General features: G+C 42.1%; 1 long non-coding RNA gene across 1 annotated transcript; it reads right to left on the reverse strand.

Annotated features, from left to right (window-relative positions):
* Window positions 1-39047: 39047 nt before the first annotated feature.
* On the reverse strand, window positions 39048-105591 carry LOC142427432 (uncharacterized). Its single transcript, XR_012780056.1, has 6 exons — window positions 105460-105591; window positions 105123-105165; window positions 53096-53241; window positions 47937-48048; window positions 44104-44230; window positions 39048-40137 (listed from the first exon to the last, which is right to left on the reverse strand). It is a non-coding gene; the product is annotated as an uncharacterized LOC142427432 (long non-coding RNA).
* Window positions 105592-144179: the final 38588 nt, after the last annotated feature.

The following is a 144179-nucleotide window of genomic DNA, read 5'->3' on the forward strand; positions in this document are numbered from 1 at the left end:
TTAGGTTTATTCCATTTATTTTATCTTTTAGGTAGCTATTATAAATTGTATTATTTTCTGATTTAATTTTTAGAGATTTCAATATTATTCTTCTAGGGCTTTTGCATTTTCTATGTTTAGAAAATCATCAGCAATTATAGAGAGTTATCAGCAATTATAGAGTGTTTTATTTCTTTGATGCCATTTTGGATGCATTTGTTTTACATTTGTTGATTGATAGCTATTGTTCAGAGTTTGTGTTAGTCAGGATTAACTAGAGAAACAAATTCATAGACACTCAAATCTGTTTAAGAAAGACCTTTATATAAAAGAGCAGTTGTATATTGAGAAAACATCCCAACCAAATCCAGATCAAGTCCATAAGTCCTATATTAACCCATATGTCCGATATCAATCTACAAATTCTTCTTCAGACTCATGCAACACATGCAATGACCACAGGTCAGTAGGTGGAAAGACGTGGATCCAGTGGCAATGGAAGCATCTCAACACTGGCAGGGGTCTCTACAGGCTCCTCCAGCTGCAGGACTCTAGTGTAGCTCCATGTGTCTTATCAGTAGGAATGTCTCGCGGGGAGTGTGGAGGAAAAGCCATTCCCCCACAATGAATCACGGGTTTGATAGGCACAATCGTACAGTTGAAGTATATAATGATTATAATAATGTCATAGAGAATAAGGAGAGATAGAAGAGAGATTTAAATAATGGAATCAGACACGTTTCATGATAGCATGCTCACCTCAGTCCAGATTGATGGTCCACGTGGAGATGGTAGACATGAGGGCAGGAGGGAGGGGGAGGGGAAGGGGGACAAGGGGAAAGGAAACAGGGGAGCAAGGATGGTGGGATGGGGAGAGAGCCAGAGAGCGAAGAGAGAGAGCTTTTTACTGCTAACCCAGGCGTATATATCTTTTTTTTGGGGGGGGGGCGGCGTGCAAGCCCCTAATTACAGATTAATACATAGAGGAAAAGGTTGTGCTATAGGTTATACAGTAATGGGAGGGCAGTGATCTAAGGGTACATACCTAAAGGAATAGGAGGGATTAAGGGTATATATGTGACAAGATGGGCAGATCCTAGGTTCAGGATGGCAGCCTAACTTTGCATGTCACCAAGCGGATTTGACCTGTTCTCTGGCTCTCCATGGAAACATTATCAGTAGGATGTGAACCCCACCTACAGTGGACCAGATTTCCTCACGGAGAATATCTCTAAACATATGACCTCCCACCATGTGCTGGAATATAGCCTCTAATGTTTGGCATATCTTTGGGGGAGACAAAGCTGGGAAGGCATTTGTATCCTACAAGGGAGTGAGTGTGGATCCCATCTCCAGCAAGCTATTTATTTCCATAGTGTTACCAAATGAGGTCATCAAGCTATCACCTGATTGACAGGCTAAATTCCACCCCATTCGCTATCAAAATTCTCAAGTTGACACCAGATTATGTAACTACCACAGAGTTTCAGCACAATATGAACTAAGGTTGGTATTTAATGGTAGCCTTATCTAGTTCCAATTTGAAAGGAGAATGCCTTCACTTACTCTCCATTGAGTTCAATGTTTGTCATTGACTTTGCATTTTAGGGCCTATCAAATCAGTTTGGACTCACAGCAACATGAGAGAAAACAGAATGAAGCACGGGTCTTGCTTCATCCTCACAGCTGTGATTCATGAGGCCTTTGTTGCAGTTACTCTGCCAATGTATTGTGTTAAAGGTCAGCTTTTTAAAAATTACTTTATGCTTTATAAAGCATTAGGTCCTTATTCAAGCTCTGATTTTCCTGACATATGTCCAAAGTACTTGAGATGAAGTAATCACCTCACTTATTTCTATTAAGCATTAAACATCATCCAATATACAATTGTTTGTTGTTCTGGTGGTCCACCCTACCATCAAATTATTCACCAGTACCACAATTCAAGTACATCGTTTGATTTTCTATCTTTTTCATTAATTGTCTGACTTGCACGTGTATATGAGACAATTGGAAACCGCATAGTTTGGGCCAGGTACATCTCAGTCCTCAAAATGTCATCCTTGCTCTTCAACCTGTAAGGAGGTCTGTGCAGCAGGTTTGCTCAACGAACTGCATCATTTAATTGACTGTGGCTTCCATGAGTATTGATTGCAGATCCAAGCGAGATGAACTCCTTCACGGCTTCAATATTATCTCCATTTATCTGATATTTTCCATTGGTCACATAGTGGAGAGTTTAATTTCTTTACATTGAATTTTAAACTAAAGGGAAAGCAGCAGTCCCGCTCTTTATCAGTAAGTTTTACAAGCCATGCTGCCTTACAATATGTAGTTTTGTGTCATTTGTAAATGACAGATCATTAACATGACTTCCTACAATCTTGATGTCGTAGTTTTCAGTTAGTACAGCTTCTCAGGTTATTTGCTGAGTATAGCATGTTTCTCAGAGAAACTACTGAAGTTTTCAATGATTCTATATTACTGTGATGTACACTGAAAATCCATGGAAACAAAAAAATACACCACAGATTAGATTGAAGGTATATGTTTAAAAGAAGAAGAAAAAAGATTCCATGAAAGTACTAAAAATGTTATCTGGGAAATATGGCCAGGTCCTCTCTAACTATTCCACGAAAAGATCTGAAAAACAAAATCAACCAAATAATAACAACACCAATGAGTAATGGAAGTTAACATATTTGTATGTGTATCTTTGCAACGTGAATGCCTCCTTTAGTCATGTATCTATTCATTTCTTTTGCCCATTTTGTGTCTCGAAACTGTACATGTACATTGTCTCAACTGGGCTGATTTAGATGTTAGAAAAAATAAAGAGGATTAAATTCTCAAGAGAATATTCAGAGAAACGAGGAAACACAGTAGAATTAATATCCACTGTCAATTGGGGGTTTTAATGAAATCAGAATTTCTTAACACTCTCTATGCTTTCTGTGTCCAGACATTTTCTCTGCTCTTCAGCTTAAGGACCTTGAGTTCTCAATAAATGGAGGCCAATCCCAGAGAAGATGAAGACATTACACTTTCTCTTTTCGGTTTTTGAGAAAAGACTGAAAGCTTCTCTACTTTTTCCTCCTGAGACTCTAACACGCAGATCACACCTTCAATTTTTGGGTTAAATTTCAAAACATGATGAAAGACATGACACTGTGGTCAGAGATCTCTACGAACTACCTAACTTGTCCATAAGTTTTTATTTTCTTTCGGATATTCTTTGGCCTGGTGGTTATGTATTTCTCACAATATCAAGATATTTTAAAATGGTTGATATAAAAGAGGCTCATATTAGTAGTCATCATGGATTTTTCTCCCTGTCCTGGGTGCCCTGTGACAGGTACACCATCAGGATTTGAGCCCAGGAGTGATGAATCCCTCACAAATTCTCCCCCTAAGATTTTCTGTCTCTTGTGGTTCCATATTTCTGGAGCTAAATCTACCACAACCTGCAGAAAAGTTTGCAGTGGTTGTAATCAATATGTTGATCAGCAGAAAACAATTACCCACCTCAAAGGAGTTGACTATCAAGCTCCAGAAGAACATCCACCAAGTCGTTCACCCCGCAATACTGAGCTCAATGACCACTGAGGGACACAGCTGTCTATTACTGTGTGAGAGGAACAGTGAGAGGACTCAGTGCCATCCCAGGCACAACCTTCCCTGCAATAATGACCTCAGTCTATAGGGATCACATGGGCTGCACAGAGCATAGGAGCCAGACTTCTGGGCAAGGGCAATGGGGGAGGCAGAGGAGCAAGGAGCTTCCTCTTAGTATCTAGGGTTTCCTTTCCCTCCAAAATAGTTTCTCCAATAATCTTTGCTTCCTTAATATTTATTACAAAATCACACATCAATTTCAATGTTAATTCATTTATAAGTTGTATGCATAAACACAATTAAATATATGTATGCATGCACACATGAATCGTGAGGGTATAGTGGTTGCTCATTAAGCTGAGACTTCAAATTTCAGGAGATCTGAACCACCAGCTGTTCCACAGTAGAGAAATGGGTCTTGCTGTTCCCATAAAGAGTTACAGCTTCAGAAATGCTCACGGGCAGTTCTATCCTGTCCCCGTGAGTCACTGTGAGTCTGCACTGACTCATGGCAGTGAGTGAGTGTGAGTGACGAATACATGGATGTATACTATATTATTTGTATCATTAACATGAATGGTTGTACTGGGTTAAATGAAAATGAAATCACAATACAACAAACTGTGGGGTTTATCTGAAGAGAACTTAGAAGGCAGTTCATAACCACACACATTTGAATAGTGTGGAAGCAAAACTCTGAAATTGATTACCTCCATTTCCAATTAATGGACCTAGAAAAAGATGAGTATGCATAGGTAGTATCCATAGAATAGGTAGCAGAGGGGAGGAGGCAATATAAAAGGAACCAAGATAAATGAAATTATAGGAACACCATCAGTAAGCCAATGATATGAAAACTGACTCTTTTAGAAAATAAAGAAAAGTGAAAATTAGCCAGGTTTCCTGATCATGACAAAAGAAGGGGGACTTGAATCTCCCAGATCAGAAACCAGAGAGACACCATTCTGCATGTTTTGTGGACATGCCTTATGAACAGCTTCCTGTCCACGGGGTACAAATGTCACTGAAATGTGGGAATGCCTTGGAAGGCAAGAAAATCAGTAAGATTCCCACACAAGAAACATATAATTGAATGGCCACTATGATCATGTGTATCCACATCTTAAGGGGAATGAGAGAGGATGCATTGTGAGCGTTCATACCACAAAGTTAAAAAGTTTGTTTTGTATGTAATATAAAGTTTACAAATAGAAAACTACTTTATAAAATATTGATAATATAGAACAATTAAAGCAATGCTTGATAAACAGTTTGTTAAAGTGCAGTTTTTCTTTGATAGTGTTTGTATTTCTCTGGGTCCGAGGGAGAATTATTGCCTAAATTTTCTACTCATCTGCTTCTAAATATCAGGGGATATGCAAATGTAACTGTCTGCTGATAAACCAGCCACAGTCCCTGATGTGGGCCTTCTCAGAAGACAGTCTGTCTCCGGGGTCTTAGTTACTATTTTGAACACAGGAACTAGTACAGAGGACACATAATGAATTTTATACCAAAGTTGGCTTTCATTTTGACAATTTTACATGGCAATTACTGAGAGCTTGCTGTATGTGTGTATAATTGCGATTGTCTGTGATTTTATGTGTGTCGTCTAATCACAGTGACTCTATGCTTAGAGGTGTCCAGTGTGAGGTGCAACTGGTGGAGTCTGGGGGTGACCTAAGAAAGCCTGGGGGTTCACTGAGACTCTCCTGTGCAGCCTCTGGATTCACCTTCAGTGACTATGGCATGAACTGGGTACGCCAGGTTTCAGGGAAAGGCCTGCAGTGGGGGGCAACCATAAGCTATGATGGTGGTAGTACATACTACACAGACTCTGTAAAAGGACGATTCACCATCTCCAGAGACAACTCCAAGAACACGCTGTATCTTCAAATGAACAACCTGAAAGCTGAGGACACAGCCATGTATTACTGTGCAAGTGACACAGTGAGGGGAAGTCAGTGTGTGCCCAGACACAAACCCCACTTGCAGGGAGGAGACTGGTCCCCAGGAGGCACTCAGGACCCTCAGAGCACAGGACTCAGACCCAGGAGTAGGTGCAGCGCGAGCTTCAACGCTAGTTTCCTGTTGTCATGTGTGGATTCTCTAAATTTTAGAGTTCCCTCGGGGAATCTCCGTCTAATTTAAAAATAATAATTCTGTGCCTACTCCTGTTATCTATATTAAAAAATTATATTGTAACAGGAAAAGATATTCTGTCCTACAGCAACAATCAACTTGTTAACCTTTAAGGACAAGAAATGACTCTGCCAGGGGTCCCTGCATCAGAGTTCTCATGACTTTCAGATAAATACTTTCCAATCAGACTCTAGAAACATTGTAGCTGGCAAAGTTGAGTCTTAAGTGTTTGACTATTTGCTGAAAATTTCACAGCATGTTCTTCCAACACAATTTGTGAGGCATTCTGACAATCATCTAGCTAATGATGTAGTTAAAATCTAGGCAGTCAGCATGTTTTATGTTGAAATTATTCTTCACATGACACAGGTTTTGTTGCTGCTGTTGTTTGGTTTGGTTGTTTTCCTAATCTGGATGGTAGCCTACGTGTGTGTGTGTCTTTTCTGGAGCCCCATATGAAAACACACAAGCTCATCCATTGCATTTTATTATCTGTGTGCTAATGTCTTGTGTTGATCTATCCTTCAGAACCTTCAACCCGTGATAATCCAGAGAGACACGAACTTATCTGTGCAAATTCAGTATTCAGGGAGATCTCTAGGGCCAAAAGGGATCATTCAGTTCTTCATGCTGGATGCTGTATCTTCACCTTCACAGCCCCACAGAATGTTGGCCACTCTTTCTTGTTTCACCCAGAGAGTCCATACCTGTCACTCTCCTTCTGGTGGCTTTGCTACTATTTTGTATTGGGATACCAGTAACATTCCCAGTATCAAGTGACATGCAACTTTACGTGAGGATTTTCGGATATTTCAGTATAAGAATCTGTATTAAATGTAAAATTAGGTGTGAATGACATTATTAACGATGACATTTTGTATGAGAAATATCTTCCTGTGACAAAGGTAAATTGCTTTACAGTGATATGTACTCTTTCCACAGTAGAATGACTCTTAAGTAGACATAGCAGTGTAGTTGTTGAAGAAAAGCTCTTTCTCTTTAGTGACTTACAAAAGCCATTCCTATTTACAGCAATCATTGAATTGGAGCCACTTTGGGAAGAATTCACTAAGATTGCTAGATTTAGCTGATCTTCTAACTTTTGAATAATTCTACCATAATCTAATGGAGAAGAGAAAATGTATATCTGACAGTTTAAATGTTCTTGGTTTTGTTATGTGTGTCTGATAAATATATAAGTTCCCGATAGTAGAGGACTACTGACTTTATTCCTAAAGTCATCCTCAATGCTAAGCCAAGTCTACCTCCTCAGCCATCTTCCCCATCACTTTCTGTGTTCTGGAAGAATGGGACCTTCGTCTTGGTGAATGGAAAAGTCATGGACAGGATTGTGTTCTCTGAGGATACAGTCAACAATCTCAACCCAGATGAACCCATTTTAAAATATATTAGAAAGCTACCAATGATATGCAAATCTCCAACCAGATATAGTTTCATGATGTATTTATTTAAATTTAGGTCTCATTCACTCTTTATAATATATCTCAGAACCATGGACCTCATTCCCAAGAATATGTCGGTTTCGTCATATTGGGGCAGCTCTCAGAGGTGAGTAGGTCAGAGACTGAAACGAGAAGGTTTGGCAATACTTCATCTGAGCACCTGGATCTCTGTCTCCAGGCCAATGTGCTGGGGTTGGACCAATGTATAAAGTGTATACATTTTGTCTCACTATTCTGTCTCCTGATTCTCTTACATCAGCTACGAGTCAGCGTATTATGGAGTGGTGTGTGCAGACTATACTCCTCCTCCCATATATCAAGTACACATCCCCAGTGACCCTGTTCATAGTCACATTCATTGAACACTGAGCTCCATTGCTGCGCAGGCCATTGCCGTGCATCCCTGTGAAAGGAGGTGGGGGAGAAGGCAATGTGACTCCTGAAGTCCAGGAGAAGAAAGGCGTATGAGCTGCATAATGCTACATGATCTCCGTTTCTGTGTATTCTTGTTTTTTCTTACACGTAATGTACATTATTGGATAGAATGTTCTTTATTTTCTATAGTAATAGTCTCCAAAAATAAATACCCACTTTATGTTTTTCTTTGTATCAGGTCATCTTTGTGACCTTGTTAACGATACTATTTATACCACATTTATTGACATTTTCCTGTAGATTTTTTATCATAATTTTAGAGTTTCATATTTAATTTTATAATACCCATCTCTGTGTCAATCATGTATCCCAAATTGATGTGTATCACTTACAACCGTTTCTTACTATTTTGTATTACCCATAATATTTGTGGATAGATGGGCATGTTCAATATGTCCATATATATCAGCATATTATGTTCTGTATGATGTTTTCTATTGAGGACTGATTATGACCAAAGTTCTGCTAGGCTTTAATTGTCAGAGTTTGTTAAAATATAGTCATGGATCCATTTGTAGTTAACTACAAACAATGTACATCACTGCTAACCTTGGTTTTTATTTAAAATACTAAAGGACTCAAATTCCTCTATAAAACTCTTTTTAAAATGTGTTTGCTTTGTGTTCACTTGCTCTATCGCTAGAGAGAATCTCGATATTAACTTCCCTGATGCACCCTGCTGTTATTTTTACTGAGTGCGGGTCACTGTTGTGGCAGGGTGTGGGCCATGAGCATTTCTCTGGTCTTTTGACTGAGCCTCATTCCAAGGGGGTCCTCCTGGACCGGGCTCTGAGATGTGGTTTCTACCTGTTCCTTTTAGTCTGCGAAGGTTCTACGGATCTGCACATTCTGCCTACCCTTTCCCATTGGGCAGAGAACTTTTCTTCCAAGTTGTTCATTCCGTTGGTGCAAAGGTTTTCCCCAGTGCCTTCAGCTACTAATCATTAAGCTCTTCCTCTTCAGATGGAAGACTTCATGCCTAAATAGAGAGGTGGTCTGGGGCATGACTTTAGACTTGCCCTTTTAAAGATAGATTATTTTTTTTGTCTTACGGTGGCTTTTATTATTATTTTTTTGACACTGTTTTTTAATTTTAACAATTAGGGGCTCATACAACACTTATCACAATCCATACATAAACATACATCAATTGTATAAAGCACATCTGTACATTCTTTGCCCTAATCATTTCCTTTTTTTTTTCCTTTTCTTTTTTTTTACATTTTATTCGGGGCTCATACAACTCTTATCACAATACATACATATAAAAACATCAATTGTATAAAGCACATCGCACATTCCCTGCCCCAATCATTCTCAAAGCATTTGCTCTCCACTTAAGCCCTTTGCATCAGGTCCTCTTTTTTTTCCCTCCCTCCCCGCTCCCCCCTCCCTCATGTGTCCTTGGTAATATATACATTGTTATTTTGTCATATCTTGCCCTATCTGGAGTCTCCCTTCCCCCCCTTCTCTGCCGTCCATCTCCCAGGGAGGAGGTCACTTGTGGATCCTTGTAATCAGTTCCCCATTTCCAACCCACTCACCCTACACTCTCCCAGCATCGCCCCTCACACCCTTGGTCCTGAAGGTATCATCCACCCTGGATTCCCTGTGCCTCCAGCCCCCATATGCGCCAGTGTACAACCTCTGCCCTATCCAGGCCTGCAAGGTAGAATTCGGATCATGGTAGTTGGGGGAGGAAGCATCCAGGATCTGGGGGAAAGCTGTGTTCTTCATCGGTACTACCTCAAACCCTGACTGACCCATCTCCTCTCCTAAACCCCTCTATGAGGGGATCTCCAGTGGCCGACACTTGAGCCTTGGGTCTCCACTATGCTCATCCCCCTTCATTCAATATGGTGTGTATATATATATACACACACATATACATACACACACATATATATACATATACATATATATCTTTTTTTTTCATGATGCCTTATACCTGGTCCCTTTGGCACCTCATGATCGCACTGGCTCGTGTGCTTCTTCCATGTGGGCTTTTTTGCTTCTGAGCTAGATGGCCGCTTGTTCATCTTCAAGCCTTTAAGACCCCAGACACTATCTCTTTTGATAGCCGGGCACCATCAGCTTTCTTCGCCACATTTGCTTATGCACCCATTTGTCTTCAGCGATCCTATCATGGAGGTGTTCAGCCAATGATATGATTTTTTTGTTCTTTGATGCCTGATAACTGATCCTTTCGGGACCACTCAATCACACAGGCTGGTATGTTCTTCCAGGTGGGCTTTGTTTCTTCTGAGCTAGATGGCCGCTTGTTTAAAAGATAGATTTTTACCAATTGGTATTGAGCCTTAAAGTCATTTTGTTCTTCTCAGAGTCAGGAGTGGTGGATCTTGGTGCATGGGGCAGTGACTCTTCATCTGTTACTGTAGCCATGATCAAGGGATATAAGGAAATAAGGTTTTGTTTATTATCTGCAGCGTAAGGGATTTTTCTGCAAGAAAACAGTATTTTTTTAAGTCTGTGTTCCAGGGAGATGCTATTTACTTTAACCCAAGGAACATTTAACTGTTTCTTAAATGTTTCAGCCTAATCTTATTGAGTTTAAATATCATCCAAGACATCTTCTCCAGAGAAGGTAAGAACTTGCTCCTTTTCCTTCCTGATAGCAGCTCTCTCTCTCAAAATACGATGTTTGTTGTTTTAAGTGTAATGATCAAGGACCTAATATGAATCCCAGAGCTATGAAGACCATTTATAAGGAAGCAGGGACACATGTTAGTGCCCCATTTCAGGGCGTTCATACGCTGTCAAACACAGCAAAGGAAGTACACACAAAGAAGGCAACATAGATGAGAGTGATCTAAAAATCAGACATTTATGTGCATCAAAAGAGTTAAAAGGGAAATCAAGCAACAAATAAAAAGCAAAAAGCTCTTTCAATTTTAAGCTGCAATGTATATCTATTCCTTGTACAACAATAGACAACTGGAGCAAATATTATTGCATTTTCCTTAAGCCATATTTTCTATTATTTCCATCTTTCAGAATTTTGAGAGATGCAGTGCACCTTGATTAAGTGACTGACCAAGCCCAACCTCATGAGATAGGGGACTGCAAAAGAAACCCAGACATCTGAGTCTAGAAGAGTTCGATGTGTTGCTCCTTCAGAGTACAGGGAGATAGGAGATCATTGAGAACATGTGTACCAAACCTGTTAGGATAGTGATGTGTACATGAATAATGTCATGTGGTTGACACTTAAGAAGACCCCTACTAATCACTGCTATGAAATTATGATATGATCATGGCAGTGACCTGAACTAGTGTGCAGCTATGTGGTAGTCACCTAATCTGGTGTCAATTTAAGGACTGAGAGTGTAAGGGTGGAGTCTAGGTTGTCAATCTGAAGATAGCCAAAGGGACCTCTGTTGGCATGACCTTCTGAGAATTCCGATACTTCCTCTTTGGAGGAAGAAGACACCTCTCTCTCTCTGCTACTCCCTGGGAGACATTCCAGAAGACAAGCCACATGGACAGAACCAGACCACAGAAGCCAGAGAAGCCACAGAGACTTCTGCCAGGGCTAAGATATTCCTAATGATACTGGATCCAAAGACTTCCTACCCACTGGCCTGTGATCTTCTGCATTTGGCATCATTGCATGTGTTGTGTGAATCTCAAGAGGACTTTGCAGATTGATATCAGAAATATGGGCTAATATCGGATGTATGGACTTGATCTGGACTTTGCTGAGATGTTTTTCAATGTTCAATTGCTCTTGTATATAAATATCTTTTTTATACACATATGTGTGTCCATGGATTTCTTTCTCTAGTCTACCCAGATTAACACAAGCTACATCACGGTCTCAAGCTTGAATCGGTTAGACAAGCACCAAGAGCAAAGAGTGAGATGGGGGTTTGATGAAATGAACAGGATCAAGTGATGCTCTCTCTGCCAGTGTGCATATGAAAAGTGAACCAATTCAATGATCTCCAAATGAAAAATGCTAGAGTGTCCTGTGCTTTCACCCCTGGATTGTAGTGAGTACAATGTGTCTTCACTTTAAAGTAATTGATTATGCCCTTCAGCAAATTCTGGCACAAAGAAGTCCAGGTGACCAACACGTAGTGCTTGGATTTCCCCACCGTAAAAAGAAACATTAATTTGGAGGTGTACAGATTCTAATTAATCAGCAAATGAGTGTTGTCAACCCTCAGTCTGAGGAAAATATTTAAACTTTATGAGGAAAGAATCTATAAACTACATGTTTATAGATGTCACAGCTTCTATAGCCAATAATATGTACCATTTTCCAAAATTAGACAATCTTTGAGTTTAGGGAATAAATGTCAGGTGAGACCCATGAGCAGTTGTGACGTGGCTGTGCCCAGAGCACAAATGGAGAGGCTGTCTGTGGTTGGAGATGCTCACATTTCAATGGAACCAGAGTCCCAGGGCAAGGGACATTTACAAGAGTGTCTGTTTAATCTCTAAATGTCGAGGATCAGTTGGATGGATAGACCTAATTATAATGACGAGTGCCTCGTGGGTTTCAGGAAAAGGTCTTTGGTTTCAAAGTCGACAATATTGTACTTGACTCTTACTCTGAGCCTTTTCTTAAATGATTAGTTTTCATTTACTGGTTTTCTCCATCTTTGTACTTGAAATCATGACTCGACTGATTTTTCACTATTCCGGATATTCTAGCAAACAAGGGAGTGGTTTTCTATTCAGAATCTTGCATTTCTTAGAGGCTACTGAATTAAAATATTGTCTTGCCTGGGGCCCAACTTTTCCAGGTGTCACGTTCTTCCCTGAGACCCAGTAACACTTGAATCACTTTGCTTACACTGAGGTTGACCTCGATCATTGGGCTCTGGGATGTAGTGTGGGTATTACAGGTAAGAGTAGTGGGGTTGGTGATGACCATGGCCCAAGTTTGGGAAATCCTGGCTGCAACAGATTAGCAGAGGGACAATGTTGACTGGAAACATTCTGCCTGAGGCTTCAGGTCAGATGTGTGCAAATAAACTGCAAAGCTGGGAGTGGAGCTTGTCCTTTGGGCACAGCATCTGGTTTACCCTTTCCTGAGTGTCAGAATTTGGACTGAACAGAACCCACCACCACGTGATTCCTTTCCTCAAAATTTCATTAATTTCTTTTGGATTTTTCATTGATTCACAGAATCCAGAAACATAAGGGAATCTCCTCAAGAGTGGAGTAGGTGGAAATTGGAACTGAATGGCTTCATAGAAGAGTTGGACCTTTGGGATCTTATCAACCACAACTCCTTGGGACTAACCTGATATTCATGCTTCTCAAAGATGTCACTCCCACACAAGGAAAACTATTAAGGCTCTGAGGAGGTTAATTAAGAAGTTTCAGGGTATACAGGAAAAAAAGGACCTTGGAAATTGTGAGGTCTGAAGATGACTTGGGGTCCAATTGATGGTTTTAACAAACTATATTCTGCCCACTCTCTGGGGCACAGGATATACAGGAGCCCAAGGCAGGGCAGGAGCAATGAGGACCGGGAAGGAAAGAACACTGGGCTCAGAAATTCTGGGCACTCTTTGACCTCTCCCACACACCTCTTGGTAAAAACTTCTTCTGTTATAGACTAATATGCATATGAGTTCAAACATTTACCCTACCATGAGCTCAGAAGATAGAGGGGGTCTGGTCTCTATCACTTTCTGTTTATAAGGACAGGACATCCTCATATGCAAATTATATTTCAGGCACTAGGGTACAATTTCACCCTTGGGGTGGGAAAGCTATCAGTTCTCTTCAGACGGGGCTGTAGGTCTCTTGGGAAAGCAGAGGTGTGGTGTTAAGATGCTATTGTTATGTGTTCTCCTATGCTTGGTGACAGTTCCCCAAGGTGAGAGATACAGATATCTGACCTGGGTCTATGGGGATAGTTATGACTTCAAGTGACTGACATGGAACATTTGTTTTTGTTTTCAGGGGTCCTGTCCCAGGTGCAGCTTCAGGAGTCAGGTCCAGGACTGGTGAAGCCGTCCCAGAAGCTGTCCCTCACCTGCATTGTCTCTGGTTTCTCCATCACAAGCAGTGGTTACTGCTGGCATTGGATTTGCCAGACTTCTGGAAAGGGGCTGCAGTGGATGGGAGAGCTATGCTCTATTGGTAATACATATTATAACCCGTCTTTTCAAAGCTGACTCTCCATCACCAGAAACACATCGAAGAATCAGTTCTCCCTGCAGCTGAAGCCCGTGACTGCTGAGGACACGGCCATGCATTACTGTGCAAGGGAAACACACAGTGAGGGGAAGTCAGTGTGAACCCAGACACAAATCTCCCCTGCAGGGGAGACACTGGGCAGCAGGGGGCACGCAGGATTCATGAGCACAGACACCCAGTCCTAGACAGGCACAGATAGATGACAGGGAGGATTTCCTGTTGGAATTAGGGCTTTCTCACTTAACTCTTAGCCTCCCCTGGGACAGTTTTTTTTTTTAATTTTGCCATCTTTTTTGTTTATTTTATATTGGGATGCAAAGTGCAAGGTCAGTAGTTTGAAACCACCAGTTCCTCCAAGGGAGAAAGATGAGGCTGTTTGCTCCTCCAAAAGATTAACAGTGTCTGAAACCCTACGGAGCAGTTCTACTCTGTCCGAGAGTCACTGTGATTTGGGATTCACTTGGTGCCAATGGCTTACAGTTATCAAATTTCTGAATTTGTATCTTGTTTTGTTTGTTTATGTCCATTAATTGCTTTCTGTGTATTCTGTATTTTGTTTAATCGTATTTGATATTATCAGGAATTGTTCTATTTTTTCCATCATCCTGGTCTCCATAGAACTTCATACATTGTGTTTTCATTTTAATTATATCATCCTTTTCTGTGACACCTTTTATGATATTATTTATAAAATTATTATTAACATGTTAATGGTTCCCTTTTACATATATTTTGCTGGTTGTGCTTCAATTTACAAGGTACTTTTATAAAAATAACCTTAGTCTCCCTTCAAGTTGAATTACTCCCCTTCTTGTGTACTGCACAAAATATAACTGTTGATTTCGGTAAAACCAGTGTGTGAGGTCACTGACAAAAGCTCAGCTCACACACAGGCTCTGTGTGCAACAGTAGTTTGCTCGCACAGAGAAGAGACAGGGCCGGCTCATCATCAAAGTAGGCAGCAGTCCTCACAGCCAGTGGCTTCACCTGTGGCCAGTGCAGGAATGGAGGTTTGCAAGCATGTCTTGTTTGTGCTGCAGTTGTAGAATAGTGTTCCTTCCTCAACAGCAAACATAGAGAAATAGGGTTGTGCTGTGAGCTGAAACCTCCTGGAAGGCAGGGAGTTGGTTGTGTTGTTTTTGTTGTTGTTGCTTGGTGTATTTAATGTCATGTGAAGGACAAGCCGTTTGCTTGTTCAGCATGAGCCACAGGGTGTGTTGCAGGATACCAGCTACTAAAGAGTGCTTTTGGTTCCAGAAAATCCTGAGAAAGGCGGTCAACTGGCAAGATCCTCACATTCCAGTAGCCAGACTGACACATCTGAAACACACCTAGGTCTGTTATGGATTCCGGGCAAGGGCCGCAGACTATACTTGGACTGCCTACTTCCTCAATTTTAAATTCCTATTAGAGTTTATCTCATGTGTTTTGTCATTGGGGGATAGCATTATTGAATTTCTGTGATATGTTTTTCTGTTTGACTGTAGATGAAAGCCAGAATTGATGTACATAAAGAGACAGCAAGTAGAATAAGGGCTTCTGGGGCTACAGTGGGGGGTAGGGGAGTGGAATAAAGGAAGATGATGCCATTAGTTGAAGAAGGAAGATGATGTTTTGAAGCTAATTGTGGTAGCAGTCATACAATACTGCTTGATGCACTTGAACTACTGATGAACATGACACCTGTATTTGCTCCCCAAAAAATGGTTTTGGAGGGGGAAAAAAGTGAGAAAATAATTAAAATATTAAATAAAGACTATTCCATTGCTAACAATTTTTACAAATTCAAATTTTGGGCTTATATCATAATCTCTTTTCGGGTTCAATGTTTTAGCTGGCTTTTTGAAGTGTTGCTGTACCAGCAATACTTTCCGTCAGTTTCTGATTGTGGTTGAAAAACTATGTCATATTTTAAAAGTTATTTTTCTCATACACGTGCAACAAACTAATATTTTCATCACTCTTCTCATGCATAATTCAATGGAGAGGGAGGTGGTTTATTGTACCAACCTGGTAGATAAACACATGTGGGGTCAATTGAGGGGCGGAGGGATAAATGACTCGGTGAGCCTTGCCTTTCTAGTTTTTGGGTCTCTTGCTTTCTGATGGTTGGAGCAGATTGCAGATCCCTTACCCAGTGCCATGCTTGATCTGGCAAGGCTCACTTCCTGCAAGAACATCCCCAAGGACACACCGCATGTACCTACCCCAATGCAGCCCTGGGTGCTGGAATAGCTCTGTGGATACCCCTGCCAGCGCTGAGATGCATACACTGCTCACTGATCCAGTTTTCCTCCTGCAATCGGTCTCATTGCATGTGTTTTGTGACATGGAGGAGGACTTTGTGCATTAGTGTCAGACATATGGGCTAATGTTGGACTTGTGGACTTGGGTAGTACTTGGTTGTGATATTTTCCTGATGTAAACTTACCATTTATATAAAACTTTCTCTTATTCAAATGAGTTTCTGTGGACTCGTTTCTCTAATATACCCACACTAACACAAATGGAATTAGATTATCACTGTGTTCAACAATTATCAACAGCTGAAAATTTTCCTACCACACGTCACTGAAACCCATAAAAAAGAATTCTGACTTGTCAATTTCCTCCTTAACGTGGAATAAATAACTCTATAACTCTCTTGCTTTAATTAATTTGAATAGAAATCTTCTTTAAGTACGTTTCCTCTTCCTGTGGAAAGAATGAAGCCTAACCGGTGTTCAATATTTGATTGTTTTTCAGGCAAATTTCTTTCTTGATCAGTATTTTATTGTGGTATATATCTCAATCTCAAAATCTAGATAAATATCTACATGTATATATCGTACTTCCTTTCACTGCAACCAATTCAGAGTGTTTGCAACTTGTATCACACTCTATGTCCAAAGTATTTTATAGTGAGGGAGAGTCAGTGGGAGTCCAGACATAAAACTAACCTCAGGGGGTGGGCTGACTTGCAAGGATGCTAAGAACCCACCCACTCTGGACCAAGTGAAGAAAGAGGTGAGCACGGGAGCCTGGATAAGGACTGCAGTGCCCGGTCAGCTAGAACTGCTGTGCTGACCACTATGGTAGCTCTATGTGGACTCATCGTTGCAGCCTTTGTGACAATCCATCTCATTGAGAGTCTCTCCCATTTTAATTGACATTCTACTTTACCAAGCACAAGACCATTCTCTGGGTTCTTGTTCCTCCTAATGTAATGCCCAAATAAGTGAGATAAAATCTTACTTGAAAACTTACAAGAATTAAACAAGATGTGCTTACTCTAAGACAGAACTTCAGGCAGCCCATGACAAATTTAACATTATTCTCTAACACCATGTGCTAGTCCAGGCAGACTAGAGAAGCAAATCCAGGAAGACACTCACATGTGTATAGGAAAGAGCTTTATATCAAAGAGTAACTGTATATTAAGAAAACATCCCAGCTCTGATCACATCTATAAGTCCAATATTAGCCCATATGTCTGACACCAATCTATAAATTCTTCTTCAGACTCACACAACACATGTAGTGACAAAGATCACAGGCTAGTGGGTGGAAAGTCTTGTGGATCTGGTGGTGCTGGAAGCATCTCAGCACTGGCATGGGTCTTCACATTGCCAGGGCTCCAGTGCCAGGGCTCTGGCTATTATCAGTGGAGCACCATGTTGCTTTGTAAACAGGAATATTTCAACAGGTAGAGATTCTATCTGGGTCTGGCTTCCAGTGAGCTATTTATCTCCTTTGCACCTCCAAATGAATTCATCAAGCTGTGACCTCATTGATAGGCTAGACTCCATCCCTTCCCAAGTTGTCAAGAGATTATGAAACTGCCACACCATATCCCAAATGCGCCAATTCCTTGATATGTTTTATGGGGTATTTGGCTATTATAGTAGTCACTCTTAGTTTGCACAACTCTGGGAGGTGTTTCTGGCACTGAAGATGGTGCCCAGGGTTACTATTAAAATCACACAATGCCTAGGACAGAATCCCATAGTAAATACTCAAGGAACACATAATAGTAACAGTACTTGCATTGAAGAACTCTACATAATGTCTTAAGACCAGCCATCATGCACAGAAATGTTCACCTGTAGAAAGTAAAAATAGATGCATATGAATTGTACATAGGTGAACCTGAAACACAGAACTATGTGAGCATAATTAAATGCTCAACTTCTAGCCAAAAGGTAGACAGTTCAAAACCTTGGCAATTCAGTTGGTTAAAGACCTGATATGGTTATCCAATTATTATTACAGAAAAGAAAATCCTTTCAGACAGTTCTCTTTCATGTAGGGTCAATACGAGTCTTTAACTGTTTTTGCACCCAAACAACCTTGGATGCTTAATGTTCTATAAATATGTAGACAAGACTTTTGCAACCAATAACTAACGAAGGCACGGGGAACTTCAACATAAAAACAGTTATAAAGAGTGTATTCTGTTACATATTTCCTTTTCTAAGGAAAAGAAAACATATACCCATTCCCCCAGCACTGTCATTCAATCTGGGAAGAACATTGTGTCTTTTCATTTGTTTTGATGATGTTACGTGCCACAGAGACAATTGCAACGCTAAGTGATTCAATGTAAAACTGAACTAAATCATGCCTAGTTCAGTACCATAACCATAACGAATATTTTTAAGCTTATTGTTAGAGTCACTGTGTCAATCCATCACCTCCTCCTTCACTGATCCCATGCTTTATCGTGGATGATGTCTTTCTCAACAGACTGGTGTCATGATAGCCTGTCCAAATTACATGAAACAAAGTCTCATCATCCTTCCTTCTAAGGTATTCCTTGGCTGTATTTCCCTCAAAACAGATGTTTGTTATATTGATAGCCCAGTTTGTGGTGCTTTCAACATCCTATTCCAAAAGGTAAGTGAATGGCCATAATTTTGGATATGGCCCCCCTTATTCATAGCCCAGAGCTCATAGTCACATAATAGTATTAAAAAATCACCACTTGGCTTCTCAATGTGACATTTATACAGCCCTTTATACGGGCTTCTTGGTGTAGAGATATATGAAGATATGGTGACACAGTGGGATAAGTATTGGATTGCTCACTGCAAACCAGCCCACTGTGCCTCCCGAGTAAGATGAGGTTGTCTCTTCCTGTAAGTATTTATGGTCAAAGAAGTTCTCAGGAACATTTATAATCAGTCTTATAAGGTTCCCATGAGACAGGATAGGTGCACTTGCAGTGGGCTTAGTTTGAGGACGAAATCATTCGTTTCTTAGCTCATTCGTTTCTTGCTTGGTTTACTGATTTTCCCTCCGTGCAGAAGACTGTCTGGTGTCTTCATAGCTCTCAGAACTCACAATGAATACAGTAATGCATACATTAGTGGATGCGTGTGTTCAAATCAAACAATTCATATACAATGGAACCCTGATAATTTTGTGATTGCAAATATTGGGATCTGGGCAGGGTAAAAATTCAGTGTATGCCTGTGGGCCACCTCACTCACATTTCTGACATATTTTTGCCATCCAACTTGCTTCAAGGCCCAGCTCTGGAGAAGCTTCCTTGTGGAGCTGTGACCCCTGTCCATTAGCACAAGCAGAAGACTGGTGTGGTTTATTTTCTCAAATGATATGAACACCCACCTTCACTCCCCTCAAGATTCTCCTCTGGAACCAGAATTCCAGAGCCTGCTGAGCCAGGGAGACTTTGATACAGAAATGTCTGTCTCCATCCGCTTGCTCGTTTTGATGGTCCTAGGTCTCCCATCGGGTCAATGGCAGGGAGATGCACTAGGTCACAGCAGATTTATGGATAGATGGGATATTCAAAGCTTGTTTCCTAAGACTCCTGGTGTCCTGTCCCAGGTGCAGCTTTAGTAGTCAGGCCCTGAGGTGGTGAGACCATCACAGTACCTCACTCTCATCTGCACCATTACTGGGGACTCAGTCTCCAGCACCAGTGCCACATGGGAGCAGATCAGGCAGCCCTGAGAGAGGCTGTGAGTGGATGGGAAGGAGCTTCTACAGGTCAGAGTGGTTTAGCGAATACACACCAAATCTCAGAGATCTAGTCAGCAACCCAGACACATCCAAGAACCAGTTCTCCCTGCACCTGAGTTCTGTGACCACTGAGGATCCAGCTGTGTATGGCTGTGCAAGAAGACACAGAGAGAGAAGTCAATGTGAATTCCCACACAAACCACTCTGCAGCACAGGGGTGGGGTTGGACTGAAGGGAATTTGGGGCAATGGGTGTGCTCAGGCCCAAATAGCACAGGCCCAGGTTCCAGGAGCAGGTACAAGTGAGAGCACAAATAGGATGGTCTGCTGTGTTCTTTAGTTTATTTTGTTAAAACAAAATTTGGATTTTAGCAACAGATTTAGCAGGAATTTCAGTAGGAATCATTCTATTTTCTCTTAATTTAAAAAAAAAAGATGACACAGCAGCAGTAGTAGTAGTGGTAGTAGTAGTAGTAGTAGTAGTAGTAGTAGTAGTAGTAGTAGTAGTAGTAGTCGTAGTAGTAGTAGTAGAACAACAACAAGAAGAACAAGAAGAAGAAGAAGAAGAAGAAGAAGAAGAAGAAGAAGAAGAAGAAGAAGAAGAAAAAGAAGAGGATTGTTGTAAAGCTTTAGAAAGGAAATAGTAGAGTAAGGTAAAAAGTTGTGAAAAGAGGAAAACAATTATATTCCATGAAATAAGTGCTAAAAAGTGGTGAGGTGGAAAACTGGAAAGACCAGGGGTAGAGTGTAGGGATGGCCTCATTGGAGTGGACAATGATTTCTCTTCACTACAGTTTGCTGGGTCATTCATGTCTGTGCCCTCAGGTTTCAATCCATTAATTTCAAAGGGAAACTGTTTTCAAATCTCTCTTGAGTGGTTCACCTGCCTTTGCTTTATGAAGCATTTTATGTTGTGTGACCATTGGCTTATATAGAAATACATCCTTTCCAGCCTCTTCCCTAATATCTGGTTGATTTACATTTAGAAAAATCAAAACACAGTGAGTCTATTCTGAGACGTTTCCAGAGGAGAGCGCCTGAGTGATTCAGACATGATAGTGTGTAGATGCTTCTCTTGATCACATGGCTCATTGTGATTGTCCTTGTTTCCTTGGGTCTATCTCAGTTGCAGGTATAGAGGCTGGACCCCAAACACCCAACTCACTGCTGTCCAGTCACTTAAGAATATTAGAAACCCTATAAGGCTCTGGTTCTCAACCTATGGTTCGAGACCACTTGCTGGGGGGGGGGGGGGCAGGGGGATGAGCAAACGACATTTGAGGTATTTACTCGTGCCAACATGGCTGGTAAACACATGTGGGGTTAAATGAGGGCCTGAAGGATAAATGGCTCGATGATCCTCACCTTTCTAGTTCTTGGGTCTCTTGCTTTGCGATAGTCGGACTAGGGTGCAGCTGCCTTGGCCAGTTCCCTGTTTCAGCTGTCAAGGCTCACTTCCTGCAAGACATCCCCAAGGAGAAGCCACATAGACCTACTGCAGTGCAGCCCTGGGTGCTGGAGCAGCCGTGTGGAGACCCCCGCCAGCTCTGAGATGCTTACAGGTTCACTGATTTGGCTTTCCTCCTTCAGTCAGTGTTATTGCCTGTCTTTTGTGAGATATAGGAGGACTTTATGGATTGGTGTCAGACATATGGGTTAATCTTGGACTTGTGAGCTTGGGTAGCACTGGATTGGGATGTTTTCTTGCTGTGCACTTAACCTTTATATAAAACTCTCTCTTATACATGAATTTCTGTAGATTTGTTTCTCTAAAGTGCCCAGACTAGCACAACCCTTTCACAGTGATCACCTAAGATCATCAGTAAACACATTTTCCAATGGTCTTAGAAATCAAGACACCACTCCTCCATCCATCTCCAGGTGGGTATGCACTCGTGCAGATACACCCACATATGGGTAACTGGTGTGATGACATCATCGCGCCTACCCCATACAAATACAAGTGTATGTGAAAGGGTTGGCACCATAATGTGCTTAAGCGGACCAGTAACACATGTGTAGAGAGCAGCTACTCTGTAGAGATCAGTTGCTTTGTTGAAAGCAGTTAGCTACTCTGCTAAAAGCAGCTACTGTGTTGAAAGCAGTAGTATTGGAGGTAAAACGACACTTCATGAATTATAATTATTGGGTAAATGTAAAATCCTGTACCGTGAAATCATCAACTACTGCAAAAATATGGGATATCTGTACCATGGCAACTTAATCCTGATGCTGATTGGTCTTGTTAAATTCAGCTATGGTTGATATGAATACTACTCCCTTGTGAGAGTAACAGGTATGTAAAAAAACACAAACAAACCAAAACCACAGAATGGTAAATCACAGGAAACTTTAACGAACTCTATTGACTGAACTGTGCCATGTATCACCTTTTGTATTATTAAAGCGATTGTTTTATATTATTTTCATTAGAAAACCATGCCATGACAATGAATCATGTAGAGAAGAATGTTAACAAAATAAAATATAGCGAGGATTTTTTACAGTATGTATTTATCTCAATATTTACAGCAGGAATTGAGGAATCACAATGTGTTATTTGTTGTGAAGTTCTATCAGCTGAATATATGAAGCCAAAGAAACTATAACGCCATTTTGTTAGCAAGCATCTGTGTTTGCCAACAATTATACCAACTATTTTAGAAGCAAAGCTCATGGACTCAAGAAAGCCAGACTTGACACTGGTGGCAAAACCACAAACCAAACGTTAACAGCCAATGAAGCTTCATACTTGGTGGCACTCAGAGTTGCCAGAGCTATGAAACCTCACACCATTGCTGAGGATTTATTGTTGCAAGTGACCAAAGTCATTGTTTGAGTTATGATTGGACACAAACTTGTTATGAAATTCAGTCAATTTCCTTATCTAATGATACTGTCCGCAGAAGAATAGGTGACAAGTTTGCTGATATCCTTTATCAGGTCATCCCGGAAATTAAATCTGCTCCACTTCCAATATTTAGCATCCAGTCACTTCCAATATTTAGCATCCAGTTTGATGAATCTACAGACATTGCAACCTGGTCCCAGTTACTGGTTTACCTGAGGTATATTAATGATGGCAACTTTAAAGAAGAGTTTCTTTTTTGCAAACCTCTTGAAACAACAACTACTGCAGATGATGTATTTGACACAGTAGGTTCATTTCTGAAAGAGCATAAGATCTCTTGGGAAAAGTTTATGGAGTTTACTCAGATGGTGCTCCAGCTATGCTAGGATGCCTACCTGCATTTCAACGTTTGGTACTGAATGAGTCACTAAAAGTCAACGGACTTCACTGTATGATTCATCGGCAAATATTAGCAATGAGATGCTTCCACAAGAGTTACAAGAAATAATGAATAGTGTCATAAGTTCTGTCAATTTTGTAAAGGCGAGCACTTTAAACAGTTGACTGCAACTGCAGAACGAGATGGATGAGCACAATAATGCTCTGCTATTTAACACGGAAGTAAGATGGTTGTTAAGAGTAAACGTTTTAAAACGTGTTTTTGAGCTTTGTGATGAACTCAAAGCATTTTAAAATCAGAAGGCAACAACGCAGTTCAAAGCACTTTTCAGCGATCAAAGTAAACTACAGAAAATAGCTTACTTGGTTGACACATTTTCCATCTTGAATGAGTTAAATTGATCACTGTGAGGAACAAATGCAACATGACTTGATTTTCTGAAAAGATCTGATCATTCCAAATGAAACTTTAGCTTTGGCACAAAAAAAGGATGAAAATAAAATTTATATGTTGTATCTGCTTTTTTTGAGGAACATGACATTGAACCATACAAAAGAATGACGATGGTCATGCCTATGAAAGAACACTTGCACATGCTTGCAGATAAAATTTCATTGTACTTTCCAAATCTACCTGACATTCCATTTGCACTTGCTAGACACCCATTCACAGTCAAAGATGAAGATGCTCCGGAGACAGTTCAAGAAGTGTTCATTGAACTCATTAACAGTGAGTCAGCACAAACTGATTTCGCTACAATGCCAGTTACAAAATTCTGGATCAAGTGTTGGCAGTCATATACCTATCTGAGACCATCTTCTTCCATTTCCAACAACATATCTGTGAAACAGGGCTTTCCAGCTTTTTGGTTATCAAGTCTAAATACCAAAGTAGACTTCGTTGTGCTCTTGCAAAGACTGAGAACTTCTGATCTGGTGAGAAGGAAGGTTTCTCAGCATTTGCACGCACGCTGGCTTTTTATGCATACAGTCGCAAAATGTAGCAATGCAGTTTATTATCATTATATTAGACTGTTAACCATGCTACACCATGCTTCAAGACAAAATTTCATTTATTTGTAATCAGAAATAAATATTTCACAATACATAATTACATATTGTTTTTGTGATTAATCACTATGCTTTCATTATGTTCAATTTGTAACAAAGAAAATGCATCCTGCATATCAGATATTTATATTACAATTCTTAACAGTAGCAAAATTACATTCATGAAGTAGCAAAGAAAATAATTTTATGGTGTGGGTTCTCCACAACATAACATGAGGAACTGTATGAAAGGGTCATGGCATTTGAAAGGCTGAGAACCACTACTATTGGACAAGGGCTAACTGGCCGTTTTGGATTTCTGAGATCATAAAACTTTTCAGGATCATCTTACTCCGAAAGAGTAGCTGGCAGTTTTTAACTGAGGACCATGCAGCTAGTAGCCCATTGTATAATCCACTACACCATCAGAGCTTCTAGGTATAGAATCTCTTCCCTTTCTTTTTCAACTTTTCAGAAAGATGCTGGGATCTGAATCAGAATTGCATTATAATTATAGATCACTTGTGGTGTGTTTGATATTTTCACAAAGTAAAATTCCCTATTAAAGAGTATGGCTAATTTTTCACTTTATGTCTTATGGTATCCTGTAGTACTGTTTTTAAGGTTTTCTTTGTACAGATGTTTGTTTTTCTGCCCAGGTTTTTTCCATTTTATCTTATAGGTGGCTCTTGTAAATGGTATTATTTTCTTGAATTCCTTTCCAGAGCGTTCTCTGTTGGTACACGGAATCCAAATGGACTTTTCTATATTGACCTATGGCCTGTGAAATTGCTGAACATTTCATTTGGATGCAATGATTTTCTTGTAGGGCCTTGGATTGTCCATGTTTAGAGTGATACCATCTCCAATTACAGTTTTACATCTTTGCTACCATTGTCAGCTTTTATTAGACACTTGTTGATCAATAACTGCCATAAAGACTTGCAGCATATTATTAAATAAAAGTGGTATTAAATGGTATCCTTATCAGGTGCCAATATGTAAAGGGAAAAATTTAATTAACTATGCATCAAGCAAAATGTTTGTCATTGGCATTGCATTTTGCTGTTTAAGTCAAATTAAATCATGTCACTCTCATAGAAATGTTAGAGAAAAAAAAGAATGAAACACATATGGGTCCTGCTTCCTTCTCACAGTTGTCAAGTTTGAGCTTAGTTGCAGTTACTGTGATGTTCTATGTTGTTGAAGTTCATCCTTTTTTCAATGATATTTTGCTTTATCAAGCATGATGTCCTTTAATGGACAGATCTCTCAACAAATTTCTAATATACTTAAAATGAAATTTTCATAGTATCCATTTATGACAAGCATTATAATTGTACAACTTCTAAGCTACAATTGACAGTGCATCAAACTATCAAGTTCTTCACTAGCACTATAATTAAAATGCATCATTTTACTTTTAAACAGCCTCATTCATTTTTCAACTTTCAGTGGCATATGAGACAATTAAAAATAAAATAGCTTGGATCTGGTAAATATTAGTTCTCAAATAGACACTGCGTTTTAAATGTTTAAAGAGGTCCTGGGAAACAAATATGCCCAGGGAAACACATCACTTGTCTATGGCTTCTGTGTATATTGATTGAGGTCCAAGTGAAATGAAATCCTTGACAACTTCAATGATATCTCCATTTTTCATGGTAATTTGTATTGGTCCTATAGTGAGGATTTTGGTTTTCTTTCATCGAGCTGTATTCTGTAGTTAAGGCACCAGTCTCTGATCTTCATCAGTACGTTTTTCAAGTCAGACTACCTTATGGCATGCAGTATTAAGGCATCTTCACACTACAGGGAATTAATAAGGCTTTCACAAATATTATTTCCGTGCTCTTCTATATTTAGGACAACTTCTTAGATTATTTTCTTTTTTTAACATTTTATTACTCATACAACTCTTATCACAATTCATACGTATACATACATCAATTGTATAAAGCACATCTGTACATTCTTTGTCCTCATCATTTTCAAAGCATTTGCTCTCCATTTAAGCCCTTTGCATCAGATCCTCTTTTTTCCCCTCCCTCCCTGCTACCCCTACCTCATGAGCCCTTAATAATTTTTAAATTATTATTTTGTCATATCTTGCCCTATCCAGCGTCTCCCTTCACCCCTTTTCTGTTGTCTGTCCCTCAGGGAGGAGGTCACATGTAGATCCTTGTAATCGGTTTCCCCTTTCCAGCCCACTCACCCTCTACCCTCCCAGTATCGCACCTCACACTCCTGGTCCTGAAGGTATCATCCACCCTGGATTCCCTGTGCCTCCAGCTCCTATATGCACCAGTGTACAACCTCTGCTCTATCAAGGTAGATTTCAGATCATGATAGTTGGGAGGTGGGGTGGAGGAAGCATTTAGGAACTGGAGGAAAGTTGTATACTTCATTGGTGCTACATCGCACCCTGACTGACTCATCTCCTCCCCTAGACTCCTCTGTGAGGGGATCTCCAGTGGCCGACAAATGGGCTTTGGGTCTCCACTCTACACTTCCTCCTTCATTCACGATGTTAAGTTTTTGGGTTTTTTTTTATGATGATGCCTTATTCCTGATCCCTTTGGCACCTCGTGATCACACAAGCTGGTGTGCTTCTTCCGTGTGGGCTTTATTGCTTCTGAGCTAGATGGCCGCTTGCTCACCTTCAAGGCTTTAAGACCCCAGACACTATCTCTTTTGATAGCCGGGCATCATCAGATTCCTTCGCCACGTTTGCTTATGCACCCGTTTGTCCTCGACAATCGTATCATGGAGCTGTGCAGCCAATGATATGATTTTTTGCTCTTTGATACCTGAAAACTGATCCCTTCGGGACCACGTGATCACACAAGCTGATGTGCTCTTCCATGTGGGCTTTGTTGCTTCTGAGCTAGATGGCCACTTGTGCACCTTCAAGGCTTTAAGACCCCAGACGCTATCTCTTTTGATAGCCGGGCACCATCAACTTTCTTCATATTTACTTGTTCAAATGCTTTGGCTTCAGCAATTGTGTCGGGAGGGTGAGGATCATAGAATGACAATTTAATAGAAGAAACTATTCATGTATTGAGGGAGTGCTTCAGTAGAGGCCCAAGGTCCTTCTGCCACCTTAATACTAAACCTATAAATATAGACACATAGATCTATTTCCCCATCCTCATATATATATTTGCATGTACATGTCTTTGTCTAGACCTCTATAAATGCACTTTGCCTCCTAGTTCTTTCCTCTATTTCCCTTGACTTTCCTCCTGCCCCACTATCATGCTCCATCCCCACCTGGCTTACAGCTATACCTCTTCTTTAAGTAACCTTGCCCTTATCATTCCCTACCAGGCCAGCCACTCCCCACCTCGCCACCAATTTGGATCCCATGTTGCTCCCTTGTCCCTGGGTTTGTTAACACCACTTCTTTACGCCCAATCTCCCCCTATCCCAGGTACCCCCAGAACTGTCGGTCCCTTTGTTTTTCCTCCAGATAGTTCATCCAGCCTGTCTCATGTAGACAAACCTGTGGAGATAATAACATGCACAAAAATAAGACAGAGGAAAACAAAGCAACAGTATACAGCCAGACAACAAAACAACAACAAACCACTGACAAAGAACAAAACAAAACACATCAAGATAGAAAAGCTTGTAGTTAGTTCAAGGTTCGTTTGTTGGCCTTTAGGAGTGTTTTCCAGTTCAGTCTGTATGGGCACCACGCCCTGGCCCCAAATCCACTTTCAGCATTCCCTGGGGACCTTGCCACTCCATTCCCTTGCTGTTCCGCTGAACTCTCCCAGTGATTTGCCTCAGTGTGGTCGGATCAGGTCAGGTGCAATCTGCACACTGTGTCTCTGATGCTTTCTCCGGTAGCGCCATTGGTCACTGAGGGGTATCATGTCTTATAGTGGGGGCCATGTTGTCCTCTCTGTGGACTGGCTGCTCTAATCAGGAACATCATCCTCACGGCCTGGTGGGCAAGTCTGTGCTCCACTCTCTCCTCCTCCCCTTCATCTGCGCCCGTGTGCTCTGATCCGATATATCCTTCTGCCCGAGCTGTAGAATCAATGTCGTCCTTTGAAACAAATTCTTCTTGGGGGAGGGGCAGGAATCCACTTAATTTTTGGTGTTGGGGCCAGCCTCCCAGACCTCTCCACTGGTTCCCTACTCCACTCCGGAATGCTGCATTCACACCTCGCGGCACTGGGTGGAAGTCTGGTCCCACTTTCCCTGTGGAGATATAAACAATACCCTCCCCTTGGGTGGGTTAGTGCCCCATGCCCCAGCTCACCTTTTCTTCCTTATATTCATCCTTTTATTTTTCTTTCCCCACCTCCTCCCCAGTTGTCTACTATGTGCATCCCTGGTTTTGATCTGGTCTCTGCCATACTACACAGTCTTCAACCCAAAAATGTTAGTATATAGTAACTTTTTCCCCTATGCCACATTAGCATTTTTTTTTTAATATTTGCCTCAGCAGGATCATGTTTTACTTTTCCTTTTGTACCTGACTTACTTCACTTAGCATGATTTCCTCCAGTTCCTCCCAAGCCGGTATGTGCATCATAGTTGAGTTTCTTTCCCTGTGATCTATCTTTCTCAGAGTGGTGTGTTGAAGTCACCCACTATAATTGTCGGGTCTGTGATTTTTTCTTAATCTTTTGGAGTGTTTGGTTGACATATTCAGCTGGTCTCTCATTCAGGGAATATATGTTTACAATGCTTAGTGGTTCATTGTCTATGATTCCCTTGAGCATTAGATAGTATCCTTCCTTATCTCTTTTTATGGTTTGTACTTTGAGGTCAATTTATTCCGAGATTAGGATTGCAACCCCTGCTTTTTTTGTATTGCTGTGTACTTGGTAGGTCCTTCTCCAGCCTTTGATTCTCAGCCTATTTTTGTCTGTAGCCTTGAGATGTGTCTCCTGTAGGCAGCAAATGGATGGGTTGTGTTTTCTAAGCCATTCTGCTAGTCTCAGTCTTTTAATGCCTGCGTTCAGGCCACTGATTTCAGGGTTATTATCTCCATCTGTGGACTCTGTGATGCCATTTTATACCTTTTGTGTTGGGAGTTTTCCTACTTTCCTTTCTCATTAGTGTGTGTTTTTTGTGTGTATCATTCTTGACTTCTTTCCATCCTTAAACCAATGCTATCTTGGGGTCTCTTTTCTCCTTGTTGTGCTCTGGGTGAAGTTGTTCTATGTATTGGTCTCTTATTTGTGCTTGGTGAGTGTTGTTCATCTGCCCATACTGAGTCGGCGAGGATCTTTTGTAAGGCTGGGTTTGTTGTAATGTAATTTTTGAGTTTTTCCTTGTCTGGGAAGACTTTTACTTCTCCATCGATCTTGATCGATAATTTGGCTGGGTAGATATTCTTGGAGTTGCGTTGTTTTCCTTCAATTTTTGGAGTAATGTTACTCCACTCTCTCCTTTTTTTCATAGTTTCTGCTGATAGGTCTGAGCATATCCTTATGTGGGAACCTTTATATGTGACTGCTTGTTTTTCCCTGGCTGCTGTCATGATTTTCTCCTTTTCCTCAAAGTTGGATAGTTTAACTATTATGTGCCTTGGTGATTTCATCTTGGGGTCCTGTCATGCTGGTGTTCTTTCAGCCTCCTGGATGGTTGCCTGGTTTTCATTCATTAGGCTGGGCAAGTTTTCCTCCAAGAATTCTCTCGCTATTGTAGCAGATGATTCTTTGTTGTGTCTTCCTCCGGTAGGCCAATAATTCTAATGTTCTGCTTCATAGCATCAGACATAGCTCTTAGGTTTTCTTCAGCTTCTCTGATGCTCTTGTTAGATTTTTGTTCACGTTTATTAAAGTCTGCTTGGCTGTCCTCCAAGACACTGATAGGGTTCTCTGATTCCTCCAATCAATTTTCAAGGAACATGATTGTGCTATTGTTTTTCATTATCTCCTCGCTAAGCTCCTGTATCGTTTCATCCTTTTTCTGTATTGTTTCCCTCATATCCTGCATGGCTCCAAGCAGCATTCTGAGTTTCTTTGAGTGGCATCTCAATGTCTGCTTCTTCTATGTATGTTGTTATGTTCAGGACATCTTCTGCCTTTGTCTTTTTTTCTCCTGTTTTTTTCGTTGAAGTCGTTAGGGGTGATGGCTTTTTGCGTTGAGTTATTTTAGAGGGACCAGGTGCCATTTTCTAGTCTCTCTCTGGAAGACTTACAGGAATGCTTCTTCGAACTGCCTACAGCTGATTTTGCTATGGTATTAACCTACCACTTTATCTTCCTGTGGCTTCCCTATCAGGGGAGTACCCCAGATGGCAGGTCGGCTGCCTGCCCCAGTGTTGCACAGGCTGGGCTGATGTTCCTGTTATTGGTTTGAATGTTGAAAAGTGTTGGCTGAGCTGCCTTATGTCCCCAGGTACTCAGGCAGGAACTCCCTGGTGAGAAGTCTGAGGAGTATCCCCTAGAGAGCAAGCAGGCCTTTCCCTAGCCTTTGGCTATCTAAGCAGGGTGGAGCTCACCTAGCTGGGTGTGGCCAAGGCGCAAATGCCCTAGGGCAATGGGAGTGCCCCATATGTCTGCAATGGAGCATGAGAGAGCAGGGTAGGAATAAAGAGCAGGGGGAGAAAAATTAAAATGTTAGACTAGACTCTGCAGGGGTATAGGGAAGTGAGGGAAGCAAAAGCAACTATGTAGCTGAGTCCCACTCCCTGCCTGTGGAGCTACAAGGGCTTACTCCCTGCCCCAAGCCCCAGCTGCTATCCACAGCTGAGCCCCAAGAGTCGCAAGAAAGCTGCTGAGCAGCCCCCAAAGAAGTGGGGGGACACAGAGCAGAGATGTTAACAGATGCAGCAGTGTAGCTGAACCCTGATCCCTGCCTGTTGGGCTGTGGGGTGTTGGGTTTAGTCCCTGCTCAGACCACGTAGGCACCGCAAGCTGTGGCCATGACATGAAAAAGCTCCTGTGCAGCCCTCCACGGCTGTGTTGGAATAGAGAGCAGAGATATAAACAGAAGCAACAATCAATGTAGCTGAACCCTGATCCCTGCTGGTGGAGCTGCCAGGGTCCTGTCCCTGCCCTGAGGCAGGCAGGGGAAAACTGTGGCTGTGTTTAGACCAAGCCCTGCTACAGGCTCCAAATGGCCCCGGCTCTGGCAAATACATTGGCTGGGCTCCAAATGGTCCCGGCTCCAGCAGTTACAGCGGCTGGGCTAAGGTCAAGCCCCCGGCGGCTTCCAGTGATGTAAGCCAAAACCCACAGCCCTTCAAAACCCAGTGGATATGCGCCTACTTATCTTTATGATGCACCTCCTGCGATCCAGCAGCGTTGAATTTCCCTCTAAGCAACTCTCCTGGGCTGGATTCTGCAGAGTCCCCCTGGCATGTGTGACTACGTTGCCATCGTCCTGTGGGCTCGAACTGATAGTCCTTAAATTGGGGATAGGATTTAGTGCAAGCCCCAAACCCATTCCTTGATCTATTACTTTATTACCTTTTATTTGATAAAATTAAAATTATTTAACTTGGCAACCACTGTATAGGTCATATTGTTCCATAGTTCAATTCTGTCCAAACGAATTGTGCAATTTCTTGCATACTCATACATGTTTTCCAAATGATAGGGTTCCTTCCTAGACTTCTTCAAATCATCTCCCTTTTTTCTCCTCCACCCTTCAAGCACCCTAAAACCTTGTTATGCTTTCTTTCCCTGTGGGCACAACATCCCTAGGTTTCATTTTCTGAAAAATAACCAAACAAATTACACTGCTTCAAGACGGTGAGCTCCAATGGCGGCACACCTGTGAGAAACAGCCTAATGTAGATGAGTATAAGCAGACTGCAACAGAACAGCCACACAGTTGCCAGGATAATACGTCTTAACACAGCACACTTGCTGTACCAAGACTTGTTTGTTAGACAACCAATAGTAGACAGCTCTTGGTACAGCTATTTTCTTCAACCCCAGACACCATGTGTTTTCCAGCTTAATTCCTCAGGTTACAGTGAGTCTGGGGTAGAATCCAGTTCCCCCAGTGGAGTTCCCATTTGGGGATCCCACAGAAGCAGCTCTGCAGCATGACTTGTACTCTGAGAGTCAGGATTCAGTTTCCCACTGTTCTGTGACATCTGACCTGGCTTCCCAGGTAACCCCAGAGTCCTAAGTCAGCTCTGCTCTCCGAGTGCAAGTCATGAAATACCCTCCCTACCTGTTGATCCGAAGAGCACCTGCAGTCTCTCCTTACTCCACTTGGCTGTCAGCTCTCCTTTCCCACACCCGAGCAGACACGCACTTACGTTCACCCAAAATTGACTGTTCCATCTCCCCTCTTCAGTGCTGCCCACGCCCTACCATCACTAAGCCTCACCCCTTTGAGAGGGCCACCACCCTCTCCAGGGGACCTCACCCCAGATCCATATTGCTACTACTCAGCATCCTGCCCCCTTTCCCCCACCAATGGATCCCAGCTATCAGGAGATCAGGAAGTGTCCTCTGGCCAAATGACCTCCACTATACTTACCTTGACCAGAGGATTTGTGGTTCATGGCACTGGTCCAGCTCTTTCCCAGGCGATCTAGCTCCTAGCCAGAGGGCCTGATGACGTGCAAACTTGAGCTTGTGCCCTTTCTGCGACTTTTTCCAAGTGGAGTGAACTTAAATAGCATTTGTCCTTTTGTGCTTGACTAACTTCACTAAGCATGTCTTCCAGATCCTTCCACGACTTGAAGTGTTTCAATGCTGCTTTTTAGGGATTCATATTATTTGTGTGTTTACATCAGAGTTGTTTTTTAATGTATCCACTTTTCTCTTGATGGGAATTTAGGCTGGTTCCAGCTTCGTGCTATTGTGAACTGTGCTGCAATGATCATGGGGGAACACATGTCTGTTCGTCATCTCTTTCTTATTTCTTTGGGGTATATGCCCAGTAATGGTATTGGTGAGTCAGATGGTAGTTCAATTTCCATATGTTTTAGGTATCGCCATATCTCCTTCTATAGTGGCTGTACGTATTTACATGACTACTAGCAGTTGTACAAAAGTCCTTATCCCACCAGACCCTGTCCACCCTTTATTGTTCTGTTATGTTTTGTTTTTAAATTGGGATACATTACTGGGCTTTAGTTGGTATCACATTGTTGTTTTGATTTCCAATTCCTCAATGACTACAGACCTAGAACATTTCCACATGTGTTTATTAGCCATTTATCTATCATCTTGTATGAATTGTTTGTTCAGGTCTTTAGCCCATCTTATCAAAAGTTTTTTTCTTGCTATAACCTTGTAAAATTCTGTGGATCTTAATCATTAGTCTTTTATATGATGTGTCATTACTAAATATCCTTTTCCAGTCTGTGGGCTCTCTTTTTACTCTTTTATTAAATAAACTCTATTGATTTACACAAGTGTTTTCTTTTTCATAGGTCCCATTCATCTATGTTACCTTCTATGGAGTATGTTTCTTTTGTTAATTCTGCCAACCCATGTATTCCCTGGACTAATGATCCTGCTAGCTCTGGATTTTACATGTAGGTGTTTAATCCACCTGGAGTTATTTTAGTACATAGAATGAGATATTTCATTTCATTCTTCTGCAGGTGGTTATCCAGATTTTCCAGCACCATTTATTGAGGAGGGCACCTGCTTCCCATTTAATGTCTTTTGGGCCAATGTAAAAATCAGTTGTATGTGGATGTTTTTATTGTTGGGTTTTCTGTCCTGATTCATTGACCTGAGAATATTGGTCTTTTAAAATAAATTTATATGCTGTTGGATTCTATTGACCAGGGCTTTGTTGAGGATTTGGGCATCTATATTCATGAGAGATACCAGTCTGTATTTCCAGAGGTTATTGTGGTTTGGGGCAAGGGAGGAGTATAACCAATCCACTACAGTCCCTTATGTACCCTGTGAATTATTTTTAGAAGAGTGCACTTTTATTGTGCTTATAACAGTGGTTTCCTAAACAGCTCAGAATTATCCGCTGTTTATGCGTGGTCCTGGGGTGTCAATTTTCTATTACAATGAATGGCCCAGGGAGGAGTGTACATTCAGAAGTGGATCAGGCTACAGTCTGGGCACCAGTTCTGAAAGGTACCTGGCCTGTGCAGGACAAGTGCCGGAAACCTGGAAATACCAGGTCCTATTTCTACTAGCACGGTGAGGCATTTTGTGATTCCTTTCTCAAAGCAATATAGAAACACCTCCACCGACACCTAGCCCTGCACCTGGCAGATTCCAAGCACTCCTGTTTCCCCAGTGCTGAGACTCTCTCCACGTGGCCTGATCTAATCATCTGCAGGAAGGAGCTGGGCATAGCTAGGGATTATCACCAGTGGGAGCTCTCCTCCCTCTGCAGACCATGTGGTTCACCATCAAGCCTCCAGTTGTCTCTGCAGGCTTCTGTGGGATGATCCTGAAGTATCAACAGTTCGGCCGGGAGTTGCCACAGCACCTGCAAGGGAAGCAAAGCACAGGAAGGTGCTGTGAACTCCGACGGCATGATTGAGAGCACAGCTGTGCTCTCTGTGGATAAACCAATTTAAAGGACACCTGGTATTATATCCCAGGCCCCAACCCAGCTACCTACCTGCAAATTTGGCAATCCCACAGCAGTGAGCTGTTCACAGGGCCGATCCAACACTTAGCTTTCCTTTTAAATATATTTTTTCACTTGCTTTGCTTCAATTTAAAGGTAGATGTACAAAAATAGCCTTATTCTTCCTTCCAATAGTATCCCCCTCTATTGTAATGTAAGGTCAACTTAACAGCATGAATCTGTTAAACCATTGTCTGCGGTCCCCAGCAAAAGCACAGTTTACCAACAAATACTGCATGCAACAGTACTTTGCACACACAGAGAAGAGATGGAGCTGGCTCATCAGTAACGGGTCTCACTACCCCCAGCCAGCAGTCTCACTTTGCGGCCAGTGCAGGGATGTTGTTTTGTAAGCATCCTTCGTTTGAGCTGCTAAAAGAACAGTGTTCCCTCCTCACCAGCAAAGATGACAAAATAGGGCTGTGCTATGAGGGAGAATCTACTGGAAGGCAGGGAGTTAGTTTTGTCGTCGTCGTTTGTATTCCTTGTAATATATTTAACAATCAGTTTGGGGAATGTTAGCATGTGTTCAACCAAAGGTAGAAGGGGCAGGCTGTAGGACACCAGACCTAAAGAGTATGTTTGAACACAGAAGCCCCTGAAAAGGCAGTGATCCAGCAAGGTCACCACATCCCAGGAGCCAGACTGACATAATTGATCCTAAACACAACTGGTTCAGTCCTGGACTCCAGGGAAGGACAGAAGAGTACACTTGGACTGCCTTCTTCCTCAACTTGCAATTCCTTTTGGGTTCACCTCAGATGTATTTTGCAATTGGGGGTAATTCTCTTGAGTTTTGTTATGTGTATTTCTGTTTAACAGTATACGAACCCAGAATTGATAAATGTATAGAGGCAGCAAGACAAACAAGGATTTCTTGGAGATACAGTGGGGCAATGGGTGGGGTAAAAGGGAGCCGATATTAAAAAGTTCAAGAAAGATGTTTTCCTCCTGCTTGATGTGATGGAACTGTGGGATGATATGATATCTATGTTACTATGGGTAGACTAGAGAAACAAATTCATAGACACTCACGTCCTTGAGAAATAGCTTTATGTACAAGAGAACTCAAATATCAAGAAAACATCCCAGCCCAGTCCAGATCAATTCCTTAAGTCCAATCTTAGACCATATGTCCGATACGTATTTTTAAAGTCTTCTTCAGACTCACAAAACACATGCAATGATGCCAAATGCAGCAAGAGCACAGGCCAGTGGGTGGGAAGTCTTCTGGATCTGGTGGCATTGTAAGCATCTCAGCGCTCGCATGGGTCCACGTGATTTCTCCAGCTGAGAGCACTCACATAGTTCCACATGTCTTGTCAGCTGCAATGTCTCCCAGGAAGTCAACAGAAAGAGACAGAGAGAGACAGACTCCTACATTCAAGGAGGAATGAAGGAGTTCCCAGAATCCTCAGGAGGCCACTCCAACACAGAGGCCACATTGGCTATGATCTGATTAACTGGCTAGACTCCACCCCTTCACTCTTAATCCTGTGAAATTGACAAATGATTATATGACGACCACAGCTAACTATAAGATGGTTTGGGCAAAAAACAAATAATCAAATAAAATAATAAACATAGACTATTTCATTATGAAATTTTTTATTGTAAATTCAGTTATTGGTTTATATCACAATCCCTTTCCTGTTCAATATTTTAAAGTTTTTGAAATATTGTACTGGCAAGAATTTCTGTCCGTTTGCAGCTATGTGTGCAAAACTTTCTGTCATGTATTGGAACATATTTTTCTCATGAAACATGCAACAAAATACTATTTGCAACATTCTTCTCAGGTGTAGTTCAGTGGCATTAGAGTATTGTTTTCAACAATTAAAAACATCTGCAAAATTTCCCATCAAACATAACAGAAAACCACCCCCAAAATAATTCTGACTAGAAACTTTCCCCTTAACATCAAATAATTAACTAAAACGTTCCAGTTTCAATTATTTTGAATAGAAGCCTGATTTAAATACTTCCCCGTTCCTCTGTAAAGAAGGCAGCCTAAATCCTGTAGAATATCTTTGTCTTTGAGCCAGATTTTCTTTACCAGTATTTTTTGTGGCGTATATCTCAATATCAAAATCTGTATAAAGAGCTATGTCTGTAGATCATACTTCCTTTCACTGTATCCAGCTCACAGTGTTTGCAACTTGTAGCACTCTCTACCTCTAAAGCTTTTCCCACTGAGGGACCAGAGGTAAAAATAACCTCAGGGAGAAAGTTGACTTGCAGGGGTGCTTAGGCCCCACAGGAGCCTGGATACAGACTGCAGTTAGAGCTGCTGTGCTGACCACTATGGTAGCTCCAGTGCCCGTGTTTGGAAATCTGCAGAGACAACTCCAGGTAACACTCCTGACCAACAATCTGAATGCTTATGACCAGAGAAAATGTTACTGTGTGCCCCACAGAAGTTGGAAGACTGTGTAAGCCCAGGAAACACCTCTCCTGTATGTGATGGGTTGCTGTCAGCAGGGGGCTCAGAATACCCATCACCCACAGAGGGTACTAATCCATGGGAAGAAATATGACCTTCTTAAGACTTCTGTGGGTTCCTGTTTCCCCACAAATAACCTTGTTGGTAGGAAACACTTTTTTTCCAATATTAAACATGGACTATAACGCAGTATATTTTATCCTTTCCCAAATATTCTGAAATGTTATAGGGGAAAGGAGTTTTAGGGAGACATATACTTGTTTCCCTACGTGGTCAAAGGAATGAAAAGATTCAGGTAGGCCTAGTCTTGATTCCATTGCATGGTAAGCATAGAGATTGTCTTTAATTTCACCAGATCATCTGTGTACTTCTGATGGTAATAGATGTAAAGCTACATTAAACTTAAAATCTGCACAGATGTCCGCATGATTGGTAGAGTGAAGACCTCAAAGAGAGGGCTGTGTTCTCTCAAGGACTCCACCAGCATCACTTTTCTAGTGTGAGTCCCAGAGGCAGGGGCCCCATTCAGCCCTTTCCACCTTTACATACCATGCACCTCCCACACGCAAATGCCTGACAAGAACCCAAATAAAACCACAACATGCAAGGACTTAAATTCATAATCCTTCTCACCTGGAGAGCATTTTCTGGGTGTCACGAATCTTATCCACATGAACATGAAGCATGTGTGGGTTTTCCTCTTTCTGGCAACTCAGGGTGGTGAGTGGTTCAGGGAGTCAGACATGAAGTCTGGGAGTGAAGAATCGGGGCACATGACTCACTGGGTTTCTCTCTATCCCCAGCTGTATAGGCCCAGGTGCAGGTACAAGAGTCAGGCCCTGGACTAGTGAGGCCCTCACAGACCCTATCTCTCACTTGTGCGGTCTCTAGATTGTCTTTAACCAGCTATCATGTGACCTGGGTCCACCGGGCTCCAGGAAAGGATCTGGAGTGGATTGGGATAATATGGGAGAATGGGGGGCGCAAACTATAATCTAGCTCTCCAGTACTGAGTCAGCATCACCAGGGATACATCCCAGAACCAGGTTAATTTAAAACTGAGCTCTGTGAATCCTGACGTCACGGCCATGTATTACTGTGCAAGTTACACAGTGATGGGAACTCAGTGTGAGCCCAGACACAAACTCAGTTTCAGCAGAGACAAGGGAATGAAGGCAGTGAGGCTTTCCTCTCAGAAGCTGTGGTTTCCCCACCTTGTCAGCACTTCTCCAGGGACTACCGTGTATAGTCTAGGGAACCTTCATGCATCTGAGGAAGAACATGCACTCTGTGGAAGTCTGGAAGGTCATCTGTCGCCAAGATGGTGGGCCATGTCAGTAGAGGGACAGCAACACAGAACACGGGTACCCATATGGTAAGTCACAACTGTCCGTTCACACACTTGGCCCAGGCCAAACTCCAGCACCTCTTCCTTTGTTTTGAAAGCTTTGTTACACTAACTCCAATGAAAGTTTTTCTTGTTGAAAATTTCTCATGATTAACGAGATCTGATGTCCACATATAAGATGTTCCACATTTAATTCATGCAAAGGGCTTTTTTCCTTTTGTCAAATCTCTGATGTGCTGTAAGGCATTGTGTCTGGCTGAAAGCTTTTCCACATTCATCACATATATGGGGTTTCTCTCCAGTATGAGTTCACTGATGAACAGTAAGAGAAGCCATCCAGATAAAGGCTTTTCCACATTCATGACATACATGGGGTTTCTCCCGAGTGTGAATTAGCTGATGAACAGTGAGAGAAATCTTCTGGATAAAGCCTTTGCCACATATATAGGGTTTTACTCCTGTGAATTTTTATATGAGTTTTGAGATTTCCTTTACGAATGAAGCTTTTGCCACATTCACTACATTTATGTGGTTTCTCTCCACTATGAGTTTGCTGATTAATAGTGAGAGCAGTCTTCTGGATAAAGCCTTTTCCACATTCACCACATACATGGGGGTTTTCTCCAGTATGAGTTCGCTGATGAACAGTAACTTTACTCTTTCTGATAAAAGCTTTTCCACATTGACTACACACATGGGGTTTCTCTCCAGTATGAGTTCGCTGATGAACAGTGAGAGCATGCTTCCGAATAAAGGCTTTTCCACATTCACCACATACATGGGGTTTCTCTCCAGTATGGGTTCACTGATGAATGGTGAGAACATTCTTCGTGAGAAAGGTTTTTCCACATTGACCACATACATAGGATTTCTCACCAGTATGAGTTCGCTGATAAACAGTAAATTTACTCTTCTGGCTAAAGCCTTTGCCATATTCACCACATACATGGGGTTTCTCTCCAGTATGAGTTCGCTGATGAACAGTGAGAAGAGTCTTCCTGATAAAGGCTTTTCCATATTCACCACATATGTGGGGTTTCTCTCCAGTATGAGTTTGCTGATGAGCAGTGAGATCACTCTTCCTAGTGAAGCCTTTCCCACATTCACTGCATACATAGGACATTCCTGCCACATGAGGTTCCTGATGTCCCTTGAGGTATGATACACTGTGAAAATTTTTCCCACATTGCAAGCATTTTCCTAGCTTTTGTCCTTCATGACTTTTTTGATAATGTTCATTGAGTTTGAACATTTTCTTGAATATTTGCCCACACTGACTGCATTCGTAGGTCTTATCTAGTATACCAATAATCTGGTGTTCATAGAACACAGAGTCTTCAATGAAGGTTGTTCCACATTTATCGCCTGTGTGTAGTTTCTCAATTTCATCAGACTCCTGATGCTGAATGCACTGTGACTTCATGAACCTGGGTGGTTCACACTCAGGGAATTTCATTTCAGTATTAAATTGCTCTTGTTCACTGTGGAGAAAAGTTTTCTCATCTTCTGTATTTTGTTGCTTCTGTTCTGATTTAATTCCAGAATGATTAAATCTGATTTTACATTTTTTTCATGTAATCCAAACATCTCATAAGTTTCCTTTGGAGGAAAATTATTTTTATGCTGAGAATATGTATTACATTTGTAGCACCATTCCATTCTGTCAATGCATCTTTCACATTGCAAGTGCTCAAGCAAATGATCATCATCTTTCTGGATTTCTATAAAAGAACACAACATTGACTCTTTTAAATATCTTGGTTTTCAATGGACCCCATAAAATACACATTGATATAAAGTAGATCTTTAGTGACAACCCTCTTTTATGACTATAAATAAAACACTATGCTTAATGTTTATTGCCCATTGGACGAAATACAATCATGTAAACAATTCAAATGGTAAAAATAGTTACTATAGAAATCAGGTTGGATATGAAAGTGATAAATGGACACAGGTTTGATATTTGCTTAAAGAGGTACATGAATACATACAACAAACATAACAGAAGGAAGACATGAGACCAATAGACCACAGGAGTGATATGACTTGCTAATTCCATTTGGTAGAGGTTAAATGTATTCATTTAATCAATCTTTACTGAAAGATAACTAAGTGCTAGATAAAGTTGGGAATGCGAAACATGGCGAATATTCTACTTGGGAGAAAACCATTTTTACAGGTATATATGAAAGGGATTATGGTACAGAAACACATTCCTTATGTTTGTGGAGCCTGTATTTTAGCTCACAGCACTCCTCTTACAGTGCTGTCCTGTGGTGGCGTGCAGGTTGCTGTGATGCCAGAAGCACTGCCACCCAGTGTTTCAAATACAAGCAGGACCACCCATGGTGCACAGGTCTTAGTGGATTCTCCAGAAATAGGGACTGGGAGGAAGATCTGGTGATCGACTTCTGGAACATGAACCCCTCAGGTTTAATGGCAATGAAATAACACTGAACAAGTACTAAATCCTCAAAGTACAGTCAACCATAATGATGTAGATGGAGGAAAAGCTTTGGGGACCTTCAGTGCTTGACATGGCATGACTGAAAATGAGAAAAAATAGCTGCTAATATCCTCTAGTAAATGGAAAATGGCATACATGCAATATTGTCATGAAAAATTGCAAGTTGTCAAAACAAAATGGAATGGTAAAAATTGATAGTGTATGCATTATTCAACTTTAATAGACTGGTACTGGCTATTTTTAATTAGATAATCAAGTGGTTTATAAGGCTGAGATCGACAAATTCAAGAAGATTGGCATCATATTCATTATCCAAAAGCACACTGCAATATCTTCCCTGATGTATAATTTTGTCAGTGGTAGGCTAATATTCATATGCCTGCAAGCAAGACCAGTTAGTACAAGTGTTATTCAGTTTTGTGCACCAATTAAAGCAAACATAGAAGCATTCACAAAGTTGGAGAAGAGTCCCAGTCACATACTCTTAGTTAAATATCATCGCCACACTATCCTTTCATTGTAGTGCCACCTTAATGATACCTCATACAAGCGCATGGCTAATTACTATCTGCCAGCAGCTTTAACGACAAGAGCAGACATGTTGTTGTTATTGTTCTCCCCGCTCAGGAGACAATTACTCCACTCCACCTACCCTCAGCACCGGTCTTAAGTTGCTCATCCAATTATTTCAGGGATCCCGAGGCTAAAGATCCTGCCTACCTTGTTAGGTAGCTAGGTGTCTGCCTGTGTTTGTGTGGGAGGCGGGGGAGCTGCATGCCCTGAGATTATATAAATTGGTGAAAGAATGCAAAGCCTTTTTATTTCTGCCCTTCAATTACACACCAGTCCTTTAGGACCCATCCAGTGGGCATTTAAGAGAGAAAGAGATAATTGATTCCTTAAGTGACAGCAACAAAGGGAACCTGATTGCTTTCAAAGCTAGGCATCTTTCAGCTGAGAAGCAAGAAGTCAGGCACCTGTAGCAGCTGTATACTAACATCTTCCTGGAGGGCAGTTGGGGGGAAATCTCTGTCTGGAGATTGCTCATTAGCAGTTCTAGCTTTGGGACTTGTGGGGGTTTTCTTCCAGCACTAGAACTGGTCTTCCAAGCCCTGTGGTCAGGAGTACAGATATAAGGCTGCTGCTCACACTTTCATCCAGGTTCTGTTTACCACCACAATAATGAAATTGAGGGGAGAAGGGATAAAGGAGAGCTGATATCAAGGAATTAAAGAAGAAAAAGTTTTCAAACTGTGGTAGCTATTGTACAGGACTGCTCCATGTAATTGAACTATGGGAAGTTATGATATCTATAAGAGCTCCCAATAAAATATTTAAAAATATATATTGAAATTTTCACATGAATTTTTCAGCCTGACATTGATCAACCAAACAATCATACACACTGATAAGTGTAAAATTTGGGGAAAGTAGCAGTAGTTGGAAAATGTGACCTTAGTAACAGAAATGACACACAGGTTCACTAATAACATTTTGAGACTAATGATGAATTCATAGCAAATTCCTTATTAAACACCAGAAATGGAAACTACACATATGGATTTTCCGGAATGGAACAAATGAAAATCAAATCAACCACATCTACAGAAAGAAATGGTGGAGAAGCTTATAAGTCAAAACACGCCCAGGGGTTAACTGTGGAACAGATCATAAATTGCTCAAATCCAAGTAGAAGCTAGCCAAAGTAGCTAGAGCACAGCTTAGAGACTATGTAAAGAATAAACATGAGGAATAAAAGTCTGACTGAAGACTAATGACAGAGACCAGATGAGATGTGGGATGAAATGAAAGGCAACTTACACATGGAAACCAAAAGGCTACTCAAGAGACAGAAAAGAAAAGAGAGCAATATTGAATGTACTATGCATTGTTTGAATAACAGCAATAAAACCTATTGGAATATACTGCAAAAATGTTCTTTAGAAGCAGCAACAGTCATCTTTCGTGTATTGGACCTGTTAAGAAGGGGTGGGCCTAAGGAAGGGACACTACATAGTAAGAAATATATAGCAGACATTGCTTAATTTAAAAAAAACATGCCCTTTCCACTTACAAAAATTATTGGAGGAACAGACAACTTAAAAAAATCTTACAGGTAGAAAAAAATGTAAGGTACAGTGCTAAAGTATACTTTAAGCTGATAATTTTCTTGCTAGGAAGATGATTTTAGATACCCGGAAACAACAGAAGTCATAAATATATTTCACCAAAAGGAGTAAAATATGGGGAAATATGTCTGTTAAAGAATTCCAACAGAGAAGGCAAATTGACCATCTCTCTAAGAAAACAGAAAGAACTGACATCACCTGCATGAAGAAAACTTTAAAGGAACAGGACACCAAATGAGAATATGGACACCAAATCTTTAGAGAAACTCCAAGGGGGGAAGCTAAGGAAGCACAAAGGAGACCCGTTTATGGTGGGAGCTCAAGATGCAAGATGGTGCTGCATACTGCAAATGGATATCCATTCTTACTCAGTAGGGGAGGAATGTGCTGTATTCAGAGGACAGTTACTAATTCAGAGTTCTCTGTTTGGAGAGAAGTGTGCAAGACAGATTTTCATAGTAAAGTGGAAACATAAAAGAAGGGAAAATTTCAGAATGTTAAAGAAAATTATGGAAGCAAACACACTTAGTGTAAAACAAGAAAATGGAAATCTAATCTCATAAGAGCTACAGGTGTACTTCCCTCAACATCTTGGACAAGTGAACTCTCACATACAAAGTAGCACACACTTTTATGCATTTTCTGACACCTTTCATAGATATGAGGCCTTCTCCCTGTTCAATCAACTACCCCAGCCAATTCCCCTTAAGGTGTTTTGACCATGCATCTGAGAAAATTCCACTATAGTTTGCTTCTAATACCAAACACAGTTCTCTTGTTCCAATTGAGAGAAAGCTTCTGGGGTGACAATTAGATAACCTGTTTAAGGGAAATTACAGAATCTTGGACACACCAAAATTAACGTAAAGTGTGTAAAGACTGCAGTTTTGTATTTCTAGAAAAATAATGTTCAAAGGAACAAAGTAAATAGCATTCTTTCAAGGGTAGAAGACCTAACCCACTAACCTAGGATGAGAAAATGCAATGAGAATCTACCTCTTTGAGAATACCACAAACACCGCAAAGTTTTTAACATATAAGACAGGAAAAGCCAGTGACGAGGTCAATGACTTGAGAATTCTCCTCACCAATGGAAACCAGGTTGTGATAGTTCTCCAACATCACATCCTGATATAGGGTTTTCTGAGCAGAGTTCAGGAGCTACAATTCCTTCCGGGTGAACTTTACAGCCACATCGTTGAATGTCAGTGGTTCCTGTAGTAAGAGGGGTCTACTTAATGAAGTATTTTCCATTTGAAGATTTAAAAAAAATATATCTTACAGTAAAAAAAGGAAAACAATAATAAAAACTATTGTGGTAGTTCATTCCATAATGCGTCATTAACTGAGGACTTGGTACAAAAATATTTTACCTTATTTCTACATTCACGACCATCAGCCGAGAAAACTAGCCCTAATTTTAGAAAGATCTCCAGTGTTCTGAGAAATAAATGTTTTCAAATACATTCTCCAGGTCAAATACAGTGCCCCCACAATAGCTAGCTCCACATTAAGGAGCAGGCTTAAAGGAGCTCCCATAGTAGAGGAATCATTTCTGTACCTGGCTACTTCACTATGCCTGAAGGTTATCTGTATATCTGAGCAATCAGGTTCTAGAGCCAGCCCAACATAAATGTAGCAAACACCTGGGGAGGGCACAGGGCCAGTTTGAAGTCAACTAACACTAGGTCAAGATGGTAACTCAGCATCTTGCTTGTTTAGAATTTTACCCGCTTATGATATGACCCATTAACTATGTACATGCTAACTGCATGACACGAACGCCTTATGGAAAGACCTGTAAGCTCCATTATATATACCCACTGGAAAATATATTCACTCTCTCAGGCCTGACATGGGAAGAGAGCCCCTGTGTCCAGCTGTCTGCTCTCTGTCTTTTAATATTTTCACAATTGCAATGTCACTCCTGAGGATCACTTTTGGAGTGTTGGGGACCCCAGTGCCTGAAAATAATGCACCCACTCTTAACATTAGAATTTTGAGTTCCAGTGACATTATCTGAATGTTCTAGAAATAGCTCAGCTTTATAATCACACAAGGTAGATAAAGACCTATTTGTTATTAAATGGCATTAGGATTTCTACCAGCATCACCATTATTAGAGGCTCGGTACCTTCAGTGGCAATAAGTACTGGGAACAGTGCAGATGGGGGAGGTCAAACATACCTCAACTCTCCAACACTTTTTGTCAACTCTAAAACAAGTCAATCCTTCCACACCACTCTGTCTCACTTCTGGGTTTGATAATCTGTTGCTGTGGTCACACAACACTCAATAGATCAAAGTGGTCTATTAATGAACAAGGTACAACTCGGGATCAGGAACAAGAAGCTATAAGTCAGAACCAAGATCAGAATGTTCATAGACATTATCTCCCTTACTGAGTGCAGAACAACTTTCTAAGCTCTTAAAGGCCACCTTAGGACAAGCTCCTCTTGACAACCTTAGGACAAATTCTCCTCAGCCACCTTTGGAGTGAATTATCTTAACTTTAATTGCAAGGTCCTCTTGAACTTGCCATCTTTCACCACATGCTCTCCAAGGCGCCCCCAGCCTAATTCTGCTGGGTGGATCTCTGGAGCCTTCCTAATCTTGCCTAGGCAGGGAAGATGCTGGGTTGGCCCAAGAAGCCAACATATTAAGAGGGAGAGAGAGAACTGCCTGCAGGCATGGTTTGAGAGGAGACAGTGAGGCATTATCCTGTCATCTGAGCTGTTGATTTGGGTTTATTAGCCCCTGCAGCCACACAGTTCAGAATGAACCCATGGATTAGGGATTTGCAGCTTCCAAAAAATTAATGTGGCATTTCCTTGAATGGCAACTATGAGCTGCCTGTGTGACCTGACTTGAGAGCTTCCTCCACTCTATGAGCCATTAGCTTGCTGTCTGACCTTCCAATTTGGGTTCCTCAGCCCCTGCAACCTATTAGCTGACGAGATTCAACAACTTCTCTTTGTGAGGCAGTGGACTGTGGTCTGACCTGATGATCTGGTTCATCAGCGTTTATAAACAAATCAATGAGGAAAAACCTACAGACTGATTCCTGACCTTTATATAGATCTGGAACTCACCAGCTTCCACATCTTGAAGAGTGATTTATTTACTTGATGACTTTTGAGTTTTGTGAGATGTTGCTGAGCAAATCATGGACCATCTTGAACCTCTACCACATAGGGATGGGTCTACTGCTGCTCCTGCAAAATGAACTGTACTATTCATGGGTCAAGAGCTGCACCAATGGAGACAATGACCAGGGCAGAAGGGACAGAGTGACAGAGCCAATGGTGTCAGGTCCAGAAAGGGCTTTTCAGCCAAGAAAGTGGGACAGGCAGGCAAGATCAAGAAGAGGATATCCAAAAGTAGTTGAGAGGACCATATAAAGATGGAACTAAGAAATGAGCCTATCTTTAGAAGGAAAAATGTCTGATAGGGGACAGGGAAAACAGGCCTTCCCTGAAGAAGAGCAAATGTGCCTACATGGTTCTTTAATATGAAAGTCAATGTGTAGCCTACTAATTCTGGTACCAAATTATACTCTGTTACTGAGTAAAACTTGTACCTGTGACTCTGGACTGTAATTAGTCCATGGCCACTGCAAAAAAAAAAAAAAAAAGAATCAGCTGAGTAGGAGAGGAGTGTGGCAAAGATACTGGTGTCAGACTGGAAAACCATTGGAGGGTACAGGTCTGTCTAAGCTCTGCCTCATATGAATCAGAGCTGATGTTGACAGTTAATTCTCTCTCCTGCATCTCTAGTTAGAGGAGGTGAGATGCTGTCTCATTTTTAAACCACTAATGCAACAAGACCCATTTTAGATGCATTGATGAGAATGCTGCTGTGTGGGAGAGTATTTAACATATCACCTTCAGAAATAAGCATTAAAGAAAGTTACTCAAACAAAAATCCCATGGACTACTGAACTCTCCTAAAGAAGTGATTTTATTTCTCCTTAAAAACCATGTATAGCATATAATTTGAAAGATATGCTGGCCATAGAATAATAAATTATGAGCTGGAAGATAATGTTATCCAAAGAATCCTCAGTGCTATATTATATTCAATGTCAATAGTTTATTGTTAATCCTATGATCAATATATTCCTAATCTTCTCCAGCCAAATGTTGAAATCAGAGTAAAAGTTTAGCTCTAAGTTCTACTATTTCAAATTTCTGCTTTTCCAATGAACTGAATCAGTATTATACAGGCTCCTACAATTCCAGTAGAAAATACAGAAAAGGATAAAACACATCAGAAGCACCTGAGCCTTGGCCATTTTCTTTGGTCCTTAGGACACTACAGGCAACTGGGATGCTCTGTCTTATCTGGATCAGCTCTAATGATGCTCACAAATTTCAATCTCTCGTGAGGAAATCCCAAAAGTAATAATACAAGGCACTCTTCCTCCTTCCTCTAAGCTGCTGGTGATGCACCATCGGCAGGCTGATGGGAGAATACAGTGTAACACATAACCAATAGGTCCAGGTGCTGTTACTGTTCTTTCCTTCTTCTAAACACCCAAAGTCCCCAATACTGTTAACGGTGCCCTTATTGAGTAATGGGAAACATGCTTATACCATGAGCAATAAAATCTAAAACTCATAATGTTCACACATGTGAATAAAAGATTATTTTATAACAAATAGAGATTGGGCAATCAAATATAAATATAAAAAAATAAACAAAGAGTTGGATCCCTACCCCACAGCATACAAACTACCAATTCCTTACTGTGTGACTCTCAAAGAGAATGACAAATCAATGAACCTTTAAGATGATTATGTTAATTAAAGCATCTGGAAACATTTTACATGGGATATATAAAGAGCTATTATAAACTAAAGATTATTTTATAGGAGAACTATAAATTGTAAAATAACTTTAGAAACACTTTTAAACTCACCATCAAGTAGAGTTAGACATATAAGCTGCAGATAGGACACAGGAGAACTGCTGTACAGAGCTTCCAAGATTCTAAAGCCATGACAGGATGCTAATGGGTGTGTACCTCTGACCTTGAGGATAGAAGTCCAACACTTAACACATGTCAAAAACAAGGCTCCATAATAAACATTTATATGACATTTATTAGATTGAAATTTATATCTATACATATATAAATTACATATAAATGTAAATGAAGAAGTATATATCCCCCAATAATGAGTGCACTTTTGAATCCCAATATAGATAATGTTTTTAATATACCATTATTTGTAGTACCTAATGCAGTTAGATCAGTGGTTCTCCACCTATGGGTTGAGACCCTTTTAGGGGTTGAAGGACCCTTTCACAGGGGTTGCCTGATTCATAACAGTAGTAAACTTACTGTCATGAAGTAGCAACAAAAGTAGTTTTATGGTTGGAGCTTCACCACAACATGAGGAACTGCATTAAAGGGTCGCAGCATTAGGAAGGTTGAGAATCACTGAGTCAGACAGGTGGTCTATACAAGTACACAGTCTAGCTATGCCCCCTTAACTTCCTCCAAATTATTTACCTGGGTTTGTCGCCTGCCAATGTGAACGAGGAAAAGTTGTCCCTCATAGTGGTTACTGTCAGGCTGCTAATTGCAAGGTCAGCAATTGGAAACCACCAATTTCTCCTCGAAAGCATGAGTGACATGGCTTTTTACTCCGTTATAAAGTTACAGTCTTGGAAACCCACTGGGGCTGTCATATAAGACAATCGGGCAGCTTGGCCAACAATACATTGGTACCGTTGTGCCTTGTGGTTATGTAAATAAACTGTCTGAAACCTAACCTACAGATTAGTTACTTTGGAATTCATGTTACAACTAATTGAGTTATTTCAGAGACAGAAATTGGGATCTCACTACCAACAAAAAAGAAGAACCAGGGGGACTTCCAGCAAGATGGCGAAGGAGTAACAAACACCAGAGGAACTCCACAGAATTCAAGCTAGGAGAGTTACTTAGAGATAACTGAACACTGCTGGAATGCAGGAGGAGCATCATAAAGACAAGTAGGCACAGACCCATGGGGTTTTGAGGGGCTGGGGGCTTTTGGTTTACTTCAGTGGAGGCCGGCTGGGGCTTGACCTTTGCCCCGCCACTGTCTCTGCCAGAGCCAGGACCATTTGGAGCCTGTAGGGCTGCTTGGTCTCAACACAGCCACAGTTTGCCACCACCTGCCTTGGGGCAGGCACTAGACCTTTGCATCTCCTCTCTGTCACCCTATCAGTCTTGGAGGGCTGTGCAGCAGCCTTTTCTCAACACAGCCACAGCTTGCTGCTACCACCTCCGAACAAGGATTAAACCCTTGCAGCTCCTCTGGCCTGGATAAGGGCTCAGCTACATTGTTGCTTTCTATCCATCTCTTCACTATATTCCCCCTCCCCCGCCCCTCATGGGCACATTTGGCTTGCTTTTTAACTTTTTTTTCTCCTCTTTTCCTCTTTCTTGGTCTCTCACACTCTACTGCTAACCTCCAGACCACTCCCTTAGCTTAGGGCATTTACACCTGAGCCACACGCAGCTAGGTGAGCTCCACCCTGTGTAGTTAGCAGGCTGGAAAAATCCCTGCTGGCCCCCAACAGGGGATACTCTGCTCAACTTCTGACTGGGGAACTCCTTCCAGCCTTTGTGCCTGTGGGGCATAAGGCAGCTCGGCCAACACTCCTCAACAAAAGTTACTGCAGGAGCCTCTGCCCAACCTCTGCAACACCAAAGCAGGCAACCCTTCTGGGTCACTCCCCCGAGAGGGAAGCCACAGGAGGACAAAGTGGTAGGTTAATTCCATAGTGAAATAAGCTATAGGCAGTTCAAAGTCTCCCAGAGAGAGCCAGTGTTCTTCGACTCCCTGGAAAATGGCACCTGGCTCATCTAAAACAATGCAACACAAGCAGCCATCAGCCCCAAAAACCTCAACAAAAAAAGGAGAGGAACAAAAGGCAAAGCCAGAAGATGTCCTGAACATAATGCATGCATAGAGGAAGCAGACATTGAGCTGCCACAGAAAGAAATTTTCAGAATGTTACTTGGAGTCAGGGGATATGAGGGAAACAATACAGAAAAATGATGAAATGATAGAAAAGGTAAAAACCATAAATCAAAGAGAAATACAGGAGCTTAGGGAGGAGATAACAAAAACCAGTAGCACACTCATGGACCTCGACAAGCAACTGGAAGAATCAGAGGCCCGCATCAGTGACTTGGAGGACAGCCAAGCAGACTTCAACAAACGAGAACAAAAATCTAATAAGATCATCAGAGAAGCTGAAGAAAACTTAAGAACTAAGTCTGATGCTATGAAGCGGTACATCATTAGAATTATTGGCTTACTGGAGGAAGACACAACAAAGAAGTCATCTGCAACAGTAGTGAGAGAATTCTTGGAGGAAAGCTTCCCCAGCTTAGTGAATTAAAACAAGGCAACCATTCAGGAAGCTGAAAGAATCCCAGCAAGACTGGATCCCAAGAAGAAGTCATCAAGGCACATAATAGTTAAATTATCCAACTTTGAGGAAAAGGAGAAAATCATGAGAGCAGCTAGGGGAAAACAAGCAATCATATATAAAGGTTCCCAAATAAGAATATGATCAGACCTATCAGCAGAAACTATGAAGAAGAGAGAGTGGAGTAACATTTTCAAAAAATTGAAGGAAAACAATGCAAACCCAAGAATACGCTACCAAGCCAAATTATCAATCAAGATAGATGGAGAAGAGTCATTACATTGCACGCTCATCTCGATAATATGATCACTGAAGACAGATTTGTGCATAAGCAAATGTGGTGAAGAAAGTTGATGGTGCTCAGCTATCAAAAGATATAGCATCTGGGATCTTAATGGCTTGAAGGTAAAAAAGCGGCCATCTAGCTCAGAAGCAACAAAGCCCACATGGAAGAAGCATACCAGCCTGTGCAATCACAAGGTATCAAGGGATCAGGTATCAGGCATCATCAGAACAAAAAATCTTACCATAGTGAATCAGCGGGGGAGTGTGGAGTGGAGACCCAAAGCCCATTTGTAGGCCACTGGACATTCCCTTACAGAAGGGTCTTGGGGAGGCGATGAAACAGTCAGGGTGTGATGTAGCAACGATGAAAAATACAACTTTGATCAAGTTTCTGGGTGCTTCCTTCCCCCCTCCAACTGTCATGGTCTGAATCCTGACTTGCAGGTCTGACTAGACCAGGGGATGTACACTGGTGCAGATGGGAACTGAAAATGCAGGGAAGCCATGGCAGATAATCCCCTCAGGACTGGTGGTGTGAGTGGTGATATTTGAAGGGCACAGTGAGGTTGGGTTGGAAAAGTGGAACCTATTTCAAGAATCTACATGTGACCTCCTCCCTGGGGGACATACAACAGAAAAATGGGACACAGAAATATATGACAAAATAACAATTTATAAATTATCAAGGGTTCATGAGGGAGGAGGGAGTGAGGAGGGAGAAGAAAAATTGAGGACCTGAAGCCAGGGGCTTGGGTGGAGAGCAAATGTTTTGAGAATGATGAGGGCAACGAATGTAAAAATGTGCTTTACACAATTGATATATGTATGGATTGTATTAGGAGTTGTATGAGTCCCTAATAAAATGACTTTAAAAAAAAAAAAGAACCAGGAGTAGGGGCCTTTAGATCCCAGATTCTTTCACAGAAATTCTTCAATCCAGCAGACAGGCAGCTGTGACACAAGAGTGGACATGAAGGGAAGAAGCAGCAACAGAGACATGGTGGCAGCAGAACCAAGAGCCTGAGACAGAGCAGTGGCATTCCCAGACCACAGAACAAGAGAGCTAAGTGCCTTTGGGCAGGAGGTTAGAGGTGAAATAGGGGTACATTTGAGTTCTTATCTGGGGAACTAGATTTGCCAACCCACATAGAGCTAAGTGTGTCTGGTACAAGGCTAAGGTGCAGAGAGAGAATTTATCCGCAGAACTAAGAGAACTTTGTAATTTTTGTACATTTAGGACAGAAGCCAGGGGGTTGTAGGGCCTGACCTCACCTGCAGGTACGGCTGTCAAGATGCTGTCCCAGAGAACTGTACCTTGAGGCACTGATGATGCTAAATTGTGTGTTAGGGTGGAAAAGTGACTTCTTTGTCAAACATAATTTGAGGAGAGCATTTATTGAACTTTAAGAGACAACAAAAGATACGCACACACATCATATGGATAAGGGAGGCCATTAGCAGTTCAAATGCAACTGAGGATTCAGAGTCGGGACCCTAGATAAATAGGACACAGAACAAAAGGCCATGTCACAGATCATGATTGGTGGCAAAGCAATACATCAGATACAGGTGGGACTGCAGCAGCAGGAATGGGACCATAATTGGGACATGCACATTATTAGATAGAAAGACTTAAAAGATTGGTCCAGGGCCTTCAAACTGAGGCAATCAAGGCCAGACTCATAACAATGGCCCCTGTGCTGTCCTCGCTTAGGTGAGCTCCATCAAGGATACATCTAGGCAGGCCCTTGGAGGGGGATGGATGGAGAGGAGTGCAGGCAATCTATTTTGTAAGGCATTTTCCGCAAGGGTAAGATGATCTACATTCTTGGCTAATTATCAAAAGGAATTCAATGGAGGCTTAATCAAACTGGGGAGGCAGCAAATGGACAGAGTTGTCACTGTCATCAGCAATGCAAACCTTAAACCCAACTCAGTGCCACAGAGTGGATTCTGGTTACAGTGACCCTTTAAAGGGAGGTGGAATGGCCCCTTGTGGATTTCGGAGACTATAACTCTTACCAAGATTGGAAACCTTGTTTTTCTCCTCAGGGGTGACTTGTAATTCTGAACTGCTGACCTTGCAGTTAGCAGTCCAATCTGTAACCACTATGCCACCCGCCTTTTGCAAATTGGAGTGCTCACAATTTAAGTTCTAATACAATTATACATGGTTACATTATCAGCAAATTCTATCATTCCGGGAGATGCGCAAATTGCTCGGACCCCGACCAATGGGGCAGCCTGGGTTCTTGTACACTGGTGTTTCCTGGGTTCAGACCCCAGAAAGCTCAGATCCCTCCTGCTTCCCCTCAAACTCCTCTGCCCAGTGCTGACCCCAGGAACCCCAGGGATGCTCACCCTGCTTGGAGTCAGGTGAATGGATTTGGTTCACGACCCAGTCAGAAGTTGAAGTCCTTCCTTGTCATGCTTCAATGTGCAAGACACTAGTACCAGATTTCTAGCTCCCTAGACTGGACTGTATTTCTCTGTGGCAAATCTTTGTTCTGAAACAGAAGAGGAGGCAATGTTGAAAAAGGCATATCACTTTCTTGGCCTGTACTTCTTGCGCTAAATAGTGACCACCCCCACCACCTGGGATCAAAATCCTGCTCAAAGCTGAGGGTTTGCATCAAACAAGGGTCCACTCTATCTTTGCAGAGCAATTTTACTAATTTCCCAAATATCATGATCAACTTTGGATCCACAAAGTGGAAGTACTTAAGGCCTCAAATTTCTCAAGCTCCATTGAAGGTAAATATCTTCTTTTCACCAGCAATCTAACTGAAGAACGGAATATTTTATGAAGAATGTTCTTTAAAAGCCCATAACGGAACCTCAGACCAAAACCCTTGACATATCTGGTGAAAGTGATCAAGCTGAATCACGCTCATATCTGCCACTCCAACTCAGGCTGAGCTTCTCATTAAGTAAAACCTACTCCAATCCCCTTGCATCCTGGGTATTCTTTACAATATCTATTGTGTGAAGAAATCCCTATGGTTGGGTAGCCCATTTATGCACAATAGTGTAGTAACTAGAGAAAGTTTTTGTACAGGTGGACAACAAGAGACAGAGCGACACCCATAGCACATCCTAGAGGTACCTTGGCCAAGATAGAGATATTCTAAACAAGAAAACAAGCCAGGGGAATCCTTATTTGCTACTCTCTTAAGCTCTTGTGTTTACAGATGTCCGATTTTAAAGCCTTTGGGAAAGACTGCAGCTTACAGTCATGGAATGGCAAGGGGTCATGGTAAGAGCCAAGGTGAGGGAAGATGCTTAAAAATGCAAGATGTATCCAGAAAAGAGATGACTGATCAAACCATTTTGTCATCTTGACCTAAATTCTGGATTCCAAGCTTTCTAGGTAATGCTGACTGATGGCAAACAACACACACTGTAGTAGTGGGCTTATTGGCTTGGGTTCAAGGATGTCCCATCCATAGTCTCAGGTGTGAGTGACGATTTGTCCCGTCAAGAGGGGTGTAAATCATTTATCACTCTAGAGGATCCAGCCAGAGCAAGTGATCTATGAGAGTCGAGTGGGTTTCAGGATGTTCAGAAAGTTTACAATCAACTGAATCACAATTCAATTCCATGAGAAACTTCAAGGCTAACTGTAAGACAGATTAAAGTTGAAGATTCTGGCAGCTAGACAGGAGAGTATTCACGCAATATGAATAGACACTTTATTCTTTTTGTCTAAGTTCACGTTATTGGGTGAAACATAACAATAATTGTCAGAGTAACCTTATTAATATTTTCTATGAGACCAGTAATAACCTGTAAACAAGGTCAGATAATGATACTTCAAGAAAACTGTAGAGCAATATTGATAATGGATCTACATGAAAAAGTTCTTGAAAACATTGGGAATAGAGTCAGAAAACACATGAAAATAATTACACATGATAATTAAGTAGAATCTATCCTAGAGTTGATTTAATATAAGAAAATGAGCACTGTAATATATACCAATTAATGTAAAAAAGAATTAATAATCTAAATAGACACAAAACTTACTAACCAAAGTCAAAGACTTTTCATGCTAAGGAAAAATAACTCTACAAATCTAACATAAAACAAATATAGTTCAAAATGTTAATATGCTAATATACATTCCTAAAAAGAAAAAGTCATACTTGAAAAAACATCACCCCACGTCAGAAAAAGGACAACCATAAATGTCCACTTTTACCAGTGATATTAAAAATTGACTGTATGTTCTAACTAGAGCTACCAGGTTCACTTTTTTTTAAGGAAGAGGCTTCCAAAAAGACATAAAAATTCCTTTAATCATAATTTAATTATCACATCCATAAAATATTCACGATATGCCATGAATAGCTAATAAATGCTAAAACATTGTAGGCTACATTTAAACACGCTGAAATAACTCTTGGTACTTAACTCCCTAACTATTAATTGTTAATCAGAAGTGGAAGGGGAAGGTGGGGGGAGAAAGAGGGAACCTATCACAATGATCTACGTATAACTCCCTCCCCAGGGGGATAGACAACAGAAAAGTGGGTGAAGGAAGACATAGGGCAGTGTAAGAGATGAACAAATAATACTTTACAAATTATCAAGGGTTCATGAGGAGGGGGGAATAAAAATGAGAAGCTGACAGCAAGGGCTCAAGTAGAAAGAAAATGCTTTGAGAATGAGTATGCCAACAAATGTACTAATGTGCTTGACACAATGGATGGAGGTGTGGATTATGATAAGAGTTCTACAAGACCCAATAAAGTGATTTAATAAAAAAAGAAATACAGCATGATCAAAATTATAGCATTTATCTTACAGAAAAGGAAGTACAAATGTATTCAGATTAAAACCCTGAAACAGGGAATTTGTTTCCACCCATTCTGTGATGAAAGCATGAATTTAGAGTCCTGTAGTTTTCTGTAGTGTTGAAGGTCCTCATATACTGATGAATTAATAAACTAAACCAAGGCATTCGTGTGCACATATAATATTAGAGTGACTATATAGACACACATATATGTATGTGATACACACACATATATGTATGTGATACACACACATATACCAAGCTGGGCAACAGATAGGATTGATGCTCACCCAAAAACTGAAGTTTGGGGACTTGAACACACTGAGCCATGGATGCTCTAGGTAGCATTGGACCCATGGGCTTCAGTTGGACTGGGCTGGGATGTTCTCTTGATGAAAAGCTCTCTCTTATGCATATGTCAGTGTCTATAGTTTTATTTTTCTAGAGAACCCAGCCTAAGGCAGATCCCCATCACATTAGTGTCATATGAGGGCGAAAAGGTGTACCTGACATGCTGCTCTTGGAGAAAAACACATCACAAGGAAAGTGTGAAAAGATAATCAACAATTCCCTGACACTGAGCCAGTCCTATGCTCCTCTAGGTCTGTGGAATTTTGGTGGAAGAAAATCTATTTATAACAAAAATATCAGAGGGGCCAGCCCCAATCCCAACTAAGAGGACAGCTGCCCCTTCCCCCAGAAGAATTTACTTCAGAGGACAACACTGAAGCTACAGCTCAGGGAAAGGGACATGTCTGATCAGAGCACACGGGAGAAAATGAAGGGGGAGGAAGAGAGAGTGGAGCACACATCCTGGCCCACCAAGCTTTGAGGACAATATGCCTGCTCTGAGCAGCCCATGCAAAAAGAAGCACTATGGCTGCACCGACTATGAGTCATGACATCCCTCACTGACCTATAGCCCTATAGGGGACAACACTGGAGACAGTTTGGGAATTGCATCCGATCTGACCCCACCACACCCAGGCAAAACACTAAGGGTGTTGTGCAACAGAACAGCAAGGGAAGTAGAGCAAGGAAGTCCCAAGAGTACCAAAATTAGACTCGGGGGCCAGGGCGTGGCCCCCATCAGACTCCACAGAAAAGCACTCCTAAAGGTCAACATAGAGACCTCTAACTTTTTACAGGCTTTTCTCTTTTTTCCCTTTTTTTCTTGTTGCTGTTGTTTTGTTTTCTTTTGTCATTTTGTTTTGCTCTTTTGTGTGTATGTGTGCTTGTGTGTGTGTATGTGTGTGTGTGTGTGTGTGTGTGCATATTATAACTGCACTTCTAACTAGATAATATAGGCCAGATAAACAATCTGGAGGAGAAAGCAACAGGACCCATGGTTGGGGCAGGGAGCATGACATGGGAGAAGGGGAGGTGGGGGAAAGAAAGTGGTGTTAACCAACCCAGGGAAAAGGGAACAATCAATAAGTGATCCAAAATAGTGGGAAACAGAAAGATTTTTCCAAGTCATCTCCCCCAAATATATGTTAGACTTAGGACACTGCTCACAATTAATGGTAAATAATTGTCAAGTTACCTCCCTGAAGGCAATCAGCTGTCAGAGGACTGTCTAGTCCCACCACATATAGGGCCCATCCCTGCTGTTAAGGACAATGGGATACTTCCCCCTAAAGGCTTCAATTTAGACCCTGCAAGGTGGGTTTACAGTACACCTTACTGATAATGATTTCTACAGTGAACCAGAGAACAGGTCAAACCTGCTCAGTGACATCCAAAGTTAGGCTGCCATGCTGAATCTCGGGTCCGCCCATCTTGTCACATGCACACCCTTACTCCCTCCTCTTCCAACAGCATATGAACCCCTACAGCAGCCCACTCCCATTACTATATTACCTATAGCACAACACTTTCCTGTGATGGATTTCTTCACCTGTAATTAGGGGGCCTGCACATCCCCAGATGATATAAAAGCCTTGGTTAGCAATAAATATTTCTCTCCCCATGTGGACCCCCAAGTGAGGCTGAGGTGAACATGCAACTATGAAATGTGTCTGACTCCATTATTTCAATCTCTCTTCTATCTCTCATGCTCCCTATGACTTTACTATAATCTTTATTTATTATCACTGTACAATTGCACCAACCGACCCGCTGTGATGTGTTAGGGTCTGGCCTTTCCCCTGACACAAAATAAGTGGCAAGGAGGGTGTAAGATGCCTGGTAGGGATTGATCAAGGCAATGTAACTGAGAAGAATTACTGAAACCCTGAAATTACTGAACTACAGACAGAGCATGATAGTGGGACAAGAGGAAAGTAAAAGGAAATAGAGGAAAGAACTAGGAGACAAAGAGCATTTACAGAAGTCTAAATACAAGCATGTGCATATGTAAATATATTTATATTAGGGTGGGGAAATAGATCTAGGTGCATATATTAATAGGTTTAGTATTACGGTATCAGATGGACATTGGGCCTCCATGCAAGTGCTCCCTCAATGCAAGAACACTTTGTTCTATTACCTGGCATTCCACGATGCTCACCTTCCTAAGATGATAGCTGAAGACAACTGTGTGCAAAGAAAATGTGAAGAAAACTGATGGAGCCCAGCTACCAAAAGATATAGCATATGGGATCTTAAAGGGTTGAAGGTAAACAAGTGGCCATCTAGCTTAGAAGCAAGAAAGCCCACATGGAAAAAGCACACAACCTATGGATTGATTACAAGGTGTCGATGGGATCAGTATCGGGCATATTGTGAATGAAGGGGAGTGAAGATTGGGGATCCAAAGCCCGTCTGTCAGCAACTGGACAGCCCCTTACAGAAGGATCATAGGGAAGAGACGAGCCAGTCAGGGTACAGTGTAGAAACAATGAAAATACAACTTTCCTCTACTTCCTAAATGCTCCTCCTCCCCTCCACTATCATGAACCTAATTCTCTTACAAATCCAGCTAGACCAGAGGATGCACACTGGTACAGATAGGAACCTGAAACATAGGGAATCTGGGACAGAAGATGCCTTCAGGACCAGTGGTGAGAGTGGTGCTATCATGAGGGTGAAAGGAAGGTGGGGCAGAAAGGGGGGACCCATTACAAGGATCTACATAAAACCCCCTCCCTGGGGGATGGACAACAGAAAAGTGGGTGAAGGGAGACATCGGACAGTGTAAGGATGAAAAAATAATAATTTATAAATTATCAAGGGTTCATGATGGAGAGGCAGTGAGCAGGGAGGGGGGAAATTGAGGAGCTGATACCAAGGGCTCAAGTAGAAAGCAAATGTTTTGAGGATGATGAGGTAACACATGTACAACTGTGCTTGACACACAATGGATAAATAGATAATAAATAGATAAAGCTATCATGTTAACCTTGAAAAAACACAGAGCTCTTACAAGGCACAATGCACACATAGCCTCTCTGCACCAAAGGTCAACACTCACATTTATAACACGTAAGGAAACTTAGTAGACTCATAGTCACACTTGATATAAGAAATCAGTATAACACTAAGAGCCTTATATTCATGGGGAAACATGACATCATGCTCCTGAGAGGAAAGTACTACACTTGTTTATATAACAAAGTATTCCCATTACTCAGCTCACATACTGCAATAGCATCACTGAGTATGAAACATACACAAATATACATATACACACGCACGCACACATCTTTCCGTTTTTAATGAAAATATTCATACCTACTGAGGCCAGGTTTCTAAAAGTTTCCATCATCCCATGTCTCTATAGTTTCCTCTCAGAAAGGTCCAGCAATGCCCATTCTTCCTCGGAGAAATTCAGAGCCACCTCCTCAACAGCCACAGTGTCCTAAAACATCCCGTATATTCTGGCTTGGCAAGGTACCATGCATTCCACTATGTGAAAGGATGAAGAAGACAGTCCTGGGGAAACAGAGACTTCACATGGGCATTAGACACAGGGGTCTTGCTCTAAGGATTTCCATCAGGGTTTAGCTAACCCACTTCACCCACTAGATCAGCTGTTCTGAACCTGTGGGTTGCAACTCCTTTGGGGGTTGAACAACCCTCTCAAAGGGTTCTCCCGTTCATAACAGTAGCAAAATTACAGTAATGAAAATAATTTTTTGGTTGGGGGGTGAGCACACATGAGGAACTGTATTAAAGGGTTGCAGCATTAGGAAGGTTGAGAACCACTGCACTAGACACACTCCCTCACTAATTACATGTTATCCCAAGGACTGCATGCTTCTAGCATAATGAGTTTATCTCTGTACAGTTTGTCTGTGACCAACTGCAGCCTTATTTCTATCTAGCTGTTTCAGAATAGAGAACAGTCAGAACACATAAATCAGATGAATGATCAAAAATAAAAGCCTCGATTCCAAATTCATATCCTCTCTTCCATTGGAGGGAGGATTGAAATTAGAATATTTATCAGAACAGGAAGCACAGGGTGAAAGGAAGATGACAACTAGGAAACACTGCAGAATTTGTGCTTCTCCCTGTCGCCCCTCCTTAGCCATTGGAGAGCTGCTGGTATGAACTAACAAAGTAGGGACCCAAAGCCCTGGAGTCATGGTATCCTCTTGGAGAATTCTACGTGATCAAGAGCTGACGTGTTACCTGGTGATAGAGATGATTATTTGGGGAATTATGAAATTTTCTATAGAGTGTCTATGTTACTCGCCTACTTTCCAGTCACTCTGCAGTTGCACGCTTGTGTATTTTGTATTTTCAATGAGATAGGACAAGCTATTGAAAAGGGAAACCGGGCAAGAGTGAAAGGTAACAATAGAATATAGATACCCTCTGTACACTGGTACAGATAGGAACATGGAAACAAGGAATCCAAGGTGGATGATCCATTCAGGTCCAGTGGTGAGAGTGGCGATACCAGGAGGATGGAGGGAGGGTGGGGTGGAAAGAGCGAACTGATTACAAGGATCTACATATAACCTCCTCCCTGGGGGATTGACAACAGAAAAGTGGGTGAAGGGACATTTTGGACAGTATAAGATATGACAAAATAATAATTTATAAGTTATCAAGGGTTCATAAGGGAGGGGGTAGTGGGGAGGGAGGGGCAAAAATGAGGAGCTGATGCCAGGGGCTTAAGTGAAGTGCAAATGCTTTGAGATTGATAATGGAAATGAATGTGCAAATGTGCTTTACACAATTGATGTATGGATTGTGATGAGTTGTAATATAATGATTAAAAAAAAGAATATATGCAGATATCTTGAAAATTTTCCCACTGAGACAAAGCTACTGTCATGTAATTATTATGGACTGCTCCCCTCAAAAAATACTGGATACGCACATCAATACACACTAAGCTCATAGGATATACTGACAAAAGAGCACAATATATTCAGTTTCATAATAGCATGTCCTTTTTGCTGATTGGGAAAATGTACTTAGGTTCCAATTTTCTTATAAGTTGACTGAACTTCAGTGCATTTCAATGTTAAACTGTTAGGATACTAGGACTTACATACCAGGCTTTGAGATGTTTTTCACATTTTAGATTTTTAAAGATTTTTTCACATTTGCAGATCATGGAAGGACGACTAGCTGAACATGATGACCACTAGCATTCTCTCAGCTGTGGGACTGGCCTCCATGACTTGTCATACTTTTGTTCCCGCATCTTTTCAGGAGAGACCAGTCCCTGGAGAAGGACATGGTGCTTGGTGAGGGAGAGAGAGGCAAAGAAGAGAAAGGCCTTCGCCAACATGGATCGACACAGGGGCTGTCGCAATGGCTCCAACGTGGGAACATGTGAGGATGGTGCAGGACAGGGCAGTGTGTCGCGCTGTTACATAGAGGGCTTTAGGGGCTGGAATGGACACGAAGCCACCTAACAACAACATAGAAAAGGTTGCACTTTATGCTAAGATTTCACAGCATGGCCAACTAGCTATGGCATAAAGTCGCATGAGCTGTCACGGTCACTCCACAATTCTGCTACAACAGTGTAACCTAGTGTCGATCCAATAAGCCTTTCAAAATCTCATCCACAGCAGTGCATCGGGTGCCGGGTTTTAAAGCCTTCCCATTCCTTCATGATGAACCAAAACCAAATGGACTGCGGTCAAGTACATTTTAACTCATTTTGACCATAAAACAGGGAGTGGAACTGCTCGCTAGTGTTTCCAAGTCTGTAAATCTTCACGGGCCCACGCAGCCTCCTTGGCCTCCCTTGATGGGCCTGGAATGCTGGAGCCACAAAGGGTCTGGCCAGCGGCATCGATTAAACCAGTGAACCACTAGGGCCTCTTTCACACAACATGTTCATGATAAAACACTGCATTTATTCAGCAACCACGATTCTGAGGCAATTTCCAAAAAGATTTGGCCACATTGGCTCATTTAGTCCTCTTGTCACTCACTTTTAAGCAGATGTTGCTCCCAATGGGATAGAGCTGAAGTCACCAACATTACTCACAATTTCAGTATTGCTCAAATGAAAACTTGTTGAACCAGGTCAGCATGCAGGTCCATGTGTGTACAACTAAATGCCTGGCAATTACATTTCTGTTCATATGCCCAGAGCTTTTTATTCTGTCAGTCATCAGTTACAGAGATGATCTGGATCTTCTGTGTAGTACAAAGAGGAGACGAAGAAAACAATCTATTCAATTCAGATAACTGGAACGCATTGTCCTGGAAAAGCCAGGACCCTCAGACAATACTGCTTACCTCAGGGCCGTACAACTGGCTCTTGCATATAAGAAATTATTAGATTGATTGAGCAAATAAAAAACCATTGAGCAAATCAGAACAAAACCAGACCAATGTGTTCTGAGAGGGCACACCATTCCAAAACCAACAGTTCAACCCTGCACACATGAGGTGGCTATGAGTTGAAAACACTCCACAGTAAATAACAAGAACAAAAGCACAAGGCCAAATGATAATAACTCTTATGAGAAATGCAACAGAGGTGGAGTCTAAGCATTAACACATACATATTTACATTTCGTGAGCTAGTGTAGGGAGAAATAAAATGATCACTTTAGGAAACACTAGCCAGAGAACCCTGGCATGATAAGGAAATTCTAACAACATGGGAAGGTTCTGTGATGAATTTGCAAATGCTCAGTTCGATTTCCGTTTCTCAAACATACAGGCTAAGGAGTCAAAGAGCACCCAGGTCTTCAGGGGCCGGAGAGGGAAGCTCCATGGTCAGCCACTAAATGAAAAGCTCGTTAGCAATAAGCATTCATGGAACTTCCCACACTGGAAAATAAGTGGAGCATGAAGAAGCACCAGCAAGAAAGTAAAACAAAAGAGGCAATAGTTAAAAGAAATGCAAATGAGGACGTTCAGGTTTATGACCAATATGTGAAGAGCTCAAAGTCACCATTCCAGTCTCAGAGATAAAAGCTGACCATGTTGAAGTCAGAGTACGGAGGTCACAGGGCATGTTTTTCTTTCTGGTGTACATTTTTTAAAAAAATTACTGTCATTGAGTCAATTCTGACTCAAAGCATCCCCACAGAGCAGAGTAGAACAGGGCCTGCGCGTTTCTGAAACTGCAACTCTTTAAGGGAGTAGAAAGCCTCATCTTCTACTGTGGACCAGTGAGCGGTTTTGAATGGCTGAACATGTGGGTACCAACCCAACGCATAGCACACTACATCACCATGGGTGCACAGTGTTGTAATAAATTGGAGAAAACTAGATGGTAACTAACAACAAGAAAAGCATCCTTTTAAATGCCTCTAATTAATTACTCTAGTTAGGACCCAGAGCAAACATCTGTCCTCAATACAGAGGGGCGGTGAAAACAGGTACTCTCTCAGCTGATTTCATTGTGAAATCATTCTGTGTACCTGCCTATGGGGCCCTTTTGTTTACAAGTGGTTTTCCTTATCTGCCCTTAGTAGTCTAATCAATTGCATTCATTGAAAACAGTGATTTGAAGGATGTGATGGGATTAACTAATGGGTAGTCCAAAAGAGTTTGTTCCTAGAGGAGAAAATACCAGACCACAGGGTATTAGGAAGAAATGTACTTGCTATGTTTTAAGGATAGTCAAAGCCCAGGTTGAACAAATACATTTTTATAAGGATAAAGGAAGTCAGAAAGGTGTGTCGTTGGGATTTCAATGAAGAAATGCAAAAAGATTGAAATCAATAAAAAAGTAGCATGTTCCAAAATTTCATACCATTGTGTGCTCACTTTCCCTATAAGATCACTAAAGACAAATGGGGGATGAACAACAGAAAAGTGGGTGAAGGGAGACATCGGACACAGTGGATGGATGTATGGATAGTGATAAGAGTTGTCTGAGCCCAACGTAAATGATTAAAAAAAATAGCATGTTCCAAAAAACTCTCCTCCACTAATATATCAGTTCCCAAAACTGTCAACAAAAAATATTCTATTTTTTGCACTTCACAAGAGTACACAAAAAATGTGAATCAAATTGCATTTAGCCTCAAATAGCTAATAAGGGGTCAAGAACAAGGGTTGGCATTGTCTGCACATAACTCCCTGCCACCACATCTGGTCCAACTCACAGCAGAGCTATCACAGAGCAGAACTCCCTGTAGGACTCCCACGCCTGCACATCTTTAGTGGAGCAGGCAGACTCATCTTCTCTGCACATTTCTGGTGAGTGTGCACAGCTGCCCTTGCAGTCAGCAGCCCAATATTTAACCCACTGGACAAAAGGACTCCTTTGTTCACGTGTCCCACATACAATAAAGTATCATTACAGGAACTCATGAAAGACCTACAGAAAAAGAAAAGCAGCTCCAGAAAGGCCCACCAATTTGTAAGGGAAGCTAATTCCTGACACATCAGGCTACACAGGGCTCTGCCTGCAAGCACTCACACTTCAAGATGCAGGTCCCTAAATGGAGTCCCTGAGTAGTGTGAGCAACAGAGTGCTCAGCTACCAAACAAATGATTAGAGACTGAAGGCAACCTTAGAAGAAATCAACAACTTCTGAAGTTAGCCAATGAAAATCTTACGGAGCATAGTTTTACTCTGAAACCACATACGGTCACCATATGGAACCCAATGGTAGGCAAAATGATTGATATTTAACAAGTATTACTTAATTGAGATACAAGGAGCTCATTGGTAGCCAATCCTTCATGCCATGAATGCACAAGGGGTTTTTGAAAAAGGCCATGGGAAAATGGAATAAAAATAATGGAATTTTTCCATTTGGAAGCTACTGCATATCTTTTCCTAATAGATTATGCTAAACAGTGCAAAATTATGCTAAATAGAATAATGTCATAAATCTTTTTTAATTCCTCAAATATTGTACATCTTAAAAGTATTTAGGATCCCTGTTCATCTTCCATGATAATTCAGAAAGAATACTAAGCTATTTACATATAGCATCTCTCTTAAAGATCTATTAAAGCTGATATTAATTTTATTCTCTATCTATGGTAAAGAGACCAGTTAGGTTACCGTATATATGTACGATACACATAAAAACTTGAGAGCTGAAAATTTACAGAATGACTTTATTTTTCTGGGTCCTGCAAATTTTACAAATTCAACTGTGTGGTTTTTCATGTTATAGTTAGAAACTCAATCTCCTTGTAGTTTTGAATTTTCCTTCTTTGATAGATTGCCAGGTTTCATAGGTTCTGGCATGTGTGTACATACACACATGTGTGTCTTGCTTAGTTTTTTATGTCCCTGAGCATGATAATGGTTACCATGGATAGGTGTTCATGGAAAGGCTGGAAGTTTGTGTCTACTCAGTCTCCAGGGAAGAAAGCCTGGGTGATGCACTTGAGAAACCAGTCACTGAAACCCCTCGGCAACATCCCTGCACTCTGACTCACATGGAGTCCCCAGGAGTTGGTGTGGGTTTGATGGCAGATGCTTGATTTGGTTCATTCCTTTGGGGGAAAAATGAATTCTGGTATCATTTGCTACTCTGCAGGCTGGCAGTTCAACCTCACCAGCACATCTGCAAAAGGAAAATGAGGCTGGTTGCTTCTGTATAGATTTTGTTATCAGATACCTATGGAGGAACACTATGAGTCAGAATTGACTGTGTGGCAGTGAGTTTGTTTTGGGGGGTGGGACAAAGTTTCTAGGTGGCACAAACAGCTTGCACTAGACTGTTCCCCTGAGGCTTGATGGGGGTAAACAGCCGGCATTACTGTGGAAGAACAGGAGATCTGCTTCCACAAACATGATGCTCCAGAAAAACTATGGAACAGTTCTGCTCTATAACACATGACATAGCCATGAGATGGAACTAACTCCATGACACCTAACCAAAGGGGAAATTGAACATGATCACATATTCTTGTCTATGTATACACATGGATATTACATTGAAATTATGACTAAATCAAAAACAAATATAATTCCCATTAAGAATCACCATGTCTGCAATGAATAACATGTCAGTGTGGCCCATCTAAATTAGTCCGTGAAGAAGCCCCACTGCTCCAGTGGTTAAAGGACTGGCAGCTCCATGAAGTGGCCATCTGGTAACGCATGATTATAGCCTAGAAACCCCAACGAGGAGTGGAAGGTGCTGTGACATCACTCACAGAATCCACTGTAGCGCAGTGGACAAAACAAGCCTCTTATCAAGAACGCGTGGATAAAAGGCTAGAACATTCAAGCATTACCATGCAGTGGGGCACAGAGAAAATAACATGCTATCTTACTATATATAACAGTTATATATCTGGAGGTTGCCTTCTATTAGAAATAATCATGACACAAATTTTAAAAGGAAGAGCTATTAGTAGGACTCTGTTCTTGAACAGAAAATGCAAACAAATTGAAGAGCTAACATATGAAAAAAAAGTAAATCAAAAGATTAATCAGGGCCACAGGGAAAAGGATCAAATGCAAAGCTTCACTGGAGCTGGCCGCCAGGAAACAGCTGGCGCTCAATCCATCTGGCCCCAAGCGCACTACTTGAACTCTGGTTTATACAGCAAGAAACCAGGAACGGTCGGGAATACTTTTCTCCTCCGATCACAACTGTACACGCTGACTAAGGGGGGTGGAGCAGCTAGGGAACTTCCTGCTGATATCCAACATGGGCATGGGCAGCAGCCCACTAACATTTTGAATCTGGTGGGTCCGGGGACCAATGCAGAAATAGCAAGCTGAAGCAATGGAAATATAGAGGCGAGTGTCAGCAGGTTAGCAAATGAGACTTAGGGTCGTTCAGTCACAGTATGCAGCCATTAGGATGTGGATGTATGTCCACTATTAATGATTTCAAAATAAATCATGTGGGGAGAGGGGGTTGGGGAGGATGGGGACCAACTCAAGCATAAGCTGGAAAATATAGAAGCTAAATTCATCTGGTTAATTAATAAACATCAGGATATTTCAAACGCTTTCTGTATCCAGTAGGATAAATGATGGATTTCAATCTATGTCACTGTGAAAATAAAATAACTGAAATTACCAAAAAGTGCTGACCTTGACCACATGTGCCACTAACTTACATCAATTCTGACTCACAGTGACCCCCGAGGACAGAGTAGAACTGCCCTGTGGATTTTCAAAACTGAAACACTACAGGGGAAGACCTATTATTTCTCCACATTAATATATAAAATGACTTGAAAATAAGTAAGTAAAATAATTGCTGGGTCCTGCAAATCAAAAGGATGTAAAAGGAAACCAAAACTCCCTATTAAAAATATGAGTGGATATTAAATCTGGGCCAGCAAGCTCTAAGAGCCAAGAAGGATCATAAGAGGGTGGCGGCAGGGGGGAAAGTGGCAGTTTAAAGAGAGATGAGCCATCAATGCAACCAATCTCTGAGATGAGGCTTATAGGGGAAACATCCCCCCCTGGGGCTCTTCACACTCCAAGTGGAAAAGTCCAGCATCCGCAGACACAAATCTCAGGAGCTGTATTAGAGATTAAAGTCTTAGCACTCCAGTGAGTAAAGCGCTATAGGATAGATGGCTGTAGATTAAGCCTCCATTGAATTCTTTCTGATCATCAAGCAAGGAAATAGATTAAATTGGCCCAGGGACAGAGGAACTGGGAAGGTGAACACCATTCACTGATCTCCAGGTAATGCAGAGGGTCCTATAGTCAGGAGCCCAAAATGCCTTAGCAGTTGAGCCCTGACTGCCTGGGTCAGAAGGACTTGGAACAATCTTGTAAAATGCTCTATCTGGCAATGAAGGTGGCTCAGTTACAGTCCTGTCCCTGCTTCTGTAGTCCCATTTATAACATGCTGTACTGATGCTCCACCAATCAGAAACGTGTGACCGTTTCCTCTGTTGCAATCTTATTTCATTCGATTCCCGACTTGACTGTTTCCCTGAACTGCACTATGATCTCCATCCGGTGATGGGTCCGCGTCTTTGTATTCTCTTTGTCTCTTTTAATAATTAATAAATGTTCTCCGTAAATTATATTTGAGATTGGAGTTCCTTTTGTAGTCCAAATCAGAGCACAAGCTAGTTTTTGATGGGCAGAAATGGTTAAGAACATGCAGTAGAGTAAAAAGGAGACCGCGTTTTAAATATAGTTTAAAGAGAACATCTATTAAATCTTATGAGACAAAGACAGCACAAGGGCACAAACACATCATCTGAATGAAGGAAGCCACCAACAGGAGGTGGAAATGGCTTCCAAGGTTCACAACTGAGATGTGAGCCAAAGAGGGTGTGGGGGAGGGGCGGGGCAAAGGAAACTCACAAAAGCATGCATCTCAATGGCAGACATTCCATCCTTAGATAGCAGGCTTACAAAATGGGTCCAGGGCCTCCTGACCAATGCAGTCAGGGAAAGGCTAAAAGCAAGTGGCTCCTGACTAGGAGTCCCCTGGACTGTCTCCAGTTTGGTGACCTCCATCAAGGACACACACTCAGGCAAACCTCCAAGAGAAACTGCTTCTCCATGGGCTGCCTGCAGAGGTGAAGCAAAGCCACCCTGCAAAGCCTGAGGGTCAGATTACCTACTACCTTGGTTCCTGGGCAGAAACCACTCAATAGAGGCTCACTCCATGTGGGGCTCTGCAATCTATGCAAGGACCAGATCTGTGCGGGGATTTGGGGCTGTCACTGCTCTGGTACCCCTTTGCAAAGCAGGGTGCTGAGAAGTTAAGCTCTAATACAGACCTCGGTCATCAGTGGGGTGGCCTGATGACTGCAAGGCTGCCTCTCCTTTCAGTAAAGGCCACTCTGGGGTCCCCATGCTCTCATGCCCGCGACCTGACACGAAGGGACAGGCCCCAGGCAACCCCCCCCCCCCCCCCGCCAAAAAAAAAAACAAAAAAAAACACGCAATCGCGCCTTTCTGGACGGAGGAGCTCTGAGCAGAAAAAGCGGCCAGAGTATTCCCGCGCCCGAAGGCAAAGGCCTGCAACCAATTCAATAAGGATTTAACTGGAAATGTCCCAGGGGGTCGCGGCGACCTGGAACACTGTTGTATGGGCTGCGGGAAGTGTAACGTCCACGGGAACCCGGACACAGCTGGGACTCCAGGCCTGCAGGGGATTCCGCGCCAGGGATCAGCACAGAAACACAGAAACTCACCCACAGAAGCTCTTGGGCCGCACTCTTGGATCCTTCTCACTCAGAGGAAATGGGTTCAGCAGGAAACTATCACCTGGGGAGGGGGTGGGGTGGTCTCTGTGGGAAGGGGCGGGGCCTGGAGGTAATGAGGGTGTCGTGGAGGGAGGTTCCTGGAGGTGAGGCTCAGGGCCTGGCAAGGCAAAGGATTCATTCTTAGTAGTTTCTTCTTAGTCTGGAAGCCCTGCTGAAATCTGAGCACTTTGGGTGGCCCAGCTTGCATTTGAAAAGCGTTTGCATTTGAATCCCAACACCACACAAGTCCAGGCACAAAGACAAACTGAAAGAAAAGTGATGGGTGGAAGGCATGCTTCCCAAGTGGGAATTTCCCCAAGAGACACTCCAGCAGCTAGGGCCACAGAGACACACACTTGACAGCATCTGCTGCCATCTGCTCCACCTGACCACATCTCTCCTGCTTTTCACCTGGACGCCTCTGAAACTCAGACACTGATTTCAGGCTCTGCTCCCTGTGCTTCAGGCTCTGCTCCCTGTGTATGATCAGGTGAGCATCAAGATGGGGAATCCCTGAAAATGCCAGTTATCCTGTTGTCTTCTTCTCCTCCCTTGCTCTCTCTCTCTCCCAGCACTGCTTAAGATTTATTTCCCCCCAATCTGTGGGTTCTTATGTTCACATAGGTTTTTATGAAACCTTTCTATGTGAACAAGTGTCTATTTTGACCAAGTTACAGTCAACTAATTGTCCTACACAGAATGTTTCCTTTAATATATTTCATGTGTTGAGGTCTCTCCTTTCTATTTCTATGTTATTGAGGGTTTTTATCAGGAATAGGTAGTAGATATTGTCAAATGCCTTTTACGCATCTATTAATATGATATGGTTCTTATTATTTGTCCTATTTATGTGGTTGGTTACATTAATTTTTTCTAATATCGAAACATTCTTGTATCCCTGGTAATAATCCCACTTAATCAAGTTGAAATATGAACTCAAAGTCAGGGATAGGCGCTCTCTAACTCAATCCATCCCATTTCCACAAATGTAAAGATAAACTGGTCTGATGTATGATCTACTCACTCACCTAAACCAATAGTTATGTAATCATCAAATATGTTCCTTTATTGTTAAAATATTAGTATCATATATTCTGTTGTAGTGTATTTTATAAATAATTTTACCCCATATTCTCTGTAGTCATAAAATTTTCTTTTAAAGTTTCTCATGCATTAATAAAAAGGTTTCTTGTACAAATCTATATTTATTCAATTTTGTCCTTTACTATTGATTCATATTGCAGGTATACATATTAAAACCATGATTATATTTTTTTTCAACAAGATTCTGGAATGATTATTACTTTACTGCTTATTTTAAAAAGAAACACTCTAACATTTCAGTACTTATTGTACATACAGTCCCTGTACAAGAGAGGTTGTTAGGTGTCACTAAGTTAGTTCCAAATCATAGTGACCATATCACCACAGGGAGAAACACTGGCTTGCCCTAAACCGTCCTCATAATTGTTCTTATATTTGAGCCCATTGTCTCAGCCTCTTTCAATCTAAAAAGTTTTCCTCTTGTTTACCAAGCTCCATGGTTGAAGTGATATATCTCTTGTTTTTGCCTCCGGTTTGCAAATACACAAAACTCTAAAGGTTTTACATATATGGAATAAGAAAATACATTTAAAAGAAGAACAATAAAGTCAGAGCTGTTGTGTGAATTCTGACTCATAGAACCACAGAGAGCAGAGAAACAGCTCCTTAGGCTTTTGTGTTTTACATTTTATAGAACATGTTTCATCTTTACCACAGCAAGTAGTGTCCTTATAGACAATAGTCCAAAACTAGACAGGTGATGCAGTGGTTGATTTTCTCAGTCTCAGACATGTATAAGCACCACCTGGAAGTTAAAATGTACTCGACTATCCAAGAGCTGAAGAACATATTCAGTTTATTTTGTATACAACTGTGTCGATATGGTAGAAGTGTATTCTTAATTGTTTTATGAGGCCCTGAGCACAGCTGTGAGATTCTGGTTGTAAGAGAATGACATCCTGACCCACTATCACAGTGACTCAGGCGTCACCTTTTCCGATGTGGATACTGAATGTCACAGGTTGGTGCTTTTAGCTCAGTGCTGTATGGGATATGTGACTTTGATCATACATGTAATACTAATCTAACCGTTTTTCAGGATAAGAATCTGGTGGGGGGGGGTTTTCCCCACTAAGACCTACACATTGCATTATTTCCAACTCATCTGAATTATTTCCTGTATGGTCAGTGTTATGAAGAACAAACTTTCAGATACATTGGTGGGAATTTAAGCACCAGGAACTACTGTTTTTGATGTCTCTGCCACATCCATATTAACCTCTACCACATCCATATTTTCCTGAATATCTGTGCTTAATGAAGTCTGTCCTGACTGAATTTTCACTTATGTGTTTCCCAATCACACCCATGACTATGCTTCTCCTATTCCGGGTCACGCTGAGACAGGACAGAAGTGGCAGTGTCCTAGCCGGAAGTGAGGGTCATAGCTAGGTTCCTACTTGCTGTGCACGGTGTGGAGCCAGAGAAGTGTTGCAGCCTGAGCTCTGTGTAGTCGGCGCGCCCACGTTGGGGTCGTGTTGGTGACCAGTTGGGGTGACCTTGCCGCACACAGCAGCCTGGCTCGGGTGCAAGCACCCTTCTCCCCTCACCTCCTCTTATCCAGTACCTCTCCCCTTGTACGGTGAGATGTGGGAGGGTGTCCCAGAGACTGGTCCCATCCCCCTGTTTGGGGATTGGTTGGAATTCCTTGCGAGAAACCTGTTGGAGAAAGGGGGATCCCAGACTGGCTTTGGGCGTCTGTGTTCCCGATTAGTCGCTTTGCAGGTCTCTCCTAAGCCCCCTGCATTGTCTCCATACAGTGTGCCACCTCCCCGAGACTCCTGGAACATCTTCAGCTCAAAGATGAGCCCCGGGTCCCTTTCTTCTCTCGCTATGAAGAAGTGAACGCTATTCAGGAAGCGAGTGGTTGCAGCTGGTGCACAGAACATTAGGGCTTCCTCCTGAGGTTTGCCCAATGTTGTGACCTGTGCAGTAACTTTCCCTGGGGAGCGGGGCGGGGGGAGAACCCAGGTCTGGAAATGCCCTGACTCCTTGCCAGCCAGTAGGGTGTCTGCGGGGAGTACACCCACCCTTGAGGTTGTTGAAGTGATATTCCAGCGCACGCACGGCGCACTGAGACATGATTGGCATTCCCAGGTAGCTGGGCTAAGTCCTTCCAGGACTGGAGGCCTCAAGCGAGGTGACCCAGGTTGGTGGCTATCAGTCAACAGTCTGGCAGGTGGCAAGTAAAAGGAGAAAGAGACAGGCCCAGCTGTACAAAGATGGGGTTCAGTGAGCAGGAACTCAGCCAAAGTGAAGGCCAGTCTTTCTTTGGGAAAGCGTATTGGTCTCGATAGAAGGGCAAGAGCCAAGTACGGAAGATCTCCCTTCCCACATACACTCTTCAAGAATTTTGCGTTGTTTCTTTAATTTTTACAAAGCCGGGGGAGTGTGGGAGCTGCTCCTGCTTATTTATTGCCCAAAGGTAAATTTCTGTTTCCTCTGAAGAAGTTTCTAGTAGCTTGTCCTATGTTTAGACTTATGCCGACTCCATTTTAACTGTGTATTCCCACCTGGAGTCATTTTATCTCTATTTTAATTCCCTGAGTGTGTTGCTTTGTTTGGGGACATTTTTTTAAAATTTGTTTTTATCTTGCACACTCATACAAGGTTGTGTCCTCAATTTCAATCCATTCATTTGCATAGGGAAAGTATTTTGAAATCATTTCTTGAGGTAGTTCATCTGCCTGGATTTGTGAAACATATTCTGCTGTGTGACCCTTGGCTTTATATATGGATCAATCTGTTCTAGTATATTCTCTAGAAACTAGCTCATTCACATCCAGAATACCTGAGACACAAGTGAGTGATTTTTTTTCCAGGTGGACATTTCCAGAGAAGACTGTCTTAGGGACTCAGAGACAAGTCTAGCGATGATCCACTTAAACTGTGATTGTCCGTTTTCCCATAGGTCAATCTCAGGTGCAGTTATAGGGATTGTCCCCCCACCCCCAAACACCCAACTTAACTGCTGTTGAATCAATTAAGATTCATAGAAACTGTACAGGACAAACCATCATTGCCCCTTTGGATTTCTGAGACTGTAAAACCTTCCATGATCAGAAAGCTTTGTCTTTCTCCTGAGGATTAGATGATGGTCTTGAACTGCAGAACTTGCAAATAGTAGTCTATTTTGTAATCTACAACACCACTGGATCTCCTAGGTATGGAGTGTCTGTGTAGTTTTGGCCTTTTTATGATGGATTTGTTTCATTTTTTTAAGTTGAAGAGTAATTTTTAATAAATCATTTTATTGGGGCTCATACAACTCTTATCACAATCCATACATACATCAATTGAGTAAAGCATCCTTATACATTCATTGCCCTCATCATTCTCAAAATTCGCCTTCCACTTGGGTTCCTGGAATCATCTCATTTTCCTTTTTCCCCTACCCCTCCCTCTTTTCTCCCCCCTCCCCCATGAACCCTTAATAGTTTATAAATTATTATTTTATCTTATCTTACACTGTCCGGTCTCTCCCCTCACCTTCCTTCCCGTTTCCCATCACCCAGAGAGGAGGTTACATGTAGATCCCCTAGATCGGTTCTCCCTTTCTATACCCCCTTCCCTCCAGGTGTCGCCACTCTCACCGCTGGTCCTGAGGGGTTCATCCGTCCTAGATTCCCTGTTTCCAGATCCTTACTGCACCGCTGTGCATCCTCTGGTCTAACCAGGTCCCCAAGGCAGAATTGGGATCATGAGAATTGAGGGGAGGAAGCGTTCAAGCACTAGAGGAAGGTTTTGATTTTCATTGTTGCTACACTGAACCCTGAGTGACTCATCTCCTCCCATTTCTTTTAAAATATGGTCAGTAATTCCATGTCCTTGAAGATAGACACTGGGATCTTGGTCAGAAGTTAATTATAATGGTAATTGCATTATAATTATAGATTGCTTAGAGTGTGTTATTTTCACAAAGCTGAGCCTTCTGCTTCATGAACATGGTCCATTAGTCTCATTATTTGCATTTCTTTTGGTAACTTGGAGTAGTGTTTTTCTTATAGACTTCTTTCTACAAGACTTTGGTTCTCTTAGGTTTATTCCATTTATTTTATCTTTTAGATAGCTATTGTAAATGATATTATTTTCTGATTTCCTTTTCAGAGCTTTCAACAATTTTCTTCTAGGGCTTTTGGATTTTCTATGTTTAGAAAATCATCAGCAATTACAGAGAGTTGTCATCAGCAATTATAGAGAGTTTTACCTCTTTGTTGCCATTTAGGATGCATTTGGTTTTCATTTGTTGACTGATAGCTATTGTTCAAAGTTTGTGTTAGTCAGGGTGGACTAGAGAAACAAACTCATAGACACTCAAATCTGTTTAAGAAAGACCTTTACATAAAAGAGCAATTGTATATTGAGAAAACATCCTATCCAAGTCCATACGTCCTATATTAACCCATATGTCCAATACCAATCTAAAAATACTGCTTCAGACTCATGCAACACATGCAATGACCCTGGATACAGGAAGATCGCAGGCCAGTAGGTGGAAAGACTTGTGGATCCAGAGGCAATGGAAACTCTCAATGCTACAGGATCCTCCAGCTGCAGGAATCTAGTGTAGCTCCATGTGTCTTATCAGCAGGAACGTGTCACAGGGAGTGTGAGGTAAAGGTCAGCCTCCCACAACTAATTGCAGGTTTGATAGGCACAATAGGACAGTTGAGATATATAAAGATTATAATAAAGTCCTAGAGAATACGGAGAGATTAGAAGAGAGATTGAAATAATGGAGTCAGACACATTTCCTGGTAGCATGCTCACCTCAGCCCCACTTGGTGGTCCACGTGGAGATGGGAGACAGGAGGGCAGGAGAGAGGGGGAGAGGAAGGAGGACAATGGGAAAGGGAACAGGGGAGCAAGGATGGAGGGAGATGAAGGGAGAGCTGAGAGCCAGGGAGAGTGAGGGGAGAGGGCTTTATATTGTTAACCCAGGCTTATATATCTTCTTTTGGGTGGGGCATGTAAGCCCCCGAATTACAGGTAAAGACATACATCAGAGAAAAGGGTTGTGGAATAGGTAATACAGTAGTGGTAGGGGGGGTGATATAGGGGTACATACACTATAGGAAGAGGAGGGATTAAGGGTTTACATGTGATAAGATGGGTGGATCCTAGATTCAGGATGGCAGCCTAACTTTGTATGTCACCAAGCAGGTTTGACCTGTTTCCTGGCTCTCCATGGAAACCATTAACAGTTGGGTGGGTACCCCACCTAGAGTGGAACAGATGCCTGCAGGAGGAATATGTCTAAGCATCTGACCTCCCACCATGAGCTTTCAAATAACCTCTGTTTGTCAGAAATTTGTGTGAGACAAAGCTGGGGGGCATTTTGTATCCCACAACTAGAGTGAGTGTGTATCCCTCCTCCAGCAAGCTATTTATTTCCATAGCATTACCAAATGAGGTCATCAAGCTGTGACCCGATTGACAGGCTAAATTCCACCCCTTCACTTTCAATATTCTCAAGCTGACACCAGATTATTTAACTACCACAGTTTCAGCACAATACGAATTAAGATTGGTATTTAATGATAGCCTTATCTGATTCCAATTTGAAAGGTGAATGCCTTCACTTACTCTGCATTGAGTTCAATGTTTGTCATTGACCTTGCATTTTGCTGTTTTAAGTCCTATCAAATAAATTTGGACCCACAGCAACACTAGAGAAAACAGAATGAAGCGTAGGTCTTGCTTCATTCTCACAGTTGTGATGTATGAGGCCTTTTTTGCAGTTACTGTGCCAATCTAGCTTGTTAAAGGTTACCTTTTTTAATAACCTTATGTTTCATAAAGCATTAGGTCCTTATCCAAGTTCTGATTTTCCTAACAAATGTCCGAAGTACTTGAGATGAAGTAATCACCTCCTCCCTTCTTTCTATTAAGCATTGCACATCATTCAATATACAATTGTTTGTTCTTCTGGTGGTCCATCCTACCATCAAATTATTCTCCAGTACCATAATTCAGGTACATCGTTTGATCTTTCATCCTTTTCATTCATTGTCCGACTTTGACATGCACATGAGACAATTGGAAACCTCATAATTTGGGCCAGGTACATCTGAGTCTTCAAAGAGACTTCCTTGCTCTTCACCTTTGACGAGGTCTGTGCAGCAGGTTTCCTCAACTAAATGCAGCAGTTGATTGAGTCAAGCTTCCATGAATATTGATTGTAGATCCAAGAGAGATGAACTTCTTCCAAATTTCAATATTATCCCCATTTATCCTGATACTTTCCATTGGTCCCATATTAGGGAGTTTAATTTTCTTTACATTGAATTTTAATCTAAAGTGAAGGCAGTAATCCCTGCTCTTTATCAGTAAGTTCTACAAGTCATATTGTCTTACAACATGTAGTTTTATGTCATTTGCATGTGCCGGATTATGAACCTGGCTTCCTTCAATCTTGATGTCATAGTTTTCAGTTAGTACAGCTTCTCAGGTTATTTGCTCAGAACAGCGTGTTGCACAGAGAAACTACTACAGCTTTCAATGATTCTGTATTACTGTGATGCACAATGAAAATTCATGGAAAAAACAAACAAACCACACTACAGGTTGTATTAAACATATATGTTTTAGAAAAAATATTCCGTGAAAGTGCTTAAAATGTTTTCCAGAAAATATGGCCAGGTATTCTGTAACCATTCCAAGAAAAGATCTCAAAAACAAAGTCAACCAAATAAACAATAACACCACCAATGAGTAATGGGAATTAACATATTTGTATGTGTATCTTTGCAAATTGAATGTCCCCTTTAGTCAAGTATCTATTCATGTCCTTTGCCCATTTGCATCTCAAAACTCTGTACATGTCCACCATCACAACTCGTGCTAATTTACATGTTAGGCTAAAGAAAGAGGACTGAATTTTCAAGAGACTATTCAGATAAATGAGAGAACACAGTAGAAGTAATATCCACTGTCAGCTGGGGGTTAATGAAATCAGAATTTCTTAACACTCTCTAAGCTTTCTGTGTCCAGACATTTTCTCCACTCTTTGGTGTAAGGAACTTGAGTTCTCAATAAATGGAAGCCAATTCCAGAGAAGATGAAGACATTAGACTCTCTTTTCGGTTTTTTGAGAAAAGATTGAAAGTATCTCTACTTTGTTCTCCTTGGGCTCTAACATGCAGATCACTCCTTCAATTTCCAGGTTAAAGTTCAAAACATGGTGAAAGGCACCACACTGGTCACAATTCTCCAGAAACTGTATAACTTGTCCGCAAGTTTTTATTTTCTTTCATGTATTCTTTGGTCTGGAAGTTATGTCTCTGGTAATAGCAAGAGACTCCAAAAATGGGTTAACATAAAAGAGACTTACATTAGTTGTCAGCATGGATTTTTTTCCTCCCTGTCCTGGGTGCCCCGTGACAGGTACAGCATCAGGATTTGAGCCCAGGAGTGATGAATCCCTCACAAATCCTCTCCCTAAGATTTGCTGTCTCTTGTGGCTCCATATTTCTGGACCTGAATCTACCACAACCAGCAGAAAAGTTTGCAGCACTTGTTATCAATATGTTTGAGCATCAGGAAACAATTACCTGCCTTAATGCAGCTGACTCTCAAGCGCCAAAAGCATATCCACCAAGCAGTTCTCCCCGCAGCTGAGCGCAATGACCACTGAGGGCACAGCTGTCCATTACTGTGTGAGAGGAACAGTGAGAGGACTCAGTGCCATCCAGGCACAACCTTCCCTGTAATAATGACCTTAGTCTATAGGGATCACATGAGCTGCACAGAGCACAGGAGCCAGACTTCTGGGCAAGGGCAATGGGGGAGGCATGGGAGCAAGGAGCTTCCTCTTAGTATCTAGGGTTTCCTTTCCCTCCAAAACATTTTCTCTGAGAATCTTGTCTTCCTAAATATTACAAAACACCACATCAATTTCAATATTCATTCATTTATATGTTGTATGCATAAACACATTTAAATATATGTATGCATAAATGAATCCTGGTGGTGTTTTGGTTACTCATTAAGCTGCGACCTGAAATTTCAGGAGTTCTTAAGTACTAGCTGTTCCACAGTAGAAAAACAGGGCTTTCTTCTCCCTAAAGAGTTACAGTTTCAGAAGTGCTCAAGGACAATTCTACGCTGTCTATAGGGTCATGATGAGTCTGCACTGGCTCATGGCAGTGAGTGTGAGTGATGAATATATGGATATATACTATATTATTTGTGTCATGAACATGTGTTTAATGATTTTCACATCCTAGATGGCTGTACTGGATTAAATGAAATCACAAGACAACAAACCGTGGGGTTCATCTGAAGAGAACTTAATGAGGAATTCATAGCAACACACAGTTGTATAGTGTAGAAGTAAAACTCTGAGATTGATTACTTCAGTTTCCAACTAATGGAACTAGAAAAAGGTGAGTATGCATAGGTAATATCCATGGCATAGGTAGCACGGGCCTGGGAGAGACAATAAAAAAGTAACCAAGATAAATGAAATAACAGGAACACAACCAGTAAGCTGATTATATGAAAACTGACTCTTTTAGAAGATGAAGAAAAGTGATAAATAGCCAGGTTTCCTGATTATCACAAAAGCAGGAGGACTGGAATCTCTCAGATCAGAAACCGGAGAGGAGACACCATTCTGCATGTTTTGTGGACATGCTTTATGAAGAACTTCCTGTCCACACTGTACAAATATCACTGAAATATGGAAATGCTTAGAAGGAAAGAAAATCAGTAAGGTTCCCACACAAGAAACAGGTAATAGAACGGTCCACTATCATCATGTGAATCCACACCATAAGGGGAATCAGAGAGGATGCATTGTGAATGCTCATACCACTCAATTAGAAAGTTTGTTATGTATGTAATATAAAGTTTACAAATTGAAAACTATTTCTTAAAAAGATTGATAATTGATAACAATTAAAGCAATGCTTGATAAACAACCTGCTTAAGAGCTGTTTTCTGTTGGGAGTGCTCGTTCAGTCTGAGGGAGAACTCTTGTCCATATTCTCTACTCATCTGCTTCTAAATATCAGGGGACATGCAAATGCAGCTCTCTGCCTGCTGATAAAACAACCACAGGCCCTGATGTGGGACTTCTCAGAGGACAGTACCCATTTCTGGGGTCTCTGCTGTTAATATTTTGAAAGCAAGAGCTAGTCCAGAGGACACATAATGAATTTGGTACCAAACGTGGCTTTCATTTTGGCCATTTTACATGGTAATCATTGTAGAGCTTGCTGTGTGTGTGTATAATTGTGAGTGCATGTGTTTGTATGTAAGTCATCTAATCAGAGTGTCTGTTTGCAGGTGTTCAGTGTGAGGTGCACCTGGTGTAGTCTGTGGGCGATCTGAGAAAGCCTGGAGAGTCTTTGAGACTCTCTTGTGCAGCTTCTGGATTCACCTTCAGTGACCATGGATGAGCTGGGCCCGCCAGTATCCAGGGAAGGGCCTGCAGTGGGTCGCAGGCATTAGTACTGGTGTTAGTACATACTATACAGATTCAGTAAAGGGCCAATTAACCATCTCCAGAGACAACGCCAAGAACACGCTGTATCTGCAGATGAACAGCCTGAAAGCCGAAGACACAGCCATGTATTACTGTGCAAGAGACACAGTGAGGGGAAGTCAGTGAGAGCCCGGACACAAACTTCCCCTGGTGGGAGGATATTGGTCTCCAGGGGGTGCGCAGGACCCACAAAGCACAGGACTCAGACCCAGGAGCAGCTGGAGCTCAAGGCTGGTTTCCTGTGGTTATATGTGGATTCTCAGAAATCTCAGTTCCTTGTGGGAAATCTCTAATTTAAAAAATAATACTTCTGTGCCTACTCCTGGCATCTGTGAATTCAAAGTTATATTGTAACCAAAACTATATTCTGCCCCACAGCAACAATCCGCTTCTTAACCTTTAAGGACAGGAAATGACTTTGCCAGCGGTCCCTGCATCAGAGTTCTCAAGACGCTCAGATAAAATATTTTCCAATCAGACTTCAGGAAAATGGTGCCTGGGTAAAGGTATCTATTAAGTGTTTGAGTATTGGCTGAAAGTCTAACAGTATGTTCTTTCAGCACACTCTGAGGAATTCTGGCAATCATCTAGCTAATAATTTAATAAAAGATAGGCAGTCTGCCTATTTTATATTGAATTGTTTCTTCAAATGACACAATTTTTGTTGTTGCTGATTTTTGCTTTTTTTGTTTTCCTTTTTTTTACCCCAGGGTAGAGTGCAAACGCAGGGCTCTACTACCACAAATTATTCAGTCAAGTTTCCAACATTTGGGGAAATCTCAGGGGTCAGGACAGCTTTGGTTGTTTTTCCTAACCTTTGTGGCTGTGTGTGTGTGTGTATCTTTTCTGGAATCCCATCTGAAAATACATAAATTCGCCAACTGCATTTTATTATCTGGGTGTTAATATCCTATATCAGTCTATCCTTCAGAACCTGCAGCCCATGATAGTCCAGGAAACACACTAACTTTTTGTGAAAATTCAGGATTCAGGGAGAGCTTAGGGCCAAACGGGATCATTCAGTTCCTCATGCTGGATGTTGTATCTTCACCTTCACAGCCCCAAAGAATGTCGGCCACTCCTTCTGGTTTCACCCAGAGGGTCCACATTTGTCCTATTAATGAGCTCATCCTCCTCCTAGTGGCTTTGCTAGTATTTTGTTGTTTGATACCGGTAACATTCCCAGTATCCATTGACACACAACCTTAAGTGAAGAATTTCAGCTATTTTGGTATAAGATCCTGTATGAAATGTAAGATTAGGTGTGAATAACTTTATTAATGATGACTTTGTGGATACTACATGTCTTCCTGTGTCAAAGGTAATTTTTTTAGTGTTGCATGTACTCTTTCCACACTAGAATAACTCTTGAGTAGATGTAGGAGTGTAGTTGTCAAAGAAAAGTTCTTCCTTCTTAGTGACTTACAAAAGCCACTCCTATTTACAGCACGCATTGAATGGGAGCTATTTTTGGCTGAATTCAATGAGATTTCTAGATTTAGCTGACCTTCAAATATTTGAATATCTAATTTTACATAATCTATTGCAGAGAGAAAATGTGTATCTGACAATTTAAATGCTCTTGGTTTTGTTCTGAGTATCTTAGAAAGATATAAGTCCCTGAGAGGAGAGGACTACTGCCTTTATTCCCAAAGCTGTTCTCAAACTTAATTTGTGTCTCCCTCCTCAACCATCTTCTTCATCACTTTCTGTGGCCTGAAAGAATAGGCCTTGTTCTTGAAGAATGGAGAAGTCACGGAAGGGAATGTGTTCTATGAGGAAGCAGCCAACATTCTCATCTCAGATTGACCCCTTTTAAACTTTATTACAAAGTTACCACTCACATGCAAATCTGCACATAGTCCATTGGATATAGTCTCATGATGTATTTACTAAAATTTAGCTCTTATTCTGATTTAATACACCTGGGAAAATAGGCCTCATTGCCAATATGTCAGTTTCTTCCTCTTCTTGGGGAAACTCTCAGAGGTGAAACGCTCAGGGATTGAAGCATGGGGTTTTGTGACTGCTTTATCTGTGAATCAGGCTCATTCTCTCTAGGAGAAGCATATGCAAATAAAGGCCCTCCTTATGCTGATAAAAAAACACCCCAATCCCAACAAAACAGTTCTTGGAGAAGATCCTCAGTACCATAATCTACAAGAGTCGCTGTTCTGAAATTTGTATGAACACAGAATCATCATGGAGTCTGTACTAAGCTGGGTTTTTCAGGCAGCTATTTTAATAAGTAATGCTATTGAGAGCAAGTGTGTGTGAGTGGGTATGAGTTGCACACAGTTGACATGTGTGATCGCTTTCATGACCGGCATATATTTTGTTTGAAAATGGCAATTGCAATGTGCAACTGGTTGAGTCTGAAGGAAACTTGAGGGAGCATAAGACATTTTTGAGATTCTAATGTGCAAACTCTGGATTTACATTTAGTAACTTTTCCATGACCTGTATGAGCCAAGTTCCAGGCCTGCAGGGTGTCTTATTAGTACTGTTGATATCACATATTGTACAGATTCCATGAAAGCTGGTTTACCATCTCCAGAGACATTGCCAAGAACACATCGTATCAGCGAAAGGACAGTCTAAAAGTCAATCACACGTCCATGTATAATGGTGGGGAAGAAACACAGAGAGAAGTCAAAGTGAGTACAGACACAAACCTCCTATGCAGGGAGGGAGCTGTGTTGCAGGGCTCTGTAAGGGCATGAACAGAAGGAATGATTCTGGATCATGTGCATTTGGAGAGGGAGTTTCTAGTCTGGATCTCTATTGTGATCCAGGGTTCTTCATCTCACTATTTCACACGGGAATTTATGTTTTGTTTTCTTTTTATGATTCAGTTCCTACCCTTAATATCTGTGAATTCAAAGTTGTATTGTAAGAAAATAAAACATTCTCATAGAGAGAAAAACAACCAACCAAAATGAGCTTGTCCCATAGGGAGTAGAAATTTTCCAGGGGTGATCAGCGTGTATTTTGAGAAGGTCAGTGTTTTAGTCCTGGTGGACTGGAGAAACAAATTCATAGACACTCCTATGTGTATAGGAAAAAGCTTTATATAAAGAGCAACGGTATATTGAGAAAACACACCAGTCCAGTGCAGATTAAACCCATAAGGCCAATATTTGCCCATATGTCTGATACCATTCTGTAAATTCCTCTTCAGACTCATGCAATACATGATACAATGCCAGGTGCAAGAAAATCACAGGTTAGTGGGTGGAAAGTCTTGTGGATCCAGTGGCATTAGAAGCATCTTACTGCTGGCGTGGGCCTCCACGTGACTCCTCCAGCTCCAAGGTTCTGGCTGCCATTAGCATAGCTCCATGTGGCTTGTCAACAACAATGCCTCACAGGGAGAGAGTGTATCTAGCCTTCAGTGAGCTATTCATCTCCTTTGCACCTCCAAATGAGGTCATTAAGGCATGACCTGATTGACAGGCTAGACTGCACCCCTTCGCAGGTTCACAGGAGATCATGTAACTGCCACAGTCTGAATATCTTTCAGGAAGACTCAGTGGAGTGCTAACCGTTAAGGCCTCAATTAATGGCTGTAAAGTTGGTGGTTTGAAACGTGGTGTCATTTATTCAAGTACAATATATTGTAAAAAGTTGCTTTCACCCAAACTAAAATTCTGTTGACATTGATCAGTTCCAAGTCATAGTAATCCTAGAGGACAGACTAGAACTGCTCCTACAAGATTTCCAAGCCTGTATTTCCTTATGAGATTATTCCACCACAAATTCTCCCACACAGCAGTTCGTGGGTCTGAATGACTGAATTTTCATTTAACAGCTAGGCAAGTCATGACTGTCCCATTAGGATTGGTAGTTCTTACTTATCTATCAGTTATTTTTAAAAAATATTATATCCTGTCAAACAATCTTCATAGTTTAGAATTATGTTTTTCATCAAGCCTTGCTGTTTTTCATCCAGATTCTTCCCCTAGATCAGGGGTCAGTAAATTTCTTTTTTCAAAAAGACCTCTGAAAACTATAATTGATTATTCCATTGGTCATATAGACTTGGAGACAATTATTCAACCTTACTGATTGTGAAAACAACAGCAGGAAAGAGAAAAGGGCATAGCTGTGTGCTAATAGAATGTTATTCACAAAGACAGGCACTGGGCCATGAGCCTGTTAACCAAAGCCCTTCAATGAGGGTCTGTGTAAGTAACAGATGATCTTCTGTTTCTTTTCTAAAACAGTTTTATTGGAATTTCATGCACATGATATAATTCAATCATATCAAGAAGAGGCATATACCTGTCTTGATTTTCTCTGCAGTAGGAGCAGCTTGCCTGCCACTACCCCTCATCCCCTAAAAATTTTTGCCAGTGCCAAATTCTTCTCCACTCATCCCTTGGTCAGGAATGCCTCCCAGCTGATGAGGTGTCCCATCTGTGGCGCAGAAACATCCTAGACACTGACAGAAGAGCGCTTCAGCAGCTTGGCATCCCTACATTCCCTGACTTGATTGATCCCTAGTCACAGCTTCCAAACCAGCATATCTCAAAGGACATTGACACAGCAGCCAAGCTCATTGGGGCTGCCACAGTTGGAGTGGCATCTCTGGAGCCTGCATTGGGACTGGGTTTGGGAGCCTCATCCTTGCTTATGCCAGGAACCCTTCTCTGAAGCAGCCGCTCTTCTCCTATGCCATCCTGGGCTTTGCCTTCTCGAAGGCCCTCGGGCTTTTCTGCCTGATGGTGGCCTTCCTCATCCTTTTTGCCATGTGAAGGAGCCATATCTACCCCCCACATTTCTCTGTCCCAAGTCTCTCTGCCCAAAATTTCCCTTCCCTGCACCTCCCCGGACAGCCTGGGGAAAATAATTGGCTCAAGGTTTGACAGAGACAAATAAATACTGTATTAATAAAGATGCTTCTTTTTTTTAAAAAAAGTGGGGGGCATACAATCATCATCACTATCGATTAAATTTTTTCTTCCTTTTGTTCATATCATTACATTTTTGGCAAAATGTACACAAGAAAACATTCTCCAATTCAACCACTGTTATATGTACAATTGAGTATCTTTGATGATACTTTTCATGTTTACAACCATTATTGATATCCTTTTCAAAATTATCCCATCACCAATAATATAAACTGAATTCCCCCTAAGCAACAACCATTTCACCTTCACCCATGGTAACCATTGGTCAAGCTTTGTTTGTTTTTATATAGTTTTAAAAATAGATGTATATAATATTCACATATCAGGCATCAAAGAACAAAAAAATCTTTATAATTGGGTGCATACCTCCATGATACAATCACCGAGGACAAACAGGTGCATATGCAAATGTGGTGAACAAAGCTGATGGTGCCGGCTATCAAAAGAGATAGTGTCTGGGGTCTTAAAGGCTTGAAGGTAAACAAACGGCTATCTAACTCAGAAGCAACAAAGCCCACATGGAAGAAGCACACCAGCCTGTGTCATCAAGAGGTGTGGAAGGGATCAGGTATAGGCATCATAAGAAAAAAAAAATCTTACCAGAGTGAATGAAGGGGAAAGTGCAGAGTGGTGACCCTAAGCCCATTTGTTGGCCACTGTAGATCCCCTTGCAGAGCGGTCTAGGGGAGGACTTGAGTCAGTCAGGGTGTGATATAACACTGATGAAGAATACAGCTTTCCTCCAGTTCATAAATGCTTCCACCCCTCCCTCCACCCCACCCCACCCCACTACCATGATCCAAATTCTACCTTGCAAGTCTGGATAGAGCAGAGGATGTACACTGGTGCAGATAGGAGCTGGAGGCACAGGGAATCCAGGGAGGATGATACCTTCAGGACCAGGGTGTGAGGGGTGATACTGGCAGGGTAGAGGGTGAGTAGGTTGGAAAGAGGGAACCGATTACAAGGCTCTACATGTGACCTCCTCCCTGGGGGACAGACAACAGAAAAGGGGGTGAAGGGAGACTCTGAACTGGGCAAGATATGACAAAATAATAATTTATAAATTGTCAAGGGAACATGAGGGAGGAGGGAGCTTTGAAAATGATGAGGGCAAAGAATGTACAGATGTGCTTTATACAATTAATGTAAGTATGGATTGTCATAAGAGTTGTCTGAGTCCCTAATAAAATGTTTTTTAAAAATAGTATTCATTTACATAGATGTTTAAAATGTTGTACTATATGTATATATGCATATATATAATAATGAATTCTTTGGTTCTCTCCCCCTCCCACATTCATTGTTTGCTCCCGAAAGTTCCTCACCCTTCCTACTCCTCTACTCCCCTAGGGCCCTATAGACCATTGCATCAGTTATTGTCTCTAGGGATCCGCGCCTTCTGTGCTTTACAAACTTTGAAACCCAATAGAAACAACAAAAAACAAAACCAAAATAAAACAGCAAGAAGAAAATAATAATAATATAAAGATAAAAATGAAAATGAAGAATAAAGAAGGAAAGACTACCATCAATATTTTAAAGTTCAGCAAAAAAAAAAAAAATCCTGTCATGGAACAAGTGAGAAATGCTTTACCTTAGAGCAAGTACAGGTTGGATCGAGAGGTAGGTCAACTGACCAATTGTCATATTATGCCATGGTCTGATCCACCGTGATCAAGTTCGCAGTTATCTCTGTCTGAGAGTAAAGCTTTTCAAGGGGATCTGCCAGAGGTTTAATATGACTAAATATTCTTCAGATGGATTTTTTTGAGTTCTCACTGTTCACCTACCCTTCGACAAATTGGATGTTCATAATTTGAGCTCTGAAGGTTTTTCCTTCATCACATTTGAATTGTCACTATCTTTGGGTCACACATGCTGGTGTGCTTCTTCATTGTGGACTTCCTTGACACCTGACTTAGATGGCTGCTTGAAGACAAGCCATTTAGATCCCAGATAATTGATACCCTGGTACCATCTGCTTTCTTCACCCCACTTTGCTGTAATGCCCCTATCTTCATTGATTTTTCAATGAAGGTAAGTATTGAGCAGAGCCATGTTAAGATCCTGTACCCAGAATATGATCACCTAGAGGATGGATCTAGCTAAATCCTGTCATATACCATGGGCACCTCTAACTAGTGCCTGGAAAGTGAACATGTGAAACTCCACAACTATGTTAGTCTGGGTGGACTAGGGAAAAAAATTCACAGACATTCATATGTGTACAAGAGAGAACTTTATATCACAGAGAAATTGTACATTAAGAAGGCATAACCGCCCAGTCCAGTTCAAGTCCATAAGTCTGATATTAGCCCAGATATCTGACACCAGACTATAAATTCTTCAGACTCATGCAACACATGCAATGATGCCGAATGCATGAAGAGCACATGCCAGTGGGTGCAAAGTCTTGTGGATCCAGTGGAGATGGGTGGAAACATCTCAAAGCTGTTAAGAGTCTCCACGTGGCTCCTTCAGCTCCAGGGCTCTAGCGTAGCTCCTTGTGCATTGTTGACAGGAATGTCTCATAGGGCATGAGACTGTGTCCTGCCTCCAGCGAGCTATTTTTCTCCTCAGTGCCTCCAAATGATGTCATCAAACTGCACCCAGATTGACAGACTAAACTCCATCCCTTCATCTTAAGTCTCAAATTGACAGCAGATTATACAACTACCACAGCAACCATGGAGGCAGATAAAGAGCAGGACAGGAAAAGCGAAGTAGGTACCTTCTCTATTTGTTTTGTACTCTACTCTTATTTGTATCTTTATGTCATTATAATTTTTCTTTATGTTTAATTATATCTTTGTTTTTAATTGTTTTTGTTATTATCTCCAAGTTTGGAAGTAAAGGAGTGGATGAATAGAGACCATAACTGAGGCAATGGTTTATATGGAAGGGGGAGGAGTAATCAGTGGATCTGTGAAGCAGGAGGGAGCATTAAGCTTATTTTGAAAATGGGCATACAAATTTTTTTTAGAAGTGTTTTAAGTATGGAAATGTGAATGTTATATCAGGAAAAGAAAGAAAGAAAGAAAGAAAGAAAGAAAGAAAGAAAGAAAGAAAGAAAGAAAGAAAGAAAGAAAGAAAGAAAGAAAGAAAGAAAGAAAGAAAAGAAAGAAAAGGAAGGAAGGAAAGAAGGGAGGAAGGAAAGAAAGAGAAAGAAAGAAAGAAAGAAAGAAAAGAAAGAAAAGGAAGGAAGGAAAGAAGGGAGGGAGGGAGGAAGGAAAGAAAGAGAAAGAAAGAAAGAAAGAAAGAAAGAAAGAAAGAAAGAAAGAAAGAAAGAGAGAGAGAAAGAAAGAAAGAAAACGATCTATGGTTACCATGTGTGAAGTGGGAAGAGATTTGGCTTAGGGGGGGCATTAAATTAAGTTTAACTGCAGTGAAACAATATGCAGGGGGATAAAAATAATGGTTGTACAACCTGAAAAGAATACTCAATGGCACTGAATTACACATGTAGAAGGCGTTGAATCGGTGAAAGTTTTGTTGCATACAGTTTTGCAAGTATGTGAAATATATTACATGAATAATAATTACAGAGGGGGAGAAATTGTTCTATAATTGACTGTGGTAAAGATTATACAACTCTTCTTGATATGGTTGAAGTATTGAATTATATAAGGGGGAAAGTTCTAATAAAAGTGTTTTGTTTTGAAGTGGATGCTCAGAAATGTTCATCATTTTACCTTCCACTTTAACTCAACAGCCTGCACATCTCATGGGCTACCCTTGTCCTAAGGGTAGAACTGGGCTGCCCAGAGAGAAAGTGGAACATTCCTAGGAAAATAGTATCCCCAGGAATTCCCTTCATTATGGCTCACACCTCAGGCCAACTGTCTGCATTTCTACAAATCTACCCATGGTTTTCAGGAAGAAATTGTTTGTCCACAGTCAGTACAAATGATGAAGGGTAGAGATTGACCTCACAGAACACAGGTCAGGAAAATCCCCTCTAGAGGCCATTACTGCTCCTCCTCAGAGCCATCCTCTTTCTGCTTCCACAAGCACAGCACACGTGGATCGCCTACAGTAAAATATGGTAACAGAGCTCCAAGTCACACATGAAAGTCAGGTATCTTAGGCCTTCATCCTTACCATGTTAATCAGAGATGCCTGTGGAGGTGACACCCTTCTGGATTCTTCTTGGTGACATGAATGTCCTACCCTGTAAGCACCTTCATGTCAAAAGCAGTTCTTTTCATCTTAGAATGGTTTTAAATTATATTTCCCCCCGTATTCCTAGGTGTGATCGTGCAAGTAGAGCTGCTACAGACCAGTCATGAGTTGGGAAAGCTATGTGCTATGTCTCAAAGTGCTATGTCTAGCTTCCAGGTCTGAAAATATCAATGTTTCTAGATCTAAAAGGCTCTGGGAAACACGACCTGTGTTAGGTGGCACAGAAGCCTTGTGATGAGTCTTAGCAACAACTCAGTTTTCACATATTGATGCATTGCAACCACTATAGCTCAACCAGCTGCATGTGTTTTAACAATCTGAAACCTGAGGACACTGACATGTAAAATGTAGGAAACGTACTAGGAGACACAATGAAGGCTTAATGGTCAAACATCTCAAGCATCACAACCCTAATTGGGCAGCAGAGGGAGCTCAGGGTACATGGGACACAATCTTTGCCACAGGAGCAGGTGCAGGGGGTGCCAAGTGTTTCTTTGCTCTTGTGTCTGGAGTTTTCCAATTCACCCATGTGGAAGACCACTTCAAGGAACCTTCAGCAACTAGGTTCGCATGTCTCTTATTTTCCTGGAGGGCAGATCCTAAAAATTAAAAGCCCATATTCTTCCTCAGAAGACAGGGGAGAAAGAAATCACACTTGGGACAAGTTGAAATCAATCCCAGAAGGACTGGTAGTCTCTCTATGCCGTTAAATTCTGACCTCCATGTGCTTCACTCAACACAATCAGTTTCTCTCCATCCTAATTATTTTTTCCAAATTACTTTAGGTTGAAATTGTATGTGTGTGAATCCCAGCCCAAGTATCTCCTGTGAAGAGAAAACCAAACCAAACCTGATTTTACCATTTCTGAAATAATTGACAGTTGTATATTATTTTTGTCAATATTTATTATTTTAATAGGTAATTATTCTCTTGAGAAAAACATATCCTTTAACCAGGATTTGTCAAATTATTTTTTTTACATTTTATTAGGGGCTCATAAAACTCTTATCACAATCCATAAATATACATACATCAATTGTATAAAGCACGTCTGTACATTCTTTGCACACCAGCCTGTATGATCATGAGGTGTACACGTGATCATGTATCAGATATCAAAGACCCAGAACAAAATAATATCTTTGTGAATGAAGAAGAGTGTGCAGTGGAGACCCAAAGCCCATCTATAGACAATTGGACATCTCCTTACAGAAAGGTCACAAGAAAGAGAAGAGCCAGTCAGGGTGCACTACAGCACCGATGAAACAAACAACTTTCCTCTAGTTCTTTAATGCTTCTCCCCCCACTATCATGGCCTCAATCCTACCTTATAAATCTTAGTAGACCAGAATATTTACACTGCTACAGATAAGATCTCACAACACAGGGAATCCAGGACAGATAAACCGCTCAGAACCAACAATGAGAATAGAGATATCAAGAGAGTAATGGGAAGGTGGGAGTAGAAAGAGGAAATCAATCACAAGGATTGACATAGAACTCCCTCCCAGTGGGACAAACAGCAGAAAAGTAGGTGAAGTGAGACAGCAGACAATGCAAAATATGAAAATCATAATTTATAATTTATCAAGGTTCATGAAAGAGGGAGAGTGGGAGAGGGAGGGGAAAATGAGGAACTGATATCAAGGGCTCCAGTACAAAGCAAACGCTTTGAAAATGATGATGGCAGCATATGTACAAATGTGCTTGACAATGGATGAATGCATGAATTGTGATAAGAGCCCTAAGAGCCCCCAATAAAAGTATTTAATAAAAAAGAAAGCATTAGTATTGTAAAGCATAATACCTAGATTTTGGAGAGCACAATCAACTCCTCAAGCATGGGAGACTTCCTCTAGTTTTTGGAAGATGCCCTGGAAACGTCCCGATGTGTTATGCAAATTCACAGACAGCATTGGCTTCTCTGGGTATGTAGAGACCTTCAGCATCTACAGAACTTCTAAGTTTAACTCAGTACCTTAAAATTCTTGGTGTGCAAAAGATTTGTGAAGGGAAGGCAAGCTTGATTCAAGGCAAGACAAACCTGCAGGGAAGGAGCGAGACTCAGGAGCCGCTGTCATATTCAGCTCAAGGGGACAATTAAGGGAAGGTCTAGAAGGGGCTGGGGAGGGTTTTACTTTTAGCATATGAATTTTCTTTTCCAAAAGATAATTTAAAAGAGAATTAGACAAGGGAAGCTTGTGTCAGATTAAATATATATTTCTAGGGGAATATTTATTTAACTGCATCAAGAAATGAATAAGCACCACACTTAAGGGGTGGAGAGGAGGAGGGCACATTTCAAGGCACTGTCTCTAACTGTAGGTTGACATTTCCATTAAGTCAATTCTTTCTCTTAACAACCCTATAGAATAGGGCTGCCCTTGTAGGCTTCTGAGTCTATAAATCTTCATGGGTGTGTAGAGAATTCTTCCCCCTGCAGAGCCATTGGAGATTTAGAATGACTGACCTTGCATTTAGCTGCACACTGCATAATGAACCCCACACGCAGGGCTTTCCAAGATATCTAGAACATTCTTATCTACTCTTGGAGTGACTCTCTTAGAAGTCATTCAACATTACTTATGACTATATAGGCAGAAGGTATGCAAATAGACCCCTCCCCTGCTGAGGAAAACCATCCAAGTCCCAACTCTGAAGCTCTTGGACAGTTGCTCCACCTCTGGAATTCCAAGGTACCCCCATTCAAGACTGAACAAATCAAGTCACAATGGAATCTCTATTGAGCTCAATTTTCCTTTTTGGAATTTCAAAAGATGCTTTGATGCAGAGAAAGTGTGCATGAGGGGGCATGAGTGAGAGGCAGTAAATATGATTTTCAGGATCAGGATGTCTGTGTGTTTACAGGTGTCCAGTGTGAGGTGGAGCTATGGCATCTGAGGGAGACTTGAGGCAGTCGGAGGCTTCTCTGATATTCTCCCGTACAGTCTCTGCATTCATTGCCTGTATTTATAATATACACTGGATCTGCCTAGCCCCAGAGAAGGGGCGGCAGTGGGTTTCATACATGAATAGTGTTGGTAGGACTCTCTGAAGGGCCAATTCACCATCTCCAAAGACAATGGTAAGGACATACTATAACTTCAAATGGACAACCTGAACTTCAAGGACACAGTTTTGTATTTCTGTGCAAAAGATGCACAGTATGGTAGTTACATAATCTGGTGTGAATTTGGGACTTCAGAGGATAAAGAGGGAAGGGTTGGAGTCTGTCAATTGGATCATAGCCAATGAAGCCTCTGCGTGGGCATGGCCTTCTGAGAATTCTGGGAAATCCCGTATTCCATCTTGGAGGTGGAAGAGAGACTCTCTAATCCCTGGGAGACACCCTACTGACAAGGGTGACTCTCTGTGAGACATCCCTGAATAGAAGCCACATGGACCTACCCCATGCAGCCCTGGGTTCTGGAGAAGACATGTAGAGACCCGTCTCCGCTGAAAAGCTTACAATGCCACTGGATCCAAAGACTTTCTGCCCACTGGCCTGTGACCATCTTGCATTCTGGATCATTGCATGTATTTCATAAGTATGAAGAGGAATTTATACATTGGTATCCGACACATGGGCTAATAATGGACTTATGGGCTTGGCCCTAACTGGGGTTAAGATGCTTTCTAAATGTACAATTGCCCTTTATATTAAATCTCTTATACACAACATACGTGTGTCTATGGATTGGTTTCTCTAGTCTACCCAGACCAACGCACACAGTGAGGAGAAGTCAGAGTTAACCCAGACATGAATGTACCCTAGTGGAAGAGGTTAGGCTGCAGGAACCCCTCAGGATCTGCAGAGCACAGGACTCAGACCCAGGAGCAGGTCCAAATGGAGCTTCACTACTGGCTTCCTGTTGTGTCTGGGGATTCTTCTCCTTCTCAGCATCCCTCAGGGAATCAGTGCATCTCCTCCCGTCTTTCTGAAACACTCACCCAATCTCCCTCTGATGATAGGATGATTTCAAATTTAGCTTGTTTCGTTTTTCCCTTGAATTGTCTCAAATTTCCCATGTAATTGGTAATTCCTGCATCTAGGACAAATTCTGTTCAAATCATCGGCTTCATCAAAAACTTTATCCCTTGCTTTCAATAACCCTCCTGTATTCCCTCCTTCCTCGGGATAACAGTCCCTGCTGTGCAAAGGATCTCACTTTATTATCTTTGTATGTGTGTGTGTGTGTGTATATATATATATATATTTCCACACAACATACTACATGAACTTACCACCAGTAGCCCAATCCTAGATCAAGTCACCTCTCTCCATTCATCCAAATGGAGACTTTCTTCTCTGAGTTCATTCATTTTATTCATTCACAGCTCCTGTCTGTCCTTGTCCACCACAGGCTAATTTGAGAGTCAGTGTTTTTTTCTCCAAAGGCTGTTTAATTTAGCAGTTGTGCATATTGATACAAGAGTAGGAAAAGGGAGATAAGACACATTTTATGCTTAGTCTCAACATGCCTCCACAGACCTCACCTCCCTTCCTGCCCTATGTCTCCTTTTGCATGGGCTATAAGCATCCTATTCTGTACAGGGCACCCACAGGTTCCCTTCAAGTTCTGTCAGAATATCCTTCTCTAGAGACATGCCCAGGGACTGATTTTCTGTCAATCAGTACTGTGACTGCTGTAGTTATGATCACATATTTCTGAGTCAGGCAAACACAGAGGGAAAGGCTATGGGAACCCAGACACATACACCCATACAGGGAGAGGGCGGGGCTCAGGGGTCACTCAAGCCCACAGATAACAGGGACCCTCAGGGGAGAAATGTAGAGGAGCCTAAGAAGGATTAGTTAAATTAGGTACCTATTTCCTCTACCTGCAGAGAAAATGTCTCTGCCACACACCTCCACATTCTTGTAGCTCAGTGTGTATATTCTTGTATGCACTTTGTCTGTTTTTTTGTATGTGCTAGTACACATGAACTACTCTGTGCCTTAATATGTTATACTATGTGACAGAACTTGTAGTCTGTTCTGCATTGATTCTATTATTATAATTCTAGTATATTTTAGTGTGTCTTTGTGGGTTTTTTTCTTAAGTAAATGCATGTATATTTATTAATCTGAGGGTATTGTATGAAGATTTGTTAGTTCTAGTATATGTGCTGATTTGTTCATAGTAGGCATGTGTATGTTAATATGACTGTTAAAACACAAATGCCATTATGTGAGTTTCCTGCTTGCGTGTGTTCAGTCCAACCCATGTGAGCTCTTCAAACTTTATGAGCTCACATCTCCTTGAATAAAATACTTTATTGAGTGTTAAGAAATTACTAAGCATGGGGGAATCCATTAGAGGCCCATAGTAATATGCACAGCAGAGTACGCTAATCCGTGAAACTTCTTTTTAAAGTGGACAATAAGAAACAGAAGGACATGAACAGCAAATCCTAGAGGTGAACTAGTCAATGCAGAGACATCCTTAACTAGGAAACAGGCCCAGAGGGATGTTTATTTTCTCCTCTCTGAAGCTCTTGTGTTTATGGATGGCAATGATAAAGCCTTTGTAAAAGAATGCACGCTACACTCAAAGGATGTCTAGTTGTAGGTACATGGGTGATGCCAAGAGCCAACGTGAATGCAGAAGTTTAAAGGTAAATGAGATGGATCAAGGAAAAGGATGACTTATCTTCCATCATCTTTGCCCAGAGAATGGGGTTCAAGCTCTCTACATAAGGTTAACTGATGAAAAATAACACAAACTATTGGAGAGGGCTTACTCCTATTCCTTTCAAACAGCTAAAAGAACTCAAGGTTGCTTGTGCTCAATATGGCCCAACTGCCTCTTTTACTCAATCTTTATTAGATACACTTTCCTTCGAGGTGCTTCCCGCCGCAGAATGGAAACAATTGGCTTTTGAAAATGCAAATACTGCCTGCCAGGCAGCGCTGAGACCTTTTGGAAAAAAGGGCAACCTGTCCGATTATATCAGACTATGCTCAGACATTGAACCTTTCTTTACTCAGGGGCTTGCGATAGCAGCTGCTTTGTAAGGAAAAACAGTAAAGGAGGGTTAATGATACTATGGAACTTATGGGAGCCCTGCAGGCTGGGCTCCCTTCCCCCTCTGCTATTCCAGCCAATACATATAAGATCATTTTAGATTTAAAAGATTGTTTTTATACCACGCCCTTGGATCCAAAATATTGTAAAAGATTTGCCTTTAGTGTCCCTTCCACCAACTTCAAAGAGCCTATGAAGAGATATCATTGGCTTGTTTTGCCTGGAGGAATGGCCCCAACCCGCTATTAATATGGGGAGGAGGGCATGTTTGGGTTTTTACACAGGATGCTGATGGAGCATGGGGGCTGCCTGAATGGTTGGTGCAGTTTGCAAACCATGCAGATGGTAATTTGCCTCAGAGTGCTTCTGGGGACATGGCTCAGTGAGAAGTACTAGGCTTAAGTTTCTGATCCACCACTCTTACTTCCTGCTGTCTGGGAAGGTCTGGAAATCAAGATGTGGGTTAATGACTCACGCCCTCCCTGTACAAAGTGAAGGAAATGTTATTCCACCCACTCCACAGTCTTTTTCCTCATGTAGACTAGAGATTCAAAAGAATAATAAAACCATATTGTGGAGATCGTGTCTCACAGACAAGCCCATCAGGTATAACGTCACAAAAGAGAGATATATCATCGATTGGTCTGTCAACCAGGACAATACTCAAAAAAAAAAAACACTGCCAAATGGGAAAAGGGGCTGTCTGCAGGGCTTTGGTGGTCAGATTTGGGTTTTCCACAAACTCAGTGGTGGAAAATAGGGGCTGCTTAGGGGGACATGAAGCTTATGGGCCCTACCTCCAGACCACAGGGAAATGTTACTGCCTGCGTACCATCGCCTTATGTACTTTTGGCAGGGAATATTACTATAGATCATGATGACTCTAAGTTTAACAGGTCTTGTAATAACTGCAATTTGTCTAATTGTATTACCTGGTCCCCTGAAGGTATTGTCATCGCCATTTTATATCAACCTTCTTTTGTTATGCTGCCAGTGAATATTACTGGGCCTTGGTATTCAGAAAGAGGGTTACAGGTATTAGAAGAGACTGAAAAAGCATCAACCAGATTTAAGTGTTTTGTAGGTTTGCTTATAGCAAGTATTTTAGCTATATTAAGTTTAGTTGCTACTGCTACTACTGCAGCAATTGTACTTTCACAAATCTTACAAACTGCCCACTGTGGAAATGAATTATCCAAAGATGTGACTAATGTTTTGGGTACTCAAGAAGATATAGACAGGAAGTTAGAACAAAAAGTAAATGCTCTTTATGACATGGTCATGTATTTAGGAGACGAGGTGCAGGGGCTTAAGGCCAGGTCTAGTCTACAGTGCCATGCTGTACATACATGGATCTGTGTTACACCTAAATAGTACACTAACAGTCAGTATAGCTGGATTAAAGTGTAGAATCATCTTCAAGGTACTTGGCACAATGCTAATGAGTCTTTAGATTGATTACAACTCCATCAAGAAATATTAGCCATAAAAGATGCTAAGTCTCTTTATTTTGATGTCGACAAGGTTGCTGAGGATTGGCTCCAGCATTTTCAAGATTCTTTCCCTTCGTTAGGAAATCTCAGAGGCCTACCTCACATGCTTTTTCTCTAGTCACAGCGGGAGTGTGTGTATTGTTTATCTTATGCATACTCCCTATGATACTGCACAAGGTTATGGTTGAATTATTGGCTTTAGGAACAAAATTACAGGAAGTACACCTGCATACTTCACTCCCTCCCCAAACAGGAGTATAAGGCAGAGGCTGGTTAGTCAGACGGGTAAAATCGAGTCTGAGTATTCCAACCTAAGACAGGTCATAGTCTCCTGCAGACAGTGACTGATGACGGGTAAGGGCGATTTCAGGACTTCACAACCTAAGACAGACACAGTGATCTGCTGACGTTTTGAGTAAAGACGTCTTCAGTAAATAAAAAAGCAGGGGCTGTTGAAGGCCATTAAGACTCAGCTTTGAAACAGCTGATAAGTCTCATGAACTATGTGTCAGTGTTTGCTGATTTCTTCTGTGACTTTACGTTTTGAACATACTGTTAAGAACAAGAACAACAACAAAAAAAAAGAACAAGAAAGTATGCAAAGTCTGGGAAGATACGTTGTTTAATTTTCTCAGGGATGTCTGCCTTGGCAGAAGACAAAATTGCTATGTGTAGCAAATGTGCTTGCTTAACAATGAGATAATAAACCCCGGGTTGTTTCTGCATGGATAAAAGGAGTATGTAAAACAAACCCGAAGCTTCAGTATTCACTGTTGCCCTCCCAATACTTTTAATCTCTTCTTTTTACCCTAATAATCATTCCCCCTCTTTCAGGACGGTTTGACTCCTGAGCTGGCTCCGACAGCCCCTCCTTGATCAAAATTCTTAATCTAAAGCTTGAGTAAATTTTAACTCCTTCCAGAAAAAAAATTGGTTGGTGTATAGAAAAAAGACCAAAGGAAGAAGCACACCGGCCAGTGCGATCACGAGGTGCCAAAGGGACCAGATATAAGGCATCATGCAAAAAAAAAAAAGATATAAGTGTGTGTATGTATGTGTATTTATGTGTATATGTATATATGTATGCGTATATATATATTATATTAAATGAAGGGGGAAGTGCAGAGTGGAGACCCAAGGCCCAAGTGTCGGCCAATGGAGATCCCCTCATAGAGGGGCTTAGGAAAGGAGATGGGTTAATTAGGGTGTGAGGTAGTATCGATGAAGAACACAGCTTTCCCCCAGATCCTGGATGCTTCCTCCCCCCAACTACCATGATCCGAATTCTACCTTGCAGGGCTGGATAGGACAGAGGCTGTGCACTGGTACATGTGAGGGTTGGAGATACAGGGAATCCAGGGTGGATGATACCTCCAGGACCAAGGGCGTGAGGGACGATGCTGGGAGAGTGGAGGGTGAGTGGGTTGGAAAGGGGGAACTGATTACAAGGAGCCACATGTGACCTCTTCCCTGGGAGAGGGACAGCAGAGAAGGGGGGAAGGGAGACCCCGAATAGGGCAAGATATGACAAAATAATGAGGTATAAATTACCAAGGGCATATGAGGGAGGGGGGAAAAGGGAGGGAGGGGGGGAAAAAAAAAGAGGACCTGATGCAAGGGGCTTAAGTGAAGAGCAAATGCCTTGAGAATGATTGGGACAGGGAATGTATGGGTGTGCTTTATACAATTGATATATGTATATGTATGGATTGTGGTAAGAGTTGTTGGAGTCCCTAATAAAATGTAAAAGAAGAAAAGAGGAGAAAAAAATGATTAGGGCAAAGACTGTACAGATGTGCTTTATACAATTGATGTATGTATATGTATGAACTGTGAAAAGAATTGTATCAGCCCCAATAATTTGTTAAAAAATAAAAAATAAAAAAAAAAATAAAAAAAAAAACCAAACAAACAAATATCCTGAATACTGAAAGTATAACAGTCAAGAGATCAATCATTGCATTAGATAAATCTGCTGAACAATGCCTCTTTAGAGTATTGAAAGGAAAAGATATTACCTGGAGGACTGGTTTCACCTGACCAAAGCAGGCTATTGTCAATTGACTCTTGTGCATTTGAAAGATGAACAAAGGAAGGCTGAAGAAGAATGAATATATTAGAATTGTAGTTCTGGACAAGAATGTCCCACATACCATGGACATGCAAAGGACAAACAAGTCTGTTTTGGAAGATGTAATGTCAGAGTGCTACTTAGAGGCAAGGATGGTGAGAGTTCATATTATATACTTTGGACATATATCAGAAAAGATCATTCCTCGAAAAGGATATTTTGTTTGGTAAAGATGACGGGCAGTGAAAAACATGAATCCCACTACCAAATGGATTAACAAAGTGACTGCGACAAATGGTTCACCAAACCCGAAGAATGATATTCCTGCTCAAATTGCCTAATGCACAGAGAGGACCATAGGGCCATCCCAATCACAAGACACGGCATCCCTTAATGACCCACAGCGCTATGAGGGACAACACTGTGGCACACTGTGGGAAATGTGCTCGATCTGACTTCACCACACTGGGGCAAAACTCTAAGGGCATGCAACAGAGCAGCAAGAGGAGCAAAGCAATGAAGTGCCCGGGAAATACAAAAAAACAGACTGAGTGGCCAAGGCATGGTACCACATCAGACTCAACCAACAGTAAAATACTCCTAATGATCAACGAACAAACCTGGAATGATTCTTAAGTCTTTTCTCTTTTTTTCCGGTGGTTGCTTCCTTTTTTGTTGTTGTTATTTTGCTCTGTCTTGTTTCTGTGCTTATTATTGTCTCTGCATGTCTATCTAGATAAGATTGGCAGGATAAACACACCAGAGGAGACAACAATGGGGCTGATGGTTCTGGGGGGGGGGGATAAAGGAAACAGGGAAGTGGGGGAAAGGAAGTGGCTGTAAGCCTGGGGTCAAGGGCACAACAAGTGATCTAAAATCGACGTTGAGGAGAGTGTAGGATTCCTGGTAGGGCGTGATCAAGGGCAATGTAATGAGAGGAATTACTGAAAACTGATGAAGGCCAAACATGATAGTGGGACAAGAGGAAAGTAAAAGGAAATAGAGGAAAGAAGTAGGAGACAAAGGGCATTTATAGAGTTCTAAATACAGTCATTTACATATGTACACATATATATGACAAAAGGGTAACATATCTATGTAAATATATTTAAATTTTAAGTATAAAAGTAGCAGATAGACATTGGACCTCTACCCCAGTACTCTCTCAATGAAAGAAGACTTTGTTCTAATAACCTGGCATTCCATGATGCTCAGCTTCCTGACACAATCGATTAAGACAAAATGGTGCAGAAGCAAATATGGTGAAGAAAGTTGATGCTTCCTGGCTATCAAAAGATATAGCTTCTGGGGTCCTAAAGGCCATCAAACTGAGAAGCTACAAAGTCCTCATGGAAGAAGCACACAAGCCTGTGTGATCATGAGGTGTCAATAGGATCAGGAATCTGGCATCAGAGACACAGAACAAAAAATCCTATCAATTTGAAAGAGGGGTAGTGTGGAGTGAGACCCAAAGTCCATCTGTAGGCAATTGGACACCCCCTTACAGTAGGGTGTGTTACACAGAAACAAAACCAGGACACTTGTGAATATATATAGATATATGCATACATACATCTATTACATATACAATATATAATCATTATATATAAAACCATTATATATAATCATTATATATTATTATATATTCTATATAATGGATAGACATATAAAGCACAAAAGAATATAGCAGCTAATTTGTTCACACAGCTGTCCAGAGTGCTCAGTTCAACTCACTTCCGTGAAACATTTAATATACTGGAAGTCCTTCAACTCATGAGGGCCACTGGGTCCAAGGTCAAGGAAGCAGACAGGTGAGTCTTATGTACGGCAATGCAGGCAGTCTGGACACAGGCAGCAAACAAAGGGCAGATCATCAACAAAGAGCAAGAAGATAGGATCCAACAGTCCCAAGCTCAAGTGATGCATACATCAGCAACATGATGAAGCACTTCTCAAAGGAACCTCAAGCTCTAGCGACATGATCCACAGGTTGTTAGGCCAACACTTAGTGTAGCTCACAAGTTGTGGCAGAGAACTAGCAGGCGCACCCTGATCTGATGAGAAGAGTGCAAGAGAGAGAGAGGCACGGTTTGCCTAGCCATTTATCTCTTTGCCCTCCAATCAAACTGCAACATTATTTATACCATGTTCCTATGAGCCAGGTTGGCACAATAAACTAACCTATCAGAATGGGTCACAAGGATGAGCCAGTTAGGGTTCAGTATAACACCTATGAAACATACAACTTTTCTCTAGTTGTTTAGTGCTCCCCCCACCCCACAATCATGACCCCAAATCTACTGTACGAAACTGGCTAGACCAGAGAATGCACATGGGTACCGAAAAGAGCTAGAAACACAGGGAATCAAGGGCAGATAAACCCATCAGGACCAATAATCAGAGTGGCAATACCAGGAGAGTAAGGGGTAGGTGAGGGGTGAAAGGGGAAATGAACACAATGATCTACATATAACCCCTTCTCAGGGGGATGGACAACAGAAAAGTGGGTGAAGGGAGACTTCAGACAGTATAAGACACGAAAAAGCAATAAAAAATTATAATTTATCAGGGCTTCATGAGGGAAGAATAAAATGAGCTGATACAGCGCTCAAGTAGAAAGAAAATGTTTTGAAAGTGATGATAGCAACATGTACAAATGTGTGTAACACAATTGATATATGCATGGATTGTAATACAAGCTGTACAAGCCCATGATAAAATGAGTTAAAATAAATAAATTTTTTAAAAACATGCGTTCATCCTCAATTATGAGGATGGCACAGGAGAGTGCAATGTTTTGTTCTGTTGTGCAATGGGTCCCAGTGAGATGGCACTGACTCAATGACAGCTGATATGACAACAGTCTCAGAAACCACAAATATACACCCAGCGCAAACACAAAGACATTAGTGTGTTATGTTTACAAAAGATATTATTTCTCTCATGAAAAAAAGGGAAAAGGTTTCTTCAGTTAAAAAAAGTTGGAACAAACAAGGTGACAACAAAATCACTGAGGCATTTCCACCCCTCATTAGTCCATTCTTTTGGTGAGCTGAAGGCAGTTCTCTAAGGGCCTCACAGCATGCCAGGTGGCAGAGTACTTTCAGGAACATGGGCTCTAGTCTAAAACAACACACTCACTAAGTGGTGAGCAGCTATTTGTCTGTCTAGGAAACTGTAAATCATGCAGTCCTGTACACTGAGGGTTCAGCTGGAAGTTCAGAGGATCCAGCAGAGCAAGAGACTGACAATAATTACTCACTGGATTGCAGGATGCTTAGAAGGTCTATAATCAATTGAATCAAAATAAAATTTCTTGAGAAACTTCCAGCCTAACTGTAAGATAGATGAAAACTAAAAATTCTGGCAGCTAGAGTATTCACATAAGATTAATAAGCACTTTTTTACTGTTTTGTTGCTTAAGTTCAACTTATTGGGTTCCAACATAACAATAGTTTTTAGAGCACTTAGTAACATTTTCTATGAGACAAGAAATAACCTGATACCCATGTCAGATGACGATATTTTAAGAAAAATATAGACGAGTGTTGATAATGGATCTGAATGAAAAAGTTATTTTTAAAATAGGAAACTGAGTCAGACAATATATTAAAATAAGCATGCATCAAGATTAATTCTAATTCATCCCAGAATTGATTTAACACAAGAAAATGAACACTCAAATATGCCTAGTGATGGGGGAAAAGTCAATTATCTAAATTGACACAGAATGAATAATAAACAAAGTAAAAAGCTTTTCATGTTAAAAAAAAAAACAACTACAAATCTAACATGAAATAGGTAAAACTCAATATGCTAATATACATTCTTGTAAAAAAAACTTTGAAAATGTCACATGTAAGAGAAAGAGAAAAAAGTTCACCCCATCGCAGAATCAGGATAAACATACATATCCATTTTCACCACTCATATTAAAAATGATACTAGCTAGATTGATCAGAAAAAAAGAATTAATAAAAAGAAGAAAATGACTTCCAAAAAGAAGAAAAGAAAATTCCTTATTCATCATAAATTGAAGATGTCATGTAAAAAAGTTGCCAATTGAAGGCAAACAAGCGGCCATCTAGCTCGGAAACAACAAAGCCCACAGAGAAGTGCGCAACCTAAGCGAATACAAGGTGTTGAACGGACCAGGTGGCAGACACCAAGAACAAAAACCATCATTGTGTGATCACCTTCCTCTAATCTCTGGGGGATGGGCAATGGGAAGGTGGGTGAGGGGAGAGGCCTGGAAGTATAAGATAACATAATAATTTATAAACTATTAAGGGTTCATGGGGGAGGGGAGAGCGGGGAGGGAAGGGAAGGGATAAAAAGGAAAACGAGCTGATTCCAGGAACCCAAGTGGAAGGAGAATTTTGAGAATAACGAGGGCAACTAATGTATAAGGGTGCTTTACTCAATTGATATATTTATGCATTGTGATAAGGGTTGTATGAGCCCCAATAAAAAGATTTATTCAATTTTTTAAAAGTTGCCAAATAGGTCATAAATACTATATATAGGTAGTAAATGTTAAAATGTTCTAGGCAACATTTCAACACACAAAAATACTTGGTACTTAAATCCCTAATGATAAACTGCTAATCTCCAACTCCCAAACCATTAACCCTTACATATTAAGATGCTGACCATCTTTCAAACACACCTATACCCTTCTAAAACACAAGAGGAGGAGGAGGTGATGCTGTTTGCCAGAGAGCAGGGAGAGCCGGCCAGCCTGCCTGCAGGGCTAAAATGGGCAAAAGCAGTACTAGGAGATTTATATATGCAGTTAGCAGGTAGCACACATTTTGCCCTAACAAAACTACTGGTAAACATCCTTAGTTGTTATCAAAAAGGATACTACAAAAACATGTGTATGGTACACACACATGCACTTATGTACACACCAAAATCACATAAATAATGAAATTGAAAATATATTTTTGTGTGTGTGAAACATTTTGAAACAATGATAAGATCTACAAAAATAAAATGGGATCCAACTCAACTATTCAAGTTTGTGAGACAGGTGGGAAAGCCTGGGGACCCCAGGGTGGGAGAGTGCCGACAGCGGGCCAGGGATCCAAACGGCATGCTGACACACAAGTGCACAATGTGAGCATCTCCAACCCATTTTCCTAACAGGACCTCCTCATTGACCACCTAGGTAGTGTCGAGAAAAACAAGTCCCCACTCAGTGGCTGGCCTACACACCTTTTCCAGCATGTGGCTGCCCGGGGTTCAAGGCTAGGGGCGATCAGGGAGTGTGGAGGCAGCTCCAATCATTCCCTCTCACCTCCTTCCTCTCTCCTGTCCTCCCTCCTCTACTCCTGCCCCTCACCCCTCCACCCCCATCTTACAAGGAAGATTAGATCAAATCATCCGACATTGAAGGATTAAAAAGTGACATCACTATGAACACTTGGCCACCACAAGCCAGTTATCCCTGTGGTAACTTTTCCAACACTTCCTGCTGAAACCCCAACAGGTCAGAGGGATCTAGAGGTCCTTCTTTCATGGTCTAAATTCCTACTAAAAATCAAGATCCAGTGAGCTTCAACAATTTCTGCTCCAGGGGAGGTTTCTGTCCTCCCTCAACTCGCCTTAGGACACCTACATTACCTTTACCAGGTGTACCGTCCCAGTCAAACAACCCACCTGACCCTGCTAAGTCCCTGCCTGCTCCAGGGAGGAGTCCCAAGGAGGCTGCAGCTAAGGCTCAAAGGGAGCACAGCAAGAAATGCCAATGCAGCGGCAAGGAGACCTACTGTGTGTTATGTGCACAAGATGCTCCAGTAGGTCCACTCAGACTCCAGTATCTCGTTCAGGGCCATGAGCGTTGTGCACTCGTTGATCAAAGACACCTTTGGGCACATCGCCGACCAGGCATCTCAACTGGCACATTCCAAACTACTCCACCATCACAGCCTGCGACATCCTGGTGACCATGAGCCTGCTGCTGCCTGGACAGCTGGCAGAGGCGCCTTGGCCAAGGGCCCCAGGGCCAACGCCCACTACACCAGCCCCAAATAAATTGTCCTTCAGCCTCACAACATTCAAACGCCAAGGGCCCATTTCAGGGTCACTTCCAGTTTCATCCCCCAAATAGAGGTTGAACACCTTAACATTACCTTGTTTTTGGTTCCTTTGTTTCAGTTTGGTTTTTGATTCTTCTGTGCATAGTTTAGTTAGATTACTTTTGTGATGGAGAGCATCTTTCTTTCTTTTTAACATGTTTTGGGGCACTTAATCCACATATCCCACATAATCCCACAATTCAGCCATCTTAAGCATTCCACAATCATTACCACAATCGATTTCACATCGTCTATTTTCCCACTATGATTAAATCGCCTTTAAGCAGACTTATTAGTCACCTTCGGTTGTAGTGTTCAGTCCCCTCAATCCTTCATTCTTACTCCCCAAGTCCCCTCACCCTCCCCAACTCCGCCAGCGACCCACCCCGACCCCACCCAGGCATCCTTACAGACACTCGCATGTTATTTCATCTCTAGGCATCCACTCCTTTTGTGCTTCACAAACTGAACCCAACAGAAACAATAAAGAATAGAAAGGAAATGAAATGGGAATGATTTTAAAAACCTTAGTAATATATAGATAGAAATAAAAACAAAGAGTAAGAAGAAAGGGCGGCCACCAATATTTTAAAGCCAGGGAAGACGTTTCTGTCACGGACCAGCAAGAGATCTTGCGCCTAGAACAGACTCTGGTCGGGTCCAGAGAGAGGTCAGCAGAACAAGATCCCGGGCTCACCTTTGAGCTGAGGAGGCGCAAGGAGTCTCGGGAGGAGGCATCACTGTGCGGAAGGAAACAAGGGAGGGGGGTTAGGAGACCCGCAAAGAGAGAATCAGGGAACCCCGAAGCCCCAAACCCCAGCCGGGATCCCCTTTCTCCAACAGGGACTCCCACCATGAACCACAACCAATCTGAAAGCAGGGAAATAGGACCGGCCTTGGGGACACCCGCCCACCTCTCACCAAGAGAAGCGCTGGCAGGGTTCCTGGGGGAGAGAAAGGGCGCTTGCACCCTAGTCAGCTGGACTAAAACAGCCTCCGCCCACATACATGTCCCGGAGCCCAGAGCCTCCCACCTGGGAGCGCCGGCAACAGGGTGCTCAGGCTGTGGGCGCTTCTCTGGCACCCCAAGCAGAGCACCAACAGTGGAATCCTTGCAGTGAGTTGCAGTTCAGAATAAGACACCGCCACTTCCGGCCCTGTCTGGGCGTGACCCGGGGTGGGAGGAGCTGGCGGGGTCAGAGAGGGGTAGGGGTCTGCCTTCACTTCCTCTCAAGGCAGCTCTTTCCCCGCCCATTTCTGCTGAGATGCCAGCACAGGCGCCTGGTGAGGGGGTGGGCGGGGCCTGGCCGGCTTGGGGCGGGGCTCGGGGAGGAGCCAGAGAGGAGAGAGGCGGTCCACGCCAAAGGGCCCACACCTGTGGCTGAAACTCCAGCGGCAAAGACTCAGATAACAATGGCTGAGGCACCAGTAATTTGGCCCTTTGCAGAGGGAGTGCATGGGTGACATGGTTGAGATAGAACCATGTACGTTGGGTGTGGATGTGTATCCTCCTAACAAACTGGAAACACCCAACCCCCCAACTCTGCCAAAGTGTTAATGGGGCTGAAGCAAGAACTGAGGGTCCCTGCTTAACATATGAGTTCAAACAGTTACTGTACCATGGGCTCAGAAGATAAAGGGGGGCCTGGCCTCTATCACTTTCTGTTTATAAGGACAGGACTCCCTCATATGCAAATTATCTTTCAGGCACTAGGGTACAATTTCACCCTTGGGGTGGGAAAACTATCAGTTCTCTTCAGACAGGGCTGTGGGTCTCTTGGGAAACAGAGCTGTGGTCTAAAGATGCTATTGCTGTGTGTTCTGCTGTGCCTGTGACAGTTCCCCAAGGTGAGAGATTCAGATATCCGACCTGGGTCTATGGAGATAGTTGTGACTGACATGGAATTTTCTTTTTTTAATTTGCAGGCGTCCTGTCCCAGGTGCAGCTTCAGGAGTCGGGTCCAGGACTGGTGAAGCTGTCCCCGAAGCTGTCCCTCACCTGCATTGTCTCTGGTTTCTCCATAACAAGCAGTGGTTACTGTTGGAGCTGGATCCGCCAGACCTCGGGGAAGGGGCTGCAGTGGATGGGGTGCATAGATTATGGTGGTAATACAGGTTATAACCCGTCCTTCCAAAGCCGACTCTCCATCACCAGAGACACATCGAAGAATCAGTTCTCCCGGCAGCTGAGCTCCGTGACCGCTGAGGACACGGCTACGTATTACTGTGCAAGGAACACAGTGAGGGGAAGTCAGTGTGAGCCCAGACACAAACCTCCCCTGCAGGGAAGACACTGGGCAGCAGGGGGCGCAGAGAAACCAGCCTTAGACAGGCACAGATGGATGACAGGGAGGATTTCCTGTTGGAATTAGGGCTTTCTCACTTAACTCTTAGCCTCCCCTGGCACAGGTTTTCATTTTGCCATCTTTTTATCTATTTTACATTGGGATGCAAAGTTCAATGTCAGTAGTTTGAAATCACCAGCTCCTCCAAGCGAGAAAGATGAGGCTGTTTGCTCCTCCAAAAGATTAACAGTGTCTGACACCCTACGGAGCAGTTCTACTCTGTCCTAGAATCACTGTGATTCGGGATTCAACGGTGCCAATGGCTTATAGTTATCGAATTTCTGAATTTGCATCTTGTTTTGTTTATTTATGTCCATTAATTTGTTTTCTGTGTATTCTGCATTGTGTTTAATCATACTTCATATTATTATCAGGAATTGTTCTATTTTTTAAAATTGTTCTATTTTTTCCATCATCCTGGTCTCCACAAAACTTCATATATCGTATTCTCATTTTAATTATATCATCCTTTTCTGTGACATCTTTTATATTATTTTAAAAATCTTTCTTAACATGTTAATGGTTTTCCTTTTAAATATATTTTTCCTGATTGTGCTTCAATTTACAAGGTTCTTTTATAAAAATAACCTTATTCTCCCTTCCAGTTGAATTACTCCCCTTCTTGTGTACTGCACACATATAACTGTTGATTTCTGTTAAACCAGTGTCGGAAGTCACTGACAAAAGCTCAGCTCACACACAGGCTCTGTGTGCAACAGTAGTTTGCTCACAGAGAAGAGACAGAGCCGGCTCACCATCAGAGTAGGCAGCAGTCCTCACAGCCAGTGGTTTCACTCTGTGGCCAGTGCAGGGAGGGAGGTTTGCAAGCATCCCTCCTTTGTGCTGCAGTTGAAGAACAGCAAACATAGAGAAATAAGGCTGTGCTGTGAGCTGAAATCTCCTTGAAGGCAGGGAGTAGGTGTTTTTTGTTGTTTCTTGCTGTATTCAATATCATGCATATGACAAGCAGTTTGCGTGTTCAGCATGAGCCACAGGGCGTGTTGCAGGACACCAACTACTAAAGAGTGCTTTTGGATCCAGAATATCCTGAGAAAGGCAGTCAACTGACAAGATCCTCACATTCCAGTAGCCAGACTGACACATCCGAAGCACACCTAGGTCTGTTATGGATTCCGAGGAAGGGCTGCTGACTGCACTTGGACTGCCTGCTTCCTCAATTTAAATTCTTATTGGAGTTTATCTCATGTATTTTGTCATTGGGGGATAGCATTCTTGAATTTCAGCGATATGTTTTTCTTTTTGATGGTAGATGAAAGCCAGAATTGATTAACATAAAGAGACAGCAAGTAGAATAGGGGTTTCTGGGACTACAGTGGAGTGGTGGTGGTGGTGGAATAAAGGGAGATGGTGCCACTAGTTGAGAAAGGAAGATGATGTTTTCAAGCTAATTGGGGTAGCAGTTGTATAATACTGCTTGATGCACTTGAACTACGGATGGATATGACAACTGCATTTGCTCCCAATAAAACAGTTTTGGAGGAAAAGTGAGACAATAAATAAAATATTAAATAAAGAATATTTATTCCATTGCTAACACTTTTTATAAATTCAAATTTCTGGCTTATATCATAATCTCTTTTCTGATTGAATATTTTAGCTAGTCTTTTGAAATGTTGTACCAGCAACACTCTCCATCAGTTTCTAATTGTGAGTAAAAAATGAAAACTATGTCATATTCTGTTATTTTTATCATATATGTGCTACAAAATAATATTTTCAACATTCTTCTCATACATAATTCAATGGAGAGGTACATAGTTTATTGTGCCAACCTGGCCGATAAACACTTATGGGGTCAATTGAAGGGCCGAGGGATAAATGGCTTGGTGAGCCTCGCCTTTCTAGTTCTAGGGTCACTTGTTTTCTGATGGTCAGACAAGGGTGCAGCTGCCTTAGACAGTTCCCTGCTTCATCTGGCAAGGCTCACTTCCTGCAAGAACATCCCTTAAGAGAAGCTGCATGGACCTACCCCCATGAAGCCCTGAGTGCTAGAACAGCTGAGGGGTGACCCTGCCTGTGCTGAGATGCTTACACATTCTCTTACTTGGCTTTCTTCCTGCCATCGGCCTCATTGTGCATGTTTTGTGAGATGGAAGAAGACTTTGTGGATTGGTGTTGGGCATATGGGCTAATGTTGGAGTTGTGGGCTTGGGTACCACTGAGTTAGGATGTTTTCTTGATGTGCACTTAACCTTTATATAAAACTCTCTTATACATATGAGTTTCTGTGGATCATTTATCTAATGTACCCAGATTAACACAAATGGCATTAGATTATTATTGTGTTCAACAATTACCAACAGCTGCAAAATTCCCTCCCAAACGCATCACAGAAACCCATAAAAAGAATTCTCACTTGACAATTTCTTCCTTAACATGGAATAAATAACTCTATAACTCTCTTGCTTGAATTACTTTGAATAGAAATCTGCTTTAAGTATGGTTCCTATTTCTGTGGACAGAATGAACCCTAACCTCTGTTTAATACTTTGATTGTCTTTCAGGCAAATGTCTTTCTTGATTGATATTTTATTGTGGCATATATCTCATAACAATATCTATATAAATATCTACATGAATCGATCTCACTTCATTTCACTGCAAACAATTCAGAGTGTTCGCAACTTGTATCATTCTCTATGGCCCAAGCTTTTCACGGTGAGTGAGAGTCAGTGTGAGTCCAGACAGAAAACCAGTCTCAGGGAGAAAGCAGACTTGCATGGATGCTAAGGACCCACCAGCTCTGGACCAAGAGAAGATAGAAGTGAAGACAGGAGTCTGGGTAAGGACTGCAGTGCCTGGTCAGCTAGAACTGCTGTGCTGACCACTATGGTAGCTCTACTGCCCATGGCAGGAAACCTGCAGAGACAACTCCAGGTAATACTCCTGACCAAGAGTCTGAAAGCTCAGTACCAGAAAAGAATGTTGCTGAGGTACCCACAGTTGTGGAAGACAGTGTAAGTCCAGGAAACGCCTCTCGCTGTTAGCAGGCGCCTCTCAAAATACACTGAGCCCAATGCCCACCCTCGGTAATAACTCATGAGAGGATAAATGCACTTTTTCTTATTTCTGTGGTTTCTTTTAACCACACAATAACCATATTGTTAGGAAACCTTTTATTCCAACTCTAAATCTAGAAGATAGGGTTAAAGTATTTTTACTCCTTTCTAAATATTCTGAAATATCATAGGGCCAAGGAGCTTTATGGATGACATACTCTAGTTTCCCTATGTGTTCAGATGTATGGAAAGATTCAGGTAGGCCTGGTCTTGTTACCTAAATATCGTGAGGATAGAGATTGTCTTTAATTTCAATAGAACATCTGGGTATTTTGATGGAAATGACATAAAGCTACATTAAACATGAAATCTGCACAGATGTTTGTATGATTGCTAGAGTGAAGACCTCAGGGAGAAGACTGTATTCTCCCATGGCTGTCAGGGTAGCCAGCGCCTCACAAATCATCCCAGGTCTGGTAGGCACAATTGTACAGTGATAATAATTAAAGATTATAGTAAACTCATAGAGAAATACAGGCGATAGAAGAAAGAGTAAAATGATGGAATCAGACAAATTTCATGTTAGCATGCTCACCGTAGCCCCGCTCGGTGATTCCCATAGAGATGGGAGACCTGAGGGCAGGAGAGTGAGGGGAAGGAGAACAAGGGGAGAGGGGACATGGAAGCGAGGACCGCAGAGGAGAGCACCACGGGAGAGAGATTCTTTATTTCTAACCAAGATTTATATACCTTTGAGGGTGTGCAAGCCCCCTAATTTCAGGTAAAGACACACATCACAGGGAGGGGTCATACTATAGGTAATACAGTAATGAGAGGATGAAAATCTAGGGGTATACAGGCAATAGGAAGGGGAGGGATTGGGGTATACCTGTGCCAAGATGGACGGATCTCAGATTCAGGATGGCAGCCTAACTTTGGATGTCACTGAGCAGGTTTGACCACTTCTCTGGCTCTCCATGGAAACAATTACCTCCCACAATACGCTGGCAAATAGCCTCTAATGTTTGGCATATTTTTAGGGAAGACAAAGCTGGGGAAAAGTCTTTTTAGATTACACACTTGGACACCACCATTCTGCCCTTTCCACCTTTTTACATACAACCGCACCTCCCACATGCAAATACCTAATATGCATTCAGATGAAACCACAGCATACATGTACTTAAAGTCATATGCCTTCTCACCCTGGAGAGCATTCCTTTATCATGAATCTCAGCCACATGAACATGAATTGTGTATGGCTTTTCTTGTTTCTGGTGGCAACTCTGGGAGGTGAGTGCTTCAGAGATTCGTACATGAAGTCTGAGATTACAGCATTTGAGCACACGACTCACTGTGTTTGTCTTTATACCCAGGTATCCTGGCCAAGGTGCAATTATGAGTCAGGTCTTGGACTGGTGAAGCCCTCACAGACCCTGTCTCTCACCTGTACTGTCTCTGGATTCTCTTTAACCAGCTATGGTGTGTACTGGATCTGCCAGGCCCCAGGAAAAGGACTGGAGTGAGTTGGTGATATACGGGGTGATGGGAGCACAGACTATAATCCAGCTCTCCAGGCCCAAGTCAGCATCACCTGGGCACCTCCAAGAGCCAAGTTTATTTAAAACTGAGCTCTGTGAATCCTGAGGACACAGCCGTGTATTACTGTGCTAGAGACACAGTGATGGGAAGTCAGTGTGAGCCCAGACACAAACCTTAGTACATCAGGTCATGGTTTAAGCAGATGCAAGAGACTAGGTCAGTGATGCTTTCCTCTCAGAAGCTGTGGTTCCCTCGCCTTGTCAGCACCTCTCTAGGGAGCATTGTGCAGAGTGTGATTCTAGGGAATCTCCAGGCATCTGACCATACTTCTTTTTATAGGGATGGCCTTTATTTACCATCTACCCAAAGGCAGACTTCACAACAATATGTACTCAGATCTCAGTTTACAATTCAGGACACTAACTAGTGCCATTTGTTGTCAAGTTAAAAATATTAAAAGAAAACCAAACCCAAACCCACTGCCATTATTTCAATGCCAATTTATAGTGAGTTTCTGATTTTTACTGATGTAGAATCCCCTGTCTTTCTTCCATGGAGTGGCTAGTAGTTGCAAACTGGTGAATGCAAATCTTAGCACAATGCATAACCACTATGCCACCAAAACTCCTTATAAAAATATTAATGCAGTATAAAATTCTTATGTGAGCCTCAAATTTTCTCCAATCCATCAGCTGCATGTCCAATATTTTCCTTCCAGTGAATACTCACAAATATATGTTTATGTAATAATTTTAACTTACAATAACCTGCATAATATTTTGTTAGGGATCTTTAAGTTGGCTTAAGTTCACAGTGATCACATGAACAACAGTGAGGTGGTTAGTTTATTGTGCAATGTAGCGGATAAACACGTGGTTTTAATTGAAGGGCAGAGTGCTAAATGGCTCGGTGAGCCTCATCTTTCTAGTTCTCGGGTCTCTTGTTTTCTGATGGTTGGACCAAGGTGCAGCTGCCTTAGTCAGTTCCCTGCTTCAGCTGGCAAGGGTTACTTCCTGCAAGACATCCCTGAGAATAAGCCACATGAACCCACCCCAATGCACCCTAGATACTGGAGCAGCCATGTTGAGACCTCTGCCAGAGCTGAGATGCTTACACATTAATTGACTCAGCTTTCCTCCTGCAGTCGGTGTCAATACATGTATTTTTGAGATGGAAATGGACTTTGTGGATTGGTGTTGAACGTATGGGCTAATGTTGGACTTGTGGGCCTGGGCAGCACCGGTTGGGGATGTTTTCTTGATGTGCACTTGCCTTTATATAAAACTCTCTTATACATATGAGTTTCTTTGGATTTGTTTCTCTAAAGTACCCAGACTAATACAAACAGGATGAAATACTGCCCGAAAGTGCGCCATCCTTACAATCATCCCTCTCTTTGGACTCATCATTGCAGCCTTAGGACAATCAGTCCCATTGAAAGTCTCTCACATTTTCATTGACATTCTACTTTACCAAGTACAAGATCATTCTCTGGGTTCTGGTTCTCCTTAATGTCATGCCCAAATAAGTGAGTTACAATCTTATTTGAATGATTACAAGAATTAAACAAGATGTGTTTACTCCAAGACAGACCTGCTTGTCCTTCAGGCAGCCCATGACAGATTTAATATTATTCTCTAACACCATGTGCTATTCTGGGTATACTAGAGAAACAAATCCAGGGAGAAACTCACATGTGTGTAAGAAAGAGTTTTATATCAAAGAGTATTTGTATATTAAGAAAACATCCCAGCTTAGATCAAGTCCATAAGTCCAATATTAGCCCCTATGTCTGATATCAGTCTATAAATTCTTCTTCAGATTCATGAAACACATGCAATGATGTAGATCACAGGCCGGTGGGTGGAAAGTCTTGTGGTTCTTATGGTGATGGAAGCATCTCAGCACTGTCATGGGTCTGCACATGGCCCCTCCAGTTCCAGGGCTCTAGCTGCATCAGTGTAGCTCCATGTGGCTTTGTAAACAGGAATGTCTCAACAAGAAGAGATGCTATCTGGGTCTGGCTTCCAGGGAGATATTCATCTCCTTTGCACCTACAAATGAAGTCATCAAGCTGAGATCTCATTGACAGGCTAGACTCCATCCCTTCCCAAGTTGACAAGAGATGATGAAACTGCCACAACATAACCCAAATGCATCAATTCCTTGATATGTCTTATGGGGTATTTGGCCATTACAGGAGTCACTCTTAGTTTTCACAATTCTGGGAGGTGTTTCTGGCACTGAAGACGGTGCCCAGGGTTACTACTAAAATCACACAATGCATTGGACAGAATCCCATATTAAACACTCAAGGAACAAATAATAGTAATAGTATTGACCTAGAAGAACTCTACATAATGTCTTAAGACCAGTCAACATACACATAAATATTCACCTGTAGGAAGTAAAAGTAGATACATGTAAATTATATGTAGTAGAACCTGGACCACGAAACTATGTGGGCATGATTAAATGCTCAACTTCTAGCCAAAAGGTTGGCAGTTCAAAACCACATGGTGACTCAGTTGGTTAAAGACCTGATAAGGTTATCCCATCATTATTACAGAAAAGAAAATCCTTTCAGAGAGTTCTCTTTCATGTAGGGTCACTAAGAGTCTTTATGTTCCTGCACCCAAACAACCTTGGATGCTTAATGTTCTATAAATACGAAGACAAGACTTTTGCAACCAATATTTAACCAAGGCAAAATGAAATTCCACATAAGAACAATTATAAAGAGTGTAGTCTGTTACATATTTCCTTTTGCTACGGAAAATAAAACATATATCCTTTCCCCAGCACTGTCATTCAACTTTGGAAGAATATTGTGTCTTTTCATTTAATTTTGATGATGTTAAGTGCCACAGAATCAATTTCAAATCTCAGTGATTCAACGCAAAACAGAACTGAATAATGCCTAGTTCAGCACCATTATCACAATAAATATGTTTGAGCCCATTGTTACAGCCACTGTGTCAGTCCATCACCTTCTTCTTTACTGATCCCCTTTATCATTGATGATGTCTTTCTCAATGGACTGGTGTCATGATAACATGTTCAAGTACATGGAACTAAGTCTCACCATCCTTCATTCTAAGGAACTCCCAGGCTATGTTTCCCTCACAAGAGATCTGCTTGTTATATTGATAGCCCAGTCCATGGTACTTTCAACATTCTTTTCCAAAAGGTAAGTGAATGGCCATAAATTTGGTTATGGACCCCCTTATTCATAGTCCAGGGCTCATATTCATATAATAATATTGAAAGTATCACCACTTGGCTTCTCAAAGTGACATTTAAAAAGCCCTTAATATGGGCTTCTTAGTATAAAGATATACAGAGATGTGGTGATGTAATGGGATAAGTATTGGGTTGCTCACCACAAACCAGCCAACCATTCCTCCTAAGTAAGATGAGGTTGTCTTTTCCTGTTATTATTTACAGTCAGAGAATTTCTATGAGCAGCTTTAATCAATCTTATAAGGTTCCCATGATTCAGGACAGGTGCACTCGCAGTGGGTTTAGTTTTTGAGGAAGAGATCATTCATTTCCTAGCTCAGTTGCGTGGTTTACTGATTTTCCCTCAGTGCAGAAGAATGTCTGGCGTGTTCATAGCTCTCAGAACTCAAATGAATAAATTAATGCACACACTAGTGGATGCATTTTTTCAAATCAAACAATACAAGGTACACTGGAACTCGGATAATTTTATGATTGCAAATATTAGGATCTGGGAGGGTATAAATTCAGTGTATGCCTGTGGGCCACCCCACTCTCATTGCTTACATATCACTGCCATACAACGTGCTTCAAGAACCAGCTCTGGAGAAGCTTCCATGTGGAGCTGTGAGCCCTGTCAATTAGCACACTCTTAATAGTCATCCTCTGACCCCCTGATAACAGCCAGTAACACTCATAAGCAAAAGCCTGGTGTGGTTTATTATTTAAATGATATGAACACCCACCCCACCCTCAAGATTCCCCTCTGGAACCAGCAGAATTCCAGAGCCTGCTGTACCAGGGAGACTCTGATACAGAAAGGTCTGCTTGCATTCTTTTTCTCATTTTGATGGTACTGTGTCTCCCATCGTGTCAGTGGCAGGGAGATACAGTAGGTCACAGCAGTTTTAATGACAGGTGGGATATTTAATACTTGTTTTGTAAGTCTCCTTGTGTCCCGTCCAAAGTGAAGCTGCAGGAGTCAGACCATGAGGTGGTGAGGGCATCACAGACCCTCACGCACACTTGCACCATCACTGGGGACTCAGGCTCCAGAAGCAGCGCTATTTGGGAGCAGATCAGGCAGCCCTGGGAGAGGCCCTGGGTGGATAGGAAGGAGCTTCTACAGGTAAGAGTGGTTTAGCGAATACACACCATCCTTCAGAGATCATCTATTCATCAACCCAGACACATCCAAGAACCAGTTCTCCCTGCACCTGAGCACTGTGACCGTGGAGGACCCGGCTGCGTATGACTGTGCAAGAAGACACAGTGAGGGAAAGTTAATGTGAGTTCCCATATAAACCACCCTGCAGCACAGGGTTGGGGTTGAACTGAAGGGAATTCAGGGTAATGGGTGTGCTCAGGCCCAAAAAGCACAGGCCCAGGATCCAGGAGTAGGTGCAAGTGAGAGCACAAATAGGATGGTCTGCTGTGGTTTTTAGTTTATTTTGTTCAAACAAAATTTGGATTTTAGCAACAGATTTAGTAGGAATTCCAGTAGGAACCATTCTATTTTCTCTTAATGTAAAAGAAAACGAAGATGAAGCAGAAGTAGTTGAATTAGTAGAACAACAACAAGAAAGGGATTGCTGTAAAGCTTTAGAAAGGAAATAGTAGCATAAGGTAAAACGTTGTGGAAAGGGAAAACAAATATATTCCATGAAATAAGTGCTAAAAAGTGGTCAGGTGGAAAGCTGGAAAAACCAGGGGTAGAGAGTAGGGTTAGCCTCATTGGAGTTCACAATGACTGCTCTTCACTATAGTTTGCTGGGTCATTCAAGCCTGTGTCCTCAGGTTTCAATCCATTAATTTGCAAGGGGAAACTGTTTTCAAATCTCTCTTGAGTGGTTCATCTGCCTTTCCTTTATGAAGCATATTATGATTTGTGACCATTGGACTTATGTAGAAATAAATTCTTTTCAGCCTCTTCCCTAAAAACTGGTTGATTTATATTTAGAAAAATCAAATCAAGTGAGTCCATTCTGGGAGCTGTTTCCAGAGGAGAGTACCTTAGGAATTCAGACATGAGAGTGGGGAGATGCTCCTCTTGAACACATGGCTAACTGTGATTGTCCTTGTTACCTTGGGTCTATCTCAGGTGCAACGCTAGAGGCTGGACCCCAAACATACAATTCACATCTGTCCAGTCACTTAAGACTGATATAAACCCTATAGAGCACTGGTTCTCAACTTGGAGGGTCGATACCCCTTTGAAGGTCGAACTACTCAAGGTAATTAGTTTATTGTGCCTACCTGGCCGATAAACACATGTGGGATTGTTTGAAGGGCCGAGGGATAAATGACTCGGTGAGCCTTGCCTTTCTAGTTCCCAAGTCTCTTGCGTTGTGATGGTCGGACCAGGGTGCAGCGGCCTTGGCCAGTTCTCTGCTTAAGCTGACAAGGTTCACTTCCTGCAAGACATCCCCAAGGAGAAGTCGCATGGACCTACCCCAATACAGCCCTGGAGCAGCCGTGGCAGACCCCTTCCAGCACTGAGATGTTTACATGTTCTCTGATTTGGCTTTCCTCCAGTCATTGTGTGTATTTTGTGAGGTGGAGGAGGACTTAATGGATTGGTGTCAGACATGAGGGTTAATCTTGGACTTGTGGGCTTGGGTACCACTGGGTTGGTATATTTTCTCGATGTGTACTTAACCTTTATATAAAACTCTCTCTGATACACGAGTTTCTTTGGATTTGTTTCTCTAAAATACCCAGACAAACACCGTTTTGCAGGGATCGCCTAAGACCATCAGAAAACACATATTTCTGATGGTCTTAGGAACCAAGACACCAATCCTCTATCTGTCTCCAGGCAGATCCTCCCACATGCAAAAAACACCCACATATGAGTAACTGGCGTAATGATATCATAACTCCAACCCAATCACATACACCCCGTACAAATGCAAGTGTGTGTGACAGGGTTAGTGCCATAATGTGCTTTTGCTTACCAGTAACACATGTGTAGAGAGCAGCTACTTTGTAGAGAGCAGCTGCTGTGTTGAAAGTATCTAGTCTGTTAAAAGCAGCTACTGGGTTGGAAGCAGCAATACTGGAAGTAAAACAACACTTCATGAATTATAATTACAGGGTAAATGTAAAATCATGTACTGTGAAATCAACTACTGCAAAAATATGTAAACATCTGAACCATGGGAACTTAATTTGGACGCTGAATTGGAAACTCACAAGGGCAGTTCTACCCTGTCCTATAAGCATCCCTCTGAGTCCATATTGACTCGATCGCAGTGATTGATTTTTTTGTTTGCTTGTTTTATTTTTTTGACAATTCATGATTTATCCATGGGGGCAGAAAACCTCACATGAAAGCAGGTGTAGTAGTTACATAATTTCATATTCCCCTGATAAATTAGTCTAGGGGTGAAGGTTAGCCTGTCATTCATGTCACAGCTCCATGATGCTTCCTGGTGGGCTTGACCTTCTCATGAGAATTCTGGGAACTTCCACTCTTTCTCCCTGGAAGTTGGCCAACTTCTTTCTCTATGCTTCACCTTCACACTGTTCAGAGAGCCAAAAGAGCCGCATAGAGACCTGAGCCAGCACTAAGAAAGTCTACCGCCATTGGATACACAAGAATTTTCAGCCACCGACCTGTGATCCTTCTGCATTCAGCATCATTGCATGTGGTGCATGAGTCTGAAGAGGAATATATGGACTAGTATTGGAGTAATGGGCTAATATCAGACTTATGGACTTGGTCTGGACTGGGCTGAGATGTTTTCTTGATATCCAATTACTCTTTGATATAAAGCTCTTTCGTATACATTATGAATGTCCCTGGATTTGTTTCTCTAGCCTACCCAGTCGAACAGGGCAGGTATTTCAAGAGAAGTCCCCTTTTCTTTGCAAAATCTAGTCTCTGTTTCCCAAGATTTAAAGATATGGCGAGTCCATCAGAACTGGCAACATAAATCAGTTTAATTCAGTAAATATTTGCTGATAAGTGACTTTTTTTTTGATTCCTTATAAAGTTAGGCGACAGTTTTCCATCGTCTGTGGAATGATCTCACCAAATTGGGAAATGTAACAATATTGAAATTCTTGTATCTCCATTTTCAGCCAGCAACTTTGGAATCTGACTCGAACTTTCATAATGAAATTATCTAGTATAACAGCCATAAAAGAAGCATAGTCTTTATGGATGCAAATTAATAGGGACATGCTTCACTTTGATCTGTCCCATAAGCACTTGTTGTGAGAGACCAAACAGAGTTACTTGGAGGAATTAAATTTAAATTCCAGACCTCGCAATTTGGAAGAGTCTCTACAAATATTCTGCCCATGCACTTGAAACCATTGGATTGATAGAACCTCTGGTGAGTGATAAATTAAATTAGCAGAGTGGGGAAATCATGATATGCATAATTGAATCGAACTGTCATGTTTAACTGCCCCAATAGCATTCAAGCAAAATAAAACAAGATAAAAGTACAAACTCCAACTCTAAGGACAGTCAAGTTTAACAACTCCCCTCCCCCTTCTCCCATCACGTTTTAGTGCTCCCGCTTGTTTTATATTTAAATTTTGTTACTCTGACATAAAATTTACCTAGAGCATTTGATGGCAGCTACTTCTTTTTTCCTAAAGGCAGTCTTCATACATGACAATGCTTTGGGGAGCAGAATGGCCCTTCACCTCAAAGGTCATTAGTTTCGGTTCTTGCGTCAGCACCATTAACACCGTGGCAGGGTTGAATGGCTGGATGGTTCATGTTAGTGAGGAGGATGCCCCATCTGGGGAATCTGATCACAAGCTTACACAGTCCACGTACGTTGTACATCGTTTTATGTCTCCCATGCACACTCTCGGTGCTGGGAGAAAGTACCGTTTCTGCCCTCAGGTGACTTGGCCATCATTATCAAAGTCTGAGGGCCCATTGTTGCGGGAGGACTATCACTGGCTCCTCCCCGCGCCGCCCCAGGCCCCGCCTCTGGCCCCGCCCTCAGCCTAAACAGCACTCTGGTTCTTCCCTTCCCCAGACACCTGGGTGTGTGCATCCAAGCCAATGGTCCGGTCCAGAACCGCCTCAAAGGTGAAGTGAAGGCAGAGACCAACCCCGCCGGCTCCTCCTAACCCGGGTGCTCAGAGATGGGGTGGAAGTGGCGATGTCCCAGCCGGAAGTGTGGCTTATTGGGCGCGTCCTAGCGTCCTACTTACTGTGCGCTGCATGTGGTGCGAGAGAACCTCCTGGTACCTTAGTTCTGCGTAGTAGCCAGCGCTCCCAGGTGAGGGGCGCTCTTTCCCAAGCATGTGCGTGTGGGCAGCAGCCAGTTTGGGGTACCCTGGTGCACACAGAAGTCCTGCTGGGGTGTAAGCGACCTTTCTCTTCTCCTCACCTTCCCCAGGGGACGCTCCTCTCCTGGTGAGAGGTGAGCTGGTGTCCCATCCCCCAACTTTTGGATTGGTTGGGGTTCTTGGTGGAAATCCCTGTTGGAGAAAGGTAATCCCAGGCTGGGGGTCTTGTCTTCGAGGTTCCCAGGTTCGTTGCCTTGTGGGTTTCTGCTCACCCCCCTTTTCATTGTTTCCATACATCGATACCTTCTCCCAGAGACTCCTTGCACCTCATCAGCTCAACGGTGAGCCCTGGGGTCTGTTGTTTCTCTCACTACGAAGAAGAGCACGCGTCTCCAGAAGCTAGTGGCTGCAGCTGGTGCGCAAAACATTAGGGCTTCCTCCGGAGGTTTGCTAAGACTTGTCACCTGTGCGGTACCTTCTTCTGAAGCAGGGCCGGGGGAGAACCCAAGGTCCAGTTCTAGAAACTCCCTGGCTCTTAGTGCCAGCTGTTGTGTGGCCGCAGGGAGCCTCAGCCTTGTGGGTGTAGAAGTGGTATTCCAGTGCAGCCACCATGCACTGAAACTGATTGGCATTCCCAGGTTGCTGGGCTAAGCCCTTCCAGGACTGGGGCCTCAAGGAGATGGCCCAGTTCGGTGGCTCTTAGTGGACACCTTGGCAGCTGGCAGGAGAAGAAGAGACACGCCCTGCCCTAGAAAGATTGGGTTCAGTGACCTGGAACTCAGTCAAAGGGAGACCCAGTATTTTGGGGAAAAGCTTATAGGTCTCTAGAAGGGCCAGAACCCTTCTAGGGTTCGTTGGAAGCCTTTACTAAGGAAAGCATAGGTTTCTTATGTTTACAAAGCTTCCTCCATCTATCTTGCCACCCAGCTGTGTTGTCAGTCTGTGGAAGCTGGCAGCCAGTCCATTGGAGTTATCCAGACCACCCACAAAGATGTGGGGGAACCCTCCTATCAAAAAGAGTACAGATATCCCAAAGACTTACACACTCAAATTGAGCCTGGATTGGATTGGGCTCCTTCTACCCTCCTGCTGCTCTGGCCTCTTTTGCTCTCACCTCTTCTCTCTACCTGTAAGGCTGGCTCTCCCTCCCACTTAGATTCTTTCTGCAGGTTCTGCAGCAGACATTAGAGCTGTTTAACCCCTTCCTCACCAATTCTACTGTAGTTCGTTCATGTTCTCTTATGTAATAGTGGGTCTCATGGATTTTACACATTTTAATTTAGCTAATCCTCTGGTTTTAGACGAAGGGCCAGCTCTAACCTTTCTTACCTAACTATTCTAAACCCCTATGATTTCCTGTTCCCTACAAACCACACCTCCCTCAATAAGTCTATAAATTAAAGGTCTCACTCTGTCTCTTATCTCTGTAAAACCTGAGATATGGTGGCCTGCACGGGGGAGGTGGGGGGCTGTCGAGGCTAGGACTGGAGCGGCACTTTCCTTTCCCTAGCCTCTAAAGTTCCCAGCAGCCTTCCTGGACCCCCTTCAAGCCAGTGAGCCTAACAGAGGGATCTCCACATCTTCAGCTAAAGACCCTCTGACAACACATTGGTGAGTGTTAAATCCAAAGCTCCCTACTTCAAGGTCATCTGCTCATTTTCTCTTGGCCTTTCTGAAAATGTCCACGTACCAGAAAGCTTTGCTCAGTCAGATTGTCTTCCCAGCCCCGGGGGCTTAGGTGGTAATTACCCAGTGTAAGGATGCTCTCCTGTTTTACTACCTCATATAACAGAGCTCACATTTTCACTCAGCATTTTAAAATGGGTTGTAAGAATGCTCAGTGTGTTAGTCCAGGTAGGCTAGAGAAATTCATAGAAAGTCGTGTGTATAAGAGGTTTATATAAAGAGAAATTGTACATTAACAAAGCATTCCCACCCAGTCCAGTTCAAGCCCATAAGTCTGATATTAGCCCATATGTCCGATACCAATCCATGAAGTCCCCTTCAGACGTAAGAAACACATGCAATGATGCTGAATGCAGGATAATCACAGGCCAGTGGGTAGAAAGTCTGGATTCAGTGGTGGTGTAAGCATCTCAGCATTGGCAGGGGTCTCCATGTGGCTTCTCTAGTTCCCAGGGCATGGGGTCTATCAGCATAGTATCATGTGTCTGGTCAGTAGAGCGTCTCTAAGAGAGTGAGCCGAGAAAGAGAGAGAGAAAGAGAGAGAGAGAGAGAGAGAGAGAGAGAGAGAGAGAGAGAGAGAGAGAGAGAGAGAGAGAGACTGTCTCCTGCCTCCAAGAAGGAAATTCCGGAATTCCAAAATTGTCAGGAGAAGGCCGTACCCACACAGGGGCCATTGGTTATATTTTGATTGGCAGGCTGGACTCCACCCCTTCAGTCTTAATCATCAAATTGTCAAATGTTTATATAACTACCACACTAAGCAATGGCATAAAATACTTCTAGTTTGTGTACTGGCAAACTTCAATTCACTCGGTCTTAAATCAGTTATTCATAGGGGAAAATTGATTTTCTCATGTAATAATGCATGACTGCAGTACAAATTGGACAACAATTCAAGATGGTCACCAGGTGGTATACTTGATTTTAAATTTTTTCAAGATCTCAATAATTTCTTTTTAATCTACAAAATATATTCTGATATTCCGTATATCCAAGTTTTCTCCTTTGTGCTCAACCTCATTTATTTCAGAATTGTTCCACTATGCAAGTCCTACTGGTTCAGGAGAATGTTCCTCTCTCAGACTAAGAATCAGTCTGTGATCCTTCTGTTCATGATATGCCGCCAATTTCAGTGCCTATTGTCTCTGACCAAACTGCAGCTGTGCCTTCTTTCTTCCCTCCCCTTTACAACCTCCTTCAGGTTTCTCCAACCCACAGGATGCTGCTACATTCTCCCAGTTGCCAGACTGTAACCCTATATCTCTTGCTATAGTGTCTCATTCTTCTTCAGCCTTCCTCCTCACCACCTCCTCCCACTCCTGCCTTGTTTCAACACCCTCCCACCACCTCTGAGCCCACACTCTGTAATCCAGTATCCCCTACCCTGTTACCTCATACACTTTCTACCCAAACTCCTCCCTTGTCCATACCATGATTGTCCAGTCCTCCCACCTCTCTGTCACCAGTTCCCCTCCAACCCTTGCCATGTTATAAGACATCTGACACCTGTCCCCTACTGCCAGCACCATCTCCACCTCTCATTCTTTTATGTCCAGCCCTCTCCAGCACAAAGACAGCTCCTTCAAATCCAAAGCATCCATGCTCAATCCTATCCCCCCTCAGTACCCTCTGTGATGTTGCAGGAGCAGAGAGGCTAGTAAAAATTCAGATCCCTTTTTTGTTAAATTATTTTTCAGGCTTAGGAAAACATCTTAGATGCTATACATTGGACCCAGACACTTACATTAAAGAATTTAAATATCGGCTTTGCAGATGCTGCTGCTTGAATTTTTAGGGTTTCTGGTCCAGCCACGGTCACCCCTACTGTGTTTTTCGACATAGCTGTCAATGGTGAGCCCCTCGGCTGCATCTCTTTCAAGCTGTTTGCAGACAAGTTTCAAAGACAGCAGAAAACTTCCGCACTCTGAGTACTGAGGGGAAAGGCTTTGGTTATAAAGGCTCCTTCTTTCACAGGCGCATTCCAGAGTTCATTTGCCAGGGTGGTGATTTCACATGCCATAATGGCACTGGTGCAAGTCCATCTATAGAGAGAAATTTGAAGATGAGAACTTCATCCTGAAGCACACAAGTCCTGGCACCCTGTCTATGCAAATACTGGGCCCACTACGAACGGTTCCCAGTCAGTTATCTGTCCCGCAAAGACTGAGTGGTTGGATGGTCTGGTGAAAGAAGGCATGAATATTGTGGAAGCCATGGATCGTTTTGGTTCCACGAATGGCAAAACCAGCAAGAAAATCACCATTGCTGACTGTGGACAACTCTAATTAAATTTGATCTGAATTTTCATGTTTTATCTTAAGCACCAGACCATTCCTTTTGTAGCTTGAGAAATCACCCTTCTGTTCCCAATGTGCTTGCAGTATCGTTTAATCTTGTGCTCTCCCTCCAGTTACTCAGGTTTCCTACTTTCCTTATTTCTCCTGTGTCCAGCTGGAAAGCAGAGTTAAGTTTATGATTATGAAATAAAAGATAAACAATAAAATAATTTAAATATGTCACTCAGTCATATGATCTTACCTGCCATGACATCCATATGATTTTAACAACTACCTTGACCCCTGAAGATCGGGAGAGAATCTGGATAGCTGCACAATGAGAGCTGATGAAGGGTATGCCCAGACTGGGTTAAGCCCGTGGACTTCAAGGCAGTTCCCAAGCACAACCCTAATTAGAATTATCAGATGATCATGAGCACCCAATTCTTCAAAATGATATGATTTTCATCTCATTGAGGGCTTGCCAAAAGCCTCAAATAAAGCAGCCAATTATGACAAAATTAGGGAAATCATTTAGGAACCAAATGAAAATTCTGCCAAATTTCTGTCACATCATCTTCCAGAAGGTTTAAATACATGAAAGTAGACCCTACTACACCAAAAGGGATCATTGTACGTCACTCAAATTTCATCTCACAATCAGCTCCAGACATTAAAAGAAACCTTAAAAAGTTAGACTGTGACCCCAGACTTCACAGCAAGATCGCAGTGCAGCATTCAAAGTTTTCAACAGTAGCGAGGATCAGGAAAAGTTATATAAGCTATCAAGACTTAAGGTTAAATTTCAAATGTTAGCAAGTGCCATCCAGGACCGAGTGGGTGTATCTAAACTAGTTATTGGGCCGCCCACGAGTTAACCATGAGCACCCTGCTTCAGATGCTCCCACTCGGGGCCATGGGCAAATGTATGTCCTAATTTGTTACCTCCAAGAAAGTAATGTCCATAGTATGAACAGAAAGGTTGCTGGGGAAATGACTGCCCCACTGAACACAAAGTGTGTGGTACAGTTTATTCCACTACACCTCCGGAGCAACCTGCTCAAGATGCCTCAGTAGAAGAGCTGCTTGGCTTGGCCTTGGAGGATTGATGGTACCCAGGGTATAAGGCCCCACTGAAGATCACCCACCTCAAGTCCAGGTAACTACCATTGCCTGAAGTAAGCCCATTTCTTTCCTTTTAGAACCTGCATCTGAGATACGACTTTCTCGTTGTTTCTTTCCTCCTGCAAAGGTCGAGAAGCTGTGCCTGCCCTTTCCTTTTTCCCTTGTTGAAAAATATTTTCAGCTACAAATGTCTATGTTCCTCTTGAAATGGAAGACTTCATACACAAACAAACTGAAGAGTAACTTCTGGACATAATTTCAGATTTGTTCTTATCTGTGTCAGATATAGATTTTTATGAATGTACACCTAGCCTTTCAGTGATTTTATTCTGTTGAGTTTCAGGAGAGGTAAGTTTGGTTGCATTTTGTCAGTGATTACTCTCCTGCTACCCTAGCCACCATCAAGCGATTAGAAGGAAATCAATTTTGTTTGTTACTTACCTCTTTTTTTTTTACATTTTATTAGGGGCTCATACAACTCTTATCACAGTACATACATATACAAACATCAATTGTATAAAGCACATCCGTACATTCTTTGCCCTAATCATTTTCAAAGCATTTGCTCTCCACTTAAGCCCTTTGCAACAGGTTCTCTTTTTTTCCCCTCCCTCCCTGCTCCCCCCTCCCTCATGAGCTCTTGATATTTTATAGATTGTTATTTTGTCATATCTTGTCCTATCTGGAGTATCCCTACCCCCCCTCTCTGCCATCCAGCTCCCAGGGAGGAGGTCACATGTGGATCATTATAATCAGTTCCCCCTTTCCAACCCACTCACCCTCTACTCTCCTAGTATCACCTCTCACACCCCTGCTCCTGAAGGTATCATCCACCCTGGATTCCCTGTGCCTCCAGCTCCCATATGCACCAGTGTACAACCTGCCCAATCCAGTCCTGCAAGGTAGAATTCGGATCATGGTAGTTGGGGGAGGAAGCATGCTGGATCTGGGGAAAGCTGTGCTCTTCATCAGTACTACATCACACCCTGACTGACCCATCTCCTCTCCTAAACCCCTCTGTGAGGGGATCTCCAGTGGCCGGTAAATGGGCCTTGGGTCTCCACTCTGCACTTCCCCCTTCATTCACTATGGTATGTATATATATACACACACACATATATATACACATTTTTTTTTGCATGATGCCTTATACCTGGTCCCTTTGGCATCTCGTGATCGCCCAGGCTGGTGTGCTTCTTCCATGTGGACTTTGTTGCTTCTGAGCTAGATGACCGCTTGTTCACCTTCAAGCCTTTAAGACCCCAGACACTATCTCTTTCGATAGCCAGGCAACATCAGCTTTCTTCGCCACATTTGTTATCTACATCTTAAGATATGTTCTGCAATAAAACAAGTATTGTCGTAAGTCTGTGCTTCTGGGAGATCCTATTGACTTTGACACAAGAGGCTTTAAACTATTAAATATTTTAGAAAAATCTTTATGCAGTTCCAATGTCATCTAAGACATCTTCTCTAGCAAAGTTAAGACTTTGGTGTGTTTCTGTCCTAATGGGAACGCTCTCACTAAAAATATGGTATTTATTGTTAATATTACAATTGTGTTGAAGAAAAGTTTACTGTAAGGCCATGTCTGTTACTGTGATTTCTTGTAATATTAATGTGAATGCTTTTTTCTCTTCTCTTTTATTTCAACCCAAATAGTAACTTTCATTATAAAACCAGAAATGAGAAATAACCTAAATGTCTAAAAAGAGATAAATTGTAGTATATGCGTGTTCCTTCTCTAAGATGTTAAGCATTAAAATCAATTCATGCTGACTAGATATAAACTTATGGGTCTATTGCCACATAAATGAAATAAATTGAGTGAAATATGTTAAGCAAATGAGCATACATACTGTCTTAAATCAGCTATATATAAATCGCTTATTGTGTATGAAACAATATGAACAGGACTGTATTCTGTGTATCGCAATCACATAATAAGGAACCATTTCCAAGTAATAATCCCAATGAATCCTTCTGGGAGACTCATTTACGTTTAAGGTGGAACAGTGAGCATTTTGAAAATATTCAGCCATAGTTGCCACTGTATATTAGGAAGATATGCAAATACCGCCCCCCCCCTTCTGCTAATAAAATCCACACCATTCCCAACCATACAGCTCTGGGCAAAGATCCTCAGTACCAGAGTCCCCAGGTAAGCCCATTCAGTAGTTTGTATGAACACAGACTTGTCTCACTCAGGTATTTTAACAAGTCATTTTATTGAGAGCTAGTGTGTGGAGCAGGAGACTGGAAATATGTCATGGTTTTCATGACCAGCATATTCTATGTTTGCAAGTGTCAACACTAATGTGCAACCGGCTGGGTCTGAAGGAGACTTGAGGGAGCTTAAGATGTCTTTGAGATTCTTTTGTGCAATCTCTGGATTCACTTTCAGTATCACTGCTGTGACCTGTATCAGTCATGCTCCAGGCCTACAGTGGGTTTCACATATTAGTACTGTTGCTATCGCATATTATGTAGATTCCGTGAAGGCTGGTGTACCATCTCTAGAAACATTGCCAAGAACACACTGTATCAGCGAATGGACAGTCTAAAAGTCAATCACAATTCCATGTATTACGGTGGGTAAGACACACGGAGGGAAGTCAGTGTGAGTACAGATACGAACCGCCCATGCAGGGAGGGAGCTGTGTATTGTAGGGTGCTGTAAGGGCCTGAAAAGAAGGAAGCATTCTGACTCTGGAGCATTTGGAGAGGGAGTTTCAAGTCAGGTTTCTTACTTTGATCCAGGGTTCTTCATCTCATAGTTTCCCACTTGGAATCTATATTGTTTATGATTCAGTGCCTACCCTTAATGTTTGTGGATTCAAAGTTGTAAGAAGAGAAAACATTCTGTTGGAGAGGAAAACAAACAAATGAGCTTGTTCTACAGGGAGTGTATATTACTCTGTCAGGGGTGATCAGCATATGTCTTGAGGTCAGTATGTTAGTCTGGGTGGATTGTAGAAATCAATTCATAGGCACTTCTATGTGTATAGAAAGAGCTTTATAGAAGCAGCAATTGTAAATTGAGAAAGCATACCAGCCCAGGACAGATCAAACTTATAAGTCCAATAGTAGTCCATATGTCTGACACCAATCTGTAAATTCCTCTCGATTCATGCAACATATGCAACAACGCTGAGTACAGGCAGATCACAGGCTAGTTAGTGGGTGGAAGGTCTTGTGGATCCAGTGGCCTTGAAAGCATCTTAGTGCTAACATGGGTTTCCATGGGACTCCTCCAGCTCCAAGGCTCTGGCTGCTATTTGCGTAGCTCCATGTGACTTGTGAACAGGAATGCCTCGCATGGAGAGAATGTATGTGGCCTCTAGTGAGATGTTTATCTTATTTGCACCTCCAAATTAGGTCATTTAGCTGCAAACTGATTGACAGGCTAGAGTTCATTCCTTTGCAAGTTGACAGGAAATCACTTAACTGCCACAGTCGAATAGCTTTCAGGCAGACTCAGTGAAGTTCCTGGGTAGTGCTAACTGTTAAGGACTCAACTAATGGCTGTAAAGTTGGTGGTTTGAAAATTGGTGTCATTTATTCAAGTATAATATATTGAAAAAAGTTGCTTTTCACCCAAACTAAAAGTCTGCTAAAACTGATCATTTCCAACTCCTAGTAATCCTATAGGACAGATGAGAACTTCTCATATAAGAATACCAAGCCTGTAGTTCCTTATGAGGTTATTCTACCAAAAATTTCTCCCACAGAGCAGTTGCTGGGTCTGAATGATTGACTTTTCATTTAACTACTGGGCAAGTCACCACTGTACAACCATGGTAGGTAGTTCTTACCTATCCATTCAAGTGAAAAATTTAAAATATTATATTCTGTCAAATAATCATTATAGTTTAAAATTATATATTTCCGAAAGTCTTTCTGTTTTTCTTCCTGACTCTTCCCCTAGATCAAGGATCAGCAAATTTCTTTTTTGAAAAAGGCCTGAAAATCATACTTTATGATTCCACTGGTCATATACTCTTGGAGACTATTACTGAACCCAACTGATGGAGTGTGAAAATAGCAGCAAGCAGTAGAGAAGGACATAGCCGTGTGCTGATAGAATTTTATTCACAAAGAGAGACTCTTGGCCATGAGCCTGTTAACCAAAGCCCTATCTGAAGGTCTGCACATCTGTACATTCTTTGCCCTAATCACTCTCAAAGCATTTGCTCTTCACTTAAGCCCTCTGCATCAGGTCCTCTTTTTTTGTCCCCTCCTTCCCCGCTCCTCCCTCCCTCATGAGCCCTTGATAATCCACAGATTGTTATTTTGTCATCTCTTGCCCTTTCCGGAGTCTCCCTTCCCCGCTTCTCTGCCGTCCATCTCCCAGGGAGGAGGTCACATATGGATCCTTGTAATCAGTTCCCCCATTCCAACCCACTCACCCTCCACTCTCCCAGTATCACCCCTCACACCCCTGGTCCTGAAGGTATCGTCCACCCTGGATTCCTTGTGCCTCCAGCTCCCATATGCACCAGTGTACAGCCTCTGCCCTATCCAGTCCTGCAAGGTAGAATTTGGATCCTGGTAGTTGGGGAGAGGAAGCATCCAGGATCTGGGGGAAAACTGTGTTCTTCATCGGTACTACATCGCACCCTGACTGACCCATCTCCTCTCCTAAAGCCCTCTATGAGGGGATCTCCAGTGGTCGACATTTGGGCCTCTGGTCTCCACTCTGCACTTCCCCCTTCAATCTCTATGGTATATATATATACCCATATACACACAGATATATATATATATATATTCTTTTATTTTTGCATGATGCCTTATACATGGTCCCTTTGGCACCTCGTGATCGCACCGGCTGGTGTGCTTCTTCCAGGTGGGCTTTATTGCTTCTGAGCTAGATGGCCGCTTGTTCACCTCATCTATTTGCTCTTATGAAGGAGTTGGTCTCAAGCAAAATAGAATACCTTCCATAATGTGGGAAGGGGTATACCTTTCAGCCAAAGGCCTTCAGCGCAGAAAGGGAGTTTCCCTAGGGTGTGTTCTGACCATTCTTATTCTTGTCTTTTCCCATCACCTAACCTATCGATTTTAGGATGAACATCTACAGAGCTCTTTAGGCTGTTGCCTGACCTCTGAATTTGGAACTTGCCATTCCCCTATGTGAGCCAATTCCTAGAAATAAGCCTCACTCTCTGGGGCACTGGTGTCATAGTGGGTAGCCCATTGGGCATCCAACAGCCAGGACAGCAGTTTGAAAACACCAAGGGCTCCTTGAGGGAAAGATGAAGCTTCATAATCTCCTGAAGAGTTACAGTCTCCAACGCCCAAAAGGTCAGTTCTATACTGTTTTACACAGTCACTTTGAGTCCACCTTGATGGCAATGAGTGGCTGGTGCAGTGGTTAACCATAGGAGCCCTGGTGGATATATCGATATCTCCAGTTACAGCTATATAACTGGTTTGGTTTCTCTAGGGAACACTGACTATGACACTCTCCATAGGCAGGGCTGAGACCTCTGTTGAGATTTCCCTCTTGTGCCCTTCCTTGATTCCTCCCACAGGTGCTTATTCCCTGCGCATTCCTCAATAAATGTCAGGAATCCAGAGCTAATTCCATCACAGTGTCTCCTTCTTGCAGGGAGTCTGAATGGCTTCCAGGGAGTATGAACTGCAGTCTCCATCCAACTTCCTCCTTCTATTTCTATGATCTGGATCTTATTTGGGGCTCATTTGGTTGTAAACAGGCAAAGAGACCAATACTTGGAAGAGAGAATCCTAGGAGAATGGAAAGGTGGGGAGAACAAGAGGACAGCTGGCTCTGTCGACCATTCCTGACCACCACTGGCATGTTCCTGTGTTCTTTGTGTCTGTCTCTCAGGGCACATGCTGTAATCTCGCAACATAGACCGCCTCCTCCACGTGGCAGGACATGTGCTTCTGAATTATGCTTCTTAGATGCCAGGCCACTTGCAAAAGCGGGACTTTCTTTTTCGTTTTTTGGTTGGAAATGCTCCAGAAAAAGCATCTAGTTGACCCATCTTATGTCAGTGTCTCCACTGGGCCAATGAAAACAGCCTTGTGACCATATTGAAATGTGGTGTCTTCCCCAGGGAACTGATATTTCAGCCAGTGAGGTAGTTCACAGGGAGAGATAAGAAAGGGGGTTGGGACAGATTAAAATAATAATAATGTCTATTTGCAAAGAATAGGGCCTTGTTATTTTTCGAATGCCCCCCATCTGAACACCTTACCACTGAATATAGGCAGGAGGTAGGGCCCACCTGTCACTCAAGCAGCTAAAAATGTACAACACTTGCTGTAGCAGCTGCTAATGTGCCCATGTATTAGCACTTGGCATCCACCACTCCCATAAATGCCAATGGTCTCACAGGAAGCACATGTAACTCCCCACACAGGGAACAGTCATTGAGCAGACAGGGGAGTTGACATCCTCCAGGACCTAATGCCACTTTAACCAATGACACATGGGGATAGGTGGAGCCACACTCCAGTTCCCTCAGCCTTTGGGTGGGACAACTACAAGAGGATTTATACTGTCTCTGGGAACCTACTCAATGACATTTCTTTATCGGCCCCTTCCCTTTGCTCTATCAGTATTACCCTTCTCTACTGGTCCTTCCTGGAGGCACCTCCCAAGGAAACAATAGTCTAGCTGCCATTCCAATTCTAGTGGATTCCAATTCTTGGTGACCGCATTCATGTGAGTCAATCAGAACTGTGCTTTCTGCAGATTCTTTCTCTCCCCTTTTTAAGAGTAGTTTTAAGGACACTGTGAAAGCTTCCCACCATCCAGTTCCAGAACATTTTCATCGACCCTGCAGCCATTAAGCAGTCATTCCCCATTGCCCCTCCCACCCCACCCTGGGAAACCACCAATCTACTCTATGGCTCTACGGGATTTACCTGTCCAGCATTTTCCCTCTAAATGGACTCACAATACATGGCATTTGGTGTTTGGCGTCTTTCACTTCATGTCTTGCGTTCACCTGTGTTACAGAGTCTGTCCGAATCAAAGGCCTTAGTTTTCTTGTGACAGACTATATGTATACCCCACTCTGTGTAGATCATATTTTCTCTATTCTTCTACTGATGGGTATTGTTGGCTTATTGTTTACCTTTTGCCCATAGTGATTAGTACAGCATCCATCTGGGTACTCGTCTTTCATTCTTTTAGATATGCACTTGGGAATGGACTCCCTGGATCAGCTGGCAAGGGTTCATGACCAAGTGGGTTATGTTGGGCTGCTAACCATAAGGTCAACATTTTGGACCCTTTAGCTACTGCGAGATAGAAATGCTCTCATAATGATCCACAGTCCCCGCAGACCCACCAGCCGCAGTTCTACTCTGTCCTTTCGGGTTGCTGTGAGTCAGAATTGACTCGATGGCAGTGGTAGTGATGAAGCCAGCGACTTGAGAGTGGAACCAGGGACCGTGGAGAATTCTGGCAGTAGCCATGGTGTCCTCACTACCCAGATGCCAGCAGCCACCAGTGAACAAAGGAGGCACAAGCAAGGTTCTCGCTGACCTCATTCTGGCGACCCGGCTGCCCCTGCTTCCTCAAATGCCATTTCCTCAGCTTTACTGGCAAGGGGGTGTACTCCCTATTATCATGTCACCAACTCTTTCAATGGTCCACCTAGCCAGGTGTGATTCCAGACACTCACTGTGCAGCCACCATCAGCGAAGGTGGCTGCCCACCTCATTTGTACACATGTAAAGAATGTGATCATTCTTGGCACTGGTGTCCTTAGTCATCCTGGTTGGTATATTTACATCCTTGGGGAGCTGGGTCAGTGAGCAAGCGATTCTCAAGGTGCCCATATGATCTGTTTACTGAGAGTGCCAGCCCAAGGATCTGACTTGCCACCCACAGTGAACACACCTCTGAGGCAAAGGGGAAGGCTTCTTTCTAACTGGGAGACCAGCAGGTCTTCTGCAGACATCACTCCCCTGCAGCACTCTGATCCAAGACCTTTCATATTCCAAAGAGCAGCATTAAGATTCCCATCTGCCACCTAGTCAGACTCACATGTGCGAATTCTCTTTTCAGAGCAAGACAGCCAATGCAGTGAGCTGGGTAAAGGGGCAGTCTCACTCTGAGGAGACTCAGCCAGGAGTGTAGGGACAGGGAGTGAAATGTGCAGCTTCCAGCTGCCACCCAAGCCTCCTTAGTGCAGTGGCATGAGAGCAAAGAGATAGTCCTTTGTGACTCTTTGATGTCCTTCCTGGCCTTGGTGGAATTAACACTGCTCAGTGCCAGTCTCTTCTGAATATATGGAAAAGATAGCTCAGAAAAGAATAGAGTTAAATAAGAGCAGGACAGAGTAAGGTGGCTTCATGGTGTTGCATTTGTGTGTCTCAGAGCCCATCCTGGCTCACAGTGACCCTCTGTGACAGAGAAGAACTGTTCCACAGATTTTTCTAGGCAGAATTTTAAGGAAATGTACCTAGCAGCACAGGGGTTGCATGTGCGGCTGTAACAGAGAGACTGGCAGTTTGAACTCGCTGATCCCCATCGAGAGAGTGAAGACGTGACTGCCTGCTCCCATGAAGACTCCTAGCCTGTTGTTGTCTATCCATTTGTGGTGCTGTGGTGAGTTGTGTGTTACTGTGATGCTGGAAGCCACGTGACTGGTATTTCAAATGCCAGCAGGGTTACCCCAAGTGAAGAGGTGTCAGGGAAACTTCCAGGCTTAGAACAGAATACAAAGAAGGGTCCCACTGCCCACTTCAGAGGAAGTAGCCGCTGAAAACCCTAACACTATAGCACAGTGTGCCTTTCCTTCCCGTCACAGGGAGTCAGAATCGCCTCAATGGCACATAACAACCAACAACACCTTTGAGGAGGGAAATCTCCTTCAGTAGGGCTGGGTGAGTTTAAACTGGGTGGCTTCTTGGTTAGCACTTGAGCTCTGAATCATCTCACCACCAGGCTACCATCTTCATGATGCAGGCAAATAAAACCATCTTGGTCCTGCTCGGTATTGCCAGCGTCATCATGCTCTTTCTCCCATAAGCACATGTCTGGTGGTTGGACCACAGCAAACCCGGTTGACACTCTTTCCTCATCACCCCGTGTGTGTCAGAGTAGAAGTGAACCATGAAGTTTTCTTTGATTAAAAACATTTTTATTGTGATTTGGGTGAAGGTTAAAGAGCAGCTCAGCTGTCCATTGAGCAATGCATACACATTTTGTTTCATGTCATTGACAGCAATTCCCACAATGTACCATCACTTCCCCCACATCTTCTTGTTTCTTGTCTCCAAGCTTCCTTCATTCTCAACTTTTTTGAACTTCGTTCTTGGGGGAATGCTGTCTTTTGATCTCATGTGATCTATTATTCTACGGTATTTGTATGTCTCTAATGTCATTGTTCCCATTATAGACCTGTCTATTGTTTGGTTGAACATCGAGCCATGATGAGTTCAGTTCCAGACCTGCAGGGTAACTAAGCACCATAGTCTTGCAATTTCACCAGCCTTTATCCAAACAGTAAGCTTGGTGTTTTATCATGATTTTGAGTTTTGCCCCACATTTCCCTTCTACTCTAATCAAGCCCTTCTAATGTGATCTCTTTCATAGCAGTCGATAGTGAGAGCTAGGCACCATCTAGTTCTTCTGGTCTCCAGTGGTGGAGGGTGATCGTTGCTTGAGTCACTAGTCATTAATTCATTGTGCTCAATCAGTTCTCCTCTTCTGCTGTCCTCTGGATGGGGAGAGACCAACTGTTGCCCCTTTCCTGATTGCTCAGGAACTTTGAAAATCCCAGAGACGATGGTCCTGATCCCCCAGGCTCAACAACTCATTCCCTCACAGTTTTTGCATCTGTCTCAGAGATTTTTCCACCCCCACCCAGTTTTATGACGTTGGTCCCTGTATGCTCCACCATATACCTGGATTTATTTAACAACCAAGGCCAATACATTCTATAAACTTTTCAATGGCCGAGGATTCTGAAGAAGATTGCCAGGCTTCTCTTTCACAGCTCCTCTAAGTGGGTTGGGAATGACAACTTTTCCCTTAATAGCAGAGCTCATTAACTGTTTACACCCCTAGATACTCCTTACTCTTAGAAAACTCATTGCCATCGAATCCATGCTGACTCACAGCCAACTTATAGGGCAGAGTAGAACTGCCCCTGTAAGTTTGCCCCTGTGAATGTCTGAAACTCGAACTCTTTATGGGAGCCGAATGCCTTATCTTTCTCCCCAAAAGCAGCTGGTAGTTTCAAACTGCTGTTATAGCAATTAGCAGCCCAACCTGTAGCCACTAGGCCACAAAGGCTCTTTTTCTTCTTAGCAAAGAGAGGGAAAATAAGCAAACGGAACATTTCCCTGGTGCTTCCTGTGGATGCTGCGATGGGAGCTGGATCCTGAAGGCCCGGATTGGCAGAAGCTCCATTTACACAGGAACACATGCCTCCCTTGTTAGTATTTGCATTGGGCAAGCAATTTCCTGCGCTGACATTTTGCATCTAGTTAAATGCCAGCAACTCCAGAGAGACATAGCTTTTACCTGTGGCTCTGCCCTTCTGGACAAGCCTTTGGTGCTCGAGGGGGCTACTTTCAGTCTATGATCTTACATGTCCTTTTGGATCCCTTCGTCTCTTGTTTTTGTTTTGATTAACACAAACTGGATGAACAGCTTCAGGCTTAATATAATCGCTGCTGAATATTTCATTGGGAAATGTTCTTAAGAAGGCAGTTGGCATCCATGATCTAAGTGTATGCATAGAGATTTCTTTTCAGATGGTAAAGGGGCTTGAATAATTATGGTTATTATTAGTGAATTAAAGACAAATGTGCCTCAAAATGTGAACATCAGGTGTGTGTGTGTGTGTGTGTGTGTGTGTGTGTGTGTGTGCATGTTTTAAAGAGCACATGGCTTGGTGATAGAGAGGGCGAAGCACTGGTGAGGAGCACATGACAGTGTTCAGAGAGATGACAAAGGGTAGTGATGAAACAAAACAGATTCCAACCTCACATCCTCTGCTCCCTGCCTCAGCGGGAGGTCGCAACAAGGAGCAGAAAAGCCAAGGGCATTTACTGCCCTCTCACAGCTGGCAAGCGCCACAGAAGGCATGGGGTTTTAATGTGAAGGCTTTGCTGCTGTGAGGCAGGGAGGGGGGCTTGCCATAGTTTCCACACGCTGACATCACAAACATACCGCAAGTGGGTGCCTTTAACACACTAAAGTCAATGTTCTCACAGCACCGGAGGCTGACAGCATCATGCCAGTGCACCAGCTTGATGGGCAGGCTCTCTTTGTCCATCCCTGGGGGCTGAGGGCTCGTGGGCGGTATTCTTGTTTTGACTTCAAAAACCTCCAAGGTTGGTGGTCCTTGGAGCTCTCTGCCTTCTTCCCTTGGAGTTGGTTTGCTTCAGTGTTGAATTGAATCCTTTTGTATCAGCCAAGTGATTGGTGTAAGGTACAGCCTCTTTAATGTCACAAAGAAAATCTCTGCCCGGGTGGGATTACATCCACAGTAAAAAATCCCACTCCTGTAGAGCTCACTCCAGCTCATCATGGCCCTCTCCAGGGGGGTTCCATGGCTGGGCATCTTTATGGAAGCACACAGCCACAGTTTTTCTCCAGAGAAACAGCTAGTGGGTTCTGAACTACCGACTTTGTTGTGAATAGCCCCCTTCTTAACATGTGCGCCAGAAGCCCTGCTCTGCGGTTTGATGAGCAGCCCTTCTGGCCATTGCTAAGGGCTACATGGCAAAGCCATTTGGTACAAGCAACGTTGTCATCAGCAAAGATTGAGTTTAGCTGGCCTCAGTAGGATGCTCAGCAAGGAAGTGATAAACTGCTTGGCTTGGGTTTTATGCAGGAGAACCATGGGAGCTGAGATGTGCAGTCTCTTGATTTGAACCCAGACACTCTATCTCCCAGCCTGAACTCTCACCATCACACTCAACTTTTGGGGGGTCAAATGTTTGACTCACCTGAGAGATGTGCAGGTGAAAGCGTGCCCCAGAAACATCTCCCTCCCATCCCTGTCATCTCGGAGAGTTCTCCAGATAAGGATTTGTGGTTCATGTGAAGGGACAGATTGTAGCATTTCCCTTGCACTCCTCAAAGGCAAGAAAATGATCCACAGCACCTCGAGTTGCCAGCAGTGTCAAAGGGGATGTGCTCCTTAAGACTCAAGCTGAGTCCCCAGGAGACGAGCTCTCAACTATGGAATTAGCGCTTTTGAAAAGGGGCAAATCTTCCAGCAGTTCTCTCTTCAGAGGCCTGGCCGTACGCTCTGCAGACTTGTGGGCACGCTCACTCTGGTGAACCCAAATTCTTGGGAGAGGCTGATCTGTCCCTAGAAAACTGGCCACATGCAAAAGCATAGAGACCAATATCTGCCTCCTGCTGGAAGGATCTGGAAGGAGAAGGGTGGCTGGAGTCCTCTAGGAGGGAAGTTGAGAGCCAGGAGAGGCAGCAAAGCCACAGTTCCAGCAGGTGGTGTCCTAAGGCTAAGGGAGCTTCCCAAGGATCAAGTGAGTCCTGGAGGTGTCTGCAGCCCATCTTGCTGAGGGCCTCCATTTATTTCAAATATCTATGGATAATGGGAAGGGCCCCCAAGGCCTGCTGGCTGACCTCATATGATACACCGTGACAGCCCATTGCTAAATGATTAGTTCCATAATCATTACGCTTACTTAACTCTACATTCTTTTAATTATTTCTCTATCAGTCCAAATTGCATCTGGCTACATGGGAAAAAACAAATCGACACTAGTGGTCTAATCACAAAAGCTTCATTTTTCTTATATTAACACCAAAAATACCAAACCAGTTGCCACTGAATTGATTCTGATTTACAGTTACCCCATATGATTCAGGGGAGAACTGTGCCCCATAAGGTTTTCAAGGGCTGAATTTTTAAATGTAGATTGCCAGGTTTTTCTTCCAAGGCATCTTTGTCTTAGCAGTGAATTGTGTTAACCCTTTGCACCACACAGGGGTTTGCCTTATACAATAGTAAGTCTTGAAATAGGTAGCCTAGGTCTGGCGTATTTGCTCAGGGACTCATCTTGGATATAGGAGAATGCATGCTTTTTGGTCTGCCAAACTCATGTAACCTATGTGACTCTCTCATCTTTCAATATTCTGACTAGGGAGCATGACAGCAGAAGAGCCAAGGACAAAAATGAAATGGGTTATGCCAGACAAGTGTTTTGCCTTAAACAACAAAAACTTTCTTGGGAGTCCTACTCAGTATCTTTCACCTACACATATTTGGCCCAAACTGGGTCAAATGCTTATGCATAGCTGCAAGGGAGCCTAGGAGGGAGCGATTTAAGTAGGTACATTATCACCCTAAACAAAACTGAGCTTCTATTAGTAGTAAGAATGAGAAAAATGGATACTGTTTAGGCATATAGCAGGGTTGGGTAGAATTCTATTTTGTGTCTTAATTTACATTTTGAATGAACTCAGAAAAAGTCATAGAGAGTAGAACAAAGGGACGGATGCGCATCCAACCACCTCAACTACTCATTTCTTTTCATGCTCTCCCTCTAGCTTCCCTGAATAGTTCTTGGTTACACATTGGGCTGCTAATTGCACGGTCGGTATTTTGAAATCACCGGCTGCTCTTCGGGAGAAAGATGGGACTCTCCTCTGTAAAGAGGTACAGTCTCAGAACCTCACAGGTACAATTTTACCCATGTCCTGTAGGGTCGATATGAGTTAGCATTGATTCAATGGCAGTGAGCTTGGTTTGGATAGATCTGTGGAATCTTAGGATGGAATAGTTTGAATACACAGAAAAAAATTCAGTGGAATCATAACCCTCTAAATAATTACCCTCTAAAGCCACAAAGATCAACTGTGTCCAGCATGGTGACAGTTTAGCATATGCCATGGGCACATTGCTCATATCCCAGTGTTGTTAATCAACAAAAACTCACGCACTGCCACTTATAGTGACCCTATGCACAATAGAATAAAAGCCTTTCTAGTCCTGTGACATCCTCACAATGGTCATATTTTAGCCTATTGTTACAGCCACTGTGTTGATCCATCTCATTCAGGGCTTACCTGTTTTTTGACGATGCTCTACCAAGTATTTTGTTCTTTTCTAGGGACTAATTTCTCCTGATACCATGTTCAAAGTATATGAAATGGAGTTTTACCATCCTCACTTCTAAAATACATTCTGGCTGTACTTCTTCCGGGATAGACCTCTTTGTTCTGCTGGGCATTCATGGTATATTCAATATTATTTGCAACATCATATTTTAAAGGCATCATATTTTCTTCAGTCTTCCTTATTTATGGTCCATCTTTCACATGCATATGTCAAACATTACCATCAAGTCTATTCTTATTCATAGTGACCATATAGGGTTTCCAAGGCTGTAAATCTTTACAGGGTCAAATAGCTTCCTCTTTCTTCTGTGGAGCAGCAAGTGGGTTGAACCACCAACCTTGCTGTTAGTCATTCAACCCATACCAGACACTGAAATTAAGACTCCTTTCACATGCATCTAAGGTGATTAAAAATATCAAGGCTAAAAGCAGGCATAATTTGCTAATCCCCAGAGTAAAACATTTGCTCTTTCACATTTTAAAGAGGTCTTTTACAACAGATTTTTCCAATGAAATACGTTGATTTATTGACTGCTGCTTCTGTGAGTATTGATTGTGGGTCCAAGTAAAATAGAGTTTAGCTACATTTCTCTATTTGTAATGATGTTGTGTGTTTATATTTGTCAAGTTGAGAAGACATTTGTATTCTTAGTGTTGAAGACTAATTCATACTGAAGGTGTACTATATGAGCTTTATCAGTAAGTACTTCAAGGCCTATTGACTTTCAGCCAGCAAGATTGGGTCATCTGCATAATACAGGTTGTTAATGATTCTTCCTCCAAACCAGATGCCTCAACTTCTTCATACAGAGCAGCTTCTCAGATTATTTGAATAAGTATAGTGTGATAGATAGGTAGGTTTATAGTGCCAACCTGGCCAATAAGAACATGTGGGATTAATAAGTTCGCAGTTTGATTCGTGGGCAAAGAGATAAATGGCTCAGCAAGCCACACCTATCTCTCAGTTGCTCTCTGGTGATCAGACCAGTGTGTGGCTGCCTTACCTAGTTCTGCAGTTTGCTGCCTGGCTGTACTGCCATATTTACTGTTGCATGGAAGTGAGTTAAACTGAGTCCTTTGTACTGCTATGTGGACTAATTAGCTGTTATATTCCTTCGTGTTCTATCTATCTATCAAATCATAAATGTCCTGGTTTTGTTTCTCTAGAGAACCCTGTCTAACACATATGGTGAAAGGATATAACCACAACACACACTCTCCTGATTTTAAACCACGCACTATCCACTTGTTCTATTCGAACCACTTCCTGTTGGTTTGTGTACAGGTACCACAGGAGCACAATTAAATGTACGGGAATTCCCATTGTTCTCATATGTATTCATATGCTACCCAAAGTTTGTTATGATACACAGTAAAATCCTCTGCATAGTCAATAGTACATAAGTAAGCATTTTCCTTGTATCCTCTGTTTTCAGCCACGGTCCATCTGAAACCAGCATTGATATACCTTGCCCCATGCCCTCTTTTAATACAGCCTGGATTTCTGGCAGCTTCCTGTTGACATATTGCTATAACTACTTTTAAAGGTATCGTCAATAAAATTGTACTTGCATGTCATATTAATGTTATTTTAAATTAATTTGCAGATTTTGTTGCGTCATATTTCTTTAGAGTGGACACAAATATTAATCACTTCCAGTTGGTTGGCCAGATAGCTATCTTCCAAATTTCTTGACATGGACTATCACTGCATGAGCGTGTTGAAATATTTCCATTCCTATCCCTTCCTTGCTTTTCACTAATGCTTACATTGCAGCTTCAACTTCCTCTTGGCCTTTTGAACTAGTAGAACCTCAACTAATTCTTGGGAACAGAGACTCTGTACACTCCGTCCATATTCTTTGGATTCTCCCTACATCATTCAATAGTTTGATAAATAATCCTTGAACATTGTAATCCGAGGCTTGGATTTTTCTTCTGTTCTTTCAATTTATGATATGCTGACTGTACTCATTCATTTTGCTTTCCTAATTCCAGGTCTTTACACGTTACAATATAATTCTTTACTTTATCTTCTCAAGCTGGCCTTTCAAATTTTTCTGTTCAACTCTTTTATTTCATCATTTCTTCCATTTGCTTTAACTGCTTTAGGTTCAAGAACAAGTTTCCCAGTCTCCTCTGATATCCACTGTAGTATTTTCTTTCTTTCCTGTATTATTAATGATCTTTTTGAGGAGCCCCCAATAAAATGATTTATGATAAATAAATAAATTGCCACAGTTTACATGACAAAAAAAAAGATTGATGACCTTTATGCTATTTCACAAGTCTTCTGGTAGCTGATCATTAATGTTCAATATGTGCGAACCATTCTTGAGATAGGCTCTAAATTCAGGTGAGATATTGTGATAGTAAGGTTTCGTGTCAATTTAGCTTGACCAGGATCTTCAGAAGGTGCAGCTCACACTCTCCTTGGGGGTATGACCTATTTCATAGCTATAAGTAGACTGTGGAGAATGGGCTCACTCTTTTTCTTCCTGATGAAATGACCCTGGACCCTACGTCTGGCTTCTTGGGATGGCAATCACCATGAGACCTGCTGACCCTAAGAGCTGTCTGTGGCCTGCCAACTGCCTGTTGACATTGGATTCTCCCAACTCTGCTTCCACCAACCTGTGGTTTTCCTGTTTCTTGGGCTATTCCTCCAACAGCTTCAGGAGTCTGGAAGGGCCTCTAGTTTGCATCTGATTTATGGGCTGGAGTTGGACTGGGGTTTCTTGTTGTGTGGACTTCTTAATGTAAAATTCTTATTGATATAAATTTCCTTCTTCTACATGTATCAGTATCACTGGTTTGTTTCTCTAGAAACCCCAGCCGACCACAGATATAATATAGACTGTATTTGGGCTCTTTTGCGTTCTTATTTTAATTTTCTTCAGGTTTGATTTGAACTTGCATATTAGTAATTGATAGTCTTTTACATAGTTGGCCCCCGGTCTTGTTTTGTCTCAATGATATTGAGCTTCTCTATCCTGTCTTCCCACAGATTTAATCAGTTCCATTCCTGTGTATTCCACATGTATATATGCCGCTCCTGTTGTTGAATAAAGGTGTTTGCAATGAGGAAGTTATTGCTCTTGCAGAATTCTTTCATGCAGTCTTCAGCTTCTTTTTGATCCCCAAAGCCATAGTTTCTAATTACTCTTCCTTCCTTTTTGTTTCCATGTGTGCATTCCAATTGTCAGCAATTATTAATGCATTTTCAGTACATGTGTGGTCAATTTCAGACTAAAGAAGTTGGTACAATTCTTCATTGGCTTTAGTGGTTTGTGAGAAAATTTGAATAATGGTTCTATTAACCGGCCTTCCTTGTGTATGAAGATAAATATTATTCTGTCACAGGCAGCATTGCACTTCAAGATAGATCTGAAAATGCTCTTTTTGAGGATGAAAGAGACATTCTTTTGAATTTGTCATTGTCAGCATAGTCATTCTTATCATTTTAAGATTCAAAGGGACTATTTCAACTCACCAATGCCTAGGATATTGATCTTTGTAGGTCAGATTCCGTTTTTTTATGATTTCCAATTTTCCTAGATTCTTATTTTGCACGTTTCATGTTCTGATTATTAATGAATGGTTGCAATGATTTTTCTCATTTTGAATTATAATCCATTAGCAAATGAAGGTGCCAGAAGAAGCTTTAGTACACTTTGTTGCTAGATGCCTTCAAGTCAGTTCTGTCTCATAATAATGCCTACACAACAGAATGAAACATTGCCTGGTCCTGCCCCATACTCAAAAATTTTGTTATGTTTGAGTCCATTGTTGTAGGAATTGTCTCGATCCATTTGATCGGGTGTCTTCCTCTTTTTGCAACCCCTCCACTGTAATGTGTATGATGTCCTCCAGGGACTGGTCTGTCCTGATAACATCTGCAAAGTACATGAGATGAAGTCTCGCCATCCTATCTGCCAAGGAACATTTAGCTGCACTTCTTCTCAGACAGATTTGTTTGTTCTTCTCTCCACCCATGGTACTTTCAGTATTTTTTTGTCAGTACCTTAATTCAAATGCACCAGTTCTCCTTCAGTCGTTCTCATTCAATGTTCAAATTTCACATGCATAAGGTGTGGCAGAAAATGCCATGCCTTGGGCCAGGCGCAACTTAATCCTAAGTGAAATTCTTGATCTTCAGTACTTTAAAGTGGTTATGTGCAGTAGATTTGCCTAATGCAATATGTTATTTGGTTTTTTTGATTGTTGTTTCCATGAGCATTAGCTGTGAATCTAAGCAAGACGAAATCCTTGATAACTTCAATATTTTCTCCATTTATTATGATGTTATCTACAGCTCTAGTTGTGAGGTTTTGAGTTATCATTAAGGTGGACTCTACTTTGAGGAAGCTCTCTTTCTCGGTGATATTTTGATTGTTTTGCAATCTGAGGGACTCATTTTCTGGCATTACATCAGACAATATTTTACTGCTATGCATAAAGTTTTCAATGGTGAATCCCTCAGAAATGGACTGATTGTTTTGTCGTCCTGTCAGTTCTTAGTCTGGAAGCTGTGTTGAAATCTGTTCACCGTGGGTGATCCTGCCTGGTATTTGAAGTACTAGTGGACTAACTCCCAGCATCACAGCAAAGCACAAGCTACCACAGTGCAGCAAATTGACAGATGGGGCGCGGGAGGGGAGTTTTCATTGTTAGACACTGTTAATTTGGCTCTAACTCATAGCACCCACAGCCTGTTTCCTCACAGTTAATGTTGGAGACCATTTTTGCAGCCAGTATGCCAATTCATCCCATTGAGGACCTTCTTCTTTTTTTCACCACTCCACTTTACCAAGCATGATAACCTTCTCTAGGGACTATGCTCAGCTGTTAAGATGTCCAAAGTATGTGATATGAAGTCTTGCCATTCTCACGTCTAGGAAGCATTCTGGCTCTACTTCCGCCAAGAAAGATTTGTTCCTTCTTCTGAAAGTCCATGGAATATTCAATATTCTTCACCAGCATCATAATTCAAAGACATCAACTTTTATTTTACCTTTCATAATTATTGTCCATTTTCAAGTACATATGAGGTGATTGAAAATGCCATAGTATGATAGTTATATAATTTTATGTCAGTTTGAAGATATGTAAAAGTGTAAGGTTGGTATCCAATCTGTCAATCACACCATAGCCTGATGGTGCCTCATTGTGACCATGGCCTTC

The sequence above is a fragment of the Tenrec ecaudatus genome, chromosome 15, assembly GCF_050624435.1.
Source record: "Tenrec ecaudatus isolate mTenEca1 chromosome 15, mTenEca1.hap1, whole genome shotgun sequence".
NCBI lineage: Eukaryota > Metazoa > Chordata > Mammalia > Afrosoricida > Tenrecidae > Tenrec > Tenrec ecaudatus.